Source organism: Cuculus canorus, chromosome 3 (genome assembly GCF_017976375.1).
Source record: "Cuculus canorus isolate bCucCan1 chromosome 3, bCucCan1.pri, whole genome shotgun sequence".
Taxonomy (NCBI): domain Eukaryota; kingdom Metazoa; phylum Chordata; class Aves; order Cuculiformes; family Cuculidae; genus Cuculus; species Cuculus canorus.
The window spans coordinates 24369482-24513660 of NC_071403.1; positions in this window are offsets into that span (position 1 = coordinate 24369482).

A 144179-nucleotide genomic window follows, 5' to 3' on the forward strand; every position below is an offset into this window, starting at 1 on the left:
GTGGCCAGCAGATCAAAGGAAGTTTTCTTCCCGCTCTACTCTGCCCTAGTGAGGCCTTATCTGGAGTACTGTGTCTAGTTGTGGGCTCTCTAGCTCAAGAGATATAAGAAACTCTTGGAGAGAGATCTGGCAGAGGGCTACCAAGATGGGTAGGGGACTGAGACATCTCTCTTATAAGGAAAGGCTGAGACACTTGTGTCTGTTTAGCCTGGAGATGAGAAGACTAAGAAGGGATCTTATCAACTTTTATAAATATCTAAAAGATGGTTATCAGGAAGATGAGGCCAAACTCTTTTCTGTGGTGCCCAATGACAAGACAAGGAGCAAGGGACACAAACTGGAGCATAAGAAGTTCTATCTGAACATGATGAAAATCTTTCCTTTGAAGTTAGCAGAGCACTGCAAAAGGCTGCCCAGAGAGGCTATGGAACATCTTTCCAGAGATACTGAAAACTCACCTGGAGACAATTCTGTGCGGCCTGCTCTAGGTGAACCTTCTTTAGCAGGTGGGTTGGGCTAGGTGATCTCCAGAGATGTCTTCCAACTCTTATCATTCTTTGATTCCGTAATACACAATGAGGCTGTATTCATAAAGAAATGTAATTCTTTGGAGTTGTGTGTCTTTGTTTTTTTACTTCATGAATAGATCTACATGTTAGACAGCTTTATATGATGTCATAATGATAGACCCTTTGTGAATTCATGCAAGACAGCAAGCTATGGCTTAGCTACATGTAGTTTAAATTTCACAATCTAAATGTATGTTAATTTCATACACCTAGTTATTTGTAATTTGATTGGAAAAGAAATGCATTGTAACAGTATGACATCTTTACAATGCCATATTGGCAGTTATGATTCAATCACCTCAATTATAAATTTCTCTTATAGCAGATGAATTGGCTCCTTCTGTTTTAATGTGTCTCCTACTGATGTCTGCTGGAGTTACATGATGTGCTGATTAATACAGAAGCTTTGAGAGAAAACAGAATATTTAAGGTAAAAATAACCAAAAAAATTAGCTAAAATAATAAAGTAACAAGCAGCTGCTGAGCTGGACTAATCTGGAACTGTGCCATAATATTAAAGAGGAAATGGCAATTTTCATTTAAACTACAGTTCACCAAAGTGATACTAATAATAGTATTTAATGTCATGTAAATCAGTCACGGGGTGCATTTGAAGCCAATGGCAAAGCAAGCTATAGGTACCTCAATCCCCCTTTGGAGTCCTCCTTTGCTCAGTTGTTCGGTAGGTATCTTTCTGATGTGAAATACTTGCAAGAAACACTTGCAGGTAGGTGCTCTGGGCAATCTTGGCAGAACCTCAGCCTAACAAGCTTGGTGACCTTTCTGAGCCTGAACATATTGAACATGCTCAAATTCCTCCAGAAGGTCATACCTGCCAGAATGTGAGTCAAGCCTCCTGTCAAAAATGTCCCACTATACATGGGTACTAAGAGAACAGACTGGAGTCTGAGTCTATAGTATAGACAACAGATTGCATAACTGAATTTGTCATGGTTCCTTTTAGATCTTGCTCTAGAATCCTACTAGTTCTGGGTTTGGCATCTGATGTGGAACAACTTACATCACGTTTTGGATTTGATCCTTTTAGCTTATAAACAAAAAAGTAAATTAGCTAAAACAAAAAAACAAACTAGGTAAAAAATATCTTTTGACATAAAATCTCTTGGTTTGTTTGGGGTTTTTTGTCCTTGGGGTTGGTTTTGGTTTTTTTCCCTTCCCTTTTTGAATGTGGGTTTTTTTTTCACCTTTCAAATCTGTGAGAGCATTTTTACATCTTCCATTTGGTTTTGTTTGCCAGAACTTGTGCTACTCATCTTCTCAGAACAAACAGTACAATGGATTATCAAAAAATAAAATCTGCAGTGAGTGCCACATTCCATTGCTCTAGTCCTTTCATATGCCATCCAATTAAACTTTTTCTATGGATACTGACCAAAGAAGCAAGAATCAGCTACTGGTAAAACTACAGCACCTCTCAGATTGCATGGGATCGTCTCTTATTTTCTGTGGGGCAAGATAAATTTGACTAACTGGGGACAATGTGTGAAATGCAATCCAGTTGGCTTCAGAAATGTCTCTTCTTGCCACAAATTGCCAATTTAACAGACAAGGGAGCTCTTTTACACTTGAATATGAGACAGAAATCCTAGTTTCAGCTTTCAAAAGTTATTGATCTTTGTTTGAATACAAAAAAAAAATCACAGAAAAATCACTGCCTGCAAGATAGCCCCAAGTAAAAAGTAACAAGGAAGCCTTCTAATAGGAAGTCTTCATTGATTGTTAAATACAGTGTGTCAAATTTTAGATTTGATATAATTCCATTGACTTCAGTGGAGCTGAATATACAGGAGACCCAGTCTGCAATTATCATGGTTGTTGTTGAAGTCTTCACTCACTTAGCTTTTGTGTGTATCCTCTTTTATTAGGATATATTTTATATCCTCCCACTTGGAGTGGGAGTTGTCCAGTTCTGGAATCTTCAATATGAGAAGGATATGGAGCTGTTGGAACTGGTCCAGAGGAGGGTCACAAAGATGATCCGAAGGCTGGAGCACCTCCCGTATGAGGACAGGCCGAGAGAGTTGGGACTGTTCAGCCTGGAGAAGAGAAGGCTCCGGGGAGACACCTTCTAGTACCTGAAGGAGGCTACAAGAAAGCTGTGGAGGGACTTTTTACAAAGGCTTGTAGTGATAGGATGAGGAGGAATGGCTATAAATTGGAGAGGGGAAGATTCAGACTAGACATTAGGAAGAAATTCTTCATGATGAGTGTGGTGAGGCACTGGAACAAGTTGTAGACGCTCCATCCCTGGAGGTGTTCAAGGCCAGTTTGGATGGGGCCTTGGACAGCCTCATCTAGTGGGATGTCCCTGCCCATGGCAGGGGGTTTGGAACTACATGATCTTCAAGGTCCCTTCCAACCCAAACCATTCTATGATTTTATGATTCTATGTTGGTGACAGAGGACTGTGATACTGTGATTTATAATGCTACTGCATCCAGAATGCTGAAATAACGCTTTGGGTTGTAATGTGGGTCTTCAGAGAAATGATAGCCTGTGTCTATACTAATAAATCAAATAGTGCCCAGAAATTTTCCCAAGCATCATTGCAAGATTGTCTATATTACAAAACTGTTATTAATACTTTGCATGTGCCATTTAGCAATCTCTCAGACAATTCCCTGTCATGGTTCAGGATGTAAAATATTGTAGAGGCTATTCTTCCTATGTGGTTTGCAAGCAACAATCCTGCTTTGGAGATGTGGAGAACACTATACCTTGATCTAGATCAGACTATCCCTGTTAGGCAAATTACTTAGAAATGTACATGGCCACTTCTAATCTCTTATACAGATATAGCTACTTATCTATATCCAAAAATATGATCCAGAATATGCACACCACTTGTACTCTAGAGGTTCCTTCCTTTCCGACATGAGATTTTTTCTGTTACCGAGGACATCTCAGATTTCAGGACATCTAGTTAGAAATTGCTTTATTCGTGGTGTGAAGGTGACTCATACAGTTCTCAGGAGAGAAATACTTCTCAATTCTTTTTTTCTTTTTTTTATCTTAACTTCAAAAGTTGAGATAATAGATAATGACTTTGTTTTCCCTTTTTCTACTCCCCAAACACAACAATTCTTTAATTTTATTTTTCCTTTAAGTGAAAGGTGTGAATGCTTCCTAAAAGTCCTAGTTAAGTGCTACAAGGAGAATTAAGTATATGATTAAGTGGTTCCTTAAGAAGTCTAATTTTGTAAAGGGAATAAGACCAATATCTTAGTGTTTTAAAGAGTGAGATCTAGCAGCTAATCTACCAGATGAAATAAAAAATGACTTAACATTTATTGTTCCTCTGTAAAAACAGTATACCAGAATATACAGTCTTTTCTGTAACAGATGTTAAAAATATGTATCTTGGAAGAGGATAGAGGCTCGCTTTAAGTACAGTACTATTAAAAATGTCACCATGTTTATTGTTTTCAGGTTTTGTTTCACCATTGAATGAAGTTTTGTTTGTTCTATCCTTCTTGGTAATCACTAGCAATAAATGTGTTATGTGCCAGTTAAAATACTCATGTACTTCTTTTATCCTTGTGTCTTCAGAGAAAGCACAAGACAAGTCAGAGTTTTTGCATTTTCAAGAAAAAGCATAATTTAAGTGTAGGTGAAATGAGAACTGAATTTAATTTCTGACACTAGGAAGTTATCTGGTAATGCAGAGGAATCAGATTTGTAGAGCAAAAAGGGCACCTTATTGCACAATAACTTGTCAGGTTTTTTAGGTGTATACTGAAAACAAGTTGGCTGATGCAACATTTAAAAGCTTATAGGTGATTTCCAGCAATCTTGTCTGAAGTTTGCAGAGTATTTGTTGATAGATTTTTCTCTTAAAATCTCAGTACTTATGTTAGCACAAAGGTTACGGAGATTACGGAACATTCATCACTAGAGAATTATTTTGTCTGAGGTAAAGGAACATCTGTTAAGGGTGTACTAAAGACATTTGATCCTGCTTCCATACAGGGAGAAGAGATACATGACTTCTCCAAGTCCCTCAAAATATAACATTTCTTTTAACTCTGTATTTTAGTAAACTAAGCATTATAAGTTTATCTTTATATTACCATGAGTTCTGTTCAGTAGACTGACAATTCTAAAAGATACTACATAAAAGTGCATCAATATCAATAAAGAGTAACAAAAAGTAATCAATCAAATTGAAGGGGAGTAAATGTTAAGAATGATTCAGCATTACAGAAACTAAATTTGAAAGTGACAGTTTGCCTTTTCCTCTTAACTATTATGCACTAATCTGTCAGTTTTACTCAGCAGAGTCCTGATACGGCACTGTGCAAAAATACATATTTCTCATTTTTTGTGGCACCAGCATTGAAGCAAATTTAGCTGTTATTATTTTGCATGTTTGTGTCTCCACACAGCTCCAAGGGGAGCTATAACCAGAAATGATTCATGACGCTGTAGGAAAAAAGGAAATGTAAGTAGAGTTAATAAATGAAGCTGTCCAAAGACGACTGTTTCACATCCTAGCCATTTCTAGTGGGTATGCAGCGATTTTTTTATGATACATTCACTAGGTATCCACCTGAAGCTTTTGGTAGAGACAGACAAGCTAGTTAAGAAAACAAGAATGTATCATTATAGTACTTGCAAGCACTGTTGTACTAGGGTTTTCAGTCTGTATTTATCTGAAGTAGAAAAGCATCTGTAAATCCTGAAAAAAGCCTGCAACATTGTATGCAGAAATGCAGGATTTATTTAGCTTAAAAGAAACCAAGCCTACTGATATATTCTTTTTCTTGTCTGTATTTTTTTTGCCTTCTCTTCAAAAGAATATACCTTAGCAGATGAAACCACAGTTCATAATACTTTGGTCAGGTAAAGGTACTAAAACAATGCTTTACAGGCCAAGGCCAGCACTCATTTCCCAGCTCTTGGAAAGCCAATTTTGCCCTGCTTTTCTCTAGCAGAGAGATTTCAACTTAGATTTTCCCAAGTAACTGAAATTTAATTTTCCAACATTACAGTTCTTTTCTTTGTTTGGTTTGATCGTTTTTTTGTCCTGAGGACACAGGGTCAGTCTTCAATAGTGACTGCAGCATCAGCAAGTGTCCATCTCAGCTTCTTTCTCCTAAAAGAACGGTGAAGTCATCGATGTTAAATACCATTTTAAAGCTGCTAACAGAAAATGTCCTTAGAAACAAAATAATGCAAAGGCCAAGAAACAAGAAGATTTCATAATATATTCCATTTCAAGAACTTAAATTGCTTTGGTTTTTAAATGTCTTTCCTTTTTCCCTGTTTCTTTTAGAAGAATTAAAAATCTTTTTGATTATGATTTTTTGCCGTGGGATGAAGGATGATATCATAGGTCAAGACTTGATATGTTACTCCCCTTCCACCATCTGGTGTAGTACAATAACAAAATCATGTCAACAGCTCTGAAAGAACTCCACCAAAATGACCACCTTTCAAGTTTATTCTTTTTAAAACTATTTTTAAAAGAATCTCTTTTATAAGTATTGGAAAAGCCACAAGCATCATAAACTAAAGCTGAAGGGTTAATGAAATGCCCTTGAGGTCACTCTGCTTGTCTTTGCCCAGATGAACATACATACTGAAGTATACATCTATATGTATATGTGTAGATCAAAGAATGTATACTACTTTCCACCGGGGCTCGACATTTAAGCAGAAGTGGCAGCTATGCTTTCCTCTGGAGCTTAACCTACCACAGGAGACACAGAATCCCCGATACTGTACAATAATAGTTACATTCCTCTAACTCAAGCTGCTGAGGCAAATGCTCTTGGATAACAGGATCATGCCATCTGTTCTCAATGGTATCAGTAGAGGTTTAGAGAAATGAGTTTGTGTATATTAGAAATAGCCATAAAGTGGTGTATTTTGACTCCTACACAATCCCTAGTGGCATGATGCAGGTAATATACAGCATTGTATTCTCAAGGACTGAATAGTAACTGCAGAAACAGGAGAGAAAAATTCAGTTAGGAAAGTCCTAATGAAAACTGATTGGGGAGGCTGGAAGATAGAGATATAGCATATCAATTCAGCAAGAAACCTAGCTGCAGGTTTATTTCTTTTTTCCTTTTTCATCTAACTTATAGGCTAGAAACAAAGATAAACCCAGATCTCTGGATCCAGAGGAAAACTAATACTGCATTTAGTGTGCCAAATTTTCTGTTGGTATATCTTGATACAGCTCAATTGACTTTAATGGAGCTTGGCCTTTTTCACCAGCCAAGTATTTGGTGTGTTGTAGTAGGAAATGTTCTCACTGAAATTGCTGAATGCTTTCAGTTACATTCTATTTTATTATTGCAATTGACTTATACCTCTATGAAAGTTTAGGTAAAGTTTTGAGGTAAAGGGCTGAAAACTCTCTGATTAATCTCATGAAAGAGAGAAATTTTATTAAAAATAAACTTGTCTGGATATTTTAAAATAATGTTGAATTAAAATTACGTGTTGGCCAGTATTTCTTAAACTATTTTAAGTGATATAGCTCTTAATGCCCTTAAATTATGCCCTTTCATTTGAAATCAATGAGAAATTTTATTTACCTGTCTCAAATGGATGTCTAGCAGTAACTTCAATGTCTAGCTGTATTGCTTGTGATTGTCTCAGTGATTTGTAATGACGCTTCAAATAGATCTTCTGTTAGAAAGCCACATAATAGTGAATCCCAGACCACGAAAAAAGCAAAGAATTAGACTGAACCACAGAATACCACTGTAACTTGCAGAACCATCCTTTCAAAAAAAATTCTTAATGTGTCTAAAAGTCCTGTGTAAATGTGTAAAAGCTGTCAAATTGAATGGATTAAATTTATTATAAAGTTATGTTCTTTTGGGCACTTACCAGAAATAGTCTACTTTTTTGACTTTCGTGAGTTTTAAAGAGAAGAGATACTTGAATGTGTTTTTACGCAGAAGAACATATTCTCAAGTAGGCAAATAGTACATGTATCAGAGAGACCACTAGCTGTGGGTTGCTGACAAGGAGCTAAATATACTCCTGTAGGTAGGGTGGGCTGAATCAATAGGTTTGAATAAGAGAAGTCAACTGTAGTGAGGACATCTAGAGTTTTGAAAATACCAAAAAAATCCCAATTTTAAGTTGCATTTTCATATGGAAAACATTTTTTTGTACTTATCTACTACATTTTATGTGTTTGTGGAGAACAGATTGTGTCTAGTTCTTGATTTACCTGACAAGATCCTTAATTGATGAACCTTTTTTTTTTCTATATGCAGCACTGAGCTTTCACACAAGGTAGGAGTAGCTAGAGAGTTGCTGACCCTTTAAAGTTTAAAGTTGTGCTGAAGCATGGTGTGAAGCATCCAAACACTTTTAAAGTAAACATATAGTAGTATGAACAGATTATTGCTGTATCTATGCAGTTTAGTCAATCGTCAGATAGTCAGCAGTCACATGTGAGATTTCAGGATTGCTTTTGGCATAAATGCTCTTCCATAATTATTTGTTTATTTTCAATGAATGGAGATATTTTCCAAGTTTGTGACTGGGAATAGAGGGGAAATATTACCTAACTAGAAATGAATGTCTTCTTGGCTGACTAGCTTTCCTCAGATGTTAAAAAATCTGCCTCAGATGTTAAAAGAAAAGGTACTTTCATGTCATTTGTAATTGGACATCCAAAAAGCTTAATCTTAAAGTATGAACAGCTTTAAAATTCAAAACAAAAAATCGAAGCACGTAAATAGCTCTCAAAGCCTGCCACTTTGAGCAAAAGGGAATAAAAGTTATAGCAATTGGAGGGAACAGGAGTACAGATGTTTCGTTTTTCAGAAACTAGAAAAGCATTATTGCATTGTGCTGCTATATGGGAAAGTCAAGTTCACCGTGGAGGACAATGAAGGAAGTAAAAATGGCTTTAAGGAAGTATAAGACAGAAGACTGGAAAGAGAATTTGTGCTGACAGATGCGATCAAGACTAAAATAATGACTCTTCTGTAGCATAAAATCGTATGGTTGAAAAGAGGAAAAGTATCAGTGATTGAGCATTAAATTTTGGTTTACCAGAAAGGAATTACTAATGTGAAGGGAGAGATTAGAGATTGTTTACTGCCATATTTTCTGGTATTTTTTTCATGTAATATAGAATCAAATTTAGAATCTGAATCAAATTATGAAAGAACTTATTTTACAGAGTTAAATTTATCAAGAGTTTTCCCTAAGTTCAGGAAAGTTTTGGAAAAGTATACAAGCTAATTATGTTTTCTTATGGAATTGCTGTAATATGTAATAACAGGTAAATATCATAGTGACAGCCATGTTAGAAAAGTTAGAGATAAATGGATTACTGTAAGGATGAACAAACTATTAGTCAAGTACAGGAACACTGACAGAATGCGTCTACATTAGTGTTCAAGCAGGAACGTGTTTTTTATGAGATCTTTCTTGTACTGTCTTTTCCTCAAAGTATGGCATCTGGTGTCACCTCTTCCTTCTGTGTTGTTCATACAGTGGAAAGGTCTCAGAACTCATGAACTAGATTTCTCCTGGAGGGACTTAAATCAGAAAATGTACTCTAGGGCCACTGGTAGTATTATCCAGCTACTAACTGGATGCCCATCCCACAGGATCAGACTAAAGCCATGCAAAAGTAACTCCCTTTTATGATCAGCTGTTTCATTCCACAGATTAATTCCTGTCTGATTGTACTACTTGATAATGTGGATCAAATCAACCACCAAATTTGTTATGTGCCATATGCTCCTCAGAAACAGCTCAGAAACAGCTGCAAAATCATTTGTACTGATCAGAGAGAGACGAGGAGAGTAAATCAAAACTAAGTCACTTAGTTATAAATGTTTCCTGCTAACAAAAAGATTTACTCTAAGTGAATACTTACTCTAAGTGAATACTTACTCTAAGTGAATACTTACTTAAAGTAACACCAAAACAAATTTAGAGACCTTTTCTTCATGAAGCAGACATTTTATATATCCTAGCAAACATCTACAGGTATACACACATAAATTTATATAAATGTGAGAAAATATTCAAGGTTTTGCAATATGGTACAAATGCCAAATTGTAACAAAATTTAAAATTAATTAGACAGTTAGCAAAGTGCACTGAAGGATTTTTTCTCTACAATGCAGCAGAAATACCGGCTGTGCAGTACTGTGTATGATTTATTTATAGGCTGATAATGAAGACATATCTAATCATCATAATTAATTGGTATTTTTGTGCTCCGGGGCCTAATCACAGAAACTTTCATATGTTGGCTCAATTTGATCTTAGCTGTGAGGCAAAAATTCACATGAAATCTTGACTTTTTTTTTTTTGTTCAAGTTTGTTTTTCCATTGAGCTTAACTAAAACGTGGTGACTATAATTTAACCCTCAAAACACAGTATTTTGAAGTGCTGTGAAAATAAGCTAGGAGAGTATGAGTTGCAGGAATACCGTAATATGCCAACCATTTCATATTTGCTATGGGATTTTACTTAAATTTTGATCCTGTTTGATCACATTAGTAAAATAATCTAGCAATTTTTTAAAAAAATCCACACAATTTACTTATATTTCTTATTGTATTCTAAACTCATGTATATGAAAAAATATAAAATGTTGTACAGCTCTGTAAATGTGCTGTCCACTTGTAGTTCTATATTCATGCAATTGTCTGCATTACCCATCACTCTACTGATGGTCAATACATATATATTTATGAGTTAGAAGTCTAATTTTGTTTTAACTGCTGAAACTAAAGTGCCTTTTATTTTCAATGAGGACAATTCTCCACAAATTATACAGAATTAAATTCTGTTCTCTGTTTTAAATTATCATGTACATGTAAATATATGTAGTACAATATGGAAATATATAAATATTATTTGGCTGCACAAATGTAACTCTTTCTTGCTCAATCTTTCAAATATGGCTGATTCTTTACACAATGCACTGAAATATATATTATTTCATACCAATAAAATGAATATTTCCACTTTCCTGAGTCATAAATGACTTGAACATCATAGGCCTTCCTTACAGCAGCAACAGAATTTTAATTTTTGGCTAGTACAGCTGTTACAAAAAGTAGCTGCAATAATCATCTTCTGTCTTGCTAGATACTGGCTACTGGGCAAGGAGAACTATCTATCTTTGTGAATGTACATTACAATAGATAAAGTAATTGTTTGCATTTCTTTTTTGTTGTTGTTTCTGCTGAATCTAAACTCCTATATCTTCTATTAAATATACCTATACTGCTCCTACAGATTAGTTCTATTAGCTCTTTTGTCCAATGTTTAACCCTCAACATTTGTAAGTTTTTATTTTCACCCCATTCTGGAAATATTTATTTATTTATTTTATTCATTCATTCTACACATCCTTATTACTGTTCATGGGCCTGAATTTTCAAGGATTTTCATTGCCCTGGAGCAATAAATTATATTATCCCAAGTATTTGTGATTGGCACGAGTTGTCTGTCTCAAAATGCTTGGAAACAATCTTGAGAGTCATAAAAGACACTTTGTACTGTTTTGAATGTCCACGAATATATTAACAGAAGCAGTGCATTGTGTAAAGAATCTGCCTGAAATTCCTGTGTAAGAAATTCTGGAAATGGAACTGAAGATCTTTGCATCCCAAAGCATTTGACTTTATCAGTTAAATGAAACAAGAATCTCCATTAGTTGTTAGTTCTACTGGGAGCAGTTCTTATGAACAATTTCTAGGCCTCTAGAGGAGGCAAAGGTCATTAAATACTTCCCTTACTTCCAGTAATGTGTTTGAACTCAAACGAGCCAATACAAAGGTGTTTCAGTGCAATGCTTAAATGGCATGCATACCATTCCAGCCAGTGCACTTTAAAGGTATCATATGAAGCTAATTAGGTGCCCCTATGAGTAATCTATCTTTACTCAGACTTAAACGACTGGGTTCCTATTACAAAAGAAATTACTTTATTTCTCATGTTCAAGGAGAAACACTTTTAGCTATTTTTAAGTGTCCGATCTGAGTTCTGAAAGAAAATTGTTTGAGCCATTAAGTAACAGTGTTACTCCATTTTTCAAGAGGAGAAATGTGAAAAGACTACATGACTTAGCTGAGACTACTAGGAGGAAAAAAATAATCAACAAAACCCCAATCACAACAACAGGGGCACAGTTAGAAGTAGCAACACTTATATCATCCTTTCAGTTTCCAGACATGAGCTGGTAAGGCCATTAATACTACAGTTCGTAACAGATGGCTGTTTTTGCTTGGACATACACATACATCATCACATTTCCATTTGAGTTTCACCCTCTTTTATTCTTACTGAATTCAATTGCAGTTTCTTCTTCATGAAAGCGAAAAGAAATGGACCTGCAGGGATATTTTTCCTTTGTCTTAAGTGATATATTACTAAATCTAGATATTAAAAGAGAAAGGAAACTGTCATGGGGACCAACTCACGAAGATTTTTTTAATGCTTGTAGAATAGAAATTTAGTAATATTTAATTTTCTGAAGGCTAAAATCGAAAAGTTATCCAAGAGTGAGCAAATAGTTCATAGACTTTCTATATCTACATTCCGTTGTCTGATGTCATACCCCTTGAAGATCCACAAACAGCTAGAGTTCATTTTCTATTTTGCTGTTCTTTGGCATGTGAGGACAGACAACTAAAGTATATCTAACCAGGAATCTGAGGAATTTATAAGTTTTGAGACTGTGTTATTAAGTTTTCTCTTCGTTGTTGCTCGCTGTCATACAAAAAAAAAACCCCAACCAAACCAAATCAACAAACCAAAAACATCCAAATCAAACAAACAAAAAACCAGAAAATCTCGCTGAAAACCATGAAAGAACTATGTGTTTTACAGTGTGAGTAGTGATCCACACTTAAAGCAGACATAACTTCAGCTTTTGATGACCCTATATAATGCTTTGGATTTTTAACTACTATAGAGACATAGGAGGAAAACCATTATTTTATGCATAGTCATAAAAGCAGTAATATTCCTCTGTGGAATTTGATATACAATGATCAGGGCTGTAAACCTATTCTGCCTAATCGTGTTTATGCTGATTGATTGATTGAGCTAATTGTAAAACAACACTAATATTCCCTGTAGGTGGATTTTCCTCCTGTTATGTTTGTATGATAATAAAAAGGGATGTTTTCAATTCTCAAAAAATAATTATCTTTTCTTCGCCTGCCATAACTGATTGCTTGTCTGACTGATATTAGTCTAACAGGTAGAAAATTCATTTTCAGAGTTTGACTGTACTAAATTTAAACATTAAAGACCTAAATAAATTTTTGGAGTGAGGTGCTGAGTACATCATTCATAATGTAAATATATGACATTTTTACTTGAATAATGACATCTGTATCTGCTTCAATACTGTTACATGATCAAAAAAGTAGTTCTTTGCCTTCTCATCAGGACTACCATTCACCTCATACATTTTCTGATCTTAACCCCTCTATTTCCTTGGTTCTCAGAGTATGCTGAAAGGCCTGATAAAACCATACACTTCACTTATCTTTGTTATTGAAAACCTTGTGCTTAGTGGCAGCTATACAGCTATATATCTATGCCAGAGAAATGAGGAAAAATCTTGAAATAACCTTTCATGAAGAATCAAAAAAGTGCAGGCTGAAATGTTATACCTAACCCCCTAACTTGTGCAGTAATTTCCACAGAAATCACATAACATTGTCTTCCTATTTATGAGATACTACAGTACTGAGGTCTATTCTTTTATAGAAAAATAAAAAAATATAGGAAGAAAGTCAAGATTAGCTTTTCTTGGATTACCTTAGGTGTCAAAAAAGAAGTGGATGAACTTCCAAGTTTCAGAGACTGAAAGAAAATGAGCATCAGAACTTTTGCGTGATTATCCAACAGATGTCTGACTGCAGTTTAGATTTTACGTTGGAGACATTTTATGAATAGTTTGCCTCATGGAATCTCTAGTATGTTTTATTCTTTTTTTCATAAAATGCTAGGTATAAAAAGATGTTTGAAATACATAAAAAAGATCTACTCAATTTCTTAAATCTAACATTCAGAAAACACAGTAACTTTAAAGGAAGATATCTGCCTGACTAATGTCAATTAGGCTAATAAAGTAGTTAATGGGATGTAAATATCTTTCTCCAAAGAAGAAAGGATCTTAATTTTCTTATTGACAGAACTTTCATGACAATATAAATTTAAGTTCATAAAAGCTGTGACATACTCAATGGGATTTTTTTTTAGTTTTTATTTATTTATTTATTTATTTATGTAATTTTATTTATTTATTTTAGGGTTTTTATTTAAAATAGTAGCAGATGGGTCCAAAAGAACTATCAAAATATAGGCAGCATTTCTGAGATCAACAATTGCTGTATAGCTCTACAAAATTATTTATTCCGCAGTGCTTTTTCTTTCTTTTAGTTCAGCCAAACCATAAATTTACTTTTAAATTTTGGATTAACTAATTGATTAATTAATTCTGACTTTTAATGAAAGATAAAACAAATATTTTCTAAATTATGTCTTAGATTAGAACGCCACACCTGAAGGTCTGCAAGATATCCTTGCAAAAGACTCTCATAGATCTGTGTGTGTAAGAACTCATATCAAAGTGTTCTTGCAGAAAGTTCTAGGAGAGTTTTGGAATCATTCAGGCATAGACCACATGAAATTTTGCATCACATAGGTGATCAGAAAAGAGCATTGAGTATAGTAAATAGCTGGACTTTTGTTAATACATCGCAAGTTGTTCCATGTTGTAAAAACAAAGAAATACAATTCGTAGAATTATCAGTGTGAGAAGATATTCCAGCCAAAGCTTGGGTACTGTTCAGCATCAAAAACCATCATGATTGACAGAACCCTACTGTTTCACAATCCCTAGAATTTTTTTCTTTATCTGTATATATCACAAGGAGATTTGAACCAAATAGTAGGATATCTTGAACACTAAAGAGAAAACAATTTCTATTGTTTGATGGAAAGTGCAATTTTACAAGGATACATAGTGACTTGTCCTATCACTTCACTGCATGCACATCTAAAACACGATTGATTCCGACACATCTGTTACCAACTAGTTATTGGTGAAAGAATCCTATGAATAAAAATCAGAAGCTATTTGTTGGTAGGCACATCATAATACTTTTTGAAAGAGTGTGGGTTTAGTCCAGGAAATAGTTTATTGACTTTTTTCCTGATGATTATGAGATAATGAGCAATTTTCACCTCATCATAAACCATATTATTTTTTACAGCTTGTTAAACAGAAACTGTATTTGATCTTGACCAACATTATCTGGCATGACCTATAAGTCATCAAAGAGCTGCATTAAAGTATTTTGTAGAGTTCTAGATAATTTTGTTTTGACTAGAAGGATATATAGTGCAATAGAAAATGTTTTGTTCGGGTTTTTTTTAATCATTTGATGTGCTGTTGGTGATTTGGTCCAAAACATGTAAACTGCATTGTTTTTCTCATCTATAAGGTAGTTGTAATGACAAAGCCAGTCACATCAGATGATTTATCTGTCTTCCACCATTCTCTATTATCTTCTCTCATGTGTAGTCTTTCCTAAGATTAAAGAGCTATCTAAGCCTGCTCCATCTATTTTCTCTGTATTACCACTGCATCACTACGAGGAGGGGGGGCTTGGGGGGGGGGGGGTTGGGGTTTTTTTTGCATGAAAGAGAATATCTCTGGGGAAGATATCTAATGTGATTTGACAAAACTACAGAAAACTTACAAAAAAGTAAGGAAAATGTTTAACAAAATATCTCACTATAAAGAGACTGATAGATATTCATTTTTCAGGCCCCTCACTCCAAAGACAACCCTGAGGTGCTGGAACGTGTCCAAAGAAGAGCAACAAAGCTAGTAAAGTGTGTAGAGGACAGGTCTTATGGGGAGCAATGGAGGGAAATGGGGTTGTTTAGTCTGGAAAAAAGGAGGCTCAGGGGAGACCTTATCACTCCCTACAACAACCTGAAAGGAGGTTTTAGCGACACGGATGTTGGACTCTTCTCCAAGTGGTAGGACAAGAGGAAATGGTCTCAAGTTGCTCCAGGGCAGGCTTAGATTGCATATTAGGAAAAATTTCAAAAGGGTTGTCAAGCATTAGAACAAAGGTATTTAAAAGATATGTAGATGTGGTGCATAGGGACATCATTTAGTAGTGGACTTGGAAATGCTAAGTTAATGGCTGGATTTGATGATCTTAAAGGGTTTTTCCAATCTGAATGATTTAATGATTATCTGACAAGGTATAGCATTTCCAGAGAGAAATAACAATGGTAGCATTAGTTGGTTCTGCTAATTTTTAGCTTGCCTGACACTTCCGTGTCTATGTTTATCTAACTCAAATTTGACTTGGCAAAACTATAAATGTCTCTCCTTTTCTTCTTCCAAGTGTTCTTTATTACACCATTTCTTGATCATGATGGACAAAGCCATATCTCTGCTTAAATTTTAGTTTAAATTCAACTCAAGTGTCACTACAGGTCTTCCTAGTCAAGCCATGTTTAATTGTTATATGAATTATAAGTATTTTATGCATCCATAAAATAAAGCAATTTTTTTTGCTCTATAAAGTTAAATCTTTTGTCCAGGCTTTCTTCTCCTCACATCTCGGGTACTTCAACATCCACTGTATTAAAAGCAACCTTATGCTCCTAAAAGGACCCCATCACTCCGAATTTGTTATGTATTATTTTGCACCCACTTAATGGATCCTTCATTTAATTTTGATGAGGCATGGTGCCTCTTTCAACTTCTTAAGATATTCTTGACTCTTCCTAGCTGAGTGGCATGTCTGTTCTGGATTCAAGTTTGGTTTAAAGTTTTATCTCTGAATTTTAAATCTCTGATTAATTTTTAAATGGTATGATCCACAATGTCTACTGTCATATCCTTTGTCCTTGGAGAATCTTTCCATCAAAAGCTGCCAAACAGTGGGATTATCTTCCTTCTGCTGCCTTGAGGATCTCATAACAGCTTGACTGCTTCTATCATGCTTTCTGTTTCCTTGTAACTCCATCATTTATCTGAATGCATTTTCTCCCTCTTATCCTACACTCGGGTGGCAGCTAATTGAAATAAGAAATTCCTTTTTGTTTTCTCAATATGCACAATGCCTAGTGCAATAGGATCCGAGTCCTATAATAGGCTTGAAACTCTGCTGGACAGTGAGTAAAATTAATAAAATGATGAGTGGGTGGAGAACACTGTGCCACTTGTACTTCTCATTAGAATACTATAGAAGGATTAGTGACCTAAACACTCCAGATTTTGTGTCACTTTAATCAGACAGTAGTATCCTACGAAACTAGGGAAAGCTCACCAGCGAGCTAACACGCACTGTACATCAACAGAAACATTTTCCTTTGGCAAAGTATATAAAGTTCTGGTAATATGGACTGTAATACTAATAGAAGATTGATTTATTTTTTACTTCTTTTTTTAGCAACTTGATTTGATTATGACAAAGCTAAAGATTCAGATATCCTTTTTGTGACCTTCAGAGACAACACCTATCTCTCCTTTTGTACATGATCCACTGAGATCAACTTTTAAAATTGTCTGAACGTTGAAAATATTTCAGGTTCTTTTTCCAGGCAAAGAGGCTGTGACAGAAGGTAAAAAGGAGCACCCTAGGAAGGTAATTCAGTTATGTGCAAAGAACCACTTTATCTTTCTGAAAAGCAGATAAGGTTCCTAGCAGGAGAGGACCACATACTCAACTAGCCTTATGGGCATATGCAAGATCTCATGCCACCAGAAAACGTCTTGATGGAGTGGAGTGTGTTACTCTCACAATTAAACCAACATCTTAGTTAAAATACATTACTTCAAATATAAACCAGTTTATGTGAATCCCCTTTAGAACATGTCTGTTGATTTTTTCAATCTACTTAGTTTCTAGTATTTTGAATGGAAAGTATGGTTAATAATAGGCAGGATTTTAAAATTCAGGTCTAGTGAGTTGATTCTAATCACATCAGCTCTCATACAGAATCCTGTAGCAGCATCCTTCAGAACTTCATGAGCTTTTCCTAAGCATGAAGTCTGAGAAATTCTCTTTTCTTTATGTGAAAACCTCTAGAGCATGGAAATCTTGTGTCATCTCTTTTACTTCGGTAAGTTTGTTGTCTGAATTCTTTTTCACAGAGCCACACTGTCTGTCAATCCTTCAAAAACTTCCTTAGACACATCTCTTCTGCCTCCTTAGATTTAGATTACACATACTTTACCTTGTATACAAAACTAACATCTCCAGGCTGTCAGAGGAGAATTTTACAAACAACACAGTAATTATTTTAATGGGAAACTTCTAAAGGCAAAAAAATATATTTCCATACCTTGGAATTTTCCAGGGCCGATTCAATATACTGTTGTTATATTTGCATAATTTTTTTTTTCTAAGTTTGTTAATGCTTTAGGAAAAAGGAATGGAGTTTTTTTGAAGAGGCTAGTACACACAACCAAAGCTTTGGACAAATGGCTTTTATTTAGATTGTACATACCGTAGTAGATAAATAATGTTTAGAAGTACATATTCAAAATCTTTTGGAGGGACAATAGCATAGCAAGACCTTCTCACTAATGTATTAAAACCCTTCTACTTTTCATTGATATTATTAGTGCATATTTATGACTATAAGAATGAATGTATATCCTATTCTCCCCTGCATGCTTTTGCTAATTCCTGCATATGAAAGCAAAAAACCCCAAACCCAACATGTGACTTGCAGTGTTTCCCTTTCCTATTTCGGTTCTTCCAAGTCAAGCAAAGAGTAGTTAATAAATTTTATACAGAAAAAAAAAATCTGCTAACTAGTCATCAGTTTTCACAAAATCTGTGGAATTTTGCTGTCTTTGAGTTATGTCCCTCTCAGAATCTGTTGATATTGTCCAATAATTTCAAAAGTTACTGTTGAAAAATAGTTGTATGTATACTTGCACATGAACATGCATGTGAATACAGACTAAATATTTGAGTACTGTAGGAGATCTATGTAGGAAAACAGGCAAAACCCTTTTTCTAAAATAAAATTTAATATTTAATAGTATTAATTATTAGTAACTAATTACTATATTTTATAAACACATTACAATATTTTATATCACATAAATATATCAGATTAATATGCAAATATGACATATTTATAGGTTATAAATATAGGCCATATAAATAAATGAAATGTATTTATATCATATTAGAACATACTTATATATTTTATAGCATTTTTTCGTAAGTTATATTTGGCCAGCACAAAATTTGTCGTATAAGCAAGCAGAGAGAATAGCACAGAAGGGTGAGCAAAACAACTATCAATCAGTGGATTAGCAGATAAAAAGAAGCAAAAATAGATTCAATTAAACACCACAGTCTTATAAAACTGACTTCCTGATTAAGTCACCTGAATAACTAGGTTTGTAATCTTTTATTACTTCCTTGTTTCTCAAGTGCGGTCATTAAAACAATCTGACAATACTTACAAACGATGCACTGATCTGGAATATTCTAGATGGATGTAACAATGAAAGGAAAGAAAAAAAGTCCCTGTCTTGTTAAAGAATGATTGATATTTTCTCCCAAGATTACTGAAAAAAATTTGAAGATTTTCTCACTGACGCTTTTTACTTGATTGTTCAATTCAATATCTTTTTAACCTTCTTTAACTTTTACATACTACACTACAATCCCAGTGTCCTTTGAGTTCATATTTACATGCCCAAACCTGCTTAAAATAGCTAGATTAGAGACAGATAAAGCCATAAAACTTGCAAATGCAGAGACAGAAGTGGATGTGAAATCTTTCAGGGAGAGTACTAACACAAAAAACACCCCAGATCGGAACTATTTTTTGTTGCAGCACACTTCAGTAGTTTACTCAGATGCCTATTAAAACAGATACTGAGGATGCAGTAGAGCCTTCAGTGTTTATTTTTGGTGACTTGTCTACTTTCAGTTTGGAAACTGTGTTGTGGAGACTTACATGTCTGGGTTTTGAGATTGAGATCAGATCAGGATTTTTTGTGACCTATTCTGTACAGATGATGCCACCATTCAACAATGTTTTCTTTCTCTCACTAAACAGAAGTACACAATACTACCCAAAATCTTGGAGCAGAGGTTAAGACACAGTACATTGGAATACCATACCCTCCAAGCCTTCCAAGTCCCAATATAAACTCTTTGAATAAAGGTTAAAGTGAATTGACAGGGCTAGATTAGGGTTATCAAATTGTTTTCTGCGTGTTTGGATATAGAATGTTCTGTGTATTTGGACACAGGACTTCAGTTACTAACACTGTCAGTCCTTGCTTCTTGTGTATTCAAAACCTTGACTGAAATAAGTCTCAAGACTGAGAGAAAAGCAATGCCTTTTCTGCTCTAAAACACAAGAGGGGTTTAGAACTATATCCTAAAGCAAATGAGGGTGTGCTATGGAGAAACTGAAAATGCACTTGGTGCCAGAGCAGACAGTAGTGACCAGATGATGCATTATAACTGTCTACTTTAACCTGGGATACTGGATGCAGCCATCGAGGGGGCTGAAGAGACATTTAGGGAGCCATGATGCCCTGTGACAGGCTGCCTTCTTCCTCATATTTATATTTCATAAAAGAGTGAATTTGACTCATTGGAATTACTTTCTTAATGGACGAAAGTAACCCAGTGGTAAATTGTGCTGTGTATACACAATTACGTGAACACTGAGCCAAATTCATTACTGCAGTCCACCTGCTTTGCAAAACATCAGTAATGAAAAGCAGGCCAGTGTCTGTTCTCCCCAGCCAACCAATGTAGTTTTACATCATATTTCAACACAGGAACAGTTTACAGCAAACATATCAGTGAATCCAATATATTGCCACTAAGCCAATTTAATGTAATGTGGAAATGTATAAAGCTTACTTCAAAGAAACTAAAAAAGAAAACAAAATAACCCTTAATGTTAATTAATATATGTGTTTAAAATAATTAAATACAATTATTTGTTACCAAAAAAAATGTTAATTTACTATCTGTTTTTTCCAAGTCTGTAATTTCTGTAGCTATCTATAAAACATATAACAATTGCTTACCGCTTGCTTATAGGAATGTTCTTTCTATCCTATAAAGCAAAGGAATAATGGGATAAATTATGCATTCTGGGCATGTATTAATTTGTATATTTTTTTAAATATATGAATGTGAGAATTGCCATTCTTTCTTTCATTTACTTCTGAAAATATTCCAAAACCAAATAAATGTGATTTCTTTGATGTTTGGATTTTTGGTGATGGTGTTTCTTTTTTTCCTTCTGTTTCTGTAAGTAGTTTACTGTAAGCAGAACAAGGAGGTACTTATTTTCACATCTCCTCATGCCGAGGGGCATCAGGACGCATTGCTTTAGAGTTGCAGCTGTCATATTGAGCTGCATAAAGTGAAATGACACAATGTGACATGTTAAGGAACAGTGTGACCAAGGTATGTATTTCAATAGATCACTCAAGGCAGAATTATAACAAGGGAAGTCCTAGATTTAAAAGGAATAGAGATCTCTAGATCATAGTTGCATTCTTTCTAGAATGTCTAGTGATTGCTTGAAAACCATGACCCTGAATAGTAGTACTAAGTTTGGTTTTATAAATCACTCAGGAAACATACTTGTTTTCTCAGCATGAATTATTAGTCCAGGTATAAAAGTTGCCACCATACCATGCAGTTAAGAAAGGTATTTTTAAAGTTTTTTTTAATTTTATTCTGTCTCTGTGCAGCATCAAATTGTGAGTAACGTAGGCAGAAAGAAAAAATAAGCTTTCAAGAGAAAGTTGTAAAGAATTTTAGCTGAGAGCTGTTGCTTATGACAATGCAGTTTTGTACAACAGCGATTGTATTGTGCTGTTACTGGACTGTGTTGCGATATATGTAGGAGTTTGGATGAAGGAGCACAACATTGCTTACTTATAAACTAAGGTATATTCACTTCTAAGTTACTCCAACTGTGCTCATGTGCTGTAAGCAAGACCATAGGTGAATGTATATTAGGAGTGAAAAGATTTATTGTATGATGCAATTTTAAGAAGTAAAATCTTTCTCATGTTTATTTATTTCTTTACTAGATTTCATAGTTAAACAATACAGTTGCAGGACAGAAATTAGAGAACACCCTAAGGAGTTGCTAAAAGGAATTCAGAGAGAATATGTAAAAATAGAAACAGTGGAAAAATAAAGGAATCCAGTCTTGAAAAGTGGCAGGAATTGTAAAAGAAAATGCTTTTGCCACAGTGTCAATAGACTTTTAAGAAAAGAAAAAGAACAGGGGACATATGGATACGTTTCCATATGCTCATGCTGTATGTTTGGCCCTACATCTGAACTTGCAAGAAATCACTTCACTCATATGCAACTCCCTATGGTTCAGAAAAGAGTCAGTGTTGCTGAATAATTTTCAGGCTTCTCCCCAATATACAATGTGATAATGAGGGATGAAGGGAATCAGGTCACTGACAGCTCAGAGGTGTTGAAATTTACCTGTCTGTGATTATTACTTGTAGTAAGGCCAAAGCCAGGTTTTGATGATGTCCCAGAGGATCCTCATTGTTTACCTTTTTCAGTTTCAAAATGAATTTTCTTCCTTCACTAGCTCAGATTAGTAATAGAAACTTTCTAGAAAATAAATGAGGTCACTCAGAAAGCTTTAAGATCCTTTTAATGAGCACAAATATGTGATCACATCAAGCCCCCATGATACACTGCTGCAGTTATAAAGTCAAACATAAAATAAATAATTTATGGCTTTGTTTTATTTTCTGCCTTCTCCATCATCTCTAAATATCACTTCTGTAGCCTGTGGTGCAGGTAGGATGCTTTGGACTGCATTCTCAGAGACAACAACTTAAAAAAAAATAAAAATACAATTCTCCTCTTCTATTCAAATTCAGTCCATGAGAATGAAATCCCAGCCTATTGGAAGTTATTAGGAAGATTTTACTGTCTGTACTGGGGCTAAGATTTCATCTATTGTTTAAAATATGTCAGGGTTTGATTCATACTACTGCACTGATTTAATTTCTTTTCTCACCCCTAAATATTCACTCCATTTACTAACAGTGCATTCTGCTCTGTCCCTTTGCATAGCTCTATTAAGCAAGGTACCATTGCAAGGTAGCAGCATACCATCATATATAAATTCTGTTTTCCAGTTCCTAAATTCACAGGGTCGATTTAAATGAAGTTGCAGGTGATGTAAGTCAGCACAGAATTTGACTCATTCTATAATGGGATTGAAATTCGTGAACAGCATATGAAATGATGCTGGCTTTGAAGAATAGATTATTATCAATAATTATGGTGCCTGCGATGAGTACTTTGACGTTTGCTGTTACCTGTAATTTATGTGATTTGGATGTATAGAAGGGAGAGAAATGAAACAAGAGGCTCTTCCTATTCGGGGAAATGAAAAAAGAACAGAACTACATCTCCATTTCTCAAAAGAGCAACTAGATAGACTGCATTTTAAAACCATCAACATTATCAGCATTTAAAAGACGATGAAGCGATACGAGTAAAAATAATGTGATAAAACAATTCATGACTAATATCAGGAAAAATGAAATTTAAACATTGCTGTCACTCTGCTGAGTGAATTGAAGAGCTGATTCGGTGTAGGGCTTTTTTAAGCTGTGATTGGCCTGCCAGCATGGATTTGTGTTGTCATGCTGAGGGCCCCTCTAATAGCCCAGAGGTAGCAGGTGGCTGCTGACTTACAGAGGCTTGCATCTATTTTATTATTTGTTGGCTCTTTTATCCCTGACAGATTCAAACACAAATAAATTCAATCAAGAACCTCTACCTTTCTATGATTCCATTTGGTACCTGTAACTTGCTGCAGCGCATTTCTGAAATAACATAACAGCCCCAGTGACGTAGCTAGAAGTAAAGAAGATGATTTACATCCTGAGCGGTGATGGCTGGGTGCCTGAACCAAGGAAGAAAAGAAATGCAAGTTTCACTATGGGGAGAAATAGTGCACTTTAAGACAGAGGCCTTAGATAAATTTTCCTTAGAAATCAAAAAATGAAAAATGAAACAAAGTATTGTTTTGAATAACAGTTGAGCCAAGATATTTTGAAAACTGTATCCAAAATCATTAAGTGAAGTGGACAACAATACAAAGACTTGGTGCAAAGTGGTCATGCTTTAAACACAAACTTGAGTTCCCATGTTCATCACAATGTGCAGGTGGAAAATGGCTTTCAGTTCCTCTATCATTACTAAGAGATCATCAGCCACGTGAGTGGTGAAAAGCTGCTATCCACAAGTATGCTGTGCTGTGATCCAAAGGAGCTGAAGAGTTACCACTTGCAGATTCTGAGTCAGTCTCCGAATGTCCATATCTCAGGTCTTTTAGTGAGTGCTGCACATCTCTGAGGCCCAGGCTACTATTGTCGTAGGCTGTCCCAAAAACTGAAGGCTGCTGGAAACTAATGTGTCTTTAAAAGGTGGATGTAGAGGCTGTCTGCTTTCGTGCTACTTTAATTAACACCAGCAGCTCATTTTCATGAAATGGCTCGAGAATTAGTTGAACATAAAGAACAGATTTTCCCAAGACCTGCTATCACTTTTGCTGTGTAGAGGTAAATGCCCATAAGTATGAAGAAAATATTGTCTAGCAAACATAGCTACAATGTATTTGTAAATTTTCTTTTACTTATCCTCTTCACAGAGATTTTTGAGAAATCTGACAGTAGTTGTTGTATCAATGTAAAGTTTTCTATCATCCCATTTATATTTCAGTTGAATTATAGGGCAATATTTACATAAAGAAAAACACATCTTTTGAGAAGTGTCTACTCAGTCTAAGTGAGGCAATCACTCTTCCACCATATGTATGGGCTGAGAGGATTTTAAGGAACTTTCATGTTCTGGGAGGAGGCATTTCTGATTAAATAGTCTTGCAACTTTTATCCTGGAGCTGTATTCCAAATTCCTGTTCAGTTATTTGATCATATTGCTGAATTGCTCCTCTCTTCCTTCAATGTAAAGGAATAAATAGATGTTACAAACCTAGAATTTGAACCTGTGTGCCCCTGACCCCATTTCACCTGACTCCATACCAGTCTTCCCTTTTTTCCTTTCATTCCTTTGCAAAGACCAGGAGTGATGTTAGGACATTCACATCATTTATGTACACTTTCTTACTGCAGTAAATCTTCAAATTCCTCTCAGAATCAGAGACAGCAGATCAGGAGAGATAGAAGCACAGCTAACAAACAGAAGTAAAAGAATATGACAAAAAGGAAAAAACATCGAGCCAGATGAAGCAAAACGCAAAACCTGGAAGCGAGAAGTTTCCCATGTAGGGATCCAGCCACTAGGATTCGACTGCAAAAATGTCAATAGTTGTCTTTCTCTCTTTCTTAGGAGTCTCCTCATACATATACCTATAATAGTTTAGAACTTACCTGGAAGTTTATTATACTTAGCCATTTCAAAGCACTCATCTTGGCTTATATGATTTTTTTTGTAGTCAAAACATCTTTAACACTTTGAATGTTTAGTGATATTATTTTTCTATAAATATTTTTCTTAAATTGTGATGGAGGCTGACAAGTATTTTTTATCTGCCTAGAGAGATTCATACTGTAATGTCTTGCCATTCAGCTCATGAGTCAGCATTTCTCCGTGCTACGAAAATGTGCTACATCAAAAATAAAGTTTCATATAATTATGAAACAAACAGCAGAAAATCCTGGACAAATATTTTAGGCCCTACAAATTACAAATTCAAGTACCTTTTTTTGTTTTCTCTGTTAGTGGTCTGATCTATCAGGTACAGTCAGCAAAAAGCTCCAGGAGACCTACCTGTGTTCTACGTCGAGCACTAATTTACATTTACAAGTACAGTGACACAAATACTTAAGTTCAACCAATGTAAGGTCAGTTTAAGATCTAAAGACTGATTATAGAGCAGAGGCTAAGCAGGTTTATGTTTTTATTTTCCTCACATAATTTCGCCACTGACAGGAACAGCAGGGATCCATTGCCTATACTCTGTGTATTTCTTCCTGTAAATCTAAATATGTCCTATAGCAGGGGGGGAAGAGCAATGGGTAGCAAAACCAGAAAATAACTGGATTTACAGCCCTTTCTTCTAGATGTGGAAGTCCCTTTTCCTATTCAGGTTTTTTTTTTTCCCTGACTTGTGGCTCTGCTGTGCCCCCCCAACCAATCACCCAAACGTGAATCAAGCAACAAACAAATAAGCAAAATTCCCCCAAACCAATAAAAATTACCAAAACTGACATATAAATTTGATGGTTCAGTGCAGCTGGACAGGCACACATGAACAAAAATAACTACCTGAGAAATATAGGGGATATGTGGATTTCATTTTTTATAAAAAGAGAAGATTCTGAATGAACATGATAAAGTCCGCTTAGAAGAAACAAAAGCCTTTTCTACTTGTCCACAATGAAGAAAACAAGAATGAATATATATAAAAAATAGAAAGAAAGACTTAACTTAGACAACAGTAGGGAAACAAAAGTATAATTAAAAAGACAGATTGTTGACACAGAATACCTTAAAAATATTTAGAAAACTTTAGGAACATGTCAGAACAATTGTGTCAGTCCAGAAGAGGATAAACTAATTTGCAGTGGTCCTTGTAAACACAGATGAGATATAATATAATTTCCATTGTTCTATTTAGTCATCTAACAGTTTAGTTATAATTAAGTACATTTAGTTATAAATTGCTGCTGAAGTTGTAAAAGGAGAAGATGTTATTTCAGGATATAATTGACTCATGTGACTTGGATTCAAGTTCCTAGGCTTAGGTAACTTTGGCTTATCAAATTTGGGCTTCAGACTTGCGTCAGCAAAAAGGAGATGGTAAATCCACAGAAGTAGAATGCAAAGTAAATCTTCTCAGCATTTCACAAGTCTGCTAGATGCTAACATGGTAAATGTCTTGGAAGGCAGAGAAATAGTGTTTAATAAGTGACTCATATCCTTGACTTCCGTAGTACTCTCTCTGTTTATCTCAAGTAAGGAAACTAACCCAATTAATTTGTTTAATGCTTCTGAACATATCTTGAAAAGTTGTATTTGATTTCTGTAATAAAATTAATGTAGTTTGCATACCAGTCATTTCCAATACGATTAATTCAGATAGATGTCCTCCATACATATACACAGAAAAGTGTACTTGATGTGATGGGAGAGATTCTGAGCCCTCACCCTGTGACAAATTCAAATGTGGTGTTCTTTCTTTCTTTTTTTTTCTTTTTTTTTTCAAGTTTTGCAAGTAGATTCTTAGGGTTCAACCACAAATATTTACACTACGATGAGAAGGAGGGCTTAAGCTTATGGATGGATGGTATGAGATATGCTTCTAGACATATCCCTCAAACCAAACTCAATGCTGCCAGTCCATTTCTATTTTAAAAGATTGTGTGGTATATAGATCCTCCATAAGTTGACACATATATGTTACACCTTTTTCTATATTGCTGTATCTACAAAGAAGCTTTTCAAAAGGTGAAGCTTTCTGTGCTTGTGCAGATGAAACAACACTGTTTGAACCTGCAAAGATACTATTTATACTGTCTACATATAAACATTAGTGCTTGGCTAACCAAACAGTATTTGTGGGAGACAAGTCCAAGCCTCTCTGCCTTTTGAACTTCCCAAACAAATTTGCCACATGTGTTATTATTAAATATTTAGAGTTGAAAAGGAAATTACAGTTAAAAAACCACTACTTGAGTTGAAAATACTGGTTTCAAGTTGTTCAGTAGAAAAGCCAGACACTATGAGTCAGACAGTGTGTGCAATGCTTTAATTTCTCTAATAAGACAGCATAATGGCCCATTATTGTTTTTACACGCCACCTTACTGTGCTCTTTGAGCAAATTTTCTGTCAAATTTTCTTTTACCCTCCACATATTACATTTGTATTGACCCTGGGACCATTATGTTAGAGAAATGTTGAAGTGGTTCACTAAAAGTGTTCAAATCTGTTTGCAGCTTTCCAGTAAGCATGCAGTTATTCTCTCTTTTAGAAGTATTATATGGGAGTTTATGACTATGAATAGAAATATTTATACCTATATATATGCATGTATCTATAGTTGTGCATTTATATGAATATCTGAACATATATGCACACTGAGGAACTGTAGAAATTATTCTGAGAAATGCATTATTATTATATATACAAAAGCACATGTAAAACGTGCTTTTACATTCATGTAAAAGTAGATAGATACATTAGATAAAAAATAACCTCTGCAGCTGATAGTCCTATGCATTCTAGAGGTTTTTTCTTGTTCAGCAGAGTCTTCTGAGCCATTTCGTTAACGGGTGCAACAAAGACTACATTCAACCTCAGCATCCATAATAATTGGATGCGTATTGGATACATTTGAAATGTCATGGCAGTCAGGAGAAGTCTCTGGTGACTGGAAGAAGGGTAACATTGTCCCCATTTTTTAAAAGGGTAGAAAAGATAACTCTGGGAACTACCAACCTGTCAGCCTCACCTCGGTGCCTGGGAAGATCATGGAACTTTACCTAGCGAAGTTCCTAGAAGGTTCACTAAAGTATGTGGAGGACTTGGAGGCAGCCAGCATGGCTTCAGCGGGTGCAAGACCTGCCTGACCAAACTAGTGGCTTTCTATGATGGAGTGACCACAACAGTGGAAAACCAACAGATGTAATCCATCTGAACTTCCATAAAGCCTTTGACATGTTCGTCCACAACATCCTTCTCTCTAAACTGAGAGATATGGATTTGATGGGTGGACTGTTCAGTGGATAAGGAATTGGTTGGATGGTCACATTCAGAAGGTAGTGGTCAACAGCTCGATGTCCAGCTTGAGATCCATGACAAGAGATGTCCCTCAGGGATCTGTATTGCAACCAGTGCTGTTTAATATCTTCATCAATGATATAGACAGTGAGATCAAGTGCACCCTCAACAAGTTTGCAGATGACACCAAGCTCAGTGGTGCTGTTGTCACATCAGAAAGCTGGGATGTCATCCAGAGAGACTTGGGCAAGCTGGAGGAGTGGGCCCGTGAGAACCTCATGAGGTTCAACAAGGCCAAGTGCAAGGTCCTGCACCTGGGTCAGGGCAATTTACAGTTTCAGTACAAGATGGGGGATGACGTGATTGAGAGTATCCCTGCAGAGAAGGACTTAAAGTGCTTATTGATGAAAAGCTCAACATGAGCTGGCAATGCACATTCACAGCCCAGAAGGCCAATTGTATCCTGGACTGCATCAAAAGATGCATGGCCAGCAGGTCAAGGGAGGTAATTCTGCCCCTCTACTCCCCTCTTGTGAGACCCCACTTGGAGTATTGTGTCCAGTTCTCGAATCCTCAACATAAGAAGGATGTGGACCGTTGGAACAGATCCAGAAGAAGGCCACAAAAATGATCAGAGGGCTGGAACATCCCTGCTACGAGGAAAGGCTGAGAGTTGGTGTTGTTCAGCCTGGAGAAGAGAAGGCTCCAGGGAAACGTTATAATGGCCTTCTAGTACCTGAAAGGGGCCTACAGGAAAGCTGGAGAGAGGAACTTTTTAGAAAGGTATGTAGTGATCGTCCGGGGGGAGGGGGATGGGGCAGTGGCTATAAACTGGAGGTGGAAAGATTTAGACTAGACATTAGGAAGAATTTCTTCATGGTGAGGGTGGTGAGGCACTGGAACAGGTTGCTCAGAGAAGTTGTGGTGGCCCTATCCCTGGAGGTGTTCAAGGCCAGGCTGTATGGGGCCTTGGGCAGCCTGATCTAGTGGGAATTGTCCGTGCCCATGGCAGGGAGGTTGGAACTTGATGATCTTTAAGGTCTCTTGCAACTCAAATCATTCCATGACTCTATGATTCTATGACTTTACTATTAGTTATGTGCCCCTAAGGACTTACAGAAGACCCTATGTTAACACCAAAAAAAATTCTGTCCATTTGTTGTACAGGGATTTCGGACATGACACTTCAAACATGGGGGATTGTCTGAATTTACAGGATTTCTGGGAATCTTCCCAGATTTGTTTGTGTTGTTTCACCATCCCTACCATAAATATGTCATAAAAGCCCTTTTATTAACTCCATCTTTGAACTTCTAAGATCTGTCCCACTTCTGTCTGGTCAGTCTCCAAAGTCTTTTATATCCCTGAGGTTAGGAAGTGCTTCTTCAAAATTTATGCATTAACATTTTTTCTTGTTTATTCTTATGCACATATTAGCCTTTAATTCAAATAGATCTTTGCTTTTCTCTTGCTGCTTTTATCTTGATGCATTTATTGACTGAAAACATGTTCCTTCCCAATCTTTATTTTGCTGGTTTGTGAAAACCATAAGCTTGCAGACCTTTCTAAAAATGTATCTTACCTTCCTCTAGTCATAATAAATAGTTTTTTTCTGGATTTGAATTGTTTGAATATGCTTTTCTCCATAATGTATGACCAGAATTGTGTACAGTATATGAAGAGACTCATGACATCTCCCGTACTGATAGAGACATTTCTCTATTTCTTTACTGGAAATTATCTCCTTCATTAGTTTCCTAGTACAAAGATTCATCACTGGTCTTTTCAAACACTGAGAAGGAATCTTTTTCTTTTTGTACTTTGTGTGTTCAACATATGTAGCTTCAGATAGAAAATGTGCTCAAATGTTTTAAATACTTCTTAGTGATCTTAATGATGGAAAAGAAAGACAAACTATTGTGTATTACATACTGCATATGTTAAATAATTTTAAAAGTGCTTTGCAAGATTCACAGCTGCGAAAAAAAAGGTGTGACATGAACTGCAATTGTAAGTATGAACAGTAAACATATAGACTGATGGCTGGTGGAAACAACTAATTGCAGTGTGTATGGAACTAGCAATGGAATAAAGCAGAGATATGACAAGATTGTGCAGCTATATATTATAGCACTTGCACAATTAGGAGCTTTTAAGCCCTTTCAAAATTACAAACACACATACATGAGGCAGGCCAACATTTTCTGTATTGAAGTTTCTAATCAGAAAGGGAAAAAGTGCTGTTAATTATGTTTTAGAGGAAACTGCTTCTTAATTTTCTGTTTTATAAAAGCAAAAGAAAACTAGGGGGGAGGGAAGTTTTGCTGGTATTTCAGTTCCTGTTCTTTACATTTTCCCTGTTGGTATCTTAATCTCTCTTCCCACATTTTTTAGAAGACACGAAGTAGAAAAAAATGAAGAAAAAGTTAAAGTAGGAATATTTTGACATTTTCCTCCTGTGTTTTTTTAATTAGAAAATTAGACTGAATTTTAATGAGAAATTTTAATCTCCGTCTTCAAAAAAACCCAATATAATGAAGTAATTTATTCCCTTCATTTTCTTGAAAACCCATCTGCTCAGCTTTCCACATCTATACATCTCTTAATTCCAAGGGTTACAAAGTCCGATACCATTTCCCTTTTCTCTGAAAGACAAACTAAGCACACAAGCAAACAAACACACATAAAGCACAAAATGTTTATGGACTTGGAATGAGATTTTTGACTCTCAGATCCAACTTTCATTAGTGTTTCTGATGAGCTACTCAGCGGGCCAGGTCCCATTTATGCTATGCATGTATAAACACAAACCAAGAATTCCTGTTTGAGTGAATCAACAGTCTAATTGTAAGAGAAAAGACAAAGTACCTGCAGGCTGGGAGAGAGGGGAAGGGTAAATGTACTGGAAACAAAGAAAAAGTAAGACAATTCTGCAGAAGCACAATCAAGTGATTTTTAGAAAGCTCCAAGCAGCAAAGATTAGCACAGAACGCTGTACAAACATATTGTCCAGAATATGTAGGAATGCCAAGTAGAGATTGGATTTGACATTTCAGTAGTAAACAAGAAAATCTGAGCAGACGCAGAGTCCAAAGAACCTTGGGTCTAAAATATGTAATCTCCATTTGTTGTGATAGGAGAATTAATAGAAAGATGCATGCAGAGGACTGTCATTACCAAAGCAATGAACTATGAAAATGATATTTTTGCCGAAGAACTTTTGAATATGATGAGAACCTGAATGAAGGCTTTATTAGTGTAGCTGTACAGGAAAAGATACAGCTTGTGATGCAAAGAAGATAATGTACTGAAAGTTTACTGTAGCCTTATTCTAACAAGACAAAAAGATAACAGAGTCAATCGCATCATTCAGGTTTGAGTCTCACATGATTAAGACTTTCAGTCTTGATGAGACAGAAGGTGATGATGTTCAGACAAAGTCTGAAAAGAGGAAAAGGAAAGAACTAGTTGGGAAAAAAAAAAAAAACAGTTGAAAATTTTTGCCCCCTTGACCTTGTATTTTAAAAAATCAGCCTATTACTCAGGGCCATATGCCACAATTTTGGTCAAGCAAGAGGCAACATGTCTTTAAAGTAGAGCTAGATCTATGAATAGTGGTCTGCTAACTGTGAAAGATGAAATAATGTTTGTGGACTAGTGGCCAGGTACAGATCTAAAGAAGAAAATCAAGTGGTGATGTCTGGGGAATACCCTGAAAAAAGGGTAGAGGAGAAACAAAAATATAAGTATATGAAAATGTGGATTGTTTTTTTTCTGGAAGTTAACACAAAATCTTTTTAAATGTAATCTATAGGTGCAAAATGATGGCAAAAGGGTAATTATAAAATATTTGCATCATGAAGTCAAACAAGCTCATATATTTGGGCCTGCATAAACATTTACATAAGACAAATGCCATTGCAGGAAAAGGAATGTACTCACACATGGTAAATGATACATTGGAAAGCAGTGTTCTGAAAATATTTTTCACAATGGAAAATTAAATGCGTAGCAGGTTACTGAGTAGAGCTGTGGCAAAAAGGACTAATGATATTTTGTAATCTGCCACGCACAAAGCACTGGTGAGACCTCTACTACTCTTTCTGTGCAGTAGTAATTTTGGTAGCTTTTGGTAGCGTTGGTAAGTACACTTTTTACAGATGTTGATAGAATGAAATTGATAAAGCATCCTCCTCACAGCTTCTCTCCAAAAAGAGGACTGGAAATGACATTCCACAATGCTTTTCCTTCTTAAAAATAAATAAAATTTAAAAAAAGTATTTTCTTTTATATTAATTTTGTTTCTTCTTTGAATTAAGGGTAAGATTAGATGACATTCTATTTTTTTTCCAACCTAACTCACTCTAAGACACTATGATAATGGCATTTCCATAAAAAAGTAGGAGCAAAATGCCATATCTTCTGGATGGTGTGCTTTAGTTAAGTGCAAGTTTTGCTTCAGTCATACTCAAGTGACTGGCTTCCATATAAGGTGAAGCAAATGAAATGCAATGTTCTGTGGTTTGGAGTAGGTGAAGCAGTTGACCCTTCTGGTCTTTCACTCTATGAATCTATTAATATCATAAATATTGTTCAGAGCCTATTTTTTGGTAATTTGTTCCTTCCTCATAATCGTTCTGATTCTCCAGCGTGATCTAAAACAATTCTCTATGAAGTGACAAATCTCCCAAGGGAAATATCACAGTCTCATGATTGTATTTGATGTCACTAAAAGTATAGAGGACCCAGTTCCCAGGAGAATTACTCAGATGTAAGGTTTAAGGATCGAATGAGGCCTTAACTTGGCCTTTAATTTCAGGACCACAAGTAAGTTTAGCAACAAGTTTTACAGAGCCAATGATAGGTGAGAAGTATCTTCCTGATCTTAGATATCTTTAAAATTATTTCATAATGCATACTATGGCCACATACTAGCTAATTATTTCTCTGCACAGACAATTAAAGAAGAAATCACATTTTCATTTTATTTTCCTTTGCACGTTTTCAAGAGCAGAAATAATACTAAAAATAAAATATTGATGTCTGAAACAGTTGATGTTAAATATTCAGGTTTAAGGTTTTAAAGCTACATACAGGCTTAGAAATCCTGTTTCCTAATAATTTTAAAGCAAATAATCAGCTAAGCTCCAGTATTTAAGGAATGCTGTATCTTACTATCACCTCTCCTGAATAGCTTTGTCAAATATAACCACTGTCTCTCTTGTTTATTTTCTTTATCACATAATGGCTTACTACTGTGCTAAATATCTTCATTACTGCTTTAGATTTCTTGAGGCTGGATAATAATTAACTGACTGATAATAGTTTCTGATCAATGCTTATGCAGTTTTGAAATGGTGACACTTAAAGGAATTTCTTTTTGTGCAAAATTACTAAAATCATCTCTGGGTGTTAGCAAGCTGGTCTTTAGAACCAGAAATATTAGTGAGTTCTAAATATAAAACTATTAACTGGATGATCCTTGATCCCTGACACGAGCTGCCATCCACAGCCCAGTCACTGCCTGCTCCTCTCCCTGTGGGAACCACAGCCTTAAGAAGATTACACTACACAAATAACAATCAGCTGGGATAGAGGACAAACCAGGGGAGAGAGTCCATTAAACTTTTCACATCATTACAAGCCTCATTGTTTTGCAGATGAACAACATAAAGTAGAACATATGCATGAGGCCTCTTACTGACTCTCTGGGTACCAGGGATTTCAACTATCCGAACCTAGTTTATTGCTGGCAAATGAATAAATAACCTTGAGATAATCCTTCTCTTTTGCAGGAAAGGTGCCCTGCTTAAACACCAGATAATTAAAAAAATGTCCAGATTTCCTTCACCATATTTCTGGTTCTGTTTTCTGTGTACTATCCTGTAATTGCTGTGGTCACTGCTTTTTTCCATCTGTTCACATCACAAGGTGAAACTAGCATTTTGGAGAGAATCTTATTAAGCTGGAGGTGGTGGGGGAATAAAAATATTGTAAGTAGTCTTCACACAGTATCTGATTTAAAGCACAGGCCACCTCTGGAAAAGATATTTTTGATGGGGACCTGGAGTACTGAAGTTACCAATTTCCATGGCTGTATGTCACAACAAGTGGATAAAGGGTGATTTATTAAAAATTTAACTGGCTTGTTTATCTTTGTAATGTGCTCCTACAAAAGCTATATTTCATTTTTTTTTTTTTTGTGGTGGGAGACAGTTGATCATATTTCATTTATGCATATTTAATATTCAGCTTCATATGATTTTTTCCCCAGTATCATTTTCCTCAAATGTCAAAATGCTGGCTTGTTTATTTGATTTTTGAGCTCTAATTTTAGATCAGAACACCAGCACGTTGGCCTTTTAGGTGTCTTATTTACTGATAAGTTGTGCACATGCAACTAATAGCTTGCTTAGCCAATTCTAGTTCAGTACTAACATTCTTTCTTAAAGAGAAAAGCAGAACAACAGAAGAAATATTAATCAGTTTGGACCTCAAAGAAAAACCTTTAACCTCAGATTCAAATCTATGTTGATATTTTAGCAAAAGATTATATTTTTTTCTCAGGTGAACTGAGCAACTAAAATCAATCATGAATCAATAGATTCTTCATGTGTTACAATGTGAAAGGCATTGATGTGTGCTATTTTTAATTTATCTGACCACATTTACTAGCCTATTTTTGCACTGTATGCATCAATCTGTTACACTAGTAATGATCCTAATTAGTAATTTTATTAATATTTTGCATTCATATATCCCTCTTCCCTGAAGGGTCTCAGAACACTGGGCAGTTTGAAAGAAGATACTCTTGATTTGGATTAGAAGTTAACCAATTTAGGTTCTCTTATTGCAGCTATCTGAGTTTAAAAGGACTACAAATAGCATCTAAGAGCTCTACTGGTGACTCCTGATTTGAGATCCTACACTTCTTAGGAACCAAATGAGATGTGAATGAACTAAAGGGGAAAGAAAAATGTCTCACACTGAGTTTGAAGTTCTTCACAGATAGGGCAGTTGTACGTGTCCACCAATTATTGTACCTACCTATTTAGCCTAAATGCCAAGAGGTAATGATGGGTGAAACTGGTTTAGTTAAGGTTTGCGAAGAATACAGTGATGGTTAACCAAAGCAAACAGTAAAACCCCAGGACCTATGAATCTGATTTTTGAAAGAACATAATAATAAAAAGGAGATTTCTCATATGACTTATCTTATTTTTCTCTTCTACCTGTACCTAACTGTTGAAAGTAGAATATCCTTTTGCAATTGAAGTAAACCCAGATGATTATTGCACATCTGCTTTGTTTTATTTTGTTTTGATTTTATGTGAATCTAGACTAAGGAAAATTTAAAAAACACCAACAAAAGAACAGGAAAAACTACAGAAGCAAAAATATAATTGTATGTGAACTTAGTTGCCTTTCAAAATGCATTCTAGGGTTGATTATTTATCACAACTCACATACCTACAACAATGAGAGACCTGGTTTCTCCCCTGAAGAACAGAGACCCTGTAAAGCAAAGAAATAATAACACTTACAGAATGAACTCATGTGTAGCTTGATGTGTCTAGAGGAAAATATCTTAGGTAGACAGAAAGTAGTTGACAATTTATTTCTCCTTTGGCATTTCTCATAAATCGTTTTAATTCCCTTCTCGTACACTGAAAAGAAGGTAATATCCTTCCGTGGTTCTAGTCACAAACACTTCTCTCCTTTTCCTGGAATTATTCCATTATTTTCCATCAGTCCTTGTTGATCTATCCACTTTCTCTCCTACTTTCCTCTTGTAAAAATTCAGTGTGAGTGGGCAAACTGCTTATAAAAATCCTGGGATTAGAAATGAAGGGCTGTTGCAGTTTATTGTACAAAACCAAATAGAATTACTCTCTGAGGAGTTGAAGGAAGCTTACTCAAATCTGTCTGTAGTTTACTTGGATCCTTTGGGTCCTGTTAGTCCCTCACTTTCATTATCTTAAGCACCAATTCATTTCACTTACTCTCATCTTTCCCCATGACCATATTACTTACAATACCATGATGCAATGATGTTATTGCTTTGTTTTTCTCCATAAAAATTTATTGCCTTAATAAATAAAATAAAATTTTCTGATGTATTTGTGACAATAACTATGCCCTTACACATAGAGCTATCAAATTCATGGCCATCATACAGATATTTTATATGAGGAAAAATGCTACAAAATAGAGTAAATAACTTGAACATATCCCTAATGATTTCATAATACCTCTCCCACTGTAAATCAATCTCATGTAGGTTTAGTTAGAAATATTCCCTTATATGGCTATAAGTATTCATTCTCCTTAAACAGTTGATACTCTTTCTAAATTGGTTATCATGCTGAATACCTCAGACCATACTGTGCCTTTCCAGTTGATTTCAGGCAATAGTTAAGCTCAGGTAAACTGATTTTCACTATATATTATCTTAAGGTTTCTAAGTACACTAGCATAATACCTCAGCATCAAATGCTGCCTGCATAAGGGGCATCTGCCCTCTCAAGTGCTTGTGATACATTCCTTATTTTTCGGAAGTGACAGACTGCATTTATTATAAGAATGTCCTTGTTGCTCCACTGAAGTTAAGAAATGGTAATGCATGCACACGTTGGAAATGTAAGTTGACCAGAAGAGTACTTTGAGAGAATTGAAACAGTTTAGAGGAGAGGTTTTCTGGATGCTGATCAGTTAGTGAGAGAACAGAATGTCTACCTCTGCACGCTCTTAGCAGTTTTGCAAGGCTTTTCTCTATGCACTTAATATCTGGTGATTCTTGGCTTGCTCTGTGCATTTATTAGTGGTGGAAATTTTTACAAATGGCCTCTTAAATTTGTTTTTTATGATTTCTTACATATCTAATATAATAAAAAGTTGTAATGTCCATTCAGGGCCAGATTAAAATAAATGTTTGTTCTCACAGAAAGGAGCGTACAGGAAATTGCATTTAGTTTCTACACCAGGGAGATAGCAGTTACCCTGTTTACCACATCATCTCTGAATACCTTCATAGGATTCAAAGCACACGCTTGCTTAAACTGTCTCTTGCACGTATGGTTTGGTCCTCTCAGAAGTGAAGGTTTATATGTTTGTATAAGAACTAGTTTGGGGAAAAAAAATAAATTAAAACAACAATACTCATACTTTGTCTTTTTGCCTAAAGTCTACTTTACTGATTTCTGTTGATATGTTTTAAGATCTTTGTGTTTTGTTTTTAATCTGAAAGTGGCAATAAATATGGGGATAATTCTCTTCCTGTACAAGGTATTCTTTTTCCTACACAGTTAAGTTCAAAGCCCATAATCAAGCTCATGCTGACAATTACCATCTGAAGACTAAATGCAAATCAAATTCACACTGATTTTTGGAACTGAGAACCGTGATGAAGGAAATGAACAACATGTGAAAATGGTAGAAGAAATATAAGGTTCATCACTGGTGAGAGTTCACAGTCTACTTATGCAGAAACCAAAAGCATCTCTTTCCTCTTTTTGTTACAATATATTCTACTGACTTCTCAGTGGTTTAGAGGTTAAAAAATCCTCAAGTGGCCTAAACTAGTACTTGTCCAGGCAGCAAACTCATCTGTAGACTATCACTGAACTACAACCATGTAGCATCAAAAATAGCTTGCCCTGTGTTGAAACTGAAGAGGGAGACAGATGGCATGTAAAGCCATGGCTGTGTGAATAGATTTTGAAGGTATTTTTTTCTGTATCAGTTTGAGATATAAAAATGTAGGAATTTATATAAAAAGGATAACATAGAGAAAAAAATAAATGAGATGATAAACTTTTTCTTAGTACATTTGATTTCAAAGATTATATTTTATTCTTAAAGATTTTATTTTGACATAAAGAGAAAATTTCAAAATGACAATCCATCTTATATCAAAATCCAAAACTTCTGCTTTTTGAAATATCGAAACAAATTCTCTTATGTTTGGAATCCTTTTTTAAGATCTGTGGGTTTTTTGTTTTTTTTTTGAGAATTGTTAAAACTGAATATTTACCTGCTACAGCCTTGGTTTTGTTAAATAAGTACATTGTATAAGAAAAAAAATTTTGAAAAAATCTTTTCACACTCTGCGTCATCCACTGTGTAAACAAAACATTTTTACGAAACCATATAATTTTAGTCTATATCTGACCTTCTGATTTAACAACCATCTCAGCTCACTTCCTCATGAAAGTTCAGAGGATGCAACTTTTATACTCTCTTTAAGCTTACATTTTCTTGCAGGAGCGGTGAATGGATTCAGCTGAACACTATAAGTTCACAACACCCACCTTGTTAATGCTTATTTGTTGCTGTCACTGTATGTAGTTTTGCCCATACTGTTCTATGACATAATGTAACTTTAAAGGCATAATTTTATCTGATAAAAAGTGTTTACCTCCAAATATCTTGTTAGACCTAATGGAAATTTCCCTTGACTAGAAGAAACACTGGGGAAATCAAGTAAACCAACTATTTTGGCAAACCTAAATGCTTGGAGGTTTTATTCTTATTATCTCTCAATGACTGGTGACCATGGTTTTTCTGGATAGCAGCAAGATGCTAACAAGTACAAATTTTAACACTGAATGTGGATGTACTTGAAGTATGTTTAGAGCTGATTTTGAATTATATGCCAGACAAAGACATTAAATCTTACTACATTTTGAACTTCTGACTGTTTGAACTCAAATGCTGCCCTAAAATTGAACTTTATTTCATTAGTACATCCCATGGTTTTGTAAGCATTATAAAAATGCTAGAACAAGGAAGTCAGTATTCAAAGTCCTCCTTCTCCAAAGAAGTGGATCAATTAATTTGTTAAAAACTTACCTTGAAATGTGATGTTACCTTATCTCTACAAAGAGAATCAAATCTGAGTCCATATTTTTGTAATTCACATTCTTTCTTTAACCTGAAGTTTTAAAATATCCATTACTGTATCAGTATTATGATTTAGCACTTGAATTATTATTGACTTTTCCAATAGCTACAACAAAACACAGCAAATCAGCCTAATGACATCTAGGAGAAACCAATTAGGAAAATCGGACAGAACGTTAATCTACTCAAACATTCAAGCAGGATACACTTATCAATTCTTATCAGCTTGGACTCTGTCTAACAATAAGAGCAAATATTTATCTAGATCACACTTAGTAGTAATTCCAAATAGGGCTTCAACATATCTAACTTGCTATTTTTACAATTGGTTTAGATTAAGTTGAGGTATACCGTGTGGGTTTTTTTTAAAAAAATTCAGCATCTTATTCTCTTTCTGATGGTTATGAAGAAAGAGTATATTAGATCTGACTGTATTAAGCTAATTGAAAAAAACTGTCCCTTAAGTAAAACACTTCTTCTGATAAATATAATGGGTAATGGGTAATGTGTGTGAAGCTCTTTATACTGTGTTGATAACTAACACAGAAAAATACTACAAATAAATATGCTACTTCTGAGCTTGGGATGTGAACTAAGAAAATGCAGGCAATAAATTGTCAAAAAGATCATAACAAGTGATTACAAATAAGCATAGCAATAAGAGGAAACAGTGACTTTAATATTAGATTTATGAAATAAGGATCAGGTCCATTTATACTAAAGATCAATTAATGAAAGAGCATTCCTTCATCTTGTTAGAATTAGCTTATAGGCAAATGTCACAAGTTTTTTTCTTTTTTTTTTTAAACACAATAAATCCACTAGGATTCATTAATTTATGTAGCATGCAAAAAGCTAGAGAATTTTCTTTACAAGTAGAGGAAACTGGCATAAGAAGAAGCAAAATGAACCCTGCAAACAACATTTTTTCACTATAATATCTCTGATTAAATAGATTATGCTTTTATATCCATTAATTTTCTACAGATTAAAATAAATCTATATTTTTCATGGATTTCCAACAGCATATACAAAAAAGTATCTAAAAAAAAATTTAGATCAGGAAGAAAATGTGCTAGAATTCCTCTTATACATTTATATGAACCACTTAATAGAGATTTATTGCTGCTTAACAGATGAGCATGGACAGAATGGATGAAGCCTTGACCCAATCATCTTCCATATGCTCATAGTGTAGGAGGGATATAGTCTCCTAATGATCCAGGCTAGTAGCAAATTTGTAGGGTTTTATAGCATGCAGGAATAGTCGCATTAATGAATTTGCACTGCAGTCATTATTTTCACCTAACTTTAGTCATCTGAAATAAATATGTAGTCTAAACCGGTCATCTAGTTTCCCTCTGTTCCTAGTGATGAGAGATGATCATCCCTTACATAGGTCAAAAACGATTAATGAATATCCAAACTGGTTTAAACAATAACAGATGAGTTACTTGTGGTGCAACAGTTGTTGTATCAGTTTGTGTGTTGCCAGTTACACATGAAAAATTATTCTGAAAGCCCAAGTGTATGCTCAGGAGGTCATAAATCCTTGCAGACATGGTCACATCGCCTGAAGCATCTGATCTGGCTAATTAAAAGCTAATGTATCTTTTTCTCTGTGAGAACCAGTGACTCTAGTATTAACCTAAGAAGAGAATCTTAGAGGCACAAAGCTTTCCAACACCTATTTGTGATTTTATCCTGCCTAGAGCTCTGTTTCTGTGAATGATAAACCATTAGGATTAGAGCTGCTTGCCAATGGTTGTTTGAAACCATTTCTCTTCATCTAGGAGGTATACAGTTACAGCATTAGCTGTTTAAATAAGTTTCGAAATAAGCCTATGCTGTTTTAGACGGCTAAATGATTCATAGATATTTAGAACATTGTGGGGAGGGAAAGAAAAAGACTGAAACAGCTGACTTGTAGTTACCTTGTTTGGCAAAGCCAGAACTCTAAGCAAGATGCCTGTACTGGATGCAAAAAGAATTCTTAAGTATTTAATCACAGGACGCATGAAAACAAATGCTGTGAGCAAAGACCTAAGCTACCTCCTAGGAAATGTTCATCTCTAAGTCTATTTTAATGTCCACCCGCTGAAGGTTATGTGAATTAGCACAGCATACTAATCAGCATTGTTCTTGGTTCAGCCCATATGTCAGTTTAGTGAAAGAAACATGTCTGAATCTGCACAATTCTGAATCCAATCAGGTGAAGCTTGCCACTGCATGACTTTGCTGGCCTTCTGAACATTCCAGGAAAACAGTGAAGTCACCTAACGGCGTCTTCAATATGGCATCTTAATCCTCATAAATAACACTAGATAACTGCAGCTGGCTGCAAGGATGTATCTCTCTCCACTTACAATTCACAGTCATGAGCTGTTCTTGACATTAAATGCCTAAGTCAGCAATTTTTTACAAAATAACAACAAGAAAAAGGAAAAAAGTGGCATTTTCACTTTTACATAATTATCTTTATATAGGACTGATTGAGCTCTTCTACACAAAGAAAGGCTATCTGTGTCAGAGAAAGGTGGTGGAGCAAAATCACCTCTGTATTGCTGTGGGTAGCTATCAAAAGGGAGACCAAGTTAACATTTCTTCTGCTTTAGGCTAGCTTAAGGAATGTGTATTACATGAGTATTTGTACCTCAAAGTAGAGACTCAGCTGCTTCATTTGTGAATTCATGGGATGGTTCCCTAGTTTTATACCAAGTGAAACAACTGCTATAGAAAAGGAACTAAGACATAGTTACCAAAGAGTATCTTGGGATACCCTTGATTCTTAGAGAAATTTCCTGGGAAGTGTGACATCTGAGAAGCTCAAAATGGAGGACAGTTTACATCCATATTTCATACACCTCTGACCCCACAAAAGACGATTACATTACTTACATTACTTCAGTTTTTGCACTGGAGATATCACTACTATGCAAGCACGCTATTTTAAATAGGATAAGCTTTCTCTCTGCTCTTTGATTCAATAACCTGAATCAATAAGAAAAACCCAAATCAGTGAAAAGGGAAAAAAGAAAGCCTGGAAGAGTGAGAAGCAAATTGCCATTCAAGTAAAGCCTAAGCTAGACAAAAAGTTTGATGTATCTACATTATAGAAAGACTGCCCGCGAATACACAAATATACACAGAGAGTAATAATTACAACCAGGATTCAATACAGCATTATCCTGCATTTTGGCCTACACCGAATTATTTTCATTCCCAAAATAGTCAGAAGCCTGTCCTTCTTCAGCCTACCTAGTTTTGCTATTCCAGATTTGCTCACTCTTCAAATAAAGAAACAAAACCATATTGTGTGACCATCTGACAAACTCCATCTAATCACTGGTACCTATCTTCTTGGGAGGTCACTTTTCACTAAAGACGGCTCAGCATTGATGAAGTAAATTTCCAAATGCCTGACATTTGTTTGTATATTCTGAGAATGGTAACAAAATAACAACATAAATAGTAACTAGGAGGAATGAAATAGACACTGAACTTTTGGGGACATCAAAATAATATGGTTTTAATTTAGTAGGACATTCTAAGCCATTTCTTCTGTTATCTTGACTGGATTTGGCCATCCCTAATCCTGACAAGGTACAAACTAATTCAGTAAAATGTATCTCTTTTGTTCTAAATAGACTCTTGTCAAATCCAGCATCTCAAAGCTTCTATCATTCAGCTCATATTATAATGTATGCTTTGTCTGACAAGTGCCTAGAACCAGAACACAGTCAAACTGCGTATCTCTCCTTGTGCAGATTTTTACCATGAAGAATTCTAAAGAAAATAAATGAGGACATATTCATAATCCAAGTTTCCCGTAGAGCATAAACATTTTGGCCATAAGCATTTGCTAACACTCAGCTTCAGATGTGTAAGATTTCCCCATGAGAGGACCTGGCAAGCAGGAATTCTCCTAGATCTCTGGTGAAGATGCAGTAAGATAGAAAAAAATGTGATACCATCAATTTCATAACAAATGTCCAGTACTTAGTGAAGAGAAATGGAAAATATCAAACAGTCCTCCTAAACAGAGTTCTGAAATATCTGAAATGATGATTCATCAAAAATATAACAAAACAATCTGTAGACAAAATAATATCTTAGCATAAATATCTCAGAAGTCCTTTGAGCCATATTTTTCCATGATAATTCTGTCTTTGAATTGGATATATTTATTTTATCAGAAGATAAAACGGGCTACATCTTTTTTTCTAATTGTGGGCAAAATAGTGTGCTTTACTGTTAAATTCCTACAGGCCTTTTAATAGTGTAATAGTGTACTTGAAATTTTTTATGGGGTCCATAAGTGTTCTGAAGCTGAAGTGATTTTTATGTAGTCATATCTACCTCTGTTCCCCAAAGAAACAGAGACAGGAAAGCTGATGGGAGTAGATAGCAAAAAAAAACCAAAACAAAAAACCAAAACCCAACTAACTATTGTGAAAATATAGGTCACAGGAATGACTTTTAAGTGTGCAGGAGGAAGACTATGACTATAGCTTGAAATTCTGGGGAAGTTTTAGTAGGATTCAGTTCAGAAGACAGGGATTTGATGCTGAGAATTTTCTGGCAATAAATCTCTCTGCTTCTTGAGATATTAGAATTCCTCTTGGATAAGAAAGCAGAAGAGGCGGTCACTAAAGCAACTGACTTCCAATTAAATCCTAATCATCAAACATCTGAGAAATTTTGGGCATCTGGAAAACTGGGGTAAAATATAAGCACTGTCATAAGGACACCTTATCCGGGAAAACGAAAGACACATCTGCCCTGCTGGATAATATTTCAGTGTAAGTCCTTTATTTTCATTGCAGAGGAATAGATTACATTGAGTTTTTCATTCCAATTTAAGCAACGCTGCTTCTGAAAAACTGGATTGAAAAAAATGGTTTTGTTAGTATGCTGAAATATCTCTTCAATATTCCAGATTTGCTCAACCTTTGAATAAAACCCCAAAATCATATTATGCGACCATGTTCTCTTATGACTTCTTATAGCAAAGAAGATACCAGCAAAGCTGTCGCTCAAATATGCTTCTTAAATATAGCTGAATTGAAGTTCCTGCACCCAGAAATGAACTTTTATGCTGTGTCACTGCCCCACTGAAGAACTTTCTTGTTTTAAATGTGGATCTTTAGGTTGCAGTCTTAAGTATGGTACATTCCTCACTCTTAGAGAAGGATTCTAGAAGGGCCATTTAATTTCCAGAATTTATTTAGCAGAGATCTACCTCCCACAATTCCACTAATATTCTCATCTGCTTCAAAAAGGCTAAATAATTTTCAAAGGTGTTAGAAGCTGTATTTTTAGCAACAGCTTATGCCTTCTTGGCACATTCCTTAGTACAGCAATGTTGGCAGACCTCATGTTACAGACTCTCCTGGTCTGTCATGTATTAAAACTGTTCTCTGGGTATCCAAGCACTTAAAATACTTGTGAGCGTCAGGCTCACAAGTAGATGGATACTTCTTTAGTTTAGATTTAAATGCCAAGAGAAGGTAAAACATCAGAAAAGGCAGAGCTGTTGAAGGTACTCATCTAGTCAGATACATGCAGTACTTACAGACGTGTATGGAACAAACTGAAGAGCTTGCTGAGTCTGGTTTCAGGCAGTGGCAAATGTCTGAAAGCTATATTTAAATGAAAGTAATAAAACCTAAATTCTATTGACAGTTTTGATAACAATGATAAATAGCATGGTATTTAAGCAGATAGCCAGCTGAATCATCAAAAACGAAGGTTCATCTCACAATCATATTCAGCTAATAAAATTTCAACCATTTTTTATTTAAATGGTTTGGATTATATGATAAATTTACCTACCTTGCCTAAACTGTTACAAAGAACAATAACAACTGCAACCAGTAGGTCAGGTGCAATTCATTTAAAGCAACACACTTATAAAAAGGGAAAATGGTCCAGTGATAAGAATGAAAGCTTAGAGCTTAGATGACCTGAGATATCTTCATTGAAAAAAACCTCCTTTTGCTACAATGATTCATGAAGATAATACACTGGAGTTGTTAAAGCATCTGGTCTCTAGAGTAATGAGGGCTGTACAGGTAACACAGCCTAATAGACATTCTACTTCATTGTTTGTTTTGTGGTATCCCAAAGATTCTGACATAAAGGGAGTATTCTGACATACTCAAGGAGAAATAAGCTGAGATTTGCTGGCCCAGTAGGCAGCTTTGACATATCACTTAACTTCCCTCATTTCTCTCTATACAATCATGGTAAAAAAAAGCCCATTCTTCTTTGTAAATGATACTGCAATTGTTTTTTGGTATATATTATTGAAGGATACTGTTGAGGTTAATAAAATCATATTTTTTTAGTTTTGAAAGAAAAATGTATTGAAAATATAAAAAATCCTTGTTGTGAGCCTATACTTGTATTTAGAAGAAGGAAATACACTTTGCCTGAGCCATGGATTCTGACTCTTCTGCAAAGTCTTAATATATTCTTATAGAATTAGTGGAAAAATATGGGAGCCCTCCAGTGGAGAAAATAATGTATCTGGATTTCATAATGTAGCTACTTTCCCATTAAGGTTGCCTATTTGCTACATATTTGCCATAGTTTTCTGACGTATGGGTGTTGATCCCACTTTGATTAACACGAATCGATATCATCCAACATTTGCCTGGACTCACATATGAATGTCTTCCCAGACGACATTTGTAAAAACCAAGAAATCCAAATTTGCTCATGTTACTTTCTTTTCTATATAGACTTGAAAACACTTGGGGGCTCTTTGCTTGTTTTATCTCTACCAGAAACCGCATGGGTTAATCATGTTCTCCCCTTCCACAAGCTTCTCACCTTTAATGGGTGTGGATGAAAGGGGATTTACAATTGCAGTAATAGAGAAGTTTGGACTGCCTGATCCTTTCATTCTTTGGCTTTCTGGATTATAATGTTAATCCAGTTGCCATTTGCCTCCAGAACCTCACTGCTTCATGTAAAGCTGTGGCACAACCTTTTGGAATGGCCCTGGACGCCTCGCCCATCACTGTCCTGAAACTGTGGGCTCAAAGCATGTTGTATTGCTATAGCAAATCAACTCACATTTTGGATTTCTTTGCTGAATTTGCCATAAAAAGGTGAGGTTGTCATTTCTACAGAAAAGTCTTTCTATTGCACTCCAGGAAGAAAGCTCATAATCCGCTTTCCAAGGAAATTTAACTTTAACTTGCCCCTTTTATAACCACACAGTACACTGGACCTACATTCCTTCCCTAAATGTAATAGTCTGTTAATAGTATAGATAAATCCTTAATATTCAGCTCGTGTGCTTTTAATTCAAGTTTGTAAGACTTTTAGGTATTCTCAAGTTAAACATGCCAGCACAATGGTCATTTACTTGTGAGTGAGGCACAGATAAAATACAAATGACTGAAAAATAACAGGCTTCTCAGAAAGTTTTTCTGTAGCACTGGAAACAATAGGAAACTGAGGAAAAGCAAAGGATTAAACATTTGTCTTCTTTTAATGAAGGTAGCTTTTGTTGGAAACGCATGTTGATAAAGTGCATGGAGTTTCCAAGAATTTCTTTCAACTCCTTGGCATCTGATGTATTCATGAAAATGTACAGCAAAAGCTATACAGCCAGAAGCCCAACATTACCTATGATACAATTGGCACACATAGGCTCAGCAAAGGCATAGAAAAGCTCATCGTACTGATAGAGATGCAAGCGTGTGCATGCACACACGCCAGTCTGCAGTGTGTTTAGCCAGAGAAATATTCCTGAGGACAGAAGAAGGAGGAGGAAGTGTTTCCTTCTGGTTTTGTTAGTTTTCTTTTCTGTTTTGTTTTATTTCTCATCTAAAGGCTGGACACTGAAGTACAGAGAACAGCAGAAGTGAGACTGTTAGAGGCTGAATCTACTTTACATCCCTTGCCTTCAGATTTCAGTGGTTTTTACCATATTTTACACAGCAGCTGCAGGGTCTAGACCTCCTATTGTCATGGAAAAATAAAGGCTTTATTTAACTGCTGGTGCTGCCGTAGCGTGTGATGCACGTTTGTTAGTCCAATACATCTGCTCTTTGTGTCAGCTACTAACTCCAGACACCAGTGTCCCCCCGTCCCCTGCCAGGCTATGTGTAACGGCAGCGGGTCAGAGCTAAACACTACCCTCCAACAAAAGAGAAAAGGGGCAAAGAAAATATTTGTGTGCAGCAGGGACTAAGTGACAGGAAAAGAGATACTTTCAGCCTTGGCTGAGAGGTTATGTGATTAGCACGTGACAGCTGCTGGCCCCTTAACCACTGAATGGATAAGGATGACTGGCTGTCAGGGAGGCTCTGAACTATGTAATCTGGCAAAAACAGTGCTGAGAGGATGCTGACTTTAGTTACTGGGCCCACATTGCACACAGTTCACTTATCACCAGGAGATATTAAAAATAAACGGTGAATCAAGCAGCAGCAATCTCAAGCTCTGTGCAGCAGTTCTCAGCCATAACTACCTGGACCATCTCCCTGTCTCTCTGGGGGGCACTTCTGCAGCCCCTCTGCACTGAACACTATTTCCCACTGGCACCCTGATTTCCTTCAGGGCCCAACAGACCCATGTCACTGCCCTTCACCACCCTGCAGACTCCATGGAGCACCAGCAGCCTCTGGGCTGCAGCTGCCTGAACCATGAGTCAACAACTAGGAGTGTCACAGCTGTGATTTAATTGTCCAAGAAGATTTGAGTTTGTTTTTTTTTAAAAAAATCCCAAAGAGTGGGAGAGGATGGGGAGAATAAGAAAAAAATTTAAGTCTCGACATGTTAATTTGTCTGTAACAGATTTTAAAAAAAAAAAAGACAAAAAGAAAAGCAAAGGTTCACTTGTGTTTGTGTGGTAAGATAGGAATTTGGCAGTTGTGACATGCAAAGAGATTTCTTTAAGCTTGTAGCTGTCAGCTGATCAAAATAGGAATTGAATGCACCGATTTTGATGAATGTTTTCTTATAATTTACAGGTAGCCTCTTGCTTTTAGCAAGAAAGTAAAATTTTCTTTGCTTTGGCTGAATGTTGGACTTGTTACCCAACTTTAACTATTAGAGTTAGATTTCTCAACTAGTAGTCTCATGAAAGTCAGTGGAGGGATATGAGGATTGAAACATCCTCAAATAGTATGTTTTCAACATCTACACTTGTATCAAATAAAATGCCAGGACTGCAGTGTTTGTGCCTTTACACTCATTTTTTTGTGGAGCCCAGATAATTGGGTTAGACTTTGCCTAATGTTTAGATAGCAGAATTAGACAAGACAATTCCTACCTGATTTTCAAATTGATAAATTCTACATTTTCACTAGGATTTTTATTACCATAGTTAATCCTAAGTAGAACTTTGTTTGGACATGCATTTTACCAAAGATGTGATGCCTGTCTCTTATTACCATCTATTGCATTTGCTTTTCAAATACTGATTTATCTATGCCTGCAATAATTCAGTGGCTTCATAGGAGAATCACAAAATACCTTTAGATATACAAACATGATGAGTACTCTAGAAGGATTGATTGCTTTCAGTCTACAGCTGTAATTTTACTGTCTTATATCTAAAGATCACCAGAACTCTGTACTATAAGAAAATGTCCAGCTATTTTTGCTGTTCTGACGAGTCTTAACGTTTTTCGTGAGTTAAGCACACTGACTGAATTTGATCTTCACTTAATTTTTTATTTCAATGATGTATATTGATTTTCTTTCCTCCATACATAAGCATACCTAAGTAGAGAATGTAGTTCAATAGATTTTACAGCTCTGTAAGAAAATAAACTCACCTAGCAGCCATATTATCCTTAAACATGAGAGTATAGTCTGTAAATAACCTTCTCCAGTAGATCAATCCCAACATTAAGGTAAGACATTCCTCAGTGACCACATAGAAAGCATATTTCCTTGAGACTATGGGAATAACAGGATTAACACCATTATAATTGGTTTTTACAAAGAAATGGGAGGTAAAGAACAGAAAAAGAAAATGTACAGCATGTGCTACAATTCCTAAACCTAAAAATAAGAAAAAAAATTGGGAGAAGGAAAGTTCATTCTCTCCTTTCTTCAAAAATTTTCAGAACCTGCTGAGATTGTCAAGACCTCTTTATTTTTGTTCTATGTTTCATCCACAACCAGAATTATTTTGGGGACTTCTGGCATATTGAAAAATTTGTGTATGACATTTAAAAGATTGTTCAGGCTTTTTAACAAAAAAACAAACACACACTTTGGTCAGAGGAGAACGTTAGCTGGCTGAACATGAGCCAGCACTGTGCCCAGGCGGCCAAGAAGGCCGATGACAACTTGTCCTGTACCAGGAACAGCATGACCAGCAGGACCAGAGAAGTACTTGTGCCCCTGTACTTGGCACTGGTGAGGCTGCACCTTGAATGCTGTGTTCGGTTTGGGCCCTTCACTACAAGAAAGACATCGAGGTCCTGGAGCCTCCAGAGAAGGGCAGTAAAGCCAGTGAAGGGGCTGGAGAGCAGGTCTTATGGGAGTCAGCTGAGGGAACTGGAGTTGCTTAGCTTAGAGAGGAGGAGGTCGAGGGGAGACCATATCACTGTCTACAACTACCTGAAAGGAGGTTGTAGTGAAGTGGGTGTTGGTCTCTTCACCCAAGTGATAGGATGAGAGGATGAGAGGATGAGAGGATGAGAGGATGAGAGGATGAGAAGGAATGGCCTCAAGCTGCACCAGAGGAAGTTCAGATAAGATATCAGGAAAAAATTATTTGCCAAAATGTTATCGGGCACTGGCAGAAGCTGCCCAGGGCGATAGTTGAGTCACCATCTCTGGAGGTATTTAAGGGTGTGTAGATGAAGCACCTAGGGATATGATTTAGTAGCGGACAGGTACAGTCGTACCAAATGATCTCTCGGATTTTTTCCAACCAAGCGATTCTATGATTCTATGAAATTCCGAACTTTAAAAAAAAATATCATTTAAAATAAGACTCTGATTCAAATAATGTTTGTTTCAGATCAGAATCAGGTTTAATGAGCGTAATGCTTCATTAGTTTTAAAGTGTTTCACTGTAATGGACTAGCTTGCTTATATTTCCAATTTAAAGCAGAAGCCAATCTATATGCATTCCAATATAAGATATCTGGGTGTTCAATATAATTGCACAATTTGCTAACAAGACATTTTAAAGAACTATGATGAGAAATTTAAATGCAAGTAATCCGAGGACTTTAGGTAATGTGACTTAATTTTAGGTCTCCAGAAAAAAGCTCATTTCCATCCTCAAGTACTGAGAAGCAGGTTTTGATGCTTGAAAATGAGGAGTTCAATTTCATTGAAATGTCTGTGTGGTGAATTATTTTTGCCTAGTTTTGGCTTACCATTAGAAATGAAAATAAATAAAAAAGTCCATAGCAAGTCACTATGGGATGGTTTATTGTGCACCATAGCATAGCTGTAATTTAGCATGGGCTAGTAAGCTTATTTGCATAATACAAATTTTAGCCTGATTTTACAATGAATTGGCTGTGTGAATGCATTGACCCACAATTGACTACAATACTGGAGTTCAGGAAAGGTGGTGACATACTGCATTTCCGTGTAGCAGCTCAGTGGAACTGTAAATGCAGTAACCAAGAGCACATCTTTCTGAAAGAATCTGGGAATATCACCACTGGTGCAAACGATTCTTTAAGGACTTTTTTTTTTCTGCTGATACGTTATTGTTGTTTTACTATTTTATTGTATTTTTTTCTTCTGTTTTCTATGTGGGTTATCTGAATAGCAAAATAAACACAGCAAGTGCATAAATATTATCTGAGGGTGGTGAGACACTGGTGCCAAGGCTATTCAAGTTATTTTTCATACATATCCGGTATTAATACTCTTAATGCATATATTAATAGACATTTTTCTGTTTTTCTTCACTATATATGAACAAATAAATGTATGTTTGGACCTCTGCAACGTGACAGAAAAAAAGACAGAGTTACTGGAGTCTGTATGAAACAAGCCTTTAACTCTCTGACAACAGTTCCTGACATTTATAGTGCAGCTCCTGAGGGCCTTAATGACCATCATGTCAAGCTGAATCTACTATTAATATACCTCACTAGTAAGGAGTAAGTATTATGGGTTTTATCCTGAGTGTGAAAGGTCCATATTTCATAAAGATCTTGAGTCTAGCTGAGTTATTAAAAGGTTTGCCATATGACAAGAAACAGAGCCATTCTTTTTTTTTCTTTTAACATTTTCTGCCTGCTGAAATGTTCTTTTCTTAAAAGAAAGAAAAAAGTGATCTTCATTTAAATTAAAATATAGAATCAAAAAGCACTAGCAAAGACTGTTGGTTTACAATGTTGTGTAGATGGCAGAGATCAAATATGAGGGTTATTTTTATATGTGGAAACTCAAATATATTTGGTAGGTCTTCCATATTTTCATGGTGACATTAAGCAATAATTTTTTAATGATTATTATTCAAGACCTGTGTCTAAAGAGATCAAGACACAGAACACCAATTATACAACAAGTAACAGCTGGAGAGAAACATTTCCAGAACAGACAGATTATATCAAACATTCAGTTTGGTGGATCCAGACCTGGGATATTTCAAAGCGATAAGGAATAGTTTTGTTTGGAAAATCTCCCTCATCAGCTCCACTCCCTTTCTCAAAGCAGGGTCAAACAGCTTGCTCAAGACCTTGTCCTCTCAAGCTTTGGAAATGTGTTTTCAAGAAGCCAGATCATTAGGCAATGCGTACTAAACCTCCTCGACACTCAGCCCTGATTCAAATATTCTGACCAATCACCCAAAAGAGATGTATCCCAAATTATTCTCTCCTTTTACAGATCTTGTACAGAATCATTTCCTCCTGTGCTTATAATAGGGTGGGATTAATGCAACCTACTATAGTGCCAGGCACCATTTGCTATCTCTTTAATCAATGAATTGAAATTCAGCGTGTCTTGGTATGATTCATCTGAATATATAGTAAATTTCTAATACAAGCCAGATGAATAGTGCCCCAGGGTGTCTTTTTAATGCTGAATCCATTGCCAGTAAAGGGATCCTGGGGAACTAGTTCAGATGTAGACATGTACATTGTACGTATCTGAAATTAGATGAGATAAATCCTATCTATGGAGCTTTCTCGAAGTAGTAGCAAAAGAATTACCTGTCAGATTCAGGCTTATTGGGTTATGGTGGATGAGTTGTGTGCTACAGGTTATAGGTGAACTCAATGTCCTTCAAAAAGGCTACTATAGTTTTTCTGAACTGACTTTATATTGGTAAATCCCTTTTTCCCATTTCCTTGTCTAATTTTTTAAGAAATCAGTGCTTCTACTAGTTCATTTTTCTATAGGGAATAGCTAGACGTATAGAGTGTGACTAGAATGATTTTCACAATATTGAGTATGTAATTTGTCAGTAATTCACAGTCTGTTGATAGAATGAATTTAAACAAAAGAATTTGCCTCTTGTATTTTTTCCTGTTTTCATTGCAGACTGCATAAATGAGAACTGAAACAGATGAGATAAGAATCTTTTGAGCAATGCATACTAGTGAGGAAATACATGCATTTTGTGTACAGAATAATGAACGTGAGTGTTTTATAAGCAGAAGAGTGGCTGGTATAGGTCAGCCAGTCCACTAGTTCTGACATGAAAAAAACAGAGACTAACTACAGCTCAGGAACCAAGAGTGGGAGGGGAGAGACAAAGAGATGTTTATAGAACATGTTCTAACACGTCATAATGAGACAAGACTTAGCTCGATTGCTTCTGTCAGTATGACTGAACGCATGTGGAAACACAGACATTTCCTTACCCTTGGTCAGAAAAGTGTCTGGGTGCAAGAGTGAACAGGGAGTAAACACTAAGTTTCTTCTGAAATTGAAGAAATTCACAATGGAAACTTTCCAGTTATTGACTGGGGCTTACAGTGAAGAGATCATAAAGATGAAGTCAGTACTCAAAGGAACCCATTTCTTTCTTTGTTGGTAGATAGTGTGAAAACAGAAATGACAGAAATCTTCAACAATCTTTCAGAAAATGATCTACGGAATTGCTTTGAACACTGGCAGCACCTTATGCAGCTGTGTGTCAACTCAGAAGGGAACTATTTCGAAGGTGATAGTAGCTGATTTTCTTAATTTGTTAAATAAGAGGTACAGGTATAGTCTCCTTTTTTTTTTTTTTGTATTGGACTTTGTATATTTTTTTTTTTTCACCCATGAGAAAACCACAGGTTTAGGTAAGTTAAGGTCTGAGTGAAGTAAAGTGTACGTGCTCTCTTCAAATGCATAAATACCCACAAATTTTGGCTAAAACAGAACAGTGGAGTTAAAGCTCTTATGTGTGACTTTTAACAGTAAACAAAATAAAGGATGATATGAAATGCTCACTGAAAGGAAGTGGAGAACGTGAGGTGACTGTTCAATTCAGAGAAACAGGAGATAATTGAGTCACCGTCCCTGGAGGTATTTAGGAGACTTGTAAATGTGGTACTTGGGGACATGATTTACATGGTTTAGTGGTGGGCTTGTGTTACATTTATAGTTGGACTTGATGATCTTAAAGGTCCTTTCTAACCCGAACTATTCTGTGATTCTGTGATAATGAAACTTCTGTGGCACAGTGGCAGATGGAAATACCTGATGTAGCACTTTTAGTGCCTTCATGGAACTTCATGAAACAGCTGTACAATTTGTATCATCATGAGACTACTACAGTCCCTCAGAAACTCTTCTTAATTCCTTGAAAAAATCCCCCCCTTTACGAAAAACTACACCACTAGCTGTTCTGTCATGTATTTTAGGCCATAGACTGGGATCTAGGTAAGAGTTAATGTTTCTCTGAAAAGATGTTTGAATCACAGGAGGCTTTTAACATTTTATTTCTATAGCTATGTGATTGCCACAGAGATTATCATAGTGCTATCTACCTAGGAGGAAAAATAATGTATATACAGTACATTCTTTGTTGTGTAAATTGTCTTTTCTTCCAAACTTAGATATTATGAAAGTTAAGGACTTACTTTTCCCATCAAATGCTTTTAGAGTTGTGCCCAATCTGTCATTCAGCACTCCTGATTTTAATTGATTACTGCTCAAAAATTACTTCTGGTGATCTGGTGGACTACCAGAAACTTAATTAACCACATCTTTATTTTTTGATTAAATTGAGGTGTATTTCTTTGTTTTGCTTTGCTTTTAAGTACTTACTATCTTGTGTCATTGTTCTGATACATAGAATGACTCTTGTACCAACCTCAGAAAGAAAACCCAATTTAAAGTGGTTTATGTTGTTGTTAGTATTTGGCAGTTCAGGTGCTATAACATGTCAAAAACTGATTCATTCTGTTGGTACAGGAAGAACTGAAGGAGGCAGCGAATCTCTCAGGATCTTCACATCTCTATTTCCTTCATAGTTAAGGCCAACGATCGGTGACAGTTTTGTCAGCTCGTCACATAATGTCATTGGAGATTCCACATGGCTGCCTGACAGTAAATTTTCTCTTCCATTTGTTAGAAGGTACCAGCCAACAGAAGCCTGAAGAGAGATAATTTTCTTATGTAAGTTTGCAGTGAAAAATGTGTAAATGGAAACAGCCTTGTACGTACTTTTTTTAAATACCATAATACATTTTTAAATCATTGACTAACTAGTAATATTGAAATGAAGTTTTTGAATTAGAATCTGAATGTATAAATGCAACTACTCCATGAACACAAAATTCCTACTGCAATGTTTTTAGTGCTTCACAGACAGAGCAAAAAATACTTAATTTTAACTTCCATGCTTTCTCATGCTGTGATGTTTTCCTTGTTCCTTATAGGCAGGTTATTCTACATATTTCCCACAGAAATCTGAAAGAGGACCTTTGACACATTCATGAAGTTACAAAAACATTTGGATGAGACAGTCTACAAAAAATGGATAAACATATTAAAACATTACTGAGTAAAATAATATGAAAAAACACCAAATGTAAGTTACTTACCTTTGTAAGACTTTTCAATTTCCCCATTGTAAGTCTCTCTACAGAGTCCTGATGATCACAAATGACATCTCTCAGTTGCTTTTTCAAATGTAATAGGTGATACGCTAATCTATCACACGAGAGCTAATAATAACATGAGGGATACTTGTGCATGTTTCTTCAAGGTTTAGAAACAACATACTGAGAGAGCTAGGCTCAATAGCAAGACAAAGAAACATCTTTAACATCTGAAAGACTGTGACACAAGTGTGTCAAGTTGTTCACTGAAGGTACCTTAGATGTACAGTCTTAAAGGTTACCTGAATGAATGTTGATGGGAGAAGTTTAAAATCTTCAACACTAGGGCACAGAAACTTTCAAAAGGGAGATTTAAATCCAAATGAGTATCTTAAACAAACTCAAAATGATAGGATATTAGCATGTATATGGATCATGCCATTGTCCTGATGTAAATATGTGGAGAACTATTTTATCTTAACCCCCTTACTTTTGTCTTAGACAGCATCAAGTATTATCCAGTAAGCTGAAGCGAGGTATAACCATTCTATTTTTAACCTTTGACAAAATAAATGCCTAATGCTTGTTTTAATCAATATTTTCTGTAGAGAATGTATTACGGTGTAGTATTATTGCTTATAACTGTTGACCTCTCAAACTTGTTATATCTAATTTGGATTCAGAAGTTCATAGTTTGATAAGCGTCTTTGCTTTGCATTTCCTCCATGTCTTTAGGTGAAAATATATTCTGTGGATTATATAAGCGGATTTATATTTAGACACCTCAAATCTTATGGTTTGAAATCTAGAAATCTTGAAAGCTAAACGTTAGAAAGGAGGAAAAAAGGAATTATTTTAAGATATCAATTTCAGTATCTGCCTTTTTCCTTCTTTTATTTCCCCAGTTTATAAGATCATCTCTTCTTCCAGACAGAGGAAAGACTGAGAGAACTGTTAGTGGATTTTTTTTTTTAATTTTCCACTTGATCAGGAAAGAAATAAACTTCTTTTAGGAAGGGGAACAGTCTTATTGTATCTTCCTGCTTTGTGGAAGAAACATGTATACTTTTGTGTAGCTTTTCACATCTGTTATTAAACGGCATGGTTTAGGGAGCGTTAGGAATGGTTGGACTCAATGACCCAATGGGTCCCTTCCAACCTGGTGATTCTATTATTCTATGATTCCAAATCATGTTTTTTTGAAGATGTGCATAGATAGGATAGTTTTTTTCTCTTTTAAAAACAGGTTTAACTTATTTCAGTCAAGAGCTTTTATTTCTTGTGACATCTGACACTGTAGTCAGTGCCTTGCTTTGGAAGACCCTAAGCAACTATTTATTCTTTATCTTTGCCTGATTTGTCTAACACAAGGAATGTGATGGACTGAGATTACAAGAAGATATTGCCGTCACAGTAGTTTGAACCATTATGATTTCTCATAACAACACTGAATAGATAATCAGACTCTTGAAAAGAATATGTCAGTAAGAAATTGATGGAGACAAATTTCTGTTAGAATATTATTGTTGCTTTATTGCACTTGGATTGATTAAGAATATTTTTTAATTTCTACAGATATAACTGAGTTAAACATGTATTAAACTTAGTATTGCTTTATATCAGTTTCCTGTGGACAGTGATCAGCAGTAAAATGGAGGATTATTTTCATTTTTTTCAATATTTTTCTGTCAATAGATCTACTTTTTTAAATTTACCTACTGCTTTATCTGTCTGACAAGTCTTCTTTCTATACGTGATTTTGTTCTTTTGTGTAACTAAAATGAGTGCTCTTACATTGTTTATAGTTTAGGAAATGAAACTCCTGTCTATTTGTTGCATCTCATAACATAATTTAAACTAAAAAGTATGATTTTAGAACAAGGTATTGACTCAGTGCTGTCCTCTGACTAAGTATAGTATAAAACACAATTAAATTGAGCACCTGAATAAAAGGACTTGGTGATTTAAACATCTGCCTTGTGGAACTTGTGGAACAAGGTTGCAGTTGCCAGTGGTATAGTCTTGCCATAAGCAAATAAATCATGTAGGATGGCAGTCAGATCTGTGATGAAGAAATCAAGCCTCATGGCAATGCAATATTTTTACTATGACTGATTATCATAATAAATATTACAGAGAGAGACTGTCTAAATTCTGCTTAGGCTGGGATTTAACCACTGAAAACTTGCTTAAATAGCTACCAGTATGCTAGCCTGTATATGTACTGGTAACTAACACTATCAGTACAACACACATCTAATTAATTTGATAATTCCCTGACCAGCCTCCAAGTTACATTAAAACAAAGTTAACCACTTCTGCTCAAGTGTGTCTGTTTTGAGAAGATAAGCACCTATGTCCTTCCCGGTGCTACGAGTCTACTTCTAGATGGATGGGTATCTGAAATCACCCCAGCTTGGGTAAGATAACCATGATCAAGAACAGCAGTAGTGTAAAACATGCATAGTAGTGCAAGACCTTGAGAACTCACTTGGAAAGCTGGGGGCTCTGTATCATAAATATTGAGCTGAGGGAATCAACTTTTCCCTCTTATCAAACATGTTACCACATTTCTCACATCGAGTGTTACCAAAAATGTCTTGGGAGAAAAAAGTGCAGGAGACACTACCCGGAACCAAAAGGAAATCTAACACCAATATAGCAAGTGGAACATTCTCTTTGGTAGATGTAAAACTGAGAGTGATGCTCTAGTTGTCAGTCTTGCTTATAAAGCCTCTAGAAGAATACTTAGTTCAAAGAAGAGGGACAGATTATCTCACAGACACCTAGGCTTTGGGAAGCTTTCCATTAGTTTGAGGCTAAGGATCATTATCACAACCTGAGTAACACCTAAGATGCAGATATTTCAGCTTCTTGGTTGGCTATTTTAAACCAGTAGACTACGGGGAGTAGGCATACTATTCTTCATTAGAAAGGGACAGACTAAATTCAGAGCTGAGAGAACTCCACTTCCTCTGTTTAGGAACCTCTGTTTATGTTTCTAAATTCTCATTGGAAGAGGTAGATATCAAGGTCTCCCTAAATAGCATGGATTGCCTTCTGGAGGCAGCTCAGAATTGTTCCAAAAGTACCACAAATTCTAGTTTAAATATGCTCAATGACTTTCCTCTGGAATCACTTTCCTCTCTTCATTGACTATGAAGACCTGAAGTTAGATGGAATGATTCTTGCGCCTTCGGGTGAAGACCCTAAAATTTCAGTCAGATTCTGTGAAATTAGGCACCTTGATAAAAGGGTTAAGTGTCTTCAATTTACGTGAATGGTAACAGCTTAAATATTTCACCCAAGCCACAGTGAAAGTGGTTTGTGGAAATTTATAATTGTACTTCTACAATTGCCTTTGTGTGTTGACATTGTGTATTTAATTACATCAACTGTTCTCTTTTTCAAAGGAAGGTGAGGTATCATCTATTTTTCGGGCCCATCATCAGGGCACTCATTCCAGAATGGTAAAACTTGATTCTAGGTGCTCTTCAGCTGCTGGACAAGGGTTAGACACATGTTTTTCAGGCCCATGAAAGTCTTACAAAACTTTCTGACTAAAGGTGACACCCTGAGAGGGGCAGGTATCATCTCATTGGTCAATATTTGAATGGCATGCACAAGTGGTGTGGCAATGAGAATCTGTATTTGGTTATCAAGCAAGGCAGAAATTCTCCCATTGAGGAATTCCTGCAGTGCTTATGCCTTTTATATGAAGGAGAATGTAATTCACAAATGGCTTTCGAGTTCCTGTTTAATGCTTAACTGAAATGTGAAAACGCAACTGTTTAGCTAAAATATATTCTTTAGGAATTATTTATTGCTATAATTTATGGCAGCTGTCATCTGGTATGAAGGAGTTTTGCAATTTTCCTTTTCAAATGCCTCCCTATACAGAATAAATACAATATTTCTAATGTAAAATAGTTATAATTAGTTTTAACTTTATAATAAATTTGCTCTCATTGCTTAGTATATGACTTTTGCATTCTATTCTTTTAATAAATTCTGACTTTAAGGATGGGGAAGGAGAGCTGGGCCTTGTTGGATCATTTAGGCACAGAAGAGTTCTGGCTGTATTTTTCTACTGTTGTTAAACGCTATGCAATTTTATGAACCACCATATTTTTTTGTGCCTCCTGGAAATCTAGAGGAGGTTTGATATTCAAAATACTGTGACAAGCTCTTAAGCAAAAGGCTGCTAAAATTAAAGAAACTAATGAAAGAGCATTTGAAGTAGTCAGCCGTTTCCTAACATTGTTTAAGGACATTTTTCTATTTTTGTTGTGATTGCTTGTTGTAAAATGCTGCATGATAGTTTTTCGTTATCCATCTCTGACTTTATGCAGAGCATAAAGAAGAAATTATAAGGCTAAAATAGACAGCTAACATTTTCCTGGTCACTAAATATTTGTGAATTCCAATTTATTATTATGACACTTAACCACAATAGAATTCAACTATGCATACAAATACCAGAGATTAATGAAAAAAAGTCTGTGCTTATTTTTGTAGGATTTATAAATATAAATTTTAAATTTATTTAAATTGAAAGATTTTCTTACCTTCTGTGACATTGAATAGTAAGGACCTCTGTTGGATTTTATTTATTTATTTATTTATCTATTTATTTATTTTTTTTAAAATTCATCTTTTTTCTCACTATTCTATCTTAAGCTCAGTTTTTCATCAATAATCTAGAAATCTTTGATCAAAGGAAATTGCTAAAAAATTGTGGAAAATATTTTGCTAAAAAATAAATAGACCAAAGACTGAAATGCATATTCAAATTTTTCTTTTGCAAGAGGCATTACCTTATAGCTACTTTTATTATACTATGCATATTGCTTACAGAGCTATCGGGTTTCACTCTAATTAGTATTTCACTAATCTAGTGAAGGAGGAATGAATAATAAGAATGTAATAAAATTATGGAAAGTCTATTTATATAGAGTATGTGAATTGATGGCAATTATCCTTTGCAATACAGTGAATACCTCATTATTAACTCTTCAGAAGATTATGTATCTCTTAATGCTTACTTTGTTCATATTTGGCTTCTCAGCCTTTTAATAGTCCAGAGAATCCATCATTAATTATTCCTTATCACATATCATCTAGCATTCCATACCCTGTCTTCCTTGATAGTAAACCAAGAAAGCTTTTTAGGCAGATTTTCTGACAGTGTATACTTAAAAACAGCCATGTAGTTTTTCTTTTATCTTTTTAATAATTGACAGATAAGCTTTGCGATTTTCTCTTTTGCTGTCTTCAAGTGTCAGAGGTAGGTCTGAATGGTGTTTCTCCCGGGATTTATTAAAATAAGTACATCTATCTACTTACCCTTTCCTGTGTCTTCTTTGATGGGTTTCTCAACCTGTCTTCATTTTCTGACTCGTAATTTTTACTTGTCCCCAATATGTGTCTTGATACTTCCTCCCATGAGGACACGAAAAATGGCACATGGCAAGCTTTTTATACACTAGAAGGCCTCTAGTACAACTGAAGTAAAATATTAATCCAGTAACCTTCCATGAAACTCAAAGGGTTTTTACCAACACGTAGGTAATGAATACACATTAAAATTATGGCAGATGCATAAGAATATTGTCTCTTCATCTAAAAATAAGAGAAGAATAAAAACTATTAGAATATTTGTGGAATCTGAAGGAAGAAAGACTCATTTTCTATAGAGCTTTAAACACGTTAGACATAGGTAAGTCAACGGGGCCTGATGGGATGCAGCTATGGGTGCTGAGGGAGCTGGCTGATGCCTCCCATATCCAATAAAGGATCGAGAGTGTCCTCAGCCCTTCTTTCATTGCTAATGTATTTATAGAAATATTTTTTACTGCCCTTTACTGCCGCAGCCAGCTTAAGTTCTAGCCAGGCACTGATGCTTCTAAATTTCTCCTACATAACCTCATGACACCCTTGTAGCCCTCCTGAATTGCTTATCCTTTCTTCCAAAGGTCATGAGCTCTCTTTTTGCCCCTGAGTTCCAGTCCAAGTTCTCTGTTCAACCAGCGCTGTCTTCTTCCCTGCTACCTCATCTTTTGGCACATGGGGACAGCTTGCTCCTGAGCCTGTAAGATTTCCTTCTAGGAGAATGTCCAGGCTTCTTGAACTCCTCTGCCCTCCAGAACTACCTCCCAAGTGACTCTGTCAACCAGCCCTAAAAGGCCAAAGTCTGCCCTCTGGAATTCCAAGGTAGCAGCTCTGCTGCCTCTTTACCTCTCTGAGAATATAAAACTCTATCATTCCATTGACAGCACGGTTTCATAAACAGAAAGCCATGTCTGACCAAACTGATTACCTTTTCTAATGAAGTGACTAATAAAATGAGAGTAGTGAAAGTTTCTTATCTCAGCTTTAAGAAGGTGTTTTACACTGTCTCACACAACACTGTTACAGATAAACTGGCGAATTATAGATTAGATAGGTGGGAAGTGAGACAGATTGAAAACTGGTTGAACAAGTAGGCGCAGAGGGTTGTGAAACAAAACCCAGAGGCAGGTCACAGGTGGGCCAATACTGCTAAGCATCTTCATTAATGACCTGGGTGATGTGTCAGAGTGCACCTTGAGCAAGTTTGCAGATGATACAAAACTAAAAGCAGTGGTTGGTACACTGGAGAAGTGTGCTACCATTCAGAGAGACCTGGACAGGGTCATAAGAGAAATCTTATGAAGAGATACAAAAAGTCATGCCCCCGGTGAGGAATAACCCCATGTGCCGGTAAGCATGGGGAGCCAAGTGGCTGGAAAGCAAGTCTGGAGAAAAAGACTTGGTGGTCCTGGTGAACAGCAACTTGAACATGAGCTAGTGGTGTGCTGTCATGGCAAAGAAAAACAGCTGCATGAAGGGGACCATTGCCAGCAGGTCAGGGGAGGTGATCCTTCTCCTCTGCCTAACAGTGGTGAGACACATCTGCAGTGCTGCATCCTGTCACTCGAGTTGAAACTGACACATTGTAACACATTTTGCTACTTTTTAAAAAAATCATATTTTCATACGATTTTCACCACTGCCAGATAGCTCACAACTTTGTCTTGTAGTCTTCTTCTTTTATTTATTTATTTATTTAAAATTCTATTGCTCTAGTCCATTAATCTACAAAATTCCTTTTGCCTTGAAATTTATACTCTTCAGCTATGTATACCTTTTCAGCACCGTAAATTTCTGTGGTTACTGAGCAAAGATACATCACAGTCAGGACAACTTTTTTTTTTTCTAATGGCTTCCCTTTAGTACCAGCAAGTTTTTCCTTTCCTAGAGGTATTTAAATACCTAAGTACATGATTATGCTCATATATCAGCTGTGTACAGAAGTAAATTCTTCAATTGTTTAATAAAATCAATTATATGTAAAAATTCTACTTGCAGGATTATGGAAAGAAATACCAAAAGTCTACTAAACTGTTGAACTCATGAAGTTATCCCATGCATCTGACAGTGCAGATAAAGAGACCCCCATAACATTAGATTTTCTGTATGGGTCAAATGATGAGTAACAGATGAGGCGAGAAAAACTGCGTATTTGTTTTGCTAATTTCAAGTTTAAATGTGTCAAGTATGAATAAAGCATATCACAGACCGAACTATTATCAGTGAAGATCTCAAAAGTGTGGACTTCTAATAATTCATAGAGTTAAACTATATTTCCCCTCTCTCTCTTTTTCTTCATTCACAGTCAAGTCAACTTTGGACTACGTCGATGTAAAAGCAAAGCAAGAATAAAAGACTGCTTTAGTCATAAGCTGTTGCCTTGAGAAACAACTACCAAGGACAGACAGTGAGAGATGAACTGCAAGTGCTATAGATAAGCCTCAGGCCGGACTCGTGAACACTGGAGAAGTTACTGAATTTACATTTGGCTCTAAACATCTGTTACTGAGTGCAATTTGATATCTAGACCCATTTGTAGGTGGGTTATTTAATCAATTAAGTCAAAACATTGATTAACATCTTGACATTCAGGGCCTGACACTAGACTGGGCCATCCCTCCCTGCTTACTGTGCAGAGTCTTTGAAGGTTGTGCTCTGCACAGAAGTATGGAAATCAAACCAGGCAGATTTAGACCTGAATGTATGGTAAATACATGTAGGGATTCTTCTCCATGAAAGAACTAAACACGCAGTATGCCAGATAAACTTTAACCTTGCTGAGCTCTCAGCACCCTGAATACTGGCCCAAAGTACTTTGCTTTCCATAAGTGACAGCTTTTTTATTTCCCATCTCACTTTTACAAATAAGCGGTGAAATCTCTGAAGCAGATGTCGCATACCCTTGTCAGCCTCAGGGTGATGATACTTGTGTGAAGGACTCTTTGCTAAGCAGGAAACCACAAGGTAGCCTGAATGGGTGTGATTTTCTGAAGCTGACTGACTCTGCAAAGTCAATACCAAGTGTTTTAGGTGCAGAAATGAGTGCATGAGAAAACGTATCCTCAAATTGAGGGTATAGGAGTAGGGAGCTTAGGACTGCCCTGTTTTCCAGGGCTCTCACTTTTGTTTTTAGCCTCTCACTGCTCAAGGTGAGATATATTTGTGTGCCACAGACACAGGGGGAGGCTGAAAGACGTCTCCTTCTCAGATGTATCCCTGAGACTACAATCAGACACTTGTTTCTCTGCTACTTTCCCAGACTAATGAATTTTGCATTCCTGGCTACATAGCAGCTCAACCTCAGGAGAAGGAACAGTAAATGCCTCATTCAGATTATTCATGACACGATGGTTAGGTCACTCCCATGGGTTATAGGAGAGGTAGATTCAGTGTCCTGTAAGACGATCAAGGCTGGGAATGCAAACCTCTTATTTCCTTAGTGAGCACTCAAACCACTAGACTATTAGCATAAGACAGTGTCACCTTTACCAGATACCTTTCTCAGAAGAGGGCTAAAACACTCTAGATCCTGAGTAGATGGAAGCACCTAACATTTTCTATTAATTTTCTGCAGTCTCGGTGGAAAGATAGAAACTTAAAATAGGAGTTGATTGCCTTCTGCTCATCTTCAGAAGCACTCTCCTCACTATGGTAGGCAGACTAACTCATCAGCCCCCTTCTAGGGCCAAACAAGGTTTTATACAGCATTATCTACATTAATCACCTAAATGAAGTGCACAAGATTATGTCCAGAGAAATTAAATTTCTTCAGACATGCCTGCTATGTAAGGAGAGTGACATTTGAACTTATTTTACCAGAAAAATCTTAGGGGAGTCCTATGTTAAGACATGTGAGTACAGCACTTTTGATCTGACCAATACTGAGATGTTCAAATTTATTTTGCTTGGGTCTTGCTAGATCAGACATTCCTGCATCATACTCCATTGAGTGAAAGCCTGAGAACAGCATTTTTCAACTTGGTATCAGGAGCTAAGCAACTTAAATCCACACTTATATACACAAGAAGTAGTGAGTTATTCAGAGGCAAAGGGCGGGCAGAGTCCCTGTCAACTTAATGAATATTTGGGGTACAAATTATTTCTGAAAATCAGACCATTTATTTTAGCATCTAAAAATAGATTCAGATGTTTAATTTTACATATTCAGGTTGGAAAATTTTGGCTAGAGAGTAAATTAATTGCCTAAAGTCACACAGCAAGTCAATGTATAATGAGAAAGTAATAATGAGTGAGAAAAAAAGGTATTTTTAATCTCCAAAGATTTATTGAATCCCAAACCTCTTTTTGTAAAACTAAAAGTCTTCTTGGATATATCTCTGATTTTTTTTTTAATTGTGGCTTAGCATTTTTATTTAAAAGACATTTTTTCAAATGACAACAATATATTTCTCCATGTCTAGCCTTGATTGATTGCACCTTATTGCTATGAAAACAAAAGTTTCAGTCAAATCTTCAACAACAGATATTTTGTGGCATAAGTAGTTAATGAATGAGATATTTGATTACAAAGGGACAAGTAACCTCTCTGTAGACTGCAATTAGCACTTAACTTGATATGGCAAATAAACCAAATGAAGGGAGAGTAAACCAAACAAAAATGTTTTTTTTTCTCATTAGATGTCAATCACACACGAAGGCTAGCAAAGCAAACTGTTGTGATTAACAATTTTGTTTTCAGATTCACATAAAGCATATCTTTCACCTGGTCAAAAAGTAGAAAAAGAACTCACTTGTTCTTTAGAGAAAAACAATATTTTAAGCTATTCAGATTTCAAGTGTGTGAAGATAATTTATAATGGTCAAGTGCATTACTAGGCAATAATGATATCTCAGGAAGTTAGCCACTCAATTCCTGTTAAATTCCAGTGAGACTGGAGTGCCTAATTCCCTCATATGCCTTCTAGTTTTAATGAGTTCTTGCTTACAGACAGACACAGACACAGTGAATTGTATCTGCTATACCCCTTTCATGCAAATATAAAGTAAACCCTTAGCAGTATACTCTGACTAAGATACCTGTCTAAAGCAGTTATGCTGTTCAGAGTCAGCTGCACCACGCCTTTTTCCTGGTGCATACAACCTGTCAAAGCTGTTCCTCATAAATATAGAAATAAAGTGAGAACAGTCCTCACACTAAGGTTTGAGGTTTGGGAAATACAGGTCGAATTTTTTCAGCTGTCAGATTCATGCACTACCTTGGCCATACCATTGATAGCATGGCATTAAAGACCTTAATTGAAAGAGAAATTTGACTTTGAAAGATTAACTTTGCATTGGCTTTAAGGTTGATTTTTCCTGCTGTGAACACAATCCTAGAAGAAAATGAAAATAAATGAAAGACCAAACTGCTAATATCATGAAACCATAGCTGAGAGTATATAGGCAAATGAAGATTAATATGTTATAATTTTACTATCTAGAATTCTGTATATACACTTTTTTCTAGTTTGTCTCCTTGACCCTTTTCATTTTCCCTGTATCTCTTCACCAACCCACTTTTCAAAATTTCTTTTTTTTTTGCAGGACTCCCCATGGCTGACTCCAGTACCAGGAAGTGACTGGAATCACATTGTGATACGGGATCAGTTTTATATACTAGATTTTCTAAGCAAATGATGTGCGAACAGTCAATATCAATCATTTCCTAAACATTTAAAGACTGTATATACTGAATGGAAAGAACTACCACTTTTGTTATCTTTCACCAGAACTGGGCTTTTCATCACAGCCATGATTCAACACAAACGATGCAACACTTGTCAAAGAATTTCAGTCTTTATCATTGAACAATCATAAGATCGTTGACCACTGGTACCACTTTGTTCTGATATGTGAACTATATACGACCTCGTGCAGGCTGTCTTTGCAGGAAGAGATCTCAACAACCCAGAGGAAGATGAGGCTTTCTTTATTAATAGATGACAGTTGTCTTGTTTGTAAGCTGAATTTTGTCATTGTAACTGAAGGTTCAACACTATTTTAACTGCATTTTTACCTGTGAAAGACATATCTTGTCTCAGACCTTGTGATAATCAACATGTGTCCAAATTAGGTATCATCTCTTTGCCGTTCTTTGTTATGAGCCATACTAGTCCTGGCTATCACTCCAAGACATAACTATTAGTTTAAACTGCATCAGCTTGTTTGCTTAAATGAAACCAGTAGCAATATTGTGGCTTAATGAAATGGAATTTTGCTATTGTTTATGGACGTGTTTTAAAATGAAAATCTGCTCCTTTACAGTAGAGAAAGCCTGACATTGGGTGATAATGCTCATCTTGTGGGGCTGCTGTGTAGTAGCTTTGAACCTGTTAGAGATATCATTTCTGAATTGCAGAAATAATTGACTCCTTAAGATTCAGGCAGATGGACTATGGGGTACAAAACACTATCATTATGGCTATTAACATTATTGCTTACTCACAGCTTTAAACATCAGTCATCACTTGTTGAAATTAACACAGAAATCCTGTGCTTTTTTCTATTCCCATATTCTATTTCTTTTTATTCTTAAAATTAAAATATTTTTACATCTCACCTTTTAAAAATGTCTCCAATTGTTGAACTTGCTGATAGTACTGTCCTCAGCCCTTTGTGGTATCCAAAACATGATCTAACAAGTGACCTAAAGTCAGGCTCCTTTGGCCAAGTCAATAGGTGAATTGATTTGGTATATATTGAATCGGTTTTGTGGCACAAATTTTTTGTCCCACAGGGAGACACAGACATGAACATGGGTTCATTTTACATATAACTCTGAGAGTAAAATATCACAGGATGGATTTCTCTATAGTCTTAAACTCAGCAGAAAATCAGAAATAAAGAAATTTATAATTTTTTAATGGAATAGGTAATGTTAAGAGAATGTGTTCATATATTACAATATCATTTTAATAATATATGTTTTTAATGTAAATTTTATCAAAACACAAATAAGCATACACAAGAGACTGTATCAGAGTGTGAAGTATCTTTTATGTCATTGTCAGTAAGATATTCCACCTTTATTGTTCCAGTTTTCTCTGTGTAAGATTTCTGCTGTTTAACAAGAAAAAGAATAAAAATGATTTTTTTTTTTTATTTTTTTTTTCTGCTTGCCACCACTGCAAACTAAATCTGGAATAGCGAAATGAAGATACAATGTTGGGGTTTTTTTTCTTGTTTGTACCTCATTCTTGACAATAAATATTCTGAAGGTCAAAAGCGGTCTTAAATTGCAGTATTGGCTTTCTTCTGTTTTGTGAATTCTACTTTGAGTTTCTAGTATAAGACTATTCCTTCACTGGGTCTACACAGATGTACGTTTCCAGGAACTTAATTTTTATACTCAGGATGGAGAGTGAACCTGCCACAGGAATTTAATGCTGTGGATTGATGTGTTAAAAAAAACCAACAAAACTTCCTTTCTCAGCTCTCTGCTTCTGTAGGAGTGTCACCAGTAAAAAGTGAAAGCTAGTCTATGCTACTAAATGGATATTATATGGTATACACACAAGAAGAGTCAGTGAGCTGAGTAAAATAGGGTCATTTTCAGTTGGAGCCATTAGAGTTGCAGTTTAGACTTTCAAGTCTACATGGGTCAATAGCAGTAATTAGTTCTATTCCATTACATTCTTGTACTGGTTTGCTCACCATAATGCTGAAGTGCATAATATAAGTACCGCACGGTAGAATGTGATAAACATTGTGCTGGTGTGTTTTATTTCTTTTTGCCATCAGCTGTGCAGCTTGAGGTTACTGCATGCAATGAACATCCTGTTGTCACCTTTGTTTTTAACTGTCTCACTATTGAAGGAACACGTAGAAGCATTGAATCAAGATGCAATTTCAATTACACAAGACAGGGTGAAGATGCATACTTTGTACTTGGTGAGGACATAGGGGAGATTTATAATTGCCCTCAGTTTCTGTGGAAGTTCATAGTTTCAAGCTAGGTTTCAAAAAACTTTTCTATCCCTTCAGATGAATTTCCCTCTTCAGGTCTGTGCCAGAAAGACGCAGTTCTCAACTATTGTCTCCATAGCAGAGCTTAGTTAATCTTCTAGCCAGACTGGTTCCAGGTCATTGAGTGTCTGAGAGAGATATGGTCTGTGACACTGACCATGATTGAAACCAGAGGCAGCTTTAGGCAGTGAGAGTAAGCAGGGGTAAATGCAAGCAAATGGAGTTTGCCCACGTATGTTGTCAGCAATATAGACTGTACCCGCTTCTTGTTGCCTTTCCTGAAAGACAAAACAAACTGATGAGATTACCCCATTTCACCACAGGCTTTAGTCTTGTTCTACTGGGCAAAAGCCAGAGGCCTCAGTGGAAAACAAATGACAGCTTCACTGATAAAAATACAAATGAGAAAATTACCACTCTCTACACCCTGCAGCTCCTTTTTCCTCTTCTGTATCTTTCTCTCTTTTGCTCTGCAATCAGCAGCAGCACCAAAGGCTGGTAACACATTCTGGTTTGCAAAGATCATTGCAAGCTGACTGCTTCTCCAACAAAGTGGAGGATGCTGCAGGCAGGCCTGATTGGCTGGTACGTGCTCTAGAATCTACCCAGTTCACGTCATGGGGTGGCAATGGCTCTGCAGTGTTCGAGGTGAAGAGGGAAATGGACAGATAAATCATTTCAATTTACATATGACTTTTTACTATTGAGTCCAGGTGATAGAAGATTTAAAAATCTTCTATTAATTTAAATCTTCTTCTATTAATTTAAATCTTCTATCTATTAATTTAAATCTTCTATTAATTTAAATCTTCTATTAATTTAAAAATCTTCTATCCCATTTTGAAATTAATTAAAAGTTTATTGTTTACCTAGGACTTCAATATCCCAAAATGTTAGGTGTTTGCTCTTCCTCTAGGGCACTCTCATTCGGGAAAAGGTTGTCTTTACTGTTTTAAGTCTCTGTAGATTCTTCCTTTATTTTCCAATATTACCTCCCAGAGCTTCTATATTCATCTATATATAGAAACCAATGTTCTTCACTGTAATTGCAGACATCATGAAAATAATGTGCAATATATATGAAAACAACCCACTCGCACTTGTAAATAATTTGATACTTATGTATGTATGCAACCAAAGGCATAATTTCTCTCTATATTTTTGCGTACAAAAGTAGCTAATAAAACTTGCTTGCAAAGGCTAACACAGTACTGTCTTTTCTCTTTGTGTGTGCCTGTATACTGTTATAATATTGTTGAGCTGTAAAGTAATCTGATCACAAAGTTATTCCTTATTAATTTCTTAAGTAGCAATAGTACACTTAAACTATACGATAAACTAACTGCTACCTCAAGGACCTCAAAATTTGAGAAAAGTTAATAAATGAGATAATAATCCCTTTAAAACTTAACTTTCCTAGTGGCATAGCAAGGGTAATCACTTGCTGTGATTTAAGGTTCGCCACCTGCTCAGAAGAACTGAGTTGTCCACAAAAATTTTAGAAAGTATAAATTAAGAGCATTAGTACCAGTAAGTATAAGTACAAAACAGTTCAGAAGAAAAAAAGATACAAAGAACTTGTAGGAGAGAAAGCATGCAGAGCCATAACTAGAGTGAAATGTCACTCAGACCAATCCAAACTTTCCATAATACACTGTATAACTTCAAATTATGAAATGGAAAAAGTTGATCGCTAGAGCTCATTGGAAAGAGAAATATACCTTTCCCTTAGTAATCTCTTATATTACATATAAAATTTGTAACTCACAGATGATATCCGTACTGTGTTACTGAAACACATATCTAAATTAAATGCTAAAAAAACCCAAACAAAACCACACATACATAAAAAAAGAATCAGTGTAGAGTTTAAGTGACTTGTGTTTTATCTGAGTATATTTTTATTTTTTCACTTAATTGCCTTAACCCCAAACTCATTCTTTTGTGTGCTGATGTCACAAGGTGAAGAGGAAGAAAGGAGCTGAACTTGGAGAATCCACAGATTCAGACTCATCAATTCATACTTGGTTTTTCAGGCAACACAAATCCATCTGTAGGCGTTCAGCACAATATCAGCTTCTCTAGGACCTCTTATATCAACTCACCAAAACCAAGATGGCTCAGGTACTGCTGTGCGAGGGCAGTTAGCAGTTGACTGAGACCTTTGTGAGCCTCTAAGGGTCTATCATTACAGTATTTGTCCAGCTGGATCTCATATGGGAGTTAAGTGACAGTACATTCTCCTATGTGAATGCCTATATTTTGCACATATTTTCTGGTTCAACCAACTTAGAAAACAAACACAAATAGCTTTTGGGACAGCTAACCCATTTGTTCCTCTCTATATATTTAGTTCTTGTCTTCATGCTCTCCTGGAGCTGCCACAAGAACTTTTAGTTCTGCTTAAATGTTTTGAGGAATGAAAGTATTGCACATTTCTGAGAAGAGTAAAGATACATGCTCATCTTTGCTAACACCAGTGAGCCTCTTCAGATTTTTCTGCCATGCAGTAGTGAAGTATGTTGCTCTCATGGAGTGCCGAAAGGTATTTGACAGGCTGCATGTCAGTTAAGAACATAATTTTAAACACTCCCTATATTAAATTGTATCTTTCTGATTTTTAAAGGGTAAAGATTCCTTTAGTATTAGCTGCTGTATCACATGAGCAAAGTGAATAAAGTAAAAATAATGAATCAGATACAGAGCAACATGTTCACACTAAAAAGCATTAAAGGATGTACAATTTGATATTATTTAATATTTATACTATTTGATAAGAGCTATTCTCTCTACAGGAAATATGAATAAAGAGACCAACAATAACAGCTACTGCGCTACTGGAGAAGGCTTTCAGTACAGTTTATAAATCATAGTTTGCTGCTTGGGGAGCCCCAAAGGTAGTATATTGAAAGCCTATAATGCATTCGTAACCCTTTAGTTTTATGCATTTAACGTTTCTCCCTGGTCTGCTCTGATGTGGAAAAAAGGAAGCAGAAACTTAAACATTTTGGGTGTTTCTAGACTATGATTCTATCAGTAAAGTTGTATTTTTATTGTTTTTTATTTGTAATACAGAACAAATGTGTTAAATGAAAGCTAGTAAAGTAAGAAACGCCCATTCAGCCATTGTCAGTGTTTTGGAGGAAGCACATTCAGTGTTTGAGAAAACAGATTTTGTGTTGCTGTTTAGGGATTTCACATGTCTTATTTCCTGGATCCTTGTGTGGTTTACCCCAGCAAACACAGATAAAAATAAAAGAAAAAGGCAAAAAAACCCTCCAAACTGAAGTGACTCAGTACAGAGAAAAATAATAGAGAAAATCAGAACTAACAAAGACAGTTTGCTTCATACTGAATTTGTGCCATTTTAAGTTTTAGTTTTTTAACCCATAGTATTGGTCTCTTCAAAGCAGTGAAATACTTTATCTTCTTGACAGAACAAATTGAGTGGAAAATTACATAAACCCCTCAGCAGATGTTCTTTCCCACATTGTTTGGGAAATTTATCCCCATTACACAGTGCTTCTAAGGCCTATGCCAAGCTGAATGGGGACATTAGCAAACTTGAAGATATTTAGGTGAGCAGTATGCAAATATTCTCTTATTGCCTCCTTATTTTTCAGTGCCAGCCAATGTCACCACAGTCTTCTAATATGTTTCTATCAAGAATACCTCTGTTTAGGTGTTAGACATAGCTCCTTTGAAAAGCCAATAAGTGAGAACCCGGATTTTTTTCACTGAAACAAAAGCCAAAGTCCAGACCTCTACATATTCAGTGTGCTATAATGAATGGGTCTTGGAGTCAAAGCTGTCAGGCAACAAGTAACAAAAAAAAAAATAAACCAATTCCAGTTCCTACCGCCTGCAACGTATCTATAGATGTATAGCATACTAATCTTTGCAAATCAGATGGCATCTTCAAAATTACAATGCACACCAGTGAGTTAAGCATCTGTATAACAATAAGATTTGTCATCCATCATTCAGTGAACAGCATAAGGCAACTTACTGTCATCTAGTGCCAAGTGACATCTATCTAGATTGTGTGCCTGTCCATTTGACTATAAACTCTGCTGCAATCTTTAATCCATTCCTTTTTCTTCTTAATTCTTATTTTTTAATGTTCTGGTAAAGCATCCATGAAGTTTGTGAATGAAAACAATGACACATACTATAATCAATGCAAAATTAAAATCTATTTGATAAATATCCATTATGCCTGTTTATTCATTAACAAATGTAGTGAATTTCACTGGCGAAAGTCCCAGCAGAATAGCGAAGATTTATAGCCCAAGCTCAGGAAGATACATCTGCAGCTGAGAAGTGCATGAAGGGATACACAGGAATCTAAGGATAAATCAACAATCCCATGCTCTGGGGCACATCCACAAAGAAATTAGAGACTACCTGCAGAGAAAAACGCCTCAGCTGTTCTCCCTGTACTTCCTTGCCCTTAAAAATACATCGTGAATTGGGACAGCAGAAAAAAGAAATTGAAGAATTGCAACAAGATGAACAGTAGGGGAAGTTTTCTCCACTGGGATTAATTAGTCTTCCTTGGCCCAGGAAGAACCGCACAAAGCAGATTCATTGGATCTAAGAACTGAACAGAGCCTGATATTTTTAAATAGAAGCAGTAATTTACTCAGGAGAATAGTCAGGAGAAATGTGAATTCCTTCTACATCAGATAAATGCCGTTTGTGATGTTTCCAGTAACAGACCTAAAGAAGACAATTTTGGAAATGTAACATTATTGCACTGATTGATGGTGACTCTGAAATGACTCCTGGAATACTTTCTTCATTAAATGAGATTATGAGTAATCACTGGTGTAAAAAAAAACCCAAACAACTTTACTTTAGAAAGACATTTTAAGTAGCACTAGCATCAATCCAGAGAAGGAGAAATAAATTTATACTTAATTAATTGTGTGTAAAAATACTTACGAAGATCTTAATCCGGTAGCCCTTGTACTGGGAAAAATACAAAGCCGTGAGATTTTCAGAAACATTGAAATCCAGAGTTCAAGTGACCTAGGCTCAGATATGCAAAAGCATTTATGATATTTCTTAATTTCATGTGGCAAAATTGCTAAATCCTTTGCCATTTCTGCACTTAAGTTGGATCCACAAAAGTGCTTGTGCTGAAGAATATTACTCCTTTAGCTTTCCTAATACAGCTGTTTGTCTTCCTCACTCCAAGCCAACCAGTCAATTGAGTTTTAATACTAGGGACAGCATAAAACATATGGAAAGGCTTAGACTCTTGGGAGACAATGGAGAGCATGCCAAGAGATGCCTGCAGTAACAGATATGAGATGTCACACGAACAGTAAGTCATGCATCCTGGTAAGCTAAGGCATGAAGAAAGTAACACAATTCTTTAGCCAGCTTTCATTGTTCTAAGCCATTTCTGGAAGTTTTCCAATCACTGTTAAATATAAGAAGGTATGCTCCCTAGACCTGTGACCTAAACACTAGGCTATATGGATGTGCTGTAGCCTTTCTCTGGCCCACTAAAAACTTTTTCTGAGAGAAGGGAGTCTTTCTCCAATGGTAAATTAAAGATTATGAATTTCAGTATAGCATTTTAAGTAGGGAATTAGGCTGGATTTCCACACTGAAATAATTTTATGGGCTTTACTTGAAGTACCTTACTGAATTGTTTGAAATACAGTACACAAGTTCTGTAAAGAGAGTTTGTATGTTTCTATACTATGTCATTGTGTTTTTCCAGTTTGGCCATGAAAATAATGAAGTGTTTTCCAAGAACCTTATGACAGACAGAAGTATTTGATTGTGGCCTAAAGTCTTCATCTCTGCTGCAATACAGAATTTCTGTTGGCGAAGCTAAGAAAAGTATCAAAGCCCAGACTGCACTAACTAAAATGTGTACAGGTTAATTTTGGATAAACATCATACAGGTCCTGAAATAAAAATAATAAAACTAATGATAACCTTTATTCTATGTTTTATATACATAATTCTATGTATTATATACATACTTCTACATAATGGTAGCATTTCAAGAGATTGCAGGTTTCACCACTGGAATCCAAATGCCTGCTCTTCCTTCCTTTCCTTCCTTCCTTCCTTCCTTCCTTCCTTCCTTCCTTCCTTCCTTCCTTCCTTCCTTCCTTCCTTCCTTCCTTCCTTCCTTTCCTTCCTTCCTTCCTTCCTTCCTTCCTTCCTTCCTTCCTTCCTTCCTTCCTTCCTTCCTTCCTTCCTTCCCTCCTTCCTTCCTTCCTTCCTTCCTTCCTTCCTTCCTTCCTTCCTTCCTTCCTTCCTTCCTTCCTTCCTTCCTTCCCTTTCTTTCTCTCCCTCTTTCTCTCTCTCTCTCCTCTCTTTCTCTCTTTCTCTCTTTCTCTCTCTCTTTGTCTCTTTCTGTCTCTCTCTTTTTTTTCTTTCTTGCTTTGTTCCTCTCCTTCTCTTCTTTCCCTCTTTCTTTTTGTGAACAGTACGTGAACAATCTACACAGTATTTCAAGGCTTTCCCTTTCCTCTCTGCCTTATCAGCTCCCGTACAGTAGCACCCTTAAAAACATCCCTTGACAGCTAATTGTTTGAACCCACTCTAGGCCTCTCTGTAATAAAAAGTAATAGCATCCTGTGGGACTCAAGTTGTTTTCAGCAACCCTTTAGCTAACACTCAGAATTAAATCCTCCACCAACTCTCAGTTGCAATTGTGAGATTTTTTCCAGGCACTGATAGAGGAACAGAAACATTTCTGGTCAGTACTCTGGCTCGTTGTCTAGCAGCCCTACAGCTACTGCAACGTGTATAGTTTTTGAACTCATGCTGAGGCCAGCGACAGCCACTTGTTTAATCCCTCATCCAACAGCCAGATCTTTTAAGTCATAGCTCTCTGTACTCAAACAGTAACCTTGGATTGTTTTTCTGAACTTTTCAAAGAGGAACCTACTTTTATAATCTGCATTCACCTGTGGGAGTAGGTACTCCAAAGTTACAAACATTTACTCATCACTAATTTCCTTTATGGTCCTCAGTAAAGTATTAAACTTGACTGTTTTAGGCAGCTGTCTCTTTGGAAAATATTTTTCAGTAGCTGACCAGTGTGTTGCAGAAAGAGATACGTTTTATTATGTCTATTGACTTTAATGGCTGAGCTGCTGGAAGAGTAACTAAAATTCTGTTGCTGTGTCCTGCACGGTAACATCTTTGACCACTACTGCTAGATCTAAAAAAATATGTTACAGAACTGCTGCTACAGACCAACTAGTGTGGTAGTCAGACATAAGATATGGTGAGTAGATGTTGGTTGTGAGATAATCAACCTGTGTGGTTGACAGGACTGTATATTAGCTCTTTCAGGACACAGTTTGTGATAACTTGAAGTAGGTGTCTGAAACAGGGAAGATAAATTACACCTCTGTGGAGTCTGCAGCAAGTCCAAGCTGATTAGTTTAAATGTTGATGTCTCTATTACGTAGTTTCATAGAGATAGCGGAGAGGAGTCACACTAAAGGAATGTCCATACAGAAGTAGTTATACCATCTTCAATGTAATCCAACCATGCAGAACTATCTTCTCTTTACACAATTTAATCTACATTATGGATGTTAGCACAGCCATTTAACCTGGAAACTACATTTTTACACCCTACTTGTTACAATTGTGCTAACAAACATTTGCAGTGGTTTCCTTGTGAGGTGCAATTAAAATAATATTTTGAAAATAAAACCCAGCACTTTTTAAGGAATTTCAAAATGGGCATAATCTTAGGGTCACAGCAGACAAAAATATACTAGCCTGACAAAAAAAGAATGATTTTCTAAGGTTATAAAGCTACCGATTACTTGATGATCTGTAACTAAATATAATAATAACAACAGCAAAAATCTAAAGGCAGAATATGAAATTACTGAATAGCTATCTACCATTCACGTCATTCTAGGATATAGCCAGTTGATATACAAGCACCCATACCGTCCGTAAACAGTCAGGGATGCCACTTTGCATCAAACTATCAAAATCTGCATTGGCTATTACTAGCTTTTTTCTACTTCCTCCATTTTATAACACTTTTTATCTCCTGTCTATAGGAGATATGGAAACTGTTGTATTGGATCAGATCAGTTTTTCCTCTAACCCAGTAACACCTCTAACTGTAAGTAATGCCTATTTCTTCCAAAAAAAGTTTCAGGAAATACTGCTTTAACCCCTATTTAACTATCTGCCTGATGAATGGTTCCTTTTCCCTTCCCTTTAAATATTTGTCTAGATCTGAAGCAAAAAATATTTCTATATTTTCCAAAAGCATTGTTTAGTTTAGTTTTAACATGTTTCACTATGGAGCTATATGCTTTTGTTGCCCATACACGTATTTAAATATTTTTAAAGATTCACCTGTGAAAGTGAGTTCTGTGTTTTGGTTTTTTTTTTTCAAATTACACATTTTGATCCATTCTGACTCTTCTACCTTGTGGGCTCAATGATTACCATTTGTTCTTGTATTCTGAGGAAAAGCAGATAGAATTTCACAAAATAACTTTTAGTATGCTGTAAAACTATACCAAGATATTCTTTATCCCAGCCCTATTTAAACTACATACTTCTTCTTCTTTAGACTTCTTTTACACTCAATTTTAACCAGCTCCAGTAGGAGAACTCCCAGAAATTGTCACCAGTTTGGAAGATTTTTCCACTAAGTTCACAGAAAAATAGAAGTAATGCATTTGAAGGAAAAAATGAGTTATCTTTTACCAAATTCTGGATGTCTTACATAAGAAATAGGGACAAATTTGAAGGGAAAAAAAAAAGAGTTAATACAGGACAGGTGACATTAAAAGTATACCAATGGGGTAGGCCTTATCCTTTCTGCCACAAATGCCAGGTTCTGAGGAGCTGGAAAGAAGGGAACTCTTATTTTCTTGCTTCACCTGGAATGTCACCAGCGGCACTCTTTTTTTGGCAGCAGCGATGGGATGTGCCAAAAGGTTCTTGCATAGAAATTACAGAGCCGGCAGTAGGCTGTCCTTTTCCTTTATCTTTAAGTAGACTGTGTCTGAACGGATTAGCAGATTCTTTCCGTCTTTTCTTTCCACTTCTATAAAAATGTATTGGCTTAGATGTATTAGGAATAGTTAAATAAATGGACAATATAGTTTGAACTTCTTAGGAGCACAAAGTTTCCTGCCCTCCACAAACACAGGCAAATACCACATATTAAACTTCATTAGAAAGCTGTTGTGTCTGGACAGTTGGCTCAGGATTATATCCTTACAGCCCTTCACAAAGAGACACGCTCTCATTGCCATGATGAGAGTCAGTACTGCCCCTCATTTCATGGTCAGTGTGAGTGTGTTTGAGCTCAATGAGTATGCTAGGCTTCACTAAAATGATTCAACTTTCATAAAACTCTTCTGAGGAAAGGAATTTAATTCAAAAGATTTTAATTTTTTTTTCCGAGTGACCTAAAACCCGGGACTATGAAAACAATGATAATCCTGGCAATGAACACTACTCTGTCAGTGTGTTTATGAAGTCAGGGAAAAACAAAGGGCTGAAACAGCTGTGACAGCGATCCCTATTGTTCCTAGAGCACCTACACTTAGACCAGCAGCAAAGCGCGTGGTATGGTTTTATTCTGCTTATATAAGGGCAGATTTGCCTGATGCGGATACATCCACACTTTGCCAGTGTAGTACTGAAGTAAGGTATGGCTACTGTAGACATAAGCTCAGACTGTATGAGTTACATTCAAATATAAAAATATCTTGAGGAAAAAGGACTGTGCAGCTAAATTTCACTCAAATAGTTATGAACAGCAATCACGGATTATGCAGGAATCAGACTGACCCGTAGAGGAATGTATATAAAGACTGTGATCCACAGAGAGCAGAGGAAAAGGTACTGCCTCCTGAGCCAAGCAGAGGCTGTGTTCTTAAAGAGGTAGAGCTGATAAGCTGTTCTTTTGGAGATGGTATGGGGCTTTACTGTGATTTCAGTAACTGGTTTTAGCAAAATGGAGCCAACTACTTGAAACTCAACCCTGTAAGAACACTTAAGTTTCTCTGGAAAGCTGTCACTGCTCCAAAACTTGCCAGGTCATGATGCTGTCCCACTGTGTTTTAGGTTATCCTAGTGCAGAGGGACCAACACAAAGGCTCCTATAGAATCCTCTGTCCTGAACTATCCTTGTTTTTAATGGTTCTTCTTAGCAGAAGGACCTCTGTGGCAGAGGATGAATCAGTCAGGCATAGGCTTATTAGGTGATCTAAGAAAACTATAATTTCTAATTGCAGTACGTTGTCCTGTAAATCTCTCTGGAACTCCAGACAATTCAAGCTAGAGGCGCATTAGGTTTGCTTTTGTATTTGCCTCCATGTACACCATGCATTTAGCCACATGTGTAAAGCTACCTGACAGCAGTCAGAAATTTTTGATAATTTGCCTTTAAGAGCTATGGGAGCCATAATACCCCATCCTCTGGTACGGAATGCAGCTGTAGTGGTGTCCCCCCCTCTTCCCTGCTAGTGCAGTGGAACTACATTTACCCTTGACCTAACTGACTACAAGCCTCTTAAAACTATCTTTGTTACTCATATATTTTCTGGATGTGTGCTGAATGTCATCCAGACACGGATCTCCTCATATTTCAAAAAGGTGCTAGAAGACACACGTCTTTCACAAGGCTTGCTGAGAAATAATAACATAGGAATTGTTGCTACTATATAAAGCTGTCATATCTGTGAAACAGCTGGACCTTCTGGCATCCTGGTTCTCCTTTTCTGGACAGGCAGACAGGGTACCAGAAGGTAAGAGGAACTGTCAGATGCAAGGAAGCAGGATTAATCAGTAGCAACTAAGCATTAGACCCTATGTCCTTCATATACTGGCACGAAATAGTTAGTGATCTTCCGTTCTGACTGGGTGGTGGATTCTGTGAATGCTGGTGACATTAAAAGTCTCTATCAAGTATATTTTATTTCATGCAGAATTTAAAAAAATATACCTTGATTTCTAGCCTTCCTGATTTTGACTCACTTGGAAGTGGTGAAGGAGCAAAAGATACAGATGCTAATGTCCTTGTTTTCTTTTACCAGGACAGATTAGGAAAGGAATTATCTTATTTGTTTTTTGACTGCTATTGTTTTAACCAGGATTAATAAAAACACCTACATGGAATGTCATCATTGAAGGAGAATTAAGTATAATAATTTACTCTCCATTCCAGCCATTAATATACTACATATCTTGTCTTCATTTCACTTTCATATTCATTACTTCTTTAATGAAAAAAAAAGATATTTTAATGGTCAAAAAAATCTAAATGATTAATGGTACATAAGTTAATGACTTTTTAAAACTATTTCAGGCTGGAAATGTGACACTACAATCATTAAAAATCAGATTCAATTTCCAAAGGCCCTAATCTTAAACATTATACTGCTGGCAGAAACATAAAATGATATCCTGTAAGCACGGGTGCTTCTGTATGATGGAAAAGCTCAGGAGTTTCATGATCACTGCCAGAAAATAATATGTTCTCAGAAATTCTGGAAGTCGTGCAGGAAGATAACTGATGAGGATATGACAGAGGAAATGAACAAATTGTTCAGTATAGAGGAATTCTCAATCCAGAGAGATCTTTTTCTCCGAGACATCATTTGGGGTCCAAGAGAAGCATAATGGCTCCAAATGGATAAAAACAACAGTAAATCCACTTCTCATGTATTATGCATGAGCTCTCACTATTGGAGTTTACACCACCATCTGGTGTTTAATTATTCCCGCTTTACACCACACTGTGGTGTGAATCTAATGAAATGAATATGTACATTATAATAATTTGGTGCATAGATTCTGGTTTGCTAATTATTAGGTGCCAGGCATCATTTTTCTGAAGCTGAGAGTTGAAATTCATTCTAAAAAAAATAACTGTTTCTGTAGACTCTCCTTGGCAAATACAACGACAATTAATTGTTCCATTCTCTAAGGATCCATTATTCTTATATGGCTGGTTGATTTTCTCTAACATCTGTACAACATAAATTAATTATACAGTAGTGTCACTATTACTATTCTCATACACTGCCAGTATTGTTAGAAAGGATCTTTTCTATAATGTTTGCGGTTTAAAAAAAGCTATATACTTTCATATTGAAGGACTCTCTTTTTGTCTGCCTTGCAGACACAGTGGCTGCCCCTATATGCACAAAGTTTTGTTATGTATCCAGATTATTATTTTTTCACATTATCACCTCTAGGCCATTAGATTTCAATCTGTCATCAGTGTATCCGAAACCAATACCCTACGTTATTAAATTAGTTAGGATGGTAGTTTCTACCTGGCAATAAGCCCTGCTGTGAAAAGTGAAACTCTTCAGCAAGTACAGTGTTCTCAATGCTCCCAGAAAGGATGCTGAAAACTGACCACGTTCCCCATTAACAAATCATACTGTCGACATTTTTTTTCTGTAAGCAGAAGTTTTTAGAAGTTAGGTTACAGTGTATGGAGAGCCAACAGGATTTTCTGTAATAATCACAAAGAAATATTGGAAGACTTTAATAATATTGTAACTGTTGATGCTTTTCTACCAGCAGACGGTGGTTATTTGTTAAGATAATGCTGTTAAAGGACATTCACATAACCACTGCATCCAGCAGTGTAATCCTCTCTTAGAATATACAAATTTTAGCTTAGTTTCCTATGTTTTGATATATTTGTGATCTCAGTGGTTTGTGAACTTGTGAGCAATCTCTCAAGATTGGTTAAGATGTATAGCATGGAAAACATGTCTAAAAGCTGCAAATTTTTATATTTGAAGAAGTACTTGAGAAAATAAGATGAAACAGGATAGCAAGAGACTCAGAGCCTAGAACAAAAACATTTTGACAAGGTGGTTTGGTTTTATCCACCTTTGGAAATTTCCTATTAATTCTACTTACGTTTTTCCTTGAGTTATGTTCCAGTAATCTCAAAAAAATGAGGAAGAGAAAGAGAAGAATTAGAATCTTCTCTTAGGAATTCAGGTAGTTTTCAATGAAGACTAAAATATTAGTGTCATATTACCGTATATTTCAAATTTGTGTAGGTTCAAGTGGCATGGAATAGCCTATAGTTTATAGCAGACATTGCAGAAAAGGTATGTATTATAACAGTGAAACAGGTCTTTTGAAATTAATATCTTTATCTATATCATGAAGGAAATTCTTCCACTAGATCAGTCTTCAAGCTGTTATAAATACAGTAGCAGTAAATATTCTAAATTCAGAAACATTGGCAAATCTGAATAATAACAAAAATATTATTCTAGAATTAACTAAACAAGTATTCTATTATGTTTCATCCTGTTGAAAAAAATGATATGTCATTATATTTACCATATTTCAAATGTCTGTCATTTGAATATTACAAAAGCTAAACAAATTCAAAGATAAGACAATTCTCTACAGTCGTAGTGGGTGACAGAATGTGATGTTAATAAAAATAATTTTCTGATACAGACTTCCACTTTTTGTATGTAAAACTCTCACAGGAAGATTTCATGTCTAACAACATGCACCAGCTGATTTTGGTGCAGAGTACATTGTTTTCCAACTTCTGCTCATATTCTCCCATATTATATCCCATATTCTCTGGTCCTGGAGTAAGTGAGGATGTTGTGAGATTCACATCAGTTCCCTGGGCTTGCAGGGAACCTCAAAAAGTGCAGGTCATGTTTCTAGTACTTGAAGAAATTAGGAAAAGGACTGCACAGGGTTAAACTTAGTATAATCTCATCAGCATTCAGCACCACTGCTATGCCATGAAGGAGAAAAAATAGCAGGGAAACATGAGAAGAGGAATAGATAAAAGGCAAGCATTGAGAGGAAAAACATGTTGTTTCTTAATTGAGGTGGAAAGAAAGAAGAGGAGGAGGGGAAGACTGCTTACAGCTCTCTTTTGATGAGAAACCTTTTTGTGCCCATGACTATGTAGGTTAAAAATGTAGTGCTGCCTCTAACAGGCAGTCACATTGTAATTCTTATGTGGTAAATCAATGGTGAAAATTGAGGAAGAAAATAAAGAGCAGGAAGGGAAGAAAAAAAATAATTCAGTAATGTGAATATTTGTGAGATGTACAGGGTCAATTCACCTGAATTAAGGCATCATCAAAACTCCTTTGAAGTTACTGAAGCTGTACAAGTCTACATCAGCTGAGATTTTCGCTCGCTTATTTTTACTTTCAATGTCTCTGCTCCTTTCTCCCCACTATATCCCAGTGTCCTTGGTGGTGTTCATAATTCTATACTGCACTTTTGCTTATACTGTACACAAAATTACAAGGGTGGGGGAGGCCCTCTAACTTGTAAGGATATTAGGTTCAGTGGTTACCATTGTCTCATACCTGAATTTTTTCTTGAACAGCCTGAATTTCACGTATTCTTGATGTTTCAGGATTTAATTGATATTTTTTTTATTATTATTTACTTTTCAGTCACCTGTACCCCTACCCATTATCTGGGCTGTTCTAGAATTAGTCTCACAAGAGTGAACTCTGAAATAGAATTTTCAATATATTGCATTTGCAGACTTTGAATAAATAGCTCAAGAGCAGCCACTGTAATGGCATTTTGGCACTTCTGTTCACAGGTGGCAGGGGAAAGTAGAAAAACTCAAAAAATAAACAACACACACAAACAAACAGATAAACTAAATCTCCTTGAATTTAGGATAAAGGTTGGGTTCAGTGCAGAGGTTTGATGTTGTTCTTATTGTAGCTAATCCTAATGCAGTGTTTCCTAATTATACAATAAACATTGCTTCTTGGATGAAGCTGCCTGTTCGCCCACTCAACAGGAGAAATCACCATATGGAGCACTCTGTAGACAGCTGGGCAGTGGCATGTGTACAGCTGCGCAGGACGAGCACCCAGGTGTTTCTGCCTGCCTGTGACAGGCAATGAGCAGGCAGCTCTGCAAGGGTGGGGAGATACTCAGCAAGGGTGAGAGGGACCAGTAAGATGGGATTTGACAGGAAATAGCAATGATGAGAAATAAAAATGAAATGCTTTTATTTGCCAGAGCAGTATTATACAGTTCGTCAAGAGAAACAAAGCCTAGACTAGCTTACAGTCTCGTCAAAGCCTAAGTGAGAAATATGAATATAATACAAGTATAGGCACAGGTGAGGTAGCTTAAAAAATAACAGTAAGGATGGATTTGTTTTGGCTGCCGCATGAGCTAAAGGAGAATATGTGAAGCAGAGAGGTAGAGCTACTTTCTATCCCCAGATTTGCTCAGCTCCCATTTCTGGAGCCCATCATTCCAATGTCTCAGTGACAGCTTTCAGAGCAAGGGTCCTATGCTAGATGTACTTAGACTATAGGGAAAGCAAGGTCATCTCACTGGCTGCATCCAAAGTCTTTGACTTGTGCTGGTGAAACTGTTATAGAAATCTGAGCTTCTTTCTGTCTCAGCTGAATCGGAAAAAGACACATTTTATGCTACCCTCAGCTGAATTCTGCACACAGCTGCATCCAAATTCAGATATATCCATACACACAAATAAACATGGTGTGAGCAGAAAGGAAATACACATTGAAAAAGCTATTATAAGGTGCCAGGGGCTGTTTTATGTTATACAAAAATTACTTATTATGAAGAATTTACATTTCTTACAAAGCTTTAGAGATGCTTTAAAGGATGATTTAAAGTAATACAGGAACAGGATTGAGGTTTTCTTTAAAACAAGCAAAATTCCATGTATATATATATATTGTACACATCTGCTTCATCATTACAGTGCCCATGTCAGAGTTAAAGGATTGCTTTTTATCCAAATTCAGAATTTTTGTTCAATATTTCATGGCAGTTACAGAAATCAGAAGTTCTTATAAAAGTTTTTGGATATTGGTAAATAGATGTGGATTGTTACTTCACTTTAGGCTGAAAAATTTAGAAGAAAATTTTGAGAAAAAACGCGTTTAAAACCACAGTGAAAATCAGCATCATAGCAGACAGATATGCAATTTTGTTAAATGTAAAAGAAATACGTTAATGAAAATCAATGTCAGTATCTTTCAAATCATAGAATGATAAAATCATAGAATCATAGAAAGTTTGGGGCTGGAAGGAACTTAAAGATCATCCAGTTCCATCCCCCACACCCTGCCATGGGCAGGAACACCTCCCAATAGATCAGGCTGCCTGAGTATTTCCAGGGAGGGGACATCCACAACTTCCTTGGGCAACATGTTCCAGTGCCTCACAACCACCATCTGGCCATATTTCCGCATGTGGTTCAACAAAGCCAAGTGCAAGGTCCTCCACCTGGGTCAGGACAGTCTGCAGTTTCAATGCAGAGTGGGGGATGATGTGATTGACAGCAGCCCTCTGGAGAGGACTTGGGGTGCTGATTGATGAGAAGCTCAAAATGAGCTGGAAATCTGCGCTTGCAGCCCCGAAGGCCAACCGTATCCTGGGCTGCATGAAAAGAAATATGGCCAGCACGTTGAGGGAGGTGATTCTGCCCCTCTACTCTGCTCTTGTGAGACCCCACCTGGAGTGCTGTGTCTAGTTCTGGAATCCCCAACATAAGAAGGATATGGAACTGTTGGAACAGGTCCAGAGGAAGGCCACAAAGATGATCAGAGGGCTGGAGCACCTCTGCTATGAGAGCAGGGTAAGAGGGTTGGGTCTGTTCAGCCTGGAGAAGAGAAGGCTCTAGGGAGACTTTATAACGGCTTTCCAGTACCTGAAGGGGGCTACAAGAAAGCTGGAGAGGGACTTGTGCATGTAGTGGTAGGACAAGGAGGGGGATGGCTTTAAATTGGAAGGGGAAAGATTTTGATTAGACATAAGGAAGAAATTCTTCATGATAGTGGTTGTGAGGCACTGGAACTTGTTGCCCAGGGAAGTTGTGGATGCCCCCTGCTGGAAGTATTCATGGCCAGGCGGGATGGGGGCCTCGAGAAGTCTGGTCTAGTGGGATGTGACCCTGCCCATGACAGAGGGGTTGGAACCCGATGATCTTTAAGGTTCCTTCCAACGCAAACCATTCTATGATTCCAATTCTATGATCCGTGGGATAAGATTTTGAAAAGTGCCTATATGACTTAAGTATTCACTTTTCATAGGCTTTCCAGAAATCTGTGTTTCTAAATTACTTATATTAGGAGTTTATTTTAATTCCTATCAAATGAATAAGCAGATACATTAACAAGATCCTGGTAATCCAATTATGTCTTTTATTCCTTGGCATGTGTTTTAAGCATACCTTACAATATCTTTTCTTTTTGTTAGCGCATACTTGGAAAAGGAATGCAGAACATGACCCTGATGGGGATATTGAGTTCAACAAGATAACAGAAGAGACTTAGGAGAAGCTTCAGTAAAACTGCTCAGGGAAAGAGAAAACAACCCCTAATGAACTGACATTGTCACAAAAAAATAATTCTTTCTATAACTAGTAATCAGTGATGGTTTTATAGTTTGAGACATTAAAGTAGTTCTTCTATTTATATTAGCTAAACAAAAATTGCAAAATGCATTCAGAGTCATATCTGTAATCTTTACCTAAGTAGTAAATATATTTTGCCTAAAAAAATAGGACATAATACTGTGTTCTATGGCTTATATTCCTGAGAGGACAGGAAATTTTCCAGAGGTAGTTATGTTGTATGATAGAAAGATTTCATACCTGAACAACAGAATACATCTTTGTTCATGGCACCACCAGCTTTCACAACCCTCCATCCCATGACTATAGCTGTAGAAGCCAAGGTTAAAGCCCTTGGGCACCTAAATTCCCATTAATAAAGTCTCTTAGGCACTTAATCCTGGCACACATGACAGTTTAATTCTGTTAGCATTAAACAGTGAGGTGCCAAGATCCTGCCTAAATCCCAGCTTGATTAATAAAACAGATATTTCCAGAACGATTTTACCTGGGTGGATTCATAGTGTAGCTGGTTTGTAAGAAAGGCAGAGCTGTCATGTCTTTAAAGTAGCAATTAAGAGGTTGGTGAGATGTGAAGGAGCTAAGCTTTGACTCCTCTTCTGGCTGAACCTACATCTGTCTGGAAGTGCTACTGATAAGGTGTTCCAGGACGGGAGTTTCTCAGCTCTTCTGTCTCAGTTTCCGAGAGATAATTGAATACCTCTAGGGCAGAGGGAGAGCAGAACAATTCAACAGCCTGCCATTTAGAGAGCTCACCTGGAATATGGGATCACTGTCTTCTCAAGGGAACATGAATATAATAAAGAAAAGGTGGAACAGCTTCACCATGTGGAAATAGAAGTTTTCCCTCTTCTTTAACCAGGTGGTTTCACTTTACATAGTAGATGACTCTTTATACTACTTTGGGAAAGAGGGAAAGGAGAGCAGAGAGCAAATTAAATATTTATTTCTATATTGTGAGTGCTGTAAGAAGGATAAAGAAGGCAGAAGAGGGCAAACATCTATCAAAAAAAAAAAAGAAAAGAAAAAATACACATATCTCTAAACTGATTTGTTTTAAAGGCACCGATCTTAATGCTAATTCTTATTAGAAGACCTGTGTATTTCCAGTTAGGTACTTCTCACTGTTACAGATTTAAAAATTGAATTTCTGAAACTGAACAGCCATGCTATAGGGCTCTTTTTGGAGGAGTAGATATTTTAGGATTTTCTGGTGAAATAGAGCTCTTCAGCAGATACATGATACTGCAAGCCCATAACTGCAAGCTGTTGTCCTGCTTTTTCTTCCCTATGGCCAGATATTGCTATGATTTCCTTTTGAAAGGCATTGACACTTGCTGGACACTTTCTTGAATGGCCTCAACTCAGTATATCTCTAGAAAACTGGACGGTAAAAGTGACGCATCAGTGCACTGAAGGACCATAGCAAAGCCAATGGTGGAGCAATACTGGTGCCAGGGCAAAGTGGGTACTTAAATTCCCATCTGACAGTGGACGTAAAGGCAAGAGAAGCAGCTAGAGAGGCTCGAGCTGCTGCAGGACTGTAGCTGCTTTTTGGCTTTGGGTCCTCCTTTAGGTGTCCTTATTTCCCCAGGCATGTGAAAGGTATACAATTGTATCCACTGTATACAATTTGGAGATACTAAACAATTTAAGTAGCCTTATACCTGAAAAGTTGCATCTGTATCTGTCTTATGAGTCTATCCCTTTTTGCTTTTCTACATCTCATGAGACAGAATCCAAATAAGGAAATATTTTCCTGAGGGACTATTCACCAAGACCTTTTGTGCAACTCAATCTAAACATCTTCATAGCTTAGAAATACAGAGAATTTTTTGATTTTCATTTTTTTTGACGGTATAGCACACAAAATTACTCCTCTATCATATCTGCTTTTACTTTTGTTATTTCTAGACTGAGGCTCTGACCCTGAAAACATTTAATTTTGTGCATGTGAGTAGTGCTATGGAGTTCAAGAAGGTCAACAGAAGTGACCGGAGACATCTGACCCCAATTTAAACCTTAATCCTGTGAAGATTTTTGAATATGAAATCAATATGACTATTCACACAGTTAAAGACAGGAATGTGAACTCTTTACAGGGTTGGGACCTAACTAGAATAGACCTTTTAATTTCATTTGGCGCAGGAATTCCATGTTTCTGACAATGTTGTTGCTCTTCTTATAACCTTGCATATTAGTGTTTTGATGTTTTGGAAGGATTCTTATCTCAGGGGTTTTAGCAGGACCAAATGTGTTTGGGTAAGCTTTCCAATATCTGCCAATATCTTACACGGAAGCAGAATTTCCACAGTTACGAGAAGTATAACTATGTGCTAATAAAATAATGCATTTAATTGCGCCACTGAACTTTCACAGAACTCAATAGAGAATAGCATCTTACTGGCTTGTGTTGTGAAGTATTATCTCCACATGCACTGTTAATTTTGTTTTCCAAATATTAAGCCTCATTAACATAAGGCTTGTATTTGAAAACAGAAGTTATAAAAGTGGATTGTTCTGAATTACATATTAAGTAAATTATATAGTTTTTCTATCTCTTAAACATGTTATAAAGAGTGTATTATTATTCACACGTGTATGCACACAAGTACAGACACACAGCCTTATATTTGCCTTAAAGAAAACCCAGAAAATAAGTTAAAGGAAAGCCAAATATTTCTATAGCTAATAATGCCTATTCACAGGGACTTTTCTTATATGCAAGAAATAGACAGCCTATCAATTTACTTCAAAATCCATTCTTGGTGTGCATCTTTGTCGTTATTTTGAAAATCCAGCTCTAGGAATTCAAGGTGACATACACTCTGCCTAAACCCCATCAAAGTCCCTAAAAGAAATCCAATACTTATGTACCTTTGGAAACAGTCTAATTCCCAAGGCATTTAAATTAGTTGTTTTCATTCTTAGATTAGAGCCTCCTGGGTCCTTAATTTTAAATGCACAGATATGAGAACTGTGTTCACACTGGACAGTGCAAATAGACGCCTGAACTCTGTCAAAGTCTTTAGAGAAGTTTGACGAACATGAACTGCAGGAATATAATTAACATGTTTGGGCATACTGGCTGTTGATTGATATTTAATTTTTTTTTTTTCTATAGAGCATCTCTCTAGACCAGTGAAATCCTAGGTCCCAGGCTGCTCAATGAGAGGGGACTGAACACTTACATGTGGGCAGAGTGTCCAAATCATGAGGTTTGGGGAGTGTTTGCACACTCATCTTTTTTATCATCAACCAGTTAAGAGTCACATGACAAGAGGAAAAAAAATTCTGATTTCTATCTGATAAGAAGGGTACTAGATGGCTTAGAAGAATGAGAATGAAAATTCCTACTCTGAGTCTTGATCACCCAAGGTTGCCCTAACTGCTAACTTTCAGCAATTTGACAAAGGCAGCTCTGAGCAGAACAAATCCCAAATGATGAAGACAACTCATGTTTCCCCTTTGTTCCTGAATTCTCAGGAGAAGAGGTAATTCAGGATGACACGATGGAAGGAGACAGCTCTATTCAATATACTGCCAATATAGAATATGTAGAATATATAGAATATGTAGAATATATAGAATATGTAGAATACTGCCAGCAAGAGCTCCCTACCTTGCAGCAGCGAACGATACATTATATACATCACCAAACCTCCGGAGGCATCTTCTCATACCGCTGAGGATGCAGGGAATGTAGGTATCTGTGTAGCCTCCCTTTGACAGGAGCCAATTCACCACAATGTCTGAAAGAAAAGTACTTAATGACCCCTGTTAGGTAGTTGGGTTCCTCTTCAGTTTGTAATGAAGGATCATTAGAGGAGAAAACTGTTTTGCGTTACTTTACTCTACCTTTTTGCTTTGCCTTGCTTACTTTTACTCTCTACAAAAAACTTTAGTAGATATCCTAGCGTTTTTACACAGTCAGCTTTTTTCTCAGAAACTTTTACTAAGTTCAGTTTTTATTTTTCTACCTTCATGATCTAACTGTATAGATGCTTGGATATCTGTATGTTTTGTCACACTATCCGCATGAACCGGCAAAGTTTAAAATATATTTTTTTCTAGTGAATGGACTTTTTATCAGCTATTTGAGCGATAGTCATATCATGTGTTTAACTATGTTCTAATTTTAGGGCACTGTGAAAAAAATAAGATAATGCAATGTTTTAGTCTGTCTTGCATTTTGTCATTTCTTCATGGATTAATTCTTTCACCATTAAGCTCCGAGTTATTTCAAGCAGTAGCTGCCAGAGAATTGCTTCCTTCTTCCTCCCAAACTTCCTTTCCAAATACACTCTGTCTGTAAATGTAAGACAGACAGTAGGTTCAATATCTTGCAGCTTTGTAGGGATAGAAACAGAAGCTTTATCCCATCAGAAACAGATAGTTTCTTCCTTCCCTATGTGTTGTATACAGCTCTAACTGAAGCTGAAATAGTGACTGAAATAGTATGTTGTGGACACATTCTTCACACCTGCAGTCTTGCCAGTTACTAACCTACCTTATAAACTTATCTTTTAAAAACTGGAATGTGAATGTAGACTACAATAGCAAACTACCACTAATTTCATAAGGAAAAAAAACTTTTATTTTATAAAAAAGATATAAAATAAAATAAAAATAGGAAATGCACCAACATAAAAAAGACTTCTAGATTTACTCCTACATTGCTAAATAAAATTCAATGAGAAGTTGCATACAACTTGCAGTGTTCTGCTGCTGTTGATTAAGGATTTTCTCTGGCAGACAGGCAAAGTCCAGAAATCGTTAATTTATATTTATATTAGGCAATGATAAGTCTGTTTTACTGGTAAACCAGCAAATACTTAAGAACATTATTCTAGGATGAAATAATTTTTTTTATGTAGTTCAGCTCTGATATTTCAAGTATCTATGTCGCATAATGTTTTTAATAATTTAAACGAGTTTCACTTAAATGCATCAGATTTTTTTGCCTTCAATCTTCCTGTAGATACATAATTTTTCTTATGGCAGAGATCTTATTCTCCTTTTGTACCTGTTTTAATTGGTGGTCTAACCAGTTGCCTTGTTTTTTAATCCTGTGTCAACATTATTGTTTAATTTAGGGTTTTCATTTTTTTCCTGGTGTCCACTCCTTGTATATAATTTCAATTCTTCTTGGTCTTGTTTTCTGTCTAAGCTACCAAAGAACATTTAGTTTCTTTTTCTAAGGTTTTCTGCTGATCTTATGTGTTTTTCTCAACTTATTCCAGCCTGAATGCATCTTTTCTTGATTGTAGGTGATCAGAATTACGTACAGTATTTTTGATGACATTTTACCTTGGCCTTGTACAATGTCGTTGATTCCTGTGTGTCTGCTTTGAAAATATGTCAAAAGGTATTTTGTAGAATTACATTTCTTTTTCATGGTTATACTGTCTTGAGGGTACATAGTTGTCTATGATATGTAGTGGCAGATTATCTTCCCCAGAAATTTCCTAATGAAGAATTTCTGATTTACTGAAAAAAGAAGTTATTAATTTCTAAATGCATGATCATATACTTCATATGGCTGGATTTCATTCTATACTTTTTTTTTTTTCCCAGTACTCAGGGTGATTCTATTCTTTCTGTGTGAGATCCCATTTTTTTCTAACAAGTTGCATATTTCATTTAACCCAGTATTGTATTTATTTCAAGGTTACTATAGAAGATATTAATGAAACCACTCGAGACCAATCACTGAGGAACTGCAGTGGCAGCTTCCCTCTATCTGAGTTCCTTCCTGTTCTTTACTCCTATTGTCATCCCTCCTTTAGTCCCTTCCCCACTTTATAATTCCCAGATTAATCCTTTTTTTTTCCTCTTCTTCTTAACTAACAATTCCTGTGTGGTATCAGATTGATTAGATCTGTTCTCTTTTCCTGTCTAGAAAATCAATTATTTTTCAATGAATTCTATCAGGTTAGACTGGCAATATCTTGTTCCTTCTTTCAAAATGTCTTTCAGAAGAAGCCTTGCGTATTATTATTTATCAGACTAATGGGCTGTCACTTTGCCCTCCTTTTCATACTTCATCTTCTGTTCACCACTAATATGAAACAACTCAGGAAATAAAAAATTATTGCAAATTCTGACTGTGAAGTCAGAAATGCTATGTTCAGTTTTGCTCCAAGTTCTTGAATAAAAATGATTTGGTTCCTCTGATTTGAACACTTGAATATCTTTATATTTTGCATCTACCTCAGCTGCATTAATTTCCATTTCTGAACCTCTATTCACACTCTCATCACCTTACCTTTGTCTTCATGTTCAGCATCATCAGTTTCATAGAAAATTCAGATAAATATTCATTTAAAAAGATATCTTCCTATTCTTATTGCATATTACTTATTCTTCTTCTATCCATAATCATTTTATTTGTGTGATTGAAACAACTTCTTACGACTTGACTTACAAAAAATATAAAGGAAGTATTTGATCTCTTTTCATTCTAGTATTTCTTTGAGTTGCTTATTTACACAGTTAGCTCTGGAGAACAAAAATATTCACCCTCTTGCTCCTCTGGGGTATGTGATTGGGGTGATTTTGCCCTTTTGATTTAAATAAAATCCAGATCCGCTTTCCATTCCAGTTCCCGAATACTATAGAGTAGTTGGTTGCACTGTTTGCTTCTTGTAGTTTATCTGCAGCTGACCTTTCAAGAGACAACCTTAATAACAAACTCCTCTTTCATCTTTATTTATAATGTGAATTGAACAACAGATAAACAACAGGTAATCACTTCTGTGCTTCACGTCGATTTGATAACTAACTGCTGAAGCAGGCACTGCTGTTTTCAGAAAGAAGAGAGGGAGAAGACCCAACAAATGGGATAATGGATTTGTTTTTAATAGGAAAATGAGCTGGTATTTAGTACAAGCAACAGACAACATTGACAGAAATCTATACTAGGACCATAAGCTTAGTAAGGCCTTAATTTAAATTCCTCCTTACAGATTCATTTTTTAAGTATATTAAGAGGAAAGTTTGCCCATATAAAATAATTCATAGTGTTTTGAAGAGCATCGTGACATTTTCTGTTCCCTAAATATGAAGCAAAATCACTCCTGGTTAACTTGTGAGATTATCACCATTGAGGTGGTTCGCCTGCAGATGTTGTGTAGTGGCTGTAATCAATGGCAGGAACATAAAATTGAGAATCAGTACATCTCTGCCTCAATATTGATTGTACAGTATCTCTCTTTGTTGTCTCTGGAACTAGCTGGTGGTCTATTGCCCATTAGCAGTTACCTGCGCAGAAGCTAATGTTATAGATGCTATAAAAAGAGCAGCAGCGAAGCAAACAGATTTAAATCAGCTCACTTCATCTTGAAACAATTTAAACTCTACCAAGGGTAAGTAAACAGAAAGAATATATTTTCTTCCGCCTTCGGCTGTCAGTAGTAGCTTTCACATTCCCTGTCTTCAGATGTGAGGAAGGTTTTCATATCTTTCCTAGTATAAGACTGTCTTAAGATGGTCACATGATTATTTTGCTTTAGTTTACATAATTCTTACTGTATTTATATGATATTCAGTTATGAAAATTCTCTAAACCAGAGATCCTCTCTCAGATACAGAGCTATCAAAGCAGTTAGAGCAGCAGAGTCAAGATATTTTTTCTATAAATTGTGTTAATCATATTTAACTATAGAAGCAACTTTAGCAACTGAATCTAATCTTATTTCTATGTCTATATTATCATTCTAATCCTCTGTGATATTTTTATATATGTTCACACATAGAAATAAAACCATTTGCATACATAAACACCAGGGAATAAGAAAGGTCGAAAGTATTCTTTTTTATAAAACATGCAGATTCTCTACGTTTCTTTCCTTTTAATTCTAATATACCTCTTTTCTTTCTTAGGAAAAGCCACGGGCATATTGAGGAACTATCCTAACTGTTAAAGAGTACTAAATTTGAATTCCTTTTGAAAGTGCTAAAAATTTTGGCTAGCAGAAGTGTTTTTAAAAAGTAATTTTTTTTTTTTTAATAAACTAGCATTACCAGTCATACTAGCCGCTCCTGCTGCTCAGAATATAGGATTAGGTTGTACAAAGGGAAGATTAATGCTTATTATTACAAGTAGAAGGGCCTAAATCTGCTCCTCAGGGCCCACTAGTCCTACTCTCTCAATGGTAAGAATGGTACTACTCTTACAATGGTAAGAATTATGTAGGTGTTTCTTCTTTAAACTCTTCAGACTAACCCAGATTATTTCTGTTTAAAACAGGTTGGAAAGTGCTTATGCGAGTTAGTGCATTCACTGGGCTTTAAGGCTGTACCCTTCATCTGAGGGAAAGCAACTTCTGGATTTACAGACCTCTTCAGCGTTTGTCCACAGCCCAAGAGAAAAATAATGGACAGAACCAATATAACTTAATTTACTCATGTTGTTATTGTACTTAGAAGTAGCTTGTTGTGATTCACCTGACTGATTTGTCTGCCTCTAGCTGTTTAACAACAGAGTCTGGTAGTAGGGAGGTTTTACAAACAAGTACAACTCGGACAATGTCAATTCCATTTATCTTGATCCAAGAAGAGAAGCTTGGTTGTTCTGGCACAATCTTCACAGGAGCTTTTAAACTTCTGTACTCAGGGAAATATCTTCAGGACTGAGGAACAACATATTCTGTTCTCATATGTTGTGTTCTGTTAAAATATCACCCTTGAGGAAAAATGCAAAGTACAGAGATATTCTGTGCCTGCTATTGCAAAACACAGGGAGGCACGTTCCTCTCCCTAGTTTATGTTTTGTGATAATGTAGTAGCTCATGCTGCTGTTTCTGTTAATGCCTCCCAAAGTACTTTGAGTTCTTTTTCAGCTGCTGTAGAACCCCCCTGTTACAAAGAAAACCTATTGGCATGCACCAGGCATATCCATTATTGTTCCATCCTCTTAGCCTTTCACATTTGACATGTTAGGGAATTGGCAATTATCAACAGATGGTGCAAATTAGAATGTCATGATGTTACTTTAGATTTTCTCCAATGGCAGGTTATCTTTCTAATAAATCCAGGGGTTAAGAAAACATAAGGATAATATTTCCCTTCCTTTGACACATTCACCTTTAGTCTTGAAATAAGTCCAAGAAACAAATTTAGTAAATCCATATATTTTCTTAACTCACCAGTTTCATTGCCCAGGTAACTATTCCTCAGTTTATTCCTTAATCCAAAAGTTTCTCCGTTAGTTTTACCTGTCAGTCTGGAAGTCAACAAGGATGAAATCTCACATCTATTATCACAGAGCAGGATGATTAGTTATGAACCAGTCATCTAAAACATCTGAATGAGAATGAGAAATAATGACTGAAAATGGTAATGTACAATTGCATCAATGACTGCTTACTGAAAATCTAAAGCAAGGGAATGCTTAAGAGGAGGAAGGTAGTTAAAAATGGAAGCTTCACTATATTTGCCAGTCGGTGATCAAAGGTTACCAAATAAGACTAAATGCTGGGCTGGTCTTGTTGAAGTATGTTGCAGAAATGAGATGTAGATTCCTGTAAGGTTCTTATTGAACAAGGATAATATTTATTATCATTTAATTAGTTTAAGATAAACCTCATTAAATGAATAACAAATTAACAATTAGCATGTTGTTGGGAACTAACAAACTTATCAGATTCAAAATAAATAGTTTAAAAACAGAAAAAGGGTTAACTATAAATTACTTTAATCTCATAATTCATAGGAAAAAATTTACTCTCTAGGTAAAACAAAAAATCCCAATTCTCTTTCTCCCTTGAATGAGCGAACAGATTTATTAGGTTTAAACATTTAGATACTAATTTGGTGCTCCCTGGTTAATCAGACATCTGTACTGTTTCAATAACAACATTTGGAACAGAGTGCTATTTCAGGTTTCACTCTTTATCATTTACTGTCTGCTTAATATTATTTTCAGAGCTATTTATTTCTAAACTTCAACACTATTTGAAACTTCAAACCTACCTTGTTAAAAGAATTTTTTAATAATAAGAGAAAACAAGCAAAACCCCCCAAAATAAAGTTCAAAAACTTCGCATTTTCACTCATTTATTAACCTATATTAATTTTCTTATCTTAATTTGTCATTAACTGGTAATATGACAATGTCATTTTATATTAGTAAGTTTGAGCTTTCATATATCTAAGGCAAAGTTTAATTAAATAAAAAAAAAACTATTATTAAAACAGCTCTACAGAGATAGCATCTTCTTTCCTTTGCAGTGTATCATTTGGTATTAACTTCTTGAAAAATATTATTTTAAATATCAACGATATTGTCTCTGTTCTGAAAACAAATGTAATTATAGGGTTTCAATCTTCACACCCTTTATCCGGGCTTATACTGGTATATTAACTTAGTTATCTGTAATGGAACTAATCTTGATTTACACTTCTTTACCTAAGCTGCAAAACAAGCCTATGGAAAACTCAGCCTGGCTCCCACAAGCATGTACACTGAAGTTTGCAGGTTTTTATACAGAGTAAAGAAAGTAAGTTTTACATAGATATACATTGTAAAAAAAACAGATAAATATTTTCCTATTGTTTCCCATGAAGTTCTGCGTAGACCTGTCTTGGTCTGTGTAGTTACACAACACATTCTTGAGCTGTACAAACCAATCCAGGGCTCCTTCTGCTTCCTCCTGTTTTAAAGGCAGAATTATTGTCAGCCTCAGTGAGAGAAATCCTTCCCTGGAAAACATCCGTTTTTCAAACAGCTGGAAGGAAACAAAGAAGCCATTTTAAGACAAAGTCTATTCTAGCAGCTTAATATTTGTTATTTTTCAGATTCCTTTTCAAAAAGGGTGAAAGAAGTGTGGGCAGTTGTAGTGATGAGAAGACCCTTTACCATCAATGCCTGAACACAATGTCTTTGAAAGACCCTTTTTACAAATGCTAGCATTTGAAAAGGACAAATAGGGAAATAAACCTCAAAGGTGGTGACAATAGGATATGGAAAGGAAGTGGGTGGGTTAATGCATCTGAGAAGCAAAGCTCCTTATAAAGGCATTGAGGAGGTTTAAGGTTCTATTTAGTGACAAAAGAAGTTATGGAACAGGGCATAATTTTCCCACAGGATTTCTGTCTTTTGATGTTTCTGAAACACATTTTTTTTTTAAAAAAAAGGGATACTTTGTAATTTGATAAGTTGAAAGTTTGTATAGTAGCGTGTCTCTATTTATATAAGGGAAAGGTAGGGTGCCGCCAGTATGCAGGTGCATATAAAATCAATTGAATTCAACTTTCGTTGCGAAAAATATTAGAACATTTGAAAAATGTCAAGTACCATTTGAAAGTACACTAAGTTTCTTTCTCCACTTAGTATGTTTGAGCTGTCTACCTTGCAGAGACGTAGTCATGACTTAGTTTAAGAAATACACTTGCCATTAGCATTGTCCTGGAGCTTTACAATGGAAAGAGAATTTGCAAGTGAACTGTAGACCTTGGTAAGGTTACCCAAATAGAGGCTTCTGTACTCAGTGGTCATTGACTGCAAAAATGAAATAACCTAGGACTTCATGGTCTTCTCAGAGAACATCTCCACATTTAGAGCTCTTCTGCAACCTTTCAAACTGCAATTTGCCTGGTAAAAAACCTGTAGAATGAATTACTATAATATTTGTGGAGTCAAGAAAGTAGTAATGGAAAAATCTTCTTTACTTTTAAATTAGAAATAAAATAGTCTATGTGCCCAAAGTTAGTTGTTCATACTGAGAACTTCTTTCCTTCAGTCAATACTCTTTAACTATTGCAGCATTACAAAACCTCTTTTATCCTCCTGTGATGTATATTTCCACTGACGGCTCAAATATATAAAACCATTTAAAACAAGGTGAAGCCACTCACCAATCTCTTCCACATAGTTTATGTCACGGCAAATATTTCCATAGGCATGCCTTCAAAAGCATACAACTGTATCTTAATAGTTTGCTTCTAAACGTCTGCTCTACCCTACTCTGCCTATTGCAATATATGGCAGCACAATGGAGGGACAGGGCATGTAAAAAGAAATCCTAGCTTTAAAGTGTATTGAAAAGCAGCTGCAGCTGAAATTCAACACCTTTTTTTTTTAATCATTCTAAAGCCCATGGAGGTCTTAGAAGTGCGTAGCCCTGTGATAAACTTTCCAGTAGGATTATGCTTACATTTCATGCTATATCTTCAGTGGGGGAAAAAAAGGTGATATGAACGAAGTTTAGAACTGTCTACCCCAAATAATCATGACAATTAACCTTACATTATTATTGCTCAATGTGTCTTCTTTCAGTGGGCATGAACAGGTTAACTGATGTTTGGATCCTTTCAAGCTAGATCCTAACTGTCTTATGCCAGGCTCTGATGTTGTTATTTTGTACTTTTTGCTAACAAGGCCAGTGTCCTCTGGTGGTGGTGTACCCATGCTGTTGCCTGTGAGGTGGAGGTAACATAAGCTGATGATTCTATAAACATCCCAAGCTGAGGGCTGTACTACTCTACGCTTCCTTATATTAAGCCCACCTGTGTTGTGGTTACACACTCAACACTGTAGGTATGAGACAGTTGAAAAGCCTTTTCTCATATATAGGCATAAATCTACCTAGAATTCATGGTCACAGTTTCAAAAGCATGCTGAAGTCCATGCTTGTGATTCCATACAGAAACATACAAAATATACAAAAAGAAGGCTAAGTTCACTTGAAACAACATTATGTTGCTTTCTTGATTTGTTGGAATTGTTTTTAAAGAATTCAATTGCAAAGACATGGAAAGGGACAGAGAGAGCACAAAAATAAATTAAAAAGGGAGAAAGATGTTAAAAGAGCAGAAAGAGGAAGGCTGATGGAAAGATGGAAGGACAAGTGCTGTGGGTTGGAGAAAATACTAATCGCAACACAGCAGAAAAAAATGTGGCTCATTCCAGAGGAAATATCTGCTCATAGCCCTACTCCGGTTTCTCTGCTACCTTCACTTTTTAGGGGATTTGTTAAAAAAGCAATAAAGAAGAAAGCTCTAAATGTCATCCTGAGCTTCACAGGTTATATTAAAACCTTAAACTGTGTGAATTTATCCCTTAGCTTCCTTTTACTGACAAAATATCATAATCTGATGTAATATTTTGTAGCAGAGGCTTTTGCCTACCCATTCCTTGCGGTAGTTGAATCAGAAAAAGAACAGAAACTAAGTGCCAAGGAGCCACACAGCTACACCTCCTTTGCGTCCACTGAGGAAAGTCCACATCCTCTTGTATTTCTATAGTGAAAACAAGTGACATGGAAGGGAATCTGCCCCACAGATGTTAATGCCTTCCATGTTGCTATTACTCCATCAGACTGAGCTCATTACTACCCAGAGACAAGTTCAGCCTCTCCTGTATTTTTCATCAAGTTCTGCAGACAGAAAGCATGGCAGCTCTTTTACAAGTGCTTCTGATTTTGCATCAGTACAATCGTATTAGTGGAAAAACACATGGGAGTATCAAATCCCATAAATGAAGTAGAAAATCCCTTTGGATGATTAGTTCAGACCAATGTTAAAAGAATATTTTGTGTGCATGTCAGGTTCTTTGCCAGTCTCAAAGTAGTCATTTGGATTCACTTCATTATAGGCATTGCAGTTCCTTAGAAGAGAAAGAGAGAAATAGAGCGTGAGATAGAGTGATAATAACCCTTGAACGATGAAGTCTTTCTCCTAGCACAACTTCAAATAACTCAGACAACTATCTTTTAATCAAATATACAAGCACCAGTGTAACTGAATTCAGCATAGCTATCATCCATGAGCAGAAAAAAATATCGCAGAGGAATGCAGAGGGGACAGAGACACTAGATAAAACGAAGGGACCACTACATCATGAACTTAGGCTTAGATAGAAGCATGAATATCAACTCGACAATAGAATAAACATACACCATAAAGATGGTCCGGTCTTTTCCTTTAAAAGTCAATAGGACTTTCCAGACTGACTTTAGCAGGAGAGAAAACAGGTTGTTACTCTCCAGCCCTGCTTCTTTCTACCAGTGTGGTTCCTATTATCTATTTCTCAACTTTGACTTTCTGGCCTCCGTTCTCTACCTTCATCCTGGAACTTTCTGTTAAATCATGTTCTCTGTTACAAATTTTCCCTTTGTGATAATGACTTTTCATTTGTTCCTTTTCTGGCACTGATATTTTGAATAACTGAAAGAATCGTTGTATTTCAGGAGCAGGTAACTCTCAATGAGGACTGAAAGACAAAGTTACTTTATGTGAAGTAGCATTAAAAAAGCAAGGCAAAATTTGAACTCTTAAGATACTGTCTGAATTCCCATTTGTCATTTTTATGTCAAGTAGACTAAATACTTATTAGTTGGCTTTACCGTTGGGCTGTCTTTCAAGATAGGAATTCCTACATATAACATTAGGTTTGGATCCTGATTCAGTAAATTATTTACTATTGCTGATTTCCAAGAGTATAAATAACAGAAATGACCCAAGTGTCCCATGTGAAAATTTCTTCCGTTAAAATCTGGCTTTCATTCCAAACAATAATGTTGTTTGCAAGCATGTCTTTCTTTTGGATATGTTGTTTATAAGGATATTTACCTCAAAATCTAATCAATATTTGTAGAAATCGAAGTAAATGAAAGGCTTTTTTTTTTTTAATAGTTGATGAAATTGGATTTGTTTAGGCAGAACAGACTTTAGTAAATACTTTAATAACTGTTGATGTAAACATTGATTAATACATCATGAATGCTTTCAGGAAAATGAAACTAAGCCCAATTTGAGCTTTGTTAAATGAAGAAAACTTGAAACTTGCTGTCTATAACATTTATTTTTTTCCTATTTAATGTCTTCAATGAACAAACCAATTGACTTTTGTAGAGCTGTTCCCATTCTTGAACGCAGACATACCTTATTGAATAAAAGTGGTGTGTTGGGGGTGATTTTTCCCAATCTTGTTCCTGTATGTCAGGATCTTCTAGTCAATAAGGTAATTTCTTGATCCAAAGATAAGGTATTTGAGACTGGTGAGATTAATTGCCCTCAGAAGGAACTGTGTTTACTCTGACTGTAAAGGAAACAGAAATAGCTGTTATGACTTGAATCTTAAAGGTTAGAGAGACTTTGGAGTTTGGATTTGTTTGAAGTGATGAAACCCTTGTAAGATACTAATGATTGTTTAATTTCTGCAACTGTTTTGAATTTTGTTGGCTATTCTTTCTGTAGTCATGGAAGCATCCCTCAGCAAGAAATCAAAAAAAGTAGATACTGAGTTGTATTTAACAGCTTATTACTTTTCATTCTTTTGCTGTTTATTATCTTGCATTGATAATTCCTGAGTTTTCCTTCTTCTCTTGTCTTTCTTATCAACAAATGTACTAGTTCTGTATTAGCCTAATTCAACTGACCTTATGAATGGACTGTTTTATGGAACTCCTGTTATGTTCCTTAAATGCCCTGTGAAGTAGGAGAGGATTCATGGTCCTGCTAAGCATTGGCTGCATGAGAACTGATTTCTATTTCGTAAATATTTTAAATACTTGTTTTCAAAAAAAGAATAAAAATTAAAAAAAATACTGAGTAGATATATTTCCCCCTCTGAAACTCAACAGCTCACATTTTCCACATTTTATCCTACATATGATAGGCGAATTTACCCGTTAGATATTTTCATATTGTACCAATAGGTGGCACAAGAAATTTCTTTATTTTTGTGTAAAAAAACCCAAACAGTGGCAATAGATTTATCTTTCTATCAGTACAGTAGAGAACTAAAAGAAAATAAGACCTTACAGGGCCTGGAGAGAAGCAAAATAGCAATGCTGGCATGTCCTGCAGCTCTTTCTTACAATTATTTGCTCTTTAGTATGTAAAAGTAGTGTTGCATAATGAATGTGTAGTACTCTTGTCATGATACATATCTTCACTGGCTCCAAAAATGTAGGTAGCATGGGGACTTGGGCTGTATTTCTTGCTGGCATAAATGGGCAGCATTTGAATGGCTGAAACAGAGTTTCTTGCCTACTGAGTAAGTGTTAGATCTTGTAACTAACAGTGTTTTCTGTGATATTATAAGGCTTGTCTTGACAGTATGCAAATTCATTATAATTTTGGCAAATTTACTCCAAAGATCTATAATGATTTTTTTTTTCAAATGGAAATTTTTTAAGTGGCTTCATAAACTGAGCATCAAAATATTAATGAGATATTGATAATGCGATTTTTCATGATATCTTTGGAAGAGATATCCAAACACTTCTCTACAACACCTTTAATTTGTGCAGTGAAGTGAAAATTGGAATGCTTATGTCAGGTTCTGCAGAATTCTAAACTTCCTTTAGAAGGCCTGAACATAACCAAACTGTTCCTGGGCAAGGGAATCCCACTATTTTATCCACACCCATACCAAAATGATTTTGTCAAAGGCTCAATGGATGTAAATATTTGAATTTAGTATGTAATAAATACAGATGATTTTTAAGAAGTTGAGTCGTCAGTCTTCATTTGGCTTAGGCTTTTGAGATGTACATATTTTGAATGTCTTCTCCTAAAATGAGTTATAAGAATACATATTGCTATGTAACCCACAGGTGACATGTTTACTTTCTCACTCACAGTGAACTTCCATTAGATATTTAATGGTTCTTAAACACACTTTAAACTAAGCATATAGTCATTTTCCTAAATAAGGATTACTCCCTACCTGTATGTCTTCTCGGCTGGTAACTACTTGTTAATTTCTCTTAGTATGGAAATAAAAACCTAATGTTTAAAATACACAGAATACAATAGCAAGAAATACTTTCTGTAATGTTTGAATCACTAATATAACATTTCTATGAACTGATCTCTTAGGCCATTTGTAGAAAAAAATATCAATAGTGAGAAGGAACTGAAGCTTTTGAAGTTGCTTGAATAGGCAAAAGATACGTAGGGATTTCAGAAAAACTTTACACCACCCACAATCTTTTTTTCCACCAGCACCCACACTAAGGCCATGGAGCTCAGGTATGTGAGCTTCATCAGCTTGGTTTGCAGACGGTGTAAACTACACTAGCAGGTGCATGATCACACAATATAGTATTTAAAGGGACTTGAAAGTTATTTCCATACAGAAATAGGTGGACCTCCCATTTACCATGCAGAAACAGAGAAGAAAGAAAAGGAACTTCATAGTCTCTGTAGCCTCAGTTTTATTAAATGAAGAAGACACAGACTACAGCTACCTTCTCTTCAGATCACTAGTACATCTCTTCTTGCAAATTCCCACAGTTCTTTCCAGCACTTCAGCTTTTGAAACAGGTCTTTCTAGTAAATTGAGATCTGATCCAGTTTCATCCAAACTTTAAGGCAAGTTAAGCCGTATGTATCAGTAGTCATATCATGTACATACATAAGTATTAATGAAAATCAAGAGAAGACATTACTTAGAAAACGAGGTAAGCACTCTCACACGTACTTATCCTGGTTTTCTATATCTTTGCTCCCTTACCTTGGAACTGTAGGTATTTCATTAGCTGTAAGCAAACAGACAGGCATACATATCTCATATTTTTAACTTTATTTATTGTTGAATACATCACTCTAACTAAAGCCATTCAGATGAGTCATTAAAATTTTTAAGGCAATTCATAATTTTGCACTCAGAACCAGACACAGAATGGAATGTGGTACACAAGTACCTGGAAAAATTCTCTAAGAATATATCAGATCAAAATGCAAGTTACTATGGACTTAATCCTTTGAGGTACCGAATAGCTTCAGCTGACAGTTAAAGATCTGGGAGTGGGTGGGGGAAATCTTGAGAGATTTAACTCAACACCTTTCATGACAGTGTCCAAGATGAACTGGTGCAATATACCTAGTGTCATGTCTTATTGCTTAATTGACTACCTCTAGGTATAATGTGGCTGACTTTATCACAGAAAAAAACCATTTTGATTTATTTGATGCATTGTATATCATAAGGAAGTGTGCATGAGGTTATTAATATCTTCCATGGCTGTGATATATTCCAAGGGTGCAGATAATGTGTTTCCTCATATGTAGTACAAGCCTATTATGACTATTACCCTGAAGCTTTCTATTTTTATTTTTATGGATTTTATTTTTTATTGTACTTTTCCTCACATTTCCTGCTCTGAATGTAAGAGTTGAGTGGTGATTTTGGAATAAAAAATTATACTGTAAATATTGTAGAACTTTATTTGGAACAGAGCAGTTGGAAATACCGACTATAACATAAATGCTGATTATTACAATTAAATTTGTTCCTATTTTTTATAGGCAATTGAGTTGTTAATTGTTCTCTTTGGCTTATAAACCTCAAGGACTATCTGTGAGAGGTCTAGTGGCTGCACCATACTCTCTAAATAAATGTAGCTCCGTTGCATAAAAAATAAATTTGTCAAGTGAATATAATCTTTTTCCTCATCTTTTCCTAACCTTTCTGGTGTTGTTGGAAGAATAAGACAGATTGTTTAAAAGGACAAATTTTAAAATAAAGTATTTTTGAGAGTAAAGGTTTTTTTTCAAAAAAAATCAGTTGGTATCATGAGTGCAATACATCTTCATATGGCCATTAGAAGTCTTTAACTTTTCCAGTAAAGGATTAGTAACTTTAACTAAGCAGTCTGAATACTTTAAAGAAATAAGCATTCAGACTTGAATTCCAAATTCTGATTTTTTGCTTAGAATCTTTCAGGTTTGATTTCCAGCAGTTTGATTTAAGCAGTTCTGTTCTCATGGAAACAAGTGGCATTTTGTCATGCTCCGCCAATATCAGTCATACCGTTAATGATTACATTTTGATGCCATTTCACAATAATCTCACACCTATTCACAATTATCCCTGTGTTCTGAGATGGTTACCTAAATTCCTCTCTACACATTGGTAAAAGTTCCAAGTGAAAATTTCCTTATTACCATTCAAAATCAAACAACATAGTATCACATAATGTAACATTATGTTATATACGTCATGTGCAATCACATGCAGCAGTTTTAGGATGGGCAACTCAAATACATTTTGCTGTCTGCCTTTTTAGACAAGAAGAATCCTAAAGCAGGACGTTAACCTGTGGGTGTTTATTAGTACCTCTAATTCCCAGTCAAGACATGCTTATCTCATGTTTTTTACTGTTTTTCTATTCCAGTGCAGTCCTTTATATTTAATATCAGTGTGAAAGACAGGAGAACTGGGCTACTAACATTTTAAGTGGGCATGTCGTGGTTTAGATGTCACTACACCTTTCACTTTCTCTTTTTCTCCTCTCTTCAGGGCCTCAGTCTTGTTCACTTAAAGCATAGTACCACTGCCCCACTGCTTTTCTCCTAGATGAAGCTTTGTGTCAATTGTATCTGGCTGGTGTAAACATACAAAGCTTAGCCAATGAAACAGTGGATGTTGAAGGAGCTCTTGGAGACATGTTAAAGTTTGAGAAATGTTTTCATCTGAAGATATTTTTCATACTAACCACCCACTATTTGACAGGGTACATCATTACCTCAAATAAAGGGCATGCTAAGTCAAACACTTGATATGTTCATATCATGATAACACATTCATCAAGTTTAGATCCCTATCTCTTCCTAATAGCAGAACAGAATTGTTTTCCACATAAGTATTTTGGTAATTTACAAGGTCTACTGAGGAGAAAAGCTGCCCCTGCAGCTAATTCTAGTATACCAATAGAGCAGTATTGCATAGATTTTTTTTTTTTTTTACATTTACAAGGAGCCTGTACATTCTGTTGATTTATCAATAATGATCTTTGAATGAGAGTAAAAGGAGGACCAAAAATTCTGAAAAAACATTTCAAGGTTAAACTTGCAGAATTCATAGGGAAAGTCTGTTTTCTTTGTGTTTTTGAACCTCCACTGCTGTCTGGCTATGCTCAAGACACTGAACTTTCTCCAAGTCATTTCAGAAAGACTCCTGGACTCCTGAGATTTAATTAATTTTCTTAGTATAGATTACAAAACAGACAAACAGACATACACATTTAAAAAACCACCTCCTCCCAGGCAAATATATAAATATTAGACAACTTATTGATATGAAGTATCAAAAAATGACAACACAGACCTTATATTAAAAAAAGCAACCTAACAAAACCCAATCCATATTTATTAGTATTAGTGATTTACATCTACTTGTAGAAGTTATCATAGCATAACTTGTAATGTGAGAACACTAGACTGCCACTGAATGAAAATAATTTCTGGAAGAGTAGCTGTAGGAAAGTGAAATATGGAAAGGGAGTTATATACAACCCACAGACCATTTAAGACTCACTAAAATTCTGTTGAAATATCAAGTCCTGAAGCTTGGGCTTAAAATGATCACTTTACTTTTAGCTACATTTCTTAACTGAAAGTTCTCTACAAGCCTCCAACCGGTCATTAGCCATTTTTAGAAAGCATTAATATACTCAGATTAACTTCTGCTTGTCAGTTATTTCTTCCAAGAAAAAATGGAAATAAAATAAAAAAAACAGAGAAAAAAATAAATACAGCAGAGAGATTTTCTGTTAAAAAGGATGGGAATATATTTAAGAACACTTAAGAAATATTCTCCAGTTTGCTTGTAACGGCTTTTTAATTTCGATCATTTTCTCTAAAGCCACATCATCAAACTATTCAAGACAAGAGGATAAGTATTTCTGAATGCCTAAAAAACTTCTAAGGGTAGTGTCTAGAATAACAACAGATAGATCTAAATCTGTAGAACTAATTCTCAACACAAAAATATAACTGAGATTGATTAAGTGATCTGCAACACTGCAATGGACTTAAGGATACTTTTCCACTTCTAGGGAGTTTGTAATGAAAGCTATAAAGTAGTCTTGGTCAAAATGGTTCTTCCTTGATCTACCATATTAAGAATGCATACAGTGCTAGCAGCCCCTCTGTTGTATGCTGAGCTGGTCATGCATATAGATAAGGCTATGAGAGCTTTAAGAGTAAATTCTAGCTTATGCTGGGTTTTTTAGTTGTTTCTTTTCTCTCTCTCTCTCCCCCCCCCCCTTCCTCCTTCTTCTTCTTCCCTCAGCAATTGTGTATTCATGCCAACAAGGTGTTTAGCAGGAAAAAATCAGGTAGACTACATTCAAATGGTTATTGCTCATCTGTTCTTCTGGGAAGATAACAACTTACTGGCATCGTATAATTGCTGCAGTACAAATCTGTGCTTTCTTGTTCCAATTCAAGGTCTCTGCAACTAAAATCATGTGAAAAAGCATCTAGTTGCCAGAAAGACTAGAGAAAATTGTCAGAGTTTTGAGGACTGGGGATTATTTTCAAAAATACTAAAAACACATTATCTTTTATATATTCCCTAGGGTAAGTGCATTAAATACATGTAATTTATTAGTCTTAATCAGTCCCAGTTAACATAAAATTATTTGTCATATACAGTGTACTACAACCACCAGAGAGCTGGCATGATTCAGATGTGTGTGGAGAGCTCACACAAGAGTCTCCGTATCTTAATAGCCCCTGTTAGCTCTCTGATGAATTCCTTTTGGGAACTATGGAAGGGAATAAGGCAACCCTAAACAAAAAGATGAATTGGTGCTATGTGCTATTAATGCGTGTAGTGGGCAAGATAGATTACTAAATCTGCTTTGATTTTTTCTTTCTCATTTTATACTTCCCTTGTAATTTCTGTGTGGAAATGACTTTTTTGTTTCCTCCATAAATGTGAGTGGCCTCCCAGTATGATGAATCCATGAAGCTTTATCAAACCCTCTAGGTATTACCAATAGAATAGCATCTATCCTTGCACAGGTTCGGTTAGCCTGAAATCTGGAGTCAAAGAAGTGACAGGCAAACCAGAAACTTTGCAGCCTTATAACTTTGCCACTGCTTGTGGTAATAAATTATGTTACTTTCAAGCCCCTGAGGTCCCCATTCACAAAATCAGACTACTTAAACTTCATGCAAGAAGGGATGCAGTGTCTTTTTATCCGTTATCATAATAGTCTGCTAGTTTCTACTTCAGAAAGTAAACACTTATGTCAATGAGACTTAGTCCCTTAGGATATTCAGCCAGACAGCTGCTTTTGAGACTCATTCTTTGTCCAGACCAGCAGGCAAACTTTTATAGATAAGTCAAAAAAGGTAAGGTGCATCAAATAGCCATAACCTTAAGTTTTTGTCCTTTTCCTCTCCTATTTTCTTCCAAATTTTAAATAGGAGTATGACAGACTACTTAAGAGCTGTATGTGTTAAGACTATCATTTCTTATATGTCAATAATCACAAAGAGAAAATTAATACTTCAGTATATTTCTCATTGCAGGTAGAAAACTTGAATTAACGTGTCATGGAGATGTTAATTTTACATCTCTACAATACTTTCTGGAAAGAATACACTGTGAGAAAAACTGCACATAATGGAGAAGATCTAGGCATCATTACAGACTGAGGGATGAAAATGTGCCCTGGATACTGTTTTCAGTTTTGGTCACATCATTATGGAAAGACTGAAAACTGCATGAATAAAAAAGATCTGTAGGAGAATCATGACCAGGTAGGGGCAAATGAACAGGCTGAAAGTAGAGATTAAGAGTTTAGGATAACTTAGACCAGGAAACAGAAAACCAAAGAGGAAATGCAATGAAAGTACATCAAGAGTTCTAGTATACTTATTTATACAAAATAGGAGTTGGATGTTAGTCTGACATTTAAAACCAGCACTTTTAAAACTGACCTTGTTATTCTTGTAAGGAACTCACTTCCGCACAATATTTAGCACGGTTTCCAATGTAAGCCTAAAATCAGATTAACCTTTTGTGAGGCTCAACATTGCACAGAACTGAAAGCAATCAATCTTCATGATGCAGGATATCAGCTTGTCACCAGCTGATACCAGAACAAAAGTTCTCATCTGTCAAGGTCAATGAACAAGTGCTTTAATTTAGCTACGTGTTTTGTTACCCCCTGAAAACTAAGTATGACAGTAGAATAGTATTTGTTTTTTTCAGTATTTCTTAATGATAACCAGAAAATTTTCATGTTACTTACACTTTATAACCCGCAATGTCTGTCAGCTCAGCCAACATCTGAAAAACAAAATGCATTCTCTTGAGATATGCAAGTGGGCATCTTCAGTGGATAATGAAGTTTCTATCCAAATGGAACGTATCAAGAAGAGTAGTCAACTTACACTGCATTGGTAAATACAGCTCATGAACTCACATGCAGAGGTGTAGACCCTCAGATTAGTAGCCGGGCTGGTGAGTATGTGCTTCTTGCTGGGATGAAGAGTCAACACAAGCTACTGCAACAGATACTGCTTGCAGTATCTGGTGCTCAGATGCAGGTCTGACATGCAACAGGGAGAGGAAAAGCCATTGCCACTTTCCCATACAAATCAGTTCTTGAGTTTCTTTTTTTTCTTCTTACTACCTGAAGATGTAAATTAAATGTTTACTTGCCAGAAGAGTTGAATGTATTGCCCAAAGGTCAAGAAATGTTTAAAAGCCGTGGCCATTATCTATGTGATTATCTATCTATCTATCTATGGCCATTATCTATGTGACCATTAAGTTACAAGTGACAATTACAATTCAGCACATTTTCTCAAAGCTAGATTGAGTGCAGTATAAAAACAACAACAAATCAAACAGCAGGGGGGGGGAAAAAAGTTGTATTATTCTCTCTGAATTGAGTGAAAACCAAGATTACAGTATGGTGTACTGTATTTTGGTCAGTATGGTGGGTGAGAGAAGAGTTACATACCACTGTTCCATATTTTTTGAAGTTTAAGTAGAGAGAGAAGAAAGTGGTGTGAAGTATCCAAAGTATCTCTCTTTTCAAAGAATATTAGAAGACAATGAACCAGTGACCTTCTTGCGGAGGTAGACTTGTAAGAATTTTTATTTGTTATTATTAATATAATTGTTTATGAGTTTGTGCTTACCACATTAAAATAAAGGTTATTTATCAAAAACAAGTATTTAGTGTTAAGAGGTAATGTGTGATAAAAGTTTTATTATTTAGTTAATTTTAAATCAAAGGAGTTTATTGAAATATTTGTGGGGTTTCTTATTCAAGTGAAAGGCATAATCACAGAACTGTGTTTTCAGAGTTAAGGGATGAAAGTGAAATGGAGGATAGGTCTTGGCACTAGCCTTTCTAATGGACACTGAAAAACACACTGTTCGTGAGTGCTCCTAGGTTTCACTCACTACAGTTTCAAGCTCACTACTAGAGTGCTTACTACAGTTTCAAGCTGCCAGACTATATGCTTTCTAACTGCAGTGATGTACACTTCAGTTGAGCAGGGAAGTCAGGCACTGAATTAATATTTTATCTATTGCTGTGTTCTGAGAAAGGAAAAAGATTTCCTCTGCCCTAGAGAAAATAGCAGAATTCAGCCATGAATGAGGAACAGAGAAAGAACTGGGTATTAGCATTAAGATTTCTACATACTCAGTGAGACATCATACATAAGTTAAGTCACAATAACCCATCTGTACAGAAGCTCTTGCATGGTTCTGACTCCAAGCTGCTGCTTCACACATTGCTGAAGCATGAAATTTCAGTAACATTTCTTATGTCCTATGATTAAACTACATTGGATTTTGCAGCTTAACAAAACAACACTTACCATACTTCTATTGTTATACAAATATACTTTTTCAGTTACATCAGTAAATAATAATCCACAATTAAAAGAAATGTAAGAAACCCCTGACTGTATAGCATTTATGTGTTGTTTAGGCTGTTGTGACTAACCTTAAACACAGAGTATCATTGACTTATTGTCACACTAGCTTCTGTCTAATATCCTAAGCTGTTAATACCGTATGATTTCTGCCATATAAAACTTATTTCACTAGGAAAGCTAGTGATGAAGTCCACAGATCCTGTTCTCTTTCTCTGATTCAGCTTGTTTAACCTACACCATACCAGTAATGGGCAAAAGCTGTAACAATCTGAAGACACATTTGCAGAACCTAAGCTGATCATTAAGTATGTTGGTAGCGTTTTTCATTTCACTTTCTCATCTCCAAATTCCTAATGATTTTAAGGCACACCACAACAGAGCTGAACAGATAATAAAAATTTTGTTCAAAATCCTCTCCACAATCTCTGAATTTATTCTTTCTGTTTTCTCTCACCTGCTTTGAGAACAGGCTGTCAGATTTTAGTGATAACGAATGGACAAGAAGTCTTGTCCTTAAGAGTCACATAGCCGGAGTATGCAAAATAAGCGTCAGCAGGAGAATTTTTGTTCAATTACTCTCCCATGATGGCACAGAATCTGTGGACATCAAAAGCATGCTGTTGCAGTGTATTTGGTTCTCTGTATCATTTCAGGGTTTTCTACAGGAGAAAGGAACTGTACAAGAGGAAGTCAACAGTTCCATGTTTACCAGACTTCATGGATACTAGGCATCATATATGATCAATGACAGGAAACACACCAGAGAATTAAAAGAGCTCAAGTGCAATACAAACAGTGTTTCACCTGTGGTTTTGCAACTATTTGATTGACAATAATTGATGACTCTTACTTGTAAGCAGAAGTTGATGGCAGAATCCTGAATGTGAAACAGTGATCCTTGGTCTGCTGTGACACAGAAAACAACCTTATTCTTTCCTCCATGGAAGAAATTTTAATTAAATCCCTCTCCAAATCAGATTACCTATATTTTCTAGATTAGCTGTGTAGGAACCTCAATTCATATCATTACTCATTCGTTGCCTGCTGGAGACTTCCTCGAGTTCCTCAAACTGTATTTTTATGATTAATACACATCTGAAGATCTTTCATTACAGTTGGTGTATCTGTAGAGAACACAGAACTGCAACTCTGTGATTAGCATTTCATCATAGTATTTTACTTTGAGGCCTTTCCACTCTTTTAAAAGAGAATTTAATGAAAAACCTTGCTAGCCTTCAGAGAATAAGCATCCTTATTTATCGACTTTTAGCAATAAGAGCAAGCTCTCTCTGCAGGCATATACACTTCTAGCACTGGAAAATCCTGCTTATTCATGCCAGTGGCCTAAACAAATAATAAGGCAAGCACAGAAAAATATTTTCAAACCTAAAAAGCCTCAGACTGAGAGCAGCTCCCTAGACCATCAACAATATTAGATAGCTAAGAGAAAGTATAGACTAATGAATCTGTTTTAAAAACATATAATAGGTTCACGTACCCATAAAAATGGGATCAATTTTCACTGAAATGCAGCTTCAGACATACCTGAGTGTAAAAGAAGAAGAAAGATATGATTAAAGTTTTAATTGTACGTTTAGCCTCCATTCAAAATAATGTTTAATTTTTTTTCCCTAATGATTTTAAGCCATGCAACAGATTAATGCCAATAGAATTGTAGCAAACTGGAAGTAGAATAGCTTCAGGTGTAAAATGTGGTTACTTCATTGCTCTACTTAGCTAAGCAGTACATTGAAAGCTTATTGGTTAGGAAGAAACCTCACTTCACTCCATTCTTATAGTTATTTCCTTGTTATATAAAATTTGGTTATATTTGACACTAATGAATAGATTCAGCTGTCTAATAGTCAAAGACAGCTTCTTTTATCACAAGTTGGAAACTTGCTTTTCAAAATTTCCATTTCCCTCCATTTTGGAAATGGATTTAACCTTGAATTTTTAAGACTTTTTAGATTTAACATTTAGGAAAATATAACAATAGAGTTTTAGCAATGAAGTCTTTGATGTTGGACCCTATTAGTGAATCTGTTCAAGATATCAAAGATCTCAGAACTTCAGAATGGCACTACAATGCTTCTCATTATGTAGTTACCAGTGGTCATCTAGTTAATTATAGGTGAAAAGTCTTAAATTCATTTTTCCCTCACTAGCTCACCCAGGGAAGCTTTCCAAACTATGCTCAAGACTTATCATATGCTTGAAACTTGTTACTGTTTTGTTTATTGGTTTGTTTGTTTTCAACTAAGTTGTTTCAAAGTAACAGATGTTGAATATAGGCTCTTATCTTTACAGAATAGGTGAGTCAATTAGATAGTCATTCCAAGAATGGGAATACAAACCCCTTTGCCATTGAATAAATGCAAATCCATATCTCTCTTGTTACCAGAGAGTGGCATAAGGAGAGTAGAATGGATGCTAGTGCAGGACTTTCAAACTCTTCCTGATGTTTAGCTGTTGTACTGAAGAGAATTCAAGATTAGCTGAGTCAAAACCCAGAGAACAGATGATTTTCTTAATTCTTCAACAGGTCTTTACCCTGACAGTAAATAGATTATATGTCCACAGGTGTGTTTAAGACAGTAACTACAATTCATGTATCTAAATTTTAAATATTTAGGTGTGCATGATTCTTTTTCATTGGAAAAAAAATGTGTTCTTCACTTTAAGCACTCATTAAAGCCAACCGAAACCTGATAGAAACTTGCTCTGCTGCTTCCAAGTATGATCCATCTTCTGCCTGCACAGTTATGTGTTGCTCAAATGGCCTCTGAACTCAGTTTTTAGTTTTTATTATGCTTTCCCTGATTATCACTTACCCTGATTTTTCTGGTTGTCAAGAGTGAGAAATTCCTTGACACTTAGTGTAGTTTGTGACACAGTGTAGTTTGTGTCTAACTTTTTAATGTGCAATGTAAATCTGGTTTTTGGTTTTTTTTTTCAGGAGAAAACATTACAGAACTTAGTTACAGTTTCACCTCTGACTACTTTCTAGATGGAATACAAAAGAACTTGACTAAGTTAGGAAGCTTTATCTATTATTGTGGCAGCTTCGCCGTTCTCTGTATTGGAATTGTTTTTTTAAGAACATTACCACCTGTTAGTACTTTCTAGTTTGTAGTTTGTAGGGGTTATTTTGGCAAGAAGATAAAGTCAACAGAAATACCTGTCACCTTATAAAGCTCTAACTTCTAATGCTTTAATTTGTCTGCGTGTCTGTTGTTTGCTTTTTTTAATTATAAACTCATTAGATTTGCAAGCTCTATTTCAGATTTCTCATTAGCAGCCACAAACAGCCATTGCAACCTGCACCCTTTGTAACACTTGAAAAAGTGTCTTTGGTGTCTTCAAAGCAAACGCTTTCTCCAAAGCCTTAACCCTACATTTGTGCCTTACAATAAACTGAAATGGAAGAAAGCAGCTACAATTCACAAAAAGACCTCTCAGGCTGAACATTAGACACCATCTGGACAGGTGCTGATAGAGTGCTCTACCTTAAGGTTATAGGGTACTCCCACAAAAATATTTAAGACATGCCTCTGTTCAGACACAGGCCGGTACTGCCTCTGGGGCAGGTCAGAGGAGCAGTGAGATGAAGCACCATGATTGTTCTTTGGCCTCATGTAGATTTGTTTCATATTCTATCTAATGGGTCACACAGGGACTGAAATGTGTAGCTCTTCAAAAGACAGTACCAGCCAGTTTAGGTTTTAGGCACTGCATCAGCTTTGGTACCACACTCAGTTTCTTTAATTTTTGTTTTCTAGATTTCTCTCAGCAAATTTGTCTAAAACACAAAATACCTGCTTCAGGAAATGCCTCTTTAAAGATTTAAGCATCTAAATGTTCACTCTCACACACATTTCCTGCTAGGCATTCCTCTGATCATTTCTTCCCAACCAAAGGATAAACACATATATATAATGAAAAGTTCAGTGATTAGAATATGTCCTCGGAAAACACAAGAAGTGGGTTGAGATGTATTCTCTTCTCTGTCTCAAGGGGAAAAGAAGTCACATTTCTTTTTATTTCATTTTTTTTCTCTTCCAAAAGTTCCAAATAAAATATATCTACACTGTGGTCGTCTTATCTGTCTGTACTGTCTCAGTTTTCCGAATATTCATTAGGCAAAAGGCAGCATATGGCAAGTTGGTAGAGCATTCATAGAGAATGGGCGAGACTTGACTTTCTATTATGGTTTCTTCCTCATATTGTGTTATTTGGCTATGCCTAGTTAGGCAACAATCATTTCCTTTTCATGTAACAATTAAAATATTCATTCTGACAAACAAAGCAAATAATTCTTTTATTCATTCATCAAACCAGTGTGGAATCACAACTGAATTTGTTAGGCAGCCTGAATTTTTTTCTAATTTCTCACTACTTTCTTTGCTAGTTATAACCAGCTCTTTATATAGATTTGTCCAAGCAATAGGAGAAATTACTAACAATAATTATGCTTACTGTCTCCCCTATAATACGCAGCATAGTACCAGATCAATAAAGATCATAATTGTATAATTAAATATAATGGTATGGGATGGCATGTATGTCCATAGTTGTGTGTGTATGCATATTTAGAAAATAAATATAAAATAAATGATGAAAGTAAATCCAGAGAAAAGTGTTGTCAAATAATGCTCATCTGTTTGGGAAAATTTCCATAAAATATGACTTTCTTGCACTAATTGTACAGTAGTGTAAATCATGGGATAACAAAAACTGTTACCATTTATTTCCCTCTGTCAAAGATCTTCTATAACACTGACCTAAGTTCCAATAAAAGAATAAAAAAAAAAAAAGTTGATATGCACAGTGCTATACTATAATAATCCAATTATTTCCCATTGTGCAGCAATGGTATGCAATTTCCATACCTGTGACTCCAGAGACGTGTTATTTGCACAGTGTGGATCTGAATGCCTAGTCAAATTTTCCTCTAGTGCCTTGGGTCAGATTTATGTTAAATTTCTGTCTTTATAAACTCCATGATCACATAGTATTTTCTGGTGTGCTGGTTACATACATTGCTCTCTTGCTTAGCAGGTAATCTGTTTGATGATCAGCTTCTGCATCCTTGTCTTTAGTAGCCATGCCATAAAGGCAACACCTGCAGTGAGAAGCGCCAGCTCCACAGTGGGGAAAATGAGAATGGTGGGCTTTGTGTTTTCCCTACACCATTTTTCTGTCTTTCATAATGTAGGTCTGCCAGTAGTCTTAGGCAAGAGACCATTCTGTTGTACGGCAGCCAGTGTCTGAAAGGTGGGATTTTATAACATCTTTGTCATTGGATGTTAATGCACTTGCAACACAGAAGAAATTCATTAGATATATATCAGGAATTATGGTCCTAATAAACAGAGTTATTTTTTAAATGAAAAAAAGTGGCAGTCTTGTCTGATGCTTAGGGCCATACAAGCATGAACAAATTGATTGTGGTATAAAGGATTTCTAGGGACTTGCCAAAATTATTTTTTTCTTTTTTATTTGATTTACATTAGTTGATTGTATTTCACATGTTTTACATTTGCATTGACATTTATGTCAAATTTCCTGTCTAAATCCAAGATGTTACTGTCTTCAGTTGTGCAAAGCAGTCAGAATTATCCTTCCTATTTGTCTATTTTCCTACATAATATTCTCTTCAGTCTGTACACAAAGATATAGATTGTACACGAAAATAAATAAATACGTTCCATTTGATTCTCTGCGCTTTCTCTTTTTCTCTCTCTCTTTTTTTTTTTTTTAATTTTGTCAAATATTTAATTTAAATAAACGGTTCAGGATACACAGATTACTGTTTGTCTTTGGCAAATGTGAAACTTCCAGCTGTCTACAGTGAAAAAGAGCTATGAGATATCTCCTTTAAAAAATCATCTTCTTTGAGTTAATGACAAAGGGCATCACCTGATGGATTTCTGGATCACTTAATAGCACACATTATTGTGTGAGCCGCTGTGATGGAACAATGTGCTATACATACCCATGCAGCATCACCAAACTAATACTATTTGAAGGAATTTAAGAACTTCAAAGCATCAAATAGCAAAGCAAATGGACATTTTACTTCCTGTTAGAGACTTTTCTGTAAATAACAAACAAATAATGCCCCCAAAACACAAGCAGATGATTTCTTCACAGGTATGGAATTCACCCTGATTCAAAACAGAGATTTTCTTTTTCTTCTGAAACTAAATTGACTGGAAACAAAATTAATGTTAGGATACTAAAAAAAAAAAAAAAACAACCAACAAAAACCCCAAAACAACCAAACAACTGCCTTACCGTTACATTTAATATTATTAGAATGAGCTGCTCAAAGTTAAACCTGAAAAGGTTCATTGAAATAATCTCAGACACTCTATTGTCTTTTGAAACAGAAAGTGGTTAAGTGCAGAATAGAGTTTGACTTTAAAGGTCACGGAAATACAAAGAAACACTAAATACCTAGTAGAACATGTCCTCTACCATATTGTTAGGGCAGCACCCACCATCTATTTGATCATCTCTCTCTCAGGACTGCTTTCCTCCTTGCTAGGCTTATCCATAACCAGACCTCCAAACATTTTTATTACACATTATTCCTGATCTAACTTTACAAAGAGATGCTCTTCTTGACTAGATCACATAATTTCTTTCTCCACCCAGTACTGCTTCTCTGCAAACCCTTCTCCAGATGTTCTTAATTAATTTAATGCTTATAATGTTCACTCTACTCCACTGACTCATTTATGGACTAATTTCTGCCAACAGCCTAAAGTGACTAGTCTTAACATTTGAAATCAACAGGTAAGCAGTATTCAGAGTGCTCATCAGATACTTTTGCTGCAAAACCAGAGACCATGTTTCACTGAAGAAACATAGAGGGACTTCAGCATTAATTTCTTGGAAACCTGTAAGACATTTTTTATCAATGATTCCTGATATGACTCCTAGGCTGGAGATACAACTCTTATCTGAAGATTTTTGGTGGGGTTTTTTAGTATTTTTGTTTTCTCTCCTCATCAGTCCTTAAAGTACCTACACATCATCATTTACTATCTGATTTTACACTTCCCTATCAAGTCACAGAAATTTTGAAGACATACCTTAAGGTGTTTAATTTATTAATTCAGTTTTACATAAATTTTTAAGGTCTTGTCTAGGTGTTAGTCCATTTAAAGAGATTATAAGATCAAAAATGAAGTAATAGAATTGAATAAAAATCATCAACAGTGAATCACACTATTTGAAAATTCAAATCTCTCCTCCCCCTTGATAATCTAATTTTAAATGCAATTGGGAAAATGACATGTACAATGTGTCCTCAATATCTATAGATTTGGCCTAATTCAGTTCAGGTGGGGATTGATTCTAAAAGCCCTAACAGAAAATTCATGCCATCAGTCCCCTGTCATTTTTACTAATACTTATTTCAACTATGTCAGTACAAGAAAGAATGAGACGTGATTTTTAGTGGGTAGGATTGATCCTTTTGGACATTTTCATCTTAGTCATCAGATTATATCTCTTTCTCTCTGTTAATTCCCTCCTAGAATATTAATGCAAACATCTAGCAATGGAAAGAAGGTTGGTAGTGCATGCACTTCGTTTGACTACATTATCATTAACACAGCCTTTATTTTAAGAGGTCCAACTGAACCATACTAAACTGTATTTAAAATACTAACAGAAAGACCTTTTATGAAGGCAAGATTTGAAGATGCTTGAGCTACCCGGCAATGTAAGTAGTAAGTTTGCATAGGTTTCTCTAGAGACTCAAGTATGGTTTATAACTACAGATAAAATGTTTCATAAAGATGTTTCACTAACTTCAAGCTTATACTCAAGTAAAGGCGGCACTATACTGCATCTGCCCACGACTTCTCTCAAGGCAGCAAAATTGAAAACAAGACATTTAAAATATTTTACAGTTTCAGCAGAATACAGTGATAAGGTGGTTAGGTGATAAGGGTAAAGTGGGAAAACTATTTTCAAACCCAATCTACACCTCCAAACAGTGTTGCACTGATCTATGAGGATGTATTAGCTTTAGTCAGTTATGGTTAGAGCTCTTCAATTTGAGTCAGCATTAGATGGAAATAAATCAGATGCCTCTACATCAGGCTTCATTGAGCCTGAATAGTGTAAATATGCATCCATGCAGTTTAATAAACTGAACTATCAATTTGCAAAGGCAGGCGAGGAGGAAACAATACAATTATCTGAGGAGTCATTTTTCATCTGCACAGACATGGCCTTTAATGATCAATTAACTTCTTTAAAAGGAATCCATCGAAGATGATGAAGAAAAGCAAGTTCCTACAGAGTATGTATAGGGTTTAGGTGGCAAGGTTTTGGTAGGGGTGGAGACTGCAAGGTGGGCCTCTGTGACAAGAAGACAAGGCTACCTTCTGCAGGACACAGCTGGCTCTCCAATGAACTCACTGCTGGCAGTAGCTGAGCCAATCAACCAAGTGTGTAACACCTCTGTGAAAACATGTTCAAGAGGGCATAAACTGTTAGACAGGCAGAGAAGGAGGGGGAAAAAAAAACCAACAAAAAACAACCACCAACAACAAAAAGGAGTGAGAAACAACAGAGGAAACACTGAGGTCAGAGAAGGGGGAGAAGGAAATGTTCCTTGGTGGATGTTTTCTGCAGCTTGTGAAGAACCTATGCTGGAGCAGAGGAAAAGTGTGAGAGAGAAGTTTCAGAGAAACTTCTATGTACTGACCACAATGCCCACCCCCTTACACCACTTGGAGGAGCAGGTAGAGAAGTCAGCAAGTGAAGAAGTGAAGCTCAGCTATGGGAAAAAGGAGAGGACGTGTTGTTTTAACATTTGTGCTTTTGTTTCCAACTAGCCAGGTCTATTTTAATTGCTAGTAAATCAACTTTCCCCAAGGCAAGTCCATTTTGCCTGTAGCACTTATTGGTAAGCAATCTTCCTGTCTCTATTCAAACCCATCAGCATTCTCACCCTGTTATCTGCCCCTGTCCTGATGAGGAAGGAGAGTTAGTGAGTGGCTGAGTAGGCATCTGGCTGTTAACTGATGCTAATTCACCATGCACATATATATAACTCTCAACTGCAAATCCTCTAAAGGGGTTTAAGCCTACTTTGGAAACATTCTAGGGATCTCCAAAATGAAAAAGGCCCTTTCCATATCATTCAAGAAGTTATGAGAAACACTTCAAGTTATTCTATCAAAACTTAGCCCCCTTTTGTCCCTACAGAATGTTAGTTCAACAGCCTTTGTTCATTGTGTCTAGCCCAGAGAATTTCCTCTGTCAGAGAAAATTACTTAATGTCTTGCTTTAAAGATGTAGTCTGTTCTGCAAATAACCCTCCAGTTTGATGCATGAAAGCTTCAATTCCTCTCTTACACTGCATGAGGTGCCTTAACTTCTGCTGTAGCCTCTCTGTTTGGCTTTTGGCTCACCTAGTGATACTTTTCAGATGTTCCTCTCCTGTTCAGTTTTTTGCCTGATACGCAGAGTTCTTTTTCTCATCTGCACTCATATGCAGTCAAGGTCCTTTTCTGTCATCTGCTTCACAGAATGACAATGTAAAGCCCCTGAACATCTAATTTGTCTTTAAAAATCAGATTTGGCTCACTGAATGATGATGTACTAGAATTCTAAATTATTATCATTACTATATGGTCTGTTTGTCTTTTAGTTTTAAACTTAGTTCTGAATTACATGTGCAAAGTATGTTTTGTCTTGATTTGAGGATAATAATGTTCCTCAAATATCTTTCCTTAAATTATAGATGCGTCCCTCTTCACCAAAGACTTTACTCTGGATAATTATGTTATACACACACATATATAAATACTATATAAATTGTCACTTAACAGAGGTTTTGTTATCTATCAAATGGGAAAAAAAAAACCCATTACATCACATGTCAGCACATTAAATGGTATCTTGGTTTGGATTTATGGTTAGCATTTGATGAATCCAACACTGTATACATACATACATACATATATATGTACATATGTGTGTGTATATATATACAGATAAATATAAATATATCTCTGACATTTATTATAAACCACTCATAATATGTTCATAGCAGCAACTCTGGTAAGTTAAAGTAAATGGGGACACTAGTATAGTCAAATATCCTCTAAAAGCTAGCACAGAGAAAGTAAACTGTTACTTGTCAAAGAAATATTTTTCTCTTCTGAGTGAGAACTAGACACATGCCTCAGGGTTATACACAAGACGATTACTACTAGAAGCACAGCTTCATTTAGCTAGTTGTGGAATATTAAGAGGTATTTGTGTTACGGAAAAGGCAAAGATCTCTGAAAGTCATTGAGTTATATTTTTTAAAAAGCTGTTAAACCATGCTTCCATATCACAATCCAGTTCTCTTCGGATATGTAAGTTTGGCCACCAGAAACACTGATGCTATTAGATGTTTCTGAATATACCACCAGGCATGCGGAAATGATATCTTGTGTACCTGTTGTCATTGTGCCTGTATGTTCTGACAATTTCCATAAAACTAACAAAGCTGATATTCATGTAGTGATCAAAATGAAACTTGGCAATAAATTCTTTATAATTCACTTTACCTTGATTTTCATCAGGAAATTGCATACTCTTACATTTTCTAGTCTAAACAATTCCTACTGCATAATGAGTTGCGCACTAGAAGTGTCTGTGTCTTTCCACCAACTCAAAAAGTGGACTTCAGATATCGACAAGGTTCAGCAGCAACTCAGCCTGATCAGCAGCTAAATGTGAGCAGTTGTGGAGCCTCCAGGGAAAGGGGAAAGGGAAATGAGAGGAAAAGACTCGTGGGTTGGAAACTAAAACTAAACCAGTCATAGTGAAATAGCATTAACAAGGAAAATACTATTAATAAGAAAATAATAAAATACATACAAATATACAAAATTGCCTCCTCTCTCCCAGATGACTGCGGCAGCACAGGTGCTCACAACACCTGTGACAAACATGGAGGAAAGGTCCTGGGCTGGACTCAGTAACAAGTCGGAGTTGGACTCAGGACCTGGATTCAGGAATACATTGATGCTGTATTGGGGCAAAAAGACAGCTGAGGTCTGTATTGGACAATGGCCATCAAAGAAGAGGAGCTTGACCTTCTGATCCCTCACTTTTGTACCAAATATGACGTATACAGAATTTAATAATTTGTTGGTTAGTTTTGGGTCACCTGTCCTATCTGCTCCTCCCTGTAGATGCAACTCCTTTTCACCTCTTTCACTCATAGCCTTCCACCAATTTGAGGATGATCTTTGTCTCCATAGGGATAAATAAAACCAATACTTTCTCCATACTACTGCCCCGTGTTATCACTTTGAGATGGAAATGCTGAAAAACGTGCCATTAACTTTCAGAAAATGAAGTTACAGAGAAAAAGCTGAGATTAAAAGTTAGAAAACTGATTCTACTCTAACTCAAACCAGAACAGATGTAAAAGCTCTACATTGTACTAGCTCATATTTAGAAGTGTACACTGCAAGTACCTAAAGGTTAGATAAGATGAATTTTATTCATACTGCCTGCTATGAGAAAAACATAAAGGATCATGTTTGAAAGAAAATTACCAGTTTTCACAGAGCAAAAAACAGAGCAGTAAACTTGCAAACAGATATAAGAAGATAATTCTCAATGCCTATTCACAGCTAGACTGATGTTCGGTGGGATTATCAGTTGATGCAAAGGTGGATGGAAAAGGGCGAGCATGGAAATCATCTTCAAGAAAGGCAGCACAAAGCATTTTGGAGACCTTTTTGCACATCAGTCTCATTTCAGTCCCTGGAGAGACTGTGGAGTTAATCCCTCTGGAAGCCATTTCCTAGCATATAAAGGGCAAGAAAATGGCAGGAAAAAGCAGAATTGGTTTGCCCAGAGCAAATTGTTTCTTACCAGCCTAATTGCCTTATGTTATGAGAAGACAGGCTTAATGCATAAAGGGAGAGCAGTGGTTGTTTTACATCTTGACTCTAGTAACACCTTCAACATGTTCTCCTACTATATTCTTACAGCTGAATTGGTGAGATACAGATAGTGTAAGATTGGACTATATAGTCCACTACCAGACTCAAGGATTGTCTTCAGTGGTATACATCATGCTGGTTGCTTCTCTACTTCTCATGTGATACTATATGTGGAGTATTGTGTACAGTTTTGTTCCCCAGTGCAAGGAAGTTATTGAGATAACAGAGTGATTCTAGTGGTCCACCAAGATAGTGTAGACATACTGGAGCATGTGACATATATTGAGAAGCAGAGGGAATTGGGTTTTATCAGGAATATTGAGAGGAGACCCATTTCCTGTTTTCATCTGTTTCATGGGAGGACATACATAAGACAGAGGCAGATTCTTGTCAGAAGGGAATAGTGATGCCCAGTGACAGGATGAGAATTAATGGAGAGAAACTGGAACAGATATTCTGACCAGACATGAGGAAACTTGTTTTTGTTATGAAGGTAATTCATTTCCAAATTAGACTGCATGGAGAGTTTGTGGAATTTCCATCCTTGGACATTTCCAAACTCTACTAGACGCAGTCCTGAGTAATATACTGTCATTTACCCTGCTTTGAGTTGAGGACTGGACTACACAACCGAAAAGTTTCTTTTAAAATTAAACCTGAATTAGCCTATGATTCTTTCAGTATTTATCTATCCACCTCATCTTGGAAACTGTCCATAAATCATTGGAGAATTTTTTTTAAAAAGGCTAAGGATCTACTGAAATAGAAATTTGCATGCATGCTATAATCAAAAAGAGTCTTAGTCTTTGTATTTGTGGCATGATCTATGAGACAGCAGCTGTACTACGGATTGTAGTTTATAGAGGTAAGCAGTGAACCCTTTAAAATGTTGCACAAAGCCTGTAGCATGTGCACAGAAACTTGTGTTCGTTGTCAGGTTTTGGAGGTTTGTGTATCTAACAGCACTTTGCAAAATATATCTGGAACCTCTGGGAGTGCTGTAATCATAAGTGAGTACTTATTGAAAATGCTAATTCTAGTTTCAATGTGGATTGAGTTTTCCAGTTATATCTTGTTGATATAAATAGCATCCACTGTCCAAACTGGTAAGTAATTGAGGCTCTGGGAGTTTGACTGCTCTTGTGTTAATTAAAATGTAATCATCATAGTGAGAACAAACATCTACTGAGACTTTTTAACTGTAACTCCTAACGGATCTTCTCAAAGGTTGCATGCACACATATTCTTTGTCAAATGTGAAGGCTATTTAAGATGCTTAACACATTACAGCTGTAACACCAGATGCTTCCAGTCTTAGGTACAGGAATGATTTCACTCTCGATTCCATGATTAAACCTGTGTAATCTTTTCACTTTTATTTTGGAATAAGGACTCCTTTTCCCTTTCATCATGTGCTACAGGGCCACAATTAAGGTGGTGGTAAAAATGTTTTAATTATCAACTTTATATATTATATATATATATATATATATAAAACAAAGAAGAAATCATGAAGTGTTCCTTTTGTAAGAACAAAAGGGTAAGTCCTGCCTGACCAACCTAGTGGCTTTCTATGACGGAGTAACTACAACAGTGGACAAAGGGAAAGAGCAATGGATGTTGTCTATCTGGATTTCTGTAACACCTTTGAGATGGTCCCCCACAACATCCTTCTCTCTAAATTGGAGAGACAGTGATGTGATGGGTGTACTACTTGGTGGATGAGGAATTGGTTGGATGGATGCATCCAGAATGAAGTGGTTAACAGTTGAATGCCCAGGTGAAAGTCAGTGACAAGTGGTGTCCATTTTGGGACCAGTGCTGTTTAACATCTTCATAACTGCTATAGACAGCAGGATTGAATGCATCCTCAGCAATTTTGCAGACAATACCAAGCTGAATGGTGTGGTTGACCTGCCTGAAGGATAGGATAGCATCCAGAAGGACCTGGACAAGCTTGAGAAATGGGCTTGTGTGAATATCAGGAGGTCCAACAAGGCCAAGTGCAAGGTCCTCCACTTGGGTCAGAGCAACTTCTGGTATCAATACAGGCTGGGGAATGAAGGGACAGAGGACAGCCCTACAGAAAAGGACTTGGGGCATGAGCAACAGTGTGCAGTTGCAGCCAAAAGGCCAGCTGTATCCTGGACTACATCAAAATAATTGTGGTCAGCAGATCAAGAGAGTTGATTCCCTCTACTCTGCTCTGGTGGGAACCCCCTGGAATACTACATCCAACTCTGGTGCCTACAGCACAGGAAAGACGTGGGCAGCCTTTCAGTAATAAAGGGGGGCCTGCAAGAATCAAGGGAACAAAATTTTTAGCGTGGCCTGTTGTGATAGGACAAGGGGGAGTGATTTTGATGAAAAGATGATTCTTATGAAAGAAAGTAGACTTAGATAGGAGGAAGAAATTTTTTATGATGAGGGTCGTGAAACAGTGGAACAGGTTTTTCAGAGAGGTGGTAGAAGACCCATCCCTAGGAACATCCAAGATCCAGTTGGATTGGACTCTGAGCAATGTGATCTAGTTGAAGAGGTCCCTGTTCACCGCAAGGGTATTAGACCAGATGACCTTTAGATGTCACTTCCAATCCAAACCATTCTATGATTCTATCATTCTATAGTCACGGGAGAGGTGATAAACAGCAAGTTCCCAGTTGCCCTACTGCCATAAATTTCCAGTACTTAAAAGTGTGTGAAAATAATCGAAAATTAAAACCGATAAATGGTTCTGACTCTTGCCTCTGCAAATTCAAGCAAATTTTCTTGAAGTGAACAGAAGAGGGAAGAATTCCTCGATGGAGACAATTTACCAAAGAAAAATCTCAACAATTCTAAAATACTACATACTAATGCAGAGGTAATTATTACAGTCATTTAAAAATTAAACATTAGAATTCTCATGCAGATTTCTTTTGGTAGGCCCTTGAGTCACACTAGCAGATAAACCAAATTAATTTTGACTGGAGTATAAAGGCAGGTCAAAGTCTTGAAACCAACTCCTATTAAACAGACGAGGAAAAAAATGACAGCGCCTTAAAAAAAACCCAAACAGATTCTTGGGGGATGGATTGTTATATTGAGATTTGATACTGGTTTTTAGATTACCTGACAATTAAAGCGGACAATGCAGGATTTGGGGTTTTCCCTGTGCCATTGAGGAAGGTGGCAGGACTGAGCCTGTTTATCAGAAACAAAAGTAAAAGTTTTGGGTACCTTTGTCCTCCATGGAAGAGCCTTTTATCTTAACAAAAAGATAATTTAGATTAAATTTAGGCAAGCTAGTCAGTTTCCTTGGGGTAAATTTAGCAACATGGAGAAGTTTCTTCTCTGTTGCATAAAAGAACACACATTTAGCTCACGAAAAGCAGAGCAGGAATGAGACTGTTCAGCCAGAACAGTGTAAATGATTACAAGAAAGGAAAGTGAGATTATTGTAGATCTCATGAAAAAAATAACTGGCAATGGGGGGTTGTAAGGGGATTTTGAGAAGTACTAAACTTCCTAAATGTATTAGCAAATGTTTAGAAAGAGGATTGCTGGTGGAAAAATGGAGAGAGAAAGGTGGATTATGCAGGAACAAGTGTGAAAAAATGGGAGAGGAGATACAAAACGTGCCGGCCATGTAAACAGTGGTTCAGTACTGATTTTTGCAATTTATTCTATCCTCTTACTAAACTCTGTTTCCTGTGTGATGCTGTATGTATACCTATGTAATTTGGTAATGAACTTTATGCTTTACTACCTAGTGAGCAGGAAAAGAAGAAGACCAGAACCTGAGTATTTACCCAAGAGTATTGAAGGAGCTGATGAGTGTGCTTTCCAAACCCCTTTCCATCATCTTCCAGCTGTCCTGGCTGACTGGGGAAGTTCCACTGGACTGGAGGCAGGCTGGCTGATGTTGTGCCCATATACAAGAAGGGTTGCAGGGAGGATCCAGGGAACTACAGGCCTGTCAGTCTGACCTCAGTGACGGGGAAAGTCATGGAACAGGTGATCTTGAGTGCTATCATGAAGCATGTGCAAGAGAAACTGGTGATCAGGCCCAGTCAACAGGGGTTCATGAAAGGCAGATCTTGCCAAACTAACCTGATCACCTTCTATGACAAAGTGACTGAGCTACTGGATAGGGAAAGGCTGTGGATGTAGTCTTCTTGGACTTCAGTAAAGCCTTTGACACAGTTTCTCACAGCATTCTGCTTCAGAAACTGTCAGCCTCTGGCCTGGACAGGCGCACACTCTCCTGGGTTGAAAACCGGTGGGATGGCCACGCCCAGAGAGTGGTGGTCAATGGAGTTAACTCCAGCTGGAGGCCAGTTACAAGTGGGGTTCCTCAGGGCTCGGTACTGGTTCCAGCCCTGTTCAATGTCTCTATCAATGACCTGGATGAAGGCATTGAGCGCATCCTTAGCAAGTTTGTAGATGACACTAAGCTGGGAGGAAGTGTGGATCTGCTGGAGGGTAGGGAGGCTCTGCAAAGGGATCTGAACAGGCTGAACCGCTGGGCTGAGGCCAATGGCATGAGGTTTAACAAGGCCAAATGCCAGGTCCTGCACTTGGGGCACAACAACCCTATGCAGTGTTACAGACTAGGAGAAGTCTGGCTAGAAAGCTGCCTGGAAGAGAAGGACCTGGGGATGTTGGTTAACAGCCAACTGGACATGAGCCAGCAGTGTGCCCAGGTGGCCAAGAAGGCCAATGGCATCTTGGCTTGTATCAGAAACGGTGTGACCAGCAGGTCCAGGGAGGTTATTCTCCCTCTGTACTCACCACTGGTGGGACCACACCTTGAGTATTGTGTTCAGTTCTGGGCCCCTCACCACAAGAAGGATGTTGAGGCTCTGGAGCGTGTCCAGAAAAGAGCAACGAAGCTGGTGAGGGGGCTGGAGAAGAAGTCTTATGAGGAGAGGCTGAGAGAGCTGGGGTTGTTTAGCCTGGAGAAGAGGAAGCTGAGGGGAGACTTTATTGCTCTCTACAACTACCTGAAAGGAGGTTGTGGAGAGGAGGGAGCTGGCCTCTTCTCCCATTTGACAGGGGACAGGACAAGGGGGAATGGCCTCAAGCTGCACCAGGGGAGGTTCAGGCTGGACATCAGGGAAAAAATTTTCACGGAAAGGGTCATTGGGCACTGGAACAGGCTGCCCAGGGAGGTGGTTGAGTCACCTTTCCTGGAGATGTTTAAAGGACAAATGGACGAGGTGCTGAGGGGCATGGCTTAGAGATTGTTAGGAATGGTTGGACTCGATGATCCAGTAGGTCCTTTCCAACCTTGTGTTTCTATGATTCTATGAACCTGTAAGATATCAATGTTAGAACTAGAGACTGGGTAAAAAAGGCAGAAGGTCTGGACATGGATTGTGGATGATCTTTTAATGTCTGATCTAGGGTTTGAGGGACCTGTGAATCATGAGAGTGAGGGTATATGTATGTTCCGACTGGTGAACCTCAATCCTGATAAACCAAACAAGAGGAATAAACCAAACAATACAGGATAGGCCCACCTGTATTGTTCACATTTATGTGAGTACTGTCAGTGCTAATATGGCTGTCAGTAAAGAGCTTGCTCTCCTATTTGTGTTGATCTGTTTGACCTGACATGTTTCAATTGTGTGCATGTACATTTGCATCTTTTGACTAAGTGCTCAGCCCAACCACTGAGCTAGAAATAGAGAATAGCAGCAGCCACATCCAGCAGAACTGCGAGGAAGACTCCCCTGGGTTCATCTTCCTTTCATAGCTAAGACTTTCAATGTTACAGTTGTTCAACTGTACTCAGAACTGACAGAATCTTTTTTTCTTACTGTCTGCACCTCTGTACCTGACACCACTCATACTGAAACAGTTTTTAAGCATTTCTGCTGCATTTTGCAGTAATGCCTTTCAAATTTCCTGGTGCTTTAAGCATTCCTTTTTTAATCGTGCTTCAAAGAACATGGCACATCTCTGAAGCCCTGGAATCATTCAAATCTGAAGCACCTGGGTTTCTGAGTTACAGTCTGTAATTTGAAGCATTTAAAGTACCTAGGAAGATCTGAGATGTATTTATTAATTAACTTCTTATGGCACCATAAATATATGTAGAGATGTAGAGGCAAAGCTAAAGGCGTGATCTCTTTTTTCTTCCCCAGAAACTTTAAATCTCAGATACTGATTATATAAAATTCCAGTAAGTGCTAGTGAATGTCAAAGGACAATTGGGTTTTCAAGCTCTCTGGAACAGGTTCTAATGACAGGTAGAACATTTCCCTTTGAGGGAATCAGATTCAGACCTGAATTTTGAATGCTTAGGTGAACCAAACTTCTGAGTTTTTTTTTTAATTCAGGCACCCTTGTTGCTTAAAGGATATGATTTCTTGATTCTGCTTTTCAAAGGAAATAATGTACACTAATACTTGCTGTGTGTCGTAGGAGAATTTGGTTAGTTCAGTAAGGGAGACAAATTCTGCTCATTGATGGTTGTTTCTGTGCCAGTATTGATATCTGAAACTGTATGTAAGCGAGGAAATCTGCCATTCGAGTCATGCTTTTTAGCTATAATTTGTTATATGCATAACAGCTCTGAAATAACATATTGCCATAAAACTACATGTAGCACTTTCTCAAGACATTCACTAGTCAGAGAGCAACTACTTATCCAAAGTGGATTTTAGTTAAATTAAGAAAAACCAAACTCTTGCTTCTTGGTGCAGCTTAACCAAACATAAATAACTTCACAAAGTAGCATACACAGTACTCTTTCTGCCACTGAAAACTCAAAAACATTCTCTATCACCCTGTGTCAAGAGTGTGTGTGTGATAAGCATCCTTTTTCTCTTGTGTTGTTACTGGACTTGAAAATGAAAAAGAGATTTCATGCAGGAAAAATAATTCGTGTAATTGTAATTAATCTCTGGACTCCTCTCAATTTTCCTGTTCATGGATAGTTTTCTTCTTTCTCATCCAGTTGGCTAGACATGAACTGATGTACTATTTTTGCGTGATTTCTCTAATATCAGGGTCAAGTTTTCTAATCTTCTATTTATACAGTTAAACAGAAAATGGATAGAAATGCTGGACTTGACAAGAGACTTACAATTTTTTCCGGCTTCTTTGCAATCATTAGTTACTTCAAGGTACTTAAATGTGAGGAGTAGTAGACCTGAACTGAATGATAATATTTTCCTTCCCATCTTCAAAGTCTACTCCTTAGAGTTAACTTACTTTGACTATAGGACATCATCCAAGATCTGGTGGAGAAACAACGAGTGCATGAAATTGCAACAGAAATACAATCACAGGAAAGATTGTACCACTTTTTCCTTCTTCCTGTGCAACCCTCTCTGTATATGCCAATCGTCTTATTAGACACCAAAGCATATAAGAACATGACATGGGCTTCTACTAAAAACACAGAGGTCAATAATTTGATTAATACTAGGTATTCTGTGTTGATATATCTAATTTTACAACCAGCTTGTAAACGCTGGCACTATATGTGCTATACTAAGAATGACTGGGATTAAATAGCAAAGTTGTTTTGGGATTATTCCCCTGTAAATTAAAATATTTACAATCCCACATACACTGTGTCCTTTGGATTTGGACAGATCAAATATAAACTTTCCACTTAGGTGACAAGAAAGACCTGTTGTTATGACTAGTCATAGTTTAGTAGCACACTGAAGCCTGGCTTTGAAGAAGGGTTGTAACTTGGCCTTTTTGTGTTGATAATAAATTGCAGGTGCATATAATCAAGACAATTCATTGCCAAAGCCAAACCATGCCTTGTGCTAAGGAACTTGTACTGAAAATATGGCCTGAAAGTTTTGGCTCCTATTGGTATTCAAGTTGATGGCAAAACCCCCTACTGATCTAAATGGGAAGAGAATTTGGTCCTAACTGTTGGGAGTGGTACCTGTGAGTGAGAATTCTTTTAATGTAAATTGACATGTCTTATTCTGACAAATTCTTTTCATTATGGGCAATAGGATTAGTTCATGGGCTAAGGCACTGATGGCTCTAAACTTTTCTTGATGTTCAAAAGAAAAATAACTATAAGCCTACCTCTTGTCCTATTATATTTTCGGTCCTTAACGTCTCAGGCTTCTGCAAAATCAAACCTTGTAACACAAAGCCCCAAAACATGAACACTAGTATTGCATAGAGCAAGGGAGAAGTATAGAAGTTGGGTAATGCACTGCAGCAAATGCACTTTTTTTGCTTCTTCCTAGCTGCAGTGACTTCAATTGTAATATGAAAGGGGAAATTCAAGATCCTGTTTAGGTCAGAGCACACCCATTTGCTTTAGTGTATTGATATAACAGAAAACAGAATTGATTATAAAAAGAAAGTAAATATTTGCCACAGGTATTTTTCTCCTTCCTACTTTTAATTAAAAACACTTTTTAAAATCATAAGCTGCTTTTACTTCTATAGAGAAAGAAGGCAGGATGATGTCAGACAGAGCATTCTCCATGTCTTTGCTATTTTTTTCACAGGTACATGTATTGTTGAGGTTATGCTTGCAGTCTCTTTTCTATAGGATATGACCTTCTATGATCTTCATGATGTTCACCTATGCTATGACATAGAAAGTATCTGTGTGGTCAGTCCTCTGCTGCACTGTGTAGAGCTGCCAATGCAGGAGATATGGTACCTCAGACTAAAGGAACATATGAAAATTCCTTGACCCCTGCTCCATCAGGAAAATGTAGGAAGCACTGTCACTTAAGGGCAGCAAAAATAGTAAAAGAAAGAGTATGAGGACAGAGTTTTCCTGTTAAAAACTCTCATTAAAATTAAAGGAATGAAAAAAGCTGAGAAAAGGAATAGGCTGCCTGTGTTAGCGTGTATTGGCAAGGAAGAATCCCTTAGTCAATTCAATAAACAAATGCTTCCTCTTCAAATTAACTTCTCAGGAGTTTTAAACCAATATTTTAGGGAAGAAAAGGCTGGGGAAGAGTAATTGCTAATTTCTGTAGTAATTATATTACTAGCAGTTACACAGTTCTGTGTCAAAAGTGGATTCTGACCCAATAGTGATGCTGGCTAGGTGTTATCACCTGGATAGTTTTATTTTTCATGCTGTAGCTGTAAAGAAATCAATTGTGGATTCTCCCCCCGCCCCCCCCCCCCCCCCCCCTTTAGTCATATTTGATGTTTTGACGCTGCACATTCCATTTATTTGCTGCTGGCCTAATAATCCCCTGCATGCTGGGAAAACCTTTGTTCTGTGACAGAAGTAATAAAGCTGTCTGCACGATTCCCTCTTGTGAGACATGGAGCGCTCCCATTTTATTTAATCTGGTGGTGTGCAGCCTTTTCAAAGTAAACACTTCACAAGGACTGAATGAGGAATGACATCCCAGCAACTGGCCTGCATGACCAAAAAAAATTAAAAACTTGCCTGTCAAGGGGAAAAACAGTGACTCTTAATTTCAGATTCCTCCCCTCCTCAAGAAAGCTGCATGAGAAACCTGGGTCAAATGAATCTTAGCTCTCATTTCTTCTGGAGCGTGTGTCTTCCTGTGGAAGTGCTTCAGCTTTTCCCTTCTCTCCATTCACTCATTCCCATTGAATGGCAGAGTACAGAAAATGAAGAGATCTAAATGCCAGCAGGAGGCTGGCTGCTTTCTTCTAGGCATGTCCTGAGCCCAGTCACCCAGAACAACTTGTGATCCCTGGACAAAGACACTCACAGCAGGTGGCCATATCAAGAAATTTTCCTCCTGGAATTAGATATTATTCCAGGAATCACTAGTGAGTCAAACATAATGCCCCATCCTGCTGGGTCAAGTAGGATTTCATTTCAATTTCTTTACACAACGATGCGTTTCATCTTGTCTACGTACAATGACAGTGCTCAGGCATGAAATAAATTGAAGTGCTTGAAAGGCAGAATTATCCCTTGAACCTGCAGCATTCCCGACCCCAAAAACATACATTGTCAAGAGAGTTCCAGATAAGCAGGATCTTCGCCGAGTGTTTGTGCTGCTTGGCTTCCTTTAATCATACTCCCTTTTGTAAAAGGGATTTTCGAGGGGAAAGATAAATCATTGCTGAGGAAAAAGGTCATTTTCAAAAGGCTTTAAGAGCTTCATTTTGTGTGGCTTTTCAAGGTGAAACAGGTAATTCAGTGCAGTGAAAACCCTTTGTATTCAACTTAATTCACAGTTCACACTACCAAGAAAAAAAGTAACAAAATAAGCTTGAATAAAATTCTTTATTAAAACTGTTCTCATAGGTGTGTGAACCACATTTTGTTGTGTGCTAATACATTGGCCTGAATATTGAAAAATAAATTTATGACTAATACTGTAGTTGTAAATCCTGGCTTTAAATCATCTGTGCCTCCAATACTGGGCCATTTTCTTGCTGTAGTACAAAAGGCATCAATCATTTCTTCTGAGAATCACTTTTGTAGCCAATATACTAAATATACCGATACCGAGGCATTCAGGCATATCATTGACATACTGCCCACAACCAGATGAAGGTTCATGTTTTTGGGGTAGGGTAGCAAATTTTTTGCAATGTTTCATGGATAATGATCCTGCCCTGGATATAGGGACTCCTCCTGTAAGTCTTTCAGATTACCGATGTAGACTTTCCAGATCTTTGGTTACAGGTCAGACATCTATCTTTTTTTAAGATATCTGTGCTCTGTATTTTATCCTCAAGACATGAGCTCAGCATAGGAGCGTAAAAATGACCAGGTGAGTGTACATAGCTTGGGTTAGTAGACTAAGTCATTATGCTTTCAACTGTAATGAATACACTTCTCTGTTCTTTCTGATTTTTCCCGTTGAGCTGAATATCCTATAAAGCATGGCTGCGTATATTTCACTAGAAACATACAAGTTTTAGTTAAGGTTATAAATGAGTCAATTAACATAACTGAATCTTTTGCACGTGAACATTATGTTTGATCTTCTAGAAAGTTTTTCAACTAGTTTCTCTCCATTGTTTCGTTATTTTCTCAAAATCTAATAATGACTAAAGTTATAGCAAAAACACGAAGCAGCTTTCCATATTCCAGGGGTACTATTTTTGTCTAGCAGAAAAGTAAAGTTTGTGTTTATTAACAAATAAACAAGCAACAACCAAAATATAATTCTAAAATAAACTGAGAACCTCTGCCTATCAGCAAACATCAGTGTAAACAAAATGATTTTTATTATACTTTAAATGTCTTTATGGACTATCTAAAATTCCACTCACTGCCAAGTGTTTGGTAGTTCATGCCACCAAATCATATTTTATTTTAAATCAGAAAATCCATCATTCTATATGTAAGGATAGTAGAAGCTTTTATAATCATCTAGTATTCTCCTGTATACACAGAATACACCAACAGCTACAGCTACAGTGGCAGAGATTAAACACTTCTCTTAGACATTTTGTCTTTATGTAAGAAAAGACATGGCATGATTTTTCAGTAATCTTGTCCACTGGCTATGGAATTGACTAACAGAAGTTCAGAGATGGGATACAACGCTGTGGTTATATTGTCTTGATCTAAAACTTGCCAACATAAATGATTTCAGTGCCAGAAAGCTGATGAACCTACAGTTTCAGAAGACAAAAGAGAAATTGAGAGGACAACTAGTTTTCATTCTTAAATCATTGGAAGCAGCTAACAATCATGAAAATGCAAACAAGATAGTTAATTGTCTTGATAATTAAAACATAGGTATCATTTTTGACTCATTTACTTAAGATTCCACTGTAAAAAGATAAGTCAACTCAGAATGCTTTCCCTGTTGACATAGATAAATCACATAAATGTTTAGTCCAAAGAGAAATGTTCCTTCTTATTTTCTTCTCAGAGTGTTAACCCAATGTTTATTCAGAATTGCAGCTGGATTACACAAACTCTTTACTTCGTGATTGTGACCTGTCTTATAATTTCTCTACTTATAAAAGCATGTTTTCAATTGGCATTGGTTGTTTAGGGGTTTTGTTTGTTTATTTTTTTTCTAATATGTACTTTAATATTTAACCCCCCCTCAAAATGCTATTTCCATAAATGTCATTTTTTACTAATCACCGAGGGAAATACAGGGAAAGTTATTTAAATCCTAACCACAAAGAATATTTCAGAGAAAAATTATTCTTATTTTGATCAAATTATTTTTTTCAAGCTCTGTTAATTACTGGAAACAAAAATATCAGTCAGTCATTTTATAAGTTAATTTTCTTGTCTCACTGTATTTACATAAATAACTATATATTTTAAGGGGGTATTTTACAATACCATTTATCATGTTTGCATTAGTGCTAAACACACAAACACACAGCTGAAGAGTTAACTGGCAATTTGGTTGCTGACTCTGTTTGGTCCTGACGTAGTTCAAGAAGTATCAGATGAAGAGTTGCCATAGTTTTTTATAAGGTGGTCTTTAAATAAAATAAAAAAAAAACCATGAAAAATAGTATCATTCTTACAATTGCTGAGTCTAGTTTATGAATTCTTTTTTGTGCAAACATAAAAATGTATAGGCATGGCTTTATATCAGATATTCCTTACTGTAAGACACATTTTGATCTCCCGAATATAAATTGGTAAGTTGCACAAATGTGCATTTTCTTAAATATATGTGTGGCAGCGTACCCTTGTACCTTTCTTCAATAGAGACTTTAGCTTTTCCTGTTGGGAAGTCTAGCCACCATCCAGGGAAGGCTCTTCTATGGAGAATGAGGGATTCATCACCTAGAACTTATAACCCTGAAATTTTGAGAGTTTTTTCCCAACCTGTGCAAGAGTCAAGCTTAGTACCATAGCACATGAGGACAGAGAGGGTGAACTGGAATTCTCACGTATCTCCCACTTATCAGACCTCAGTGGAGAGATGTCTACCAGCTAAAAAGTTCAAAGGCAACTACTGCACCTACCTGTAACTCTCTGATTAGCCCTTTACATCTTTGCATCTTTTTCACTTCCAGCTGAACATAAGCATGTATATCCAAGGAAATCCCTCAACTGAAGCAGTCTGCTAAACAAGCTGAATTTCTTCTACAATACACAGCTAATGGCCAAACCTTTAATATCATATATTTTTTTTCAGTATTATGGGTTTATTGAGCAAATCAGGTCCTTGTTTACAATGCTGTAATCCCTGAATTCTAGGATTAATTAAGATTAATTCTAGAATTAACAAACAAGAATAAGCTTAAATAGTTTTTAATTCACAATTTCTTAATTTGTGTAAATAAAGAGGGTATACTTCATCAAATTACTACTGAATTTGCTTTTATTTTTTTTTTTTTTTTTTTTTTTCCCCGACAGTTTTCCTGTCGATCCCTCTGCTTTGGAATCATAGGAATATTGTTCAAGTGCTTATTCATTCAGTGTCCATGAAATGAAAATTAAAGACATCCCTGCAGGTGGATTACTGTAGATAGTGACATTATGCTTGTATGTCCCTTTCAACTCAGGCCATTCTGTGATACTGTGATTATCGTATTATCTTGAGTGAACCTTCTCACTCTTCCTACTCTTTCTATGTCTATATATGTGTCAGTGGGATAGGGAAAAGGGTCTCTGTGTGATTTATTATGTTCTCATTCCCTGCTGTGAGTGAAGATTCACTTTCTGTTCTTTTAGCATGAAACTGTGCTTTATTTAGCCATTAACTCAAGTTAAAAACTTTATATTATTATTTCTGGTTTTATTGTTTACCTCTATACAACAGAAGTCTGTCAGGCACTGTACCCTTACAAAAGAAACTGGCAAACTGTAGCTCAAAAAATTCATGTCCTTAATATAATAAAAGCCCTAGCAAATAAAACACAAAGAGAAAAAAAACCAAGATAATGATTAATGATTGATACAATAAACAGTCATTTCTACATGTCAGTGCCAGGACCACGCTTTTAATGTACACACCTGTACAAAGACCATCAATGACTTTCAGTGTTTGGATACAGAAAATTCTCTTACCTAGAGGAGATGTGAAGTTAGCAATGAATAAGAGATGTAAAAGTATATTCCTGGAGCTAGTGGTCAAAGAAGACCTTTTATGGGAATGTCAAGAAAAGCTACTGATAAACAACATCTAGTAAACAAAATAAAGGAATTGAGTTTAGCAGTATTTCTCATAACAGAAAGGAGTTTGGCTTATGAAAAAAAATATTAAAATGTCATTTGAACCCAGCCACGAACAAAGAACATTCTATTTAATTTGAAGTTCTTTATGTATAAGGTTAATAGTCAGTATTTAGAGAAAGAGAGTAAGATGACATTCCTGCACTTCCATTTATGTGAATTCCGTTTGGAAAATTTTATGTTTTTTCTTTTTTTATAAATCTAATCCATATGCATGAGATATTGTTCTGATTCAAAAGTGACATTTAGCTAATCAGCGAGGGAGGACCATAAAAGCTAAAAGGGTTATTGGTACAACTTACTTACTTCAGGGATGCAATATTTCTCATTTTTAAAAATTAAAGTAAGAAGTTCTTCCAAAATCATAAATATATATATATGAAGCTGGGTTTTTTTGATTAAAAAAAAAAATTACTATTATTGTTATACGAGTAGTGCTCATAATCTACCACCAAAACTCTGAGGGCAATAACAAATGTTTTTAATTCTAATACCATTTTCTAATTGATCTGTAAGGACAATTTTCACAGGTACAAAGTAATGACATCAACAAAAATCTGTTAGATGTTCCTTTCCATTTGAGGTCACTAAAGTGAGTCATAATTCTCAAACATCTCTCATTATTACACAGTATCTGCACCAATATATATTATTTTCATATGATCCTTTTGTGAAGGTTATATATAATCTTTTAGTTGCAGCTGGGAGTCACGCATCTTCAGGATGAACTTATATTGATCATTGCATTTTCTTCAGATGAGCATGATGCGAAACCTATTGGTATGAAAAGCATAATTACTAAATGTGCTCAAGACTCACAGTCCTGACAGTAGAGTTGCTGTCACAGAAAGATGTAGGATGGGGAGAATAGAGCAAAATCAGTGAGGAATTGGCTTGATCCTGTTTTGGACATAACAGCAGAATTTGTGGTAATACAGTCTACCACTATTTGGCATATAAGACATGTTTTTCAAAATATGGAGATATGTTGCTGGATTTAAAACAAAGATAATGCTACTGCCAATGAAGTAAACAAGGAAAAGAAAGCCAGTGGCCACATATTAGAGTTCTGTTTGTCTGTGAACTACATCCCAGGGAAAAAGAATGGTTCTATGCTTGTTTAATCCACCTATAAAGACAGTAAGACTACTAATTGTAGAGGAGACAATGATCTGAATTACTGTAAAATATCTCAGAGCTTTCACTGTGTCTCTAATGCAGCAAGTTTTCAAATATATGCCTAAAGTTAAGAATGGATGGGAACATTATGTATGATGACCAAGGCTTAGAAAAGGAAGCAAGGCTTACTAGGCGTGATCTTTCACTAGACTAACTGGTAAGTGAGCAGAGAAATGGATTTTGTGTCTGAAAGTTTGTCTTTCCCAAACTATGCCACTAGGTTTATCAAAAGATATTACTCCTCTCTGCAATGCTTGTTTAACTTATGGCTTCAAGACGTCGGACATTCTGAGTCAGTAAAGATATTTACATATTTACATTTTGAATGCACCTAGTCACTTTATCAAACTATCGCCTGAATTGTATCACACTGCAAAAGAGAAAGTCAACAACAGCCCTATCATGTGGACATCACCTGTCTTCTTTGATACTTAATTAAAGATGCGTTTGTTAGTGTCTGCTTTCCATGACGTAATTTCCATGCTGTGGTTGCTGCCGAAGCAGGTTTATAAAGTCAATAGACAGTAGGCATCTGTAGCCCCATATTACCACACAAATGCTGTCTTCTTTTTCATGGCACAATTTCTCCTAAAGACAGGAGATACCTTGTAAATCAGGACTGCGTTTACTTTGCAGTGACAGAGCCTGACTCAGACACTCTTCCTTGAAGAAGGCTCGACTTGAGCTAACAATACTGGTTCCTCACACTCACAAATGCTAAGGCGAAAAAGAATTTTAAAATTATACATTTTAAAGTAGCACACACCATTAAGCTGAGTCTGCTGTTATGGAGAAGCATGAATTGATTGATTCATAAAGCACACTTTGCTTAGTGCAGCAGTGTGGACCTGCACACGGCTTGTGATTCTAATAGGGAGGGGGAGGAGAACTATTTGTTTTGTTGTGTCAAGCTACTCTGCTGTTTCTGAAAGGAAACTCATTTTGGGATAATGAAAGAACAGGAATAAAACCTAAAACAATGATTGCTGCATCTTTAAATGAAACCTAAATATAGTTTATTGCCTTCCTCCTTTTTTTTTTTTTTAATGGACTGTTATGCATTAAAGTATTCATACTATTATTAAATGTACGTATTCAGAATACAAGAAAGAAAAGGAGATCATCGTATTCAAGCTGACAGGTAGCTGTACTGAGAATAGACAATTTTTTTTCCTTGATCCCCAAAATGCTGTCTTATGGTTCTGTTTTTTTTCTTAATTTTAAGAAAAGAATCAGTTCGTTGTCTGTGTTCATTCTATCTATATTCTCTTTAGTGTTTTGTCATTAAGAGTACAGAACGAGAGCTACTTTATGTTCACATTAGTGAATCAGCATCAGTTTTATTTGACACCAGCACAGACTATCAACACTCCTTAATCAATCCTTCACATGGATTTATTTCAGGGCTTTTCAGTGCAGTTGATCAAATGTAGGAACTGTGCACAAATGAGCCTCATTTTCGTTGACTATTCTGGCTGTTACTGAGGCAGTCAAAGCCTAAACTAGATTAAAACTGCTACACGATATGGGTAATGAAATCTTTTCTACTTACTCTGTTGAGTGAACCAACTGATTTTATATTACACTATTTCATTGAATGTAAATATATTGGAACCACAGTTCCTACTCCTATACTGAATAGAGAAATACCATTTGAAAACCTGATAGGCAAGAAAAAGACCAGACAAATATAACAGGGAAAGTTTGCACTGTTAGTGTTACACTATCTTACTAAAGGACAGTTAAACTAAAATGATCAAGTCCTTCACTTAATGTAAAGAACATTAAGTTTTCTACAGAGCAAAGAAGTATTTTTTGGCATCTGGCTACAGCTTCCCTACAGACTTCCTATATGAGTCAAAAGTGCTTGCCAACAATATTGTATTAGAATAATGTTCTTATTTGTTGTTGCTATTTTTATTAATAATAATAATAGCATTATTATTTAGAAGATTTCTTAGTAATATATAAAGGATGAAATCAGGAAATAAAAGGTGTATAATGGAGATGACTTCCTAAGGTGTGATCCTAACACTCAGTTATACACCAAGAAGCTTTTGTTCTCAACTTTTTTAGGCTTAGGGGAATCCTACAGTAAAAATGGAAAACCTGTAGAACAAAGAATGGGGGCTACTGCTAGTGAGTACTGTTTGTCCCATTCTTCCTTTTTATCCTGTCTCTTTGATTTCTTAATTTTTCCTTCTAAAAATAGCTGACCAAATAGTATACTGTCCAGCAGGATAATGTCAACAATTACTGGAAAAGAGAAAGTTCTTCCTCTTCATTGTTTGTTGTAATTAATCTTAACAGAGGGATGCAGTGAATCATACATTAAATGGCTCAGGGCATTAGATACAAACTGGACAGGAATTTAAAGGAAAAAAACCCAGCAGAAAAAATGAGACTGGTGGAGATAAACAACAGAAAATTTTGAACAGGACCTAGCACTTTCAGTTGGCATTAAAAATATAACATCAAATGGATAGCAAATTTCAACTTTGTTCCAGAAATGAACTGGATACTGTCTTCATTTTCAGCCAGCTGCCCCGAATGTAAACCAACCAATTTGAAAAACTAAATACATAAAAGACTATTTCATTCATGGACGAAATCTACACCGAAGGTTTAGATGTCTTCCTTGTATGAAAAAATGAATGCAAAAAGACACTGTGAAGTACTATTTGACACTGAGGTCGTATTGCTGACATACATTATACACAAGAAAGGACTCTTTATGCTCACTTAGTAGCGAACAGTTACTGTTACTGTTTGAACTGATTAAGGTATAGTTTTAAAAATGCTCTTTTGCCTTTCAAAATGGTTTCATTAAGGCCAGAGTGACATAATACCACACGTCTGTAATTCAAATTTGTTGCTACTGAGGCAATAAATAGCCTTTTTTGGTGTGTTAAGCAGATTTACTCTTCAACAGTGAAGCTTCAGTGGATGATTATGACATCAAAGTGTGACAGACAGTGATTATGTACTGCAGGGGGAAAAGATGGATAAAAGCAGACATTTAACTCCTTTAGCTTAAAGAGATATTATCCCTGCCTAGTAGGAAAAAATAAGTATTTTATCTCTTTTTCATTTAGGTAAAATCAGGTACTTCTTCCCTTGTCTGAGAGATTTTATTTTTAAATATTAATTGAAAGCTTATTTTGTTTCTCCTAATACATCTTCAATAATTAATTTGATTTTTATTTTTTTCTTGACTTTGAGACTTAAGGCAGGCAGCTCATTGTTCTCTTCTCTAAAGAGCTCATCCATACCTTTGCCTGTGCATGACCTCTTTTCCTTTCCCCTCCACCTCCCCAGAAAAGCCATAAGACTATGGAAACAATTTTAAAAGGAACATACTGGATATAGAGGCTGCTGAATCCAAGTAATTTAACAATGATTTAAAAACTTTAGACTTCCTCTGAAAATGGGAATTACCTTTTGAAAATTTTGTCTTTATTGGTCACATACTTAAAAAGAAAAGAGAAAATACAAAACATGAGGCACAGAACACAAGATTTGATACAGCTCCCAATGCAGTCCCTGGAAAGATTTTTGTTATATGATGTCTTTGTTGCAGATACAAGTAAGAGCTTCACCATTCTGATATTTCAGCTATATTCATAGAAAGTTAGAATTCCATTTTAGTTTGCATGAAAAACACAGAACAATCAATCGCTGTCAAACCCTGAGAGGAGAAATAGACAGACAATACTACAGATTAAATTAAAAGTAATTTTTGGTTTTAGCTCAGAAGAATTTTTCCTGTTAAAGGCAGGAAAAGAGAAAGATCAGGGCTATGAAGGCACTATGAGTTTAGTCACTGAGGGGAAAAAAAGACCACCTCAGGAAAATTCTCTTGATTTAGAGCTAGTATGTGTTGTTTAACTGCCAAACTTCAAACACATTGTCTTTAATGAAGATTTTTTTTTAATTCTTCTCTGACCAAACAGAAGAGATAGTTATGAAAGCAAAACAATAAGACCAGCAGATTATCTGCTTTTTAATGTTGCTATTCCTATAAAATTCTGCACTTTAAAAAAATATTATACTTGATTAGTATAACAAATTAAATGGCTAATGAGGGTCTTCTCCACAGAAATCAATGGCAAATATTTATTACTGCAATGGAGGCTAGATTTCACTGAGGTTTTTGCCAGTTAACAATGCTGTGTCCAGCTGAAGTACTAGACACTGAGTCATTCTTCAAGATATGTTCTGATTTTGGTTTTAAACTCCTTATTGAATAAAACCTTCTCTTCAGCTTCCAGAAAACACTTGCATTAACTTTTTAACCCACCAACATGTGAAAAGTGTCTGTTCCTGTAGTTCTTGTCGATTTACTACCTTTTTTCTACTCTTCCTTCTCTTTCACCTTTTCTTATCTCCTCTCCTGGCTGATTTAAGTGCTGTGTGACATAAATAAGAAAAAAGGAACACAATTCCAAATGAAATCTTTCCAATCTGTAATGCTTTATTTTAGAAACTAATTATCCCAAAACTAGTCTGTCACTCCCTGCAACTGAAAATTGTATGACTGTTGAGCACTGGATTTTTCTAGCAATTCTATGGAGTCCTTCATTGTACGTTTTGCAGTGACTCAGAGTGGACATCCAGTTGGGTATGTTAGTGATCCTGTAGCATCAGCAGAATCTTATTTAATACTCCTTGAGAGATATGTTTTAACATTGCTTGCAACATGCAATAAAAATGTTATGCTTTTAAACAAAATGGATAAAAAATGCAAATGTCTAATCTTTTTTAAATCTTAGGATAACTTGTTAAGAAAAGAATTAAGGAAAAAAAGCTAAAATCTCCCAGAACAGAGGGCCTCCGATACAGTAACTTAGATGCACCCTCTCAACTGCCTGTGATCTTCACTAGGATGACTGAAAGTATTTCCTACACAGCTCACACTACCGTGGGAATTTGAAAGAAGAATTTGATCCCCTGTGTATAGATGACTGGAAGGTATTTATAGAAAAGTGTCATAACATGCATCTGATCTCTTCCCCAATGTGCTTTTGCAGTCATTACATATTTAAGGGAGATTTTTTTAGCTAACAATTTTGGACATGTAATCAAAAAGCATTCAGGTGGTAAGAGAGGAGACACAATGTGCTATTGCAATGAACACTGAACGACATGTATGCTTTAGGAAGACACCTCAGAAAGATTAGAGCATGTTTCTCTGAGTAATTTTAATGTAGCTCTTTGTATTAAAAAATGGGTTCAGGGCGCAGAAAGCAAGCATTGTTGATTCTGTAACATATTAAGCCTGTCACAGTTTTAATTCATTATTTTACGTCTTATTTATTATTTTATAGTCTAGCTTCTAAAACTGTTAAGAATTTAGGCAGACGTCATGGAATTCTGATTTTAAGAACACAAAACAGGAAGCTATTTTCAATGCTCCCGCTTGATCCATCTTTGTGCTGGCAGCACAATGCCTGTGAAATCCACCTGCTGGAAGTCGGGTGGTTTATGCAAAGGGATGTCATGGTAATTTGGAAACTGCTGAATACAGAGTGAAGTCTTTTCCTGCCCCCAAACCTGTCACACCAGTTTTCCTAGCTCATTACATGCCAAAACTTTTGATTGATGCGCTAACTTCAGTCACGGGTAATTTTAACTCCTATATTAAGTAGCTGCTGCTTCCACTCCATTATATTTCTTCGTATGGGGCAAACCAGAGCTCAAGCTTGGCTGCATTGGTCTGACCTAAAAGCCAGAGTAAGCCTTTGTTTAGATTTGCGTAGGCGGCAAGCCAATATTTCAAAACAACTTAGACAATCACACAGCCTTTTCTTAATTCTCAAGGTCCCTTGAAATGGAGCTTTTGAGAGCTACTAAATAGCATTTGGGGGGAGCCCTGAGAAGGTAACAAAGTTGTTAAAGTCTTTCTAGATACCAATACAAACCTTTTCCTGACATTTAAGTAGAATATTAAGTGCAGCGTAGAGTAACATGTGACTGCCTCATATTGTTGCCAGTAGGATAGACCTCCTATTTTGCACAACCTTGTTGCTTAATTTTCTGGATGTGTTTGGGATGAAACAGAAGCAGAACAGAAACATCTAGTGCTTTCTCTTGGAAAATAGCTTGAATTTATAGTCCTACAGAACATAGGCTACATTTAAAGAGTGAAAATATTTCCTGAAATAGGATTCACCTATCCTATGACTTTTCAGAAGGCATCTTATCCATACTGAAAGTTTAGTGCCTTTATCTTGGAAACAGGAAAACAT